The sequence below is a fragment of the Plectropomus leopardus genome, chromosome 7, assembly GCF_008729295.1.
Source record: "Plectropomus leopardus isolate mb chromosome 7, YSFRI_Pleo_2.0, whole genome shotgun sequence".
Lineage (NCBI taxonomy): Eukaryota > Metazoa > Chordata > Actinopteri > Perciformes > Serranidae > Plectropomus > Plectropomus leopardus.
The window spans coordinates 24,530,861-24,654,775 of record NC_056469.1 but is presented as its reverse complement, the minus strand read 5'-3'; the positions used below and the strand labels follow the sequence as shown (position 1 = coordinate 24,654,775).

At 39.0% G+C, this 123,915-nt stretch overlaps 11 protein-coding genes and 3 non-coding genes across 17 annotated transcripts in view; 13 read left to right on the top strand and 1 right to left on the bottom strand.

Moving 5' to 3' along the window:
* The first annotated feature begins 1,522 nt into the window (after positions 1 to 1,522).
* zyx (zyxin) lies at positions 1,523 to 19,724 on the top strand. Of its 2 annotated transcripts, none has more exons than XM_042489334.1 (10): positions 1,523 to 1,742; positions 9,341 to 9,576; positions 11,577 to 11,836; positions 12,622 to 12,717; positions 13,556 to 14,116; positions 14,369 to 14,510; positions 14,964 to 15,133; positions 15,901 to 16,079; positions 16,560 to 16,680; positions 17,490 to 19,724. In XM_042489334.1, exons 2-10 carry the CDS (start codon positions 9,354 to 9,356, stop codon positions 17,601 to 17,603), a joined length of 1,866 nt encoding a protein of 621 aa, XP_042345268.1. In that variant the 5' UTR covers positions 1,523 to 1,742; positions 9,341 to 9,353; the 3' UTR covers positions 17,604 to 19,724. The 2 variants fall into 2 exon arrangements, with proteins under 2 accessions (XP_042345268.1, XP_042345269.1); XM_042489335.1 differs by lacking the exon at positions 1,523 to 1,742 and adding an exon at positions 2,070 to 2,268.
* A 2,470-nt stretch (positions 19,725 to 22,194) lies between these two features.
* On the top strand, positions 22,195 to 30,351 carry kel (Kell metallo-endopeptidase (Kell blood group)). The gene is made up of 18 exons (XM_042489321.1): positions 22,195 to 22,312; positions 23,624 to 23,927; positions 24,009 to 24,293; positions 24,415 to 24,536; positions 25,284 to 25,442; positions 25,550 to 25,621; positions 25,737 to 25,925; positions 26,584 to 26,744; positions 26,838 to 26,955; positions 27,059 to 27,154; positions 27,246 to 27,344; positions 27,432 to 27,509; positions 27,898 to 28,004; positions 28,077 to 28,166; positions 29,297 to 29,364; positions 29,508 to 29,668; positions 29,746 to 29,835; positions 29,923 to 30,351. The coding sequence occupies exons 1-18, from the start codon at positions 22,286 to 22,288 to the stop codon at positions 30,067 to 30,069; spliced, it is 2,373 nt and encodes a 790-aa protein (XP_042345255.1). The 5' UTR covers positions 22,195 to 22,285; the 3' UTR covers positions 30,070 to 30,351.
* A 2,641-nt stretch (positions 30,352 to 32,992) lies between these two features.
* emg1 (EMG1 N1-specific pseudouridine methyltransferase) lies at positions 32,993 to 35,109 on the bottom strand. Its single transcript, XM_042489415.1, has 5 exons — positions 34,941 to 35,109; positions 34,726 to 34,827; positions 33,851 to 33,992; positions 33,498 to 33,703; positions 32,993 to 33,417 (listed from the first exon to the last, which is right to left on the bottom strand). The coding sequence occupies exons 1-5, from the start codon at positions 35,088 to 35,090 to the stop codon at positions 33,304 to 33,306; spliced, it is 714 nt and encodes a 237-aa protein (XP_042345349.1). The 5' UTR covers positions 35,091 to 35,109; the 3' UTR covers positions 32,993 to 33,303.
* A 240-nt stretch (positions 35,110 to 35,349) lies between these two features.
* On the top strand, positions 35,350 to 43,144 carry nop2 (NOP2 nucleolar protein homolog (yeast)). The gene is made up of 16 exons (XM_042489322.1): positions 35,350 to 35,428; positions 36,630 to 36,757; positions 36,902 to 36,944; positions 37,024 to 37,088; positions 37,290 to 37,627; positions 37,907 to 38,147; positions 38,423 to 38,622; positions 38,801 to 38,890; positions 39,916 to 40,003; positions 40,131 to 40,271; positions 40,729 to 40,868; positions 41,035 to 41,124; positions 41,802 to 41,924; positions 42,027 to 42,124; positions 42,217 to 42,353; positions 42,446 to 43,144. Exons 2-16 carry the CDS (start codon positions 36,652 to 36,654, stop codon positions 42,844 to 42,846), a joined length of 2,301 nt encoding a protein of 766 aa, XP_042345256.1. The 5' UTR covers positions 35,350 to 35,428; positions 36,630 to 36,651; the 3' UTR covers positions 42,847 to 43,144.
* A 950-nt stretch (positions 43,145 to 44,094) lies between these two features.
* On the top strand, positions 44,095 to 49,231 carry ing4 (inhibitor of growth family, member 4). Its single transcript, XM_042489433.1, has 8 exons — positions 44,095 to 44,179; positions 44,643 to 44,714; positions 46,036 to 46,202; positions 46,589 to 46,703; positions 46,807 to 46,918; positions 47,035 to 47,179; positions 48,324 to 48,385; positions 48,513 to 49,231. The coding sequence occupies exons 1-8, from the start codon at positions 44,143 to 44,145 to the stop codon at positions 48,550 to 48,552; spliced, it is 750 nt and encodes a 249-aa protein (XP_042345367.1). The 5' UTR covers positions 44,095 to 44,142; the 3' UTR covers positions 48,553 to 49,231.
* Positions 49,232 to 50,450: 1,219 nt separating this feature from the next.
* Positions 50,451 to 77,749, top strand: ncapd2 (non-SMC condensin I complex, subunit D2). Of its 2 annotated transcripts, none has more exons than XM_042489298.1 (32): positions 50,451 to 50,552; positions 51,679 to 51,798; positions 51,894 to 51,969; positions 52,055 to 52,113; positions 52,207 to 52,382; positions 52,885 to 53,030; positions 53,705 to 53,832; positions 54,002 to 54,125; positions 54,229 to 54,376; positions 56,278 to 56,475; positions 56,562 to 56,696; positions 56,786 to 56,873; positions 58,225 to 58,423; positions 58,544 to 58,662; positions 59,912 to 60,112; positions 60,220 to 60,394; positions 60,717 to 60,801; positions 61,010 to 61,146; positions 63,961 to 64,093; positions 64,727 to 64,802; positions 64,898 to 65,113; positions 65,207 to 65,367; positions 67,469 to 67,577; positions 67,695 to 67,818; positions 69,145 to 69,300; positions 71,693 to 71,870; positions 71,968 to 72,062; positions 72,263 to 72,343; positions 74,300 to 74,483; positions 74,576 to 74,744; positions 75,081 to 75,203; positions 77,456 to 77,749. In XM_042489298.1, exons 2-32 carry the CDS (start codon positions 51,681 to 51,683, stop codon positions 77,536 to 77,538), a joined length of 4,200 nt encoding a protein of 1,399 aa, XP_042345232.1. In that variant the 5' UTR covers positions 50,451 to 50,552; positions 51,679 to 51,680; the 3' UTR covers positions 77,539 to 77,749. The 2 variants fall into 2 exon arrangements, with proteins under 2 accessions (XP_042345232.1, XP_042345231.1); XM_042489297.1 differs by having other exon boundaries at positions 67,466 to 67,577.
* On the top strand, positions 52,464 to 52,794 carry LOC121946386. The gene has a single exon (XR_006106010.1). It is a non-coding gene; the product is annotated as a small nucleolar RNA U85 (small nucleolar RNA).
* LOC121946387 lies at positions 55,028 to 55,331 on the top strand. The gene has a single exon (XR_006106011.1). It is a non-coding gene; the product is annotated as a small nucleolar RNA U85 (small nucleolar RNA).
* On the top strand, positions 56,914 to 57,221 carry LOC121946385. The gene has a single exon (XR_006106009.1). It is a non-coding gene; the product is annotated as a small nucleolar RNA U85 (small nucleolar RNA).
* Positions 77,750 to 79,203: 1,454 nt separating the features above from the next.
* wu:fj39g12 (C-type natriuretic peptide-like) lies at positions 79,204 to 81,564 on the top strand. The gene is made up of 3 exons (XM_042489426.1): positions 79,204 to 79,480; positions 80,459 to 80,613; positions 80,843 to 81,564. Exons 2-3 carry the CDS (start codon positions 80,515 to 80,517, stop codon positions 81,137 to 81,139), a joined length of 396 nt encoding a protein of 131 aa, XP_042345360.1. The 5' UTR covers positions 79,204 to 79,480; positions 80,459 to 80,514; the 3' UTR covers positions 81,140 to 81,564.
* Positions 81,565 to 85,007: 3,443 nt separating this feature from the next.
* On the top strand, positions 85,008 to 93,648 carry gapdh (glyceraldehyde-3-phosphate dehydrogenase). Its single transcript, XM_042489398.1, has 12 exons — positions 85,008 to 85,060; positions 85,487 to 85,532; positions 88,338 to 88,437; positions 88,810 to 88,916; positions 89,775 to 89,865; positions 89,974 to 90,089; positions 90,986 to 91,067; positions 91,232 to 91,383; positions 91,489 to 91,567; positions 92,561 to 92,644; positions 93,091 to 93,188; positions 93,273 to 93,648. Exons 2-12 carry the CDS (start codon positions 85,510 to 85,512, stop codon positions 93,340 to 93,342), a joined length of 1,002 nt encoding a protein of 333 aa, XP_042345332.1. The 5' UTR covers positions 85,008 to 85,060; positions 85,487 to 85,509; the 3' UTR covers positions 93,343 to 93,648.
* Positions 93,649 to 95,412: 1,764 nt separating this feature from the next.
* On the top strand, positions 95,413 to 103,135 carry opn9 (opsin 9). Its single transcript, XM_042489366.1, is given in 10 exon segments — positions 95,413 to 95,472; positions 97,074 to 97,249; positions 98,406 to 98,556; positions 99,205 to 99,344; positions 99,704 to 99,842; positions 99,997 to 100,111; positions 101,332 to 101,412; positions 101,492 to 102,026; positions 102,877 to 102,959; positions 102,961 to 103,135. Coding segments are annotated over 9 exon segments (1,440 nt in total). The 5' UTR covers positions 95,413 to 95,472; positions 97,074 to 97,128; the 3' UTR covers positions 103,036 to 103,135.
* A 2,114-nt stretch (positions 103,136 to 105,249) lies between these two features.
* Positions 105,250 to 117,883, top strand: iffo1b (intermediate filament family orphan 1b). Its single transcript, XM_042489332.1, has 9 exons — positions 105,250 to 106,572; positions 111,245 to 111,305; positions 112,244 to 112,339; positions 113,339 to 113,479; positions 113,620 to 113,804; positions 113,938 to 114,064; positions 115,795 to 115,884; positions 116,431 to 116,561; positions 117,372 to 117,883. Exons 1-9 carry the CDS (start codon positions 105,599 to 105,601, stop codon positions 117,469 to 117,471), a joined length of 1,905 nt encoding a protein of 634 aa, XP_042345266.1. The 5' UTR covers positions 105,250 to 105,598; the 3' UTR covers positions 117,472 to 117,883.
* Positions 117,884 to 123,265: 5,382 nt separating this feature from the next.
* si:dkey-260g12.1 overlaps positions 123,266 to 123,915 on the top strand; it is a 6,614-nt gene continuing 5,964 nt past the window's right edge. Inside the window, exons 1-3 of one of the 2 annotated variants that reach the window (XM_042489395.1) lie at positions 123,266 to 123,474; positions 123,634 to 123,703; positions 123,846 to 123,903. In XM_042489395.1, the coding sequence (XP_042345329.1) occupies positions 123,635 to 123,703; positions 123,846 to 123,903 (127 nt within the window). In that variant the 5' untranslated portion in view covers positions 123,266 to 123,474; position 123,634. The remainder of the gene's footprint in view (positions 123,475 to 123,633; positions 123,704 to 123,845; positions 123,904 to 123,915) is intronic. The other variant, XM_042489394.1, reaches the window with a different exon arrangement.

The following is a 123,915-nucleotide window of genomic DNA, read 5'->3' as shown; positions in this document are numbered from 1 at the left end:
TGAAACCACACAATCTTTAGTACATTGCTGACTTTATTCGTAACTTATTAAAATCTGTCGCACAGGCACTGTTAGGAAGGTTACCTCTGAAATGTAGGTTACAGATTAGCCTATTAACTACCCTGGTAGAAATGTTATAAATAATGTGATTATTTTATACGTCTCGTTAGAGTAATGTAACTAATTACATTTGTTGATTACTTTTTTAACAAATGTTTTAAACTGTGTGATAAAGCTAAAAAATGTATGAAAAGAAAGCATTTCTGCATGTTGAAAAGATGTCAAGCAATAGCATATGTTATATTATACATACATTTTTTTTTAATACAAAAAGAATATATTTGAATGTAACCCCTTGGTAATCACCAACATTGTGATTAGTCTCAGTAGCTGATTGCAATTACATTTATTTTGTAATTTAATTACATGTAAATAGTCACTTGTTACTCCAAAACACTGAGAATAAGTAAAGTTTAAATGTGCTGTCAATAAAACTTAAATTCTTGAGCTGACCTGCATTAGGAAGAGGTCTCACTCTATTGGTATGTTTACTGCACCAGTTTCATTAAAATTAAAAACTAAAATAATAATAACATTTTATTATTGATTATATTAACATGTGCTAATAACAAGTGTTATAAAAATGTGATGATAAATGTACATTTATGTAAAAAAAAGGACTCAATAATAGACAGTTTATTGGAGATTTCTTGCATTGTAAAAGCAGCGACTAGATGTGGGCAACATGCGTCACCGAGGTTACTGACGTGTATGTGACTGTGGAGTTGTGATGTATGTCTGTGTGTGGGTGAGACATGAAAGGATATGAAGTCACAGAGTGGCTAACGTGCAGGATGGGAGGTGTGATTTGACACCAGGTTGAAGGCGAGCACATCCTTATTATCAGGATGAACAAAAGTTTAACTTGTGAAAGAGCCATAAACTGTATTTACCCATGTGCAGAGAAGCAATCTAAGTCTTTGCAAGTTTACTGCCTTAGAACAAAGCAAATAACGATGTGGCAGCGCACTTGGCAACAGACAAAATAACGCCTTTACAAGCTGATCCTCAGCTCTTTGCCTGTTGAGGCAAGTTAAAGAAAGGCATAAAACTTTTTTCCCCTAACAGTAAATAAAGTTAAAATAGCCAACCTATTGTACAGCCCAGCTCTGTCAGAGCATACTTTTTTCAGCCACTGTACCTCCTTGTGTTTAAAACCCTGACCGCCTTTAGTGTCTGTATCTAATCAAGCCTCTAGCCCCATTATCTCTCCCTCCCTCTCGCTCCCTCTTTTCCTCAGTCTGACCTTACAAGGAGAGGCAACAGGGTTGATGTCATTGAATGAAGAATGCTGCAAGAATCCAGAGAGAAAAGAGAGTGGGGAGAGGAGGAGGGGTCTGACTGGACAGTGTATGAACACACACACACACACACACACACACACACACACACACACACACAGAGAGAGAGAGAGAGAGAGAGAGAGAGAGAGAGAGGTGCTGTTTACATAGTAATACACAACTCCTGAGCCAAAGTAAAACGAGAGAGAACTTGTTTGGAAGGATGGTGTCATTCCTTTTCCAGGCTGAAAAGCACAGGGGGAGGGTCTAATAGCTGGAGAGGGGAAGAGAGAAACAGAAGTTACCATTACAGTCAACTCTTACTCAGCCTGGATCAAGAGAAAAAGAAGAACAAAAGGCAGAGGGGGGACAGAATAAGGAGATACGCAGTGTATTAACAGGGTAAGTAGTTGCATGTGTAAGTGTATTTTATTTGTTGTGATAATAGGAGATGGCATGTGTTACTTTTTTGAAGGGCTGGCACAGTTTACCTAATAAGGTAAAGTCTTTTGTCAATGCAAGTTTCAGTGATATCATAGATTTACTGATACAACGTTATTAACACCTCTGGGAGTGGCATTTTTGTGATGTGACAACTAGTGTGTGTCTGTCATGTGGCAGCGTTTTATATGGCATATAAAAAGTACTGCAGGTTTTGGTTGAAAAAAATACCTCTGATAGGGCGGTGTTACATTGTGTCCCTTGCTCGTAAAGAAAAGACCGTACTGTAGGTTTGCTTCACCAGCTGATGGACACCGACGATAAGGAATGGGCTATGCGGAAGCTCCAACAGGAAGTCCAGCCAAAAAGTTGACAAAGCTAGCAAGCTAGCAACGCAGGAGTACGCCTTTATACACCACAGAGAGTGACAAAATAGTACACTTAGTGACAGGACAGTCAAGAGAAGCCGTCTGCTTTACTACATGAGGTAAGAAAAAAAACCGGGGCCGTTTTAGCCGCTGAAACTGACCACGGCTTGTAACGTTAGGAAGGTTAGGGGTGTGCACGAGTGAAGCTAGCCAACGTTACAGTTGGTGTGATTTGTGATAAGCCAGAGAGGTTATGTTAATGTTTATCACACAAGGTGGCTGCTCGGACTCTCGGGTGAGTGTCTAACGCCATTCATATGTCAGTGGATTTAATTTCCGAGCTAACGTGTGTCAAATAAACGACGCTAACTGAAGTAACGTTACCTGATTTAACCTGGTGTTTGGGCTGAGACACGCTTACGTTTCGAACGTCGTGAACGTTCGATGAAATGTTCAAATAAACGTTAGAAACGGATTTGTTTTCAGCCACCTAACGTTAGCACAGTTAGCCAAGAAAACCTTCATCATTGCGTATATTGCTGGTGAATTATTAATTATTATTATTATTATTGACCCGGCTTTCTGTGTTTGTGAAGGCTCACACATTGCTGTCAGCTGTCAAAGCACTAGCTATCAGTTGGCTAACGCTATCTTATCAATGGAGTCCCAAGGTGGGTGGAGCACAACGGTGCTGCATGTTTAACTTATTATTGATAGTGCCAGGTAAATAGAAATTCGTGATCAGATGGCACAGCCCTGTTTGGCCATGCTGAGACGGCCTATAAGTATGTCTTTTCACCACTGAATGGCCTATATTCATAACCTAGTTGTGTCTCATGTCATGTATGAAGGGATGCGATGAGATAAGCCACAGCTCAGTGCATTAATAGGGGATGTTGCAGAATTATAGCCATTTTAGCACAACACTTCTACAACTGTGAGAATGTAAAAGTCCTGTTATTATCAGTGTTAGCCACACTGCTGTGCCTTGCGTCACTGATTTGCCTTTTCATCAGCTAGATTGGAGGAGAGCCACAACCCAAGCTCACAATAAACTGTGTTTAAGGATAAGTTAAAGTAAGAAGGCTCCCGTTTGGGTTAGCCTGAGGTTAGTGCGGTGCTCCTGTTTGGAAAGACTCAGATCATGGTCAGTGACGCCTCAGTAAATAGGTGTGGCAAATGGAAATCTGTGAATGGAGATGATCTATGAATGGCTGCATACTACCCTTGATGACAAGGGTGACGAGGAATCCTACTTAATTGTGGCTTCCATGAGTCAAGACAGGCAAGCTATTTTAGTGCGTCCCTTTGCTCCAAATCCCTGCAAATATGAAGCTCTTTGATTTAGTCTCTCTCCCATCTTGTGACTTGTCTTTGGCCTACATACGTCTACTGTGATGTCAGGGAAAGCAGATAAGGTTCTTTTGGTGAAAGCTTGACATGGAACCCATTGGCTGATGTTATTACCAGTTTTGAAATGTTGCCTGCTCAATCAGCCATCTAACTGTAGTCTGAGAGGGAGCACAACACTGGTGCCCAATGCATGTCCACTGACCTGTAAGATTGGACTCAAAAGGGTTGTTTGTCCCCGCATTAGTGACCCCCGGCCTAGACACGCTTTCCCAGAAACTGGGTGTGCTATTAACATCTGAACAATAGAGAGTTTGATCAACAACACACTAGTCACTGATACAGTGACCAACCAGACGGCGAGGGAGTTAGTTATCTTCAGGAATTAAGGTTACCGTAACTGTCAGGGTAACTGCCTTTTTGGTAAATAAAATTACGTTTTTTGTTTTATTGCTTTAGTCAGAAAATTGCAACAAAAATGTTAAAGAATATACTCAATTTTACTGAATATATATGGGCACATTGGTACTTAAAGAAAATATCACCTCCACAATGTAGGCTAGTTTTTTTTAAGGAGATTAGGACAAAAATGAAGTTCAGTGAGGCACCATGCTGTAACTATTCCATATATTACCCTTTAAAAAGCAGTAGCGCAGTATATAAACCAAATTTAGTTCCTCTGTAACCTCAAACTAATGAACCACTGCTGAGACAAACAATTTTCCTTTGAAAAGTGTGGTAAACTCCTCCGTAACAGCTACTGCATCACATAGTCTGTTGCCATCACAGGAAAGTGGGCGTTCATGTGAAACTTATCAACATTGAGACAAAACACAAGGATAATAGAAAGTGTGACACAGAAATTGCAGTCTTACTTTTGTTTATTTGAGCTCTTTAATAGCCTCATGGGACTTATAATGTTGAGTCTCAAGTGCCTGTTTTTAAGTCTGGAAGAGGTCTCCCTGTTCTGTAGGGTAATGTTGTTCATGTCCTTCAAGGTAGTTAGGTGTAATGTATCTTATCCTAAACTCCTCCAAAATGTGGAGCAGAATTTATGAACAAATTTTAATTTAAATTTTTAAACATAGTTTAAAAAATGACAAATAAATCTACCTTATCAGTCCCTGATAAGATGGAATAAAAACCAACTGGGTTGCAGTATCAAAACCAGGGTTAAGAACCATTTTTGTAGCCTGTAAAAGCTCCACGTTCAGCCACGTGGAGTTTATACAAAGTTCAGACGCTACAGAGTACAGCGTCTGATTTATCTGAGGGCCCTATCTAAAGGCCCCATAATGCCATCCTCCATCCCAGCTGTTAAAGTAGAAATGATTAGATGCAGCCTCAAGTGATGTCACTCAGTTCGTAGTCAGTGAGAAGTCGAGGAAAGCACAACAATGACAGAGATAAAAATGGTTGTGGTTTGCCACAGAACACAAGCCTGTACATCAGATTGTGAGTGAGAGCCAGAGCTTAAAACAAGCTCTCAGTCCTTGAGCAAAGCAGCAAAGATGTATAGGAAGAGAGGCTGTTTTAGAGAGAGGTAAAGACGGTGATGTCATTGAGTTGTAGTGCCAAATATGTTCCTCAGTCGAGGGTCTCTCTCATTTCAAGGATCAGGTTTCAAGATAGATTCGCAGCAGGATGTCTGGAGCGCAGCGTTGGGCTGATGTCACCGTATTAAATCCCTCAGGACCGTATCAAGGAGCAGATGGAAGTTGACCACAAGTTATTTTCACTGTTGAATAATTGAAGGGACTATTACACATTGTCTCTTAGAAACAAGGTAGCTAAAGTACTATAATGAAAAGACTAAATCACAGTCTATACCCACCCTTGTCAAGCACTCCTTTTAGAAAGCCATTATAAACCCAAGTGTTCTGTTCAGAGCACTTCAACTTTATTTAAAGCCAAGAGCTTTATCTTCACTGTAACCAGTCAATCTTTTTTTGCATTAAGTGTCCACTCTATTCAACTTGAAGTGGGCTTTGATACTTTGATGTAATGAGTAGCCAGCTATTTTTTTTTTCAAAAGACTGAAAAACAGCTGTCCTTTCGCTCTTTCCTTTTGTTTTGTTATTTTATTTTTCCATTGGTGCAAACTGCTCTGCAAAGTTTCCCCGTGTGCCTGCAGAAAGTTGGCAACCAGAACACGTTGCATCTCCATTAGAGCCTCGCCATCTCCCCTATTGATTCATGCAGCAGTTTTCTGAATTATTTAGATATGTGGGATAGTGAAGTGAAGCAAAGATGGTAACTCCACTTTAAGGACGGTGCTATTTAGGGCCGTGTATCGGTGCTCAATACCTTTTAGATATTGACTGAAATGACTCAGCACCAAATAGTGACAGAACTTCTCCAGTCAACCTGCATTTGATCCCTTTTTGTACCCAGATCCTTTAAAAAAAGAGACTATTTGTATAGTTTTGCTTGCAGCCAATCAACGCAAGTGTTTAATGCAACATAGCCACAGCCTGTGGTGTGGTAAAAGCCTGATGTATTTGACGGAGTAAGCAGTTCAGCATGCTGAGATGCAGCCAAAGCATATGAAAATATTGTTATACAACACATCTGTCTCGTCTAGTGACATTTTACACTACCGAATGCTTCCATTCACATTATGGGTATCAAATTAAGTGCTCTGTTGGTGTTGTTATCACTTCAAGGGTACTGGTATTGTAATTTTTTAACCCTTTGAAATTGAGCAAAGAAAATACTAAGTTACCAAAAAAAGACCTGAAAATTTGATAAAATAATAATAATAAGAAGAAGAATTTTGAATAAATAATTTCAATATTTCTGAGCAGTTTTCTGGAGAGTTTTTTTCATTCTTAATGAGACATCTTAGACTATCTCCAGACAATTAAACACTGCTATGCCTCAAAGGACATTGTGGCCTTGGCCTGGACATACAGTATATGGTTAAAAGTGTTCAACACTTAGGTATTGATTTAAAGGAAGTTGTCTCAAAAAGCAGAAGAAAAAAAGGTCTGCTCTCTCTTCAGAGGAACTGGAGATGATATCATGAGCACCAGAGATACTTTCATGAGCGTTGAGGGTTTTTTTGTCTTGTCAGAACTTGAAGCGTTGCCTGTGTGTTCCAACAAAGTGGAATGAGGATGAAACACTTCAGCTTTTCCTGGTTAGTTTAGCTTTTATTGTCAGCTCGGCCCAGTCTGTATAATAGTTTTCAAGGCTATGTCAGACTTGATCTCTTCCTGGGTACATTGTTTTCCCCAAATGCAAACTCAATTATATCTAAACGGTGTAAACAACTTATCTTGCTAGATTGTAACCCACAGTGTAAACAAAGTCTTCTGTGGCTTTTGGAGAGATTTGCTTGACAGCATAATGTGCACAGGTAATATGTGTAGCAACTTTAAAAGGCAGGGATACAGTAAGTTTAACGACTAGGAGTTCATATAAAAGCCCTTATGTAAAGGAATACAAGACGAATGGTCCAGGGTTCCTACAGCTTAAGGCAAGTTAGATTTAAGACTTTTAAATGTTTTTTTTAATGCCATTTTGAATGAACTTTAAGACTGCTTTACATTAATCAAAATTAAAGAAACAAAAAGAAAAATATAAACGAAGTAGAGTCAGTAAATGTTTTGCACATGGTGTTTATTGTTACATAAAACATGACTTTTTTTGTTCTGTGGTGGAGATGGTGGTAGAACATAACTGGGCAATACCAAGCGTTTGTTGGCGGTTTTTCTTGGCAATTTTGTATTTTTCACACCACATGTGGGACTCCGCTGCTTTGATTCCCATAGTGCTGTGTTTGAAAAGCCTTTTGCAATACTTTGAAAGATTGATTTAAGAAATTTAAAACCAATCAAGGCTTTATTTTCAGATTAAATTAATTCAGTTGAGGCTTTTCAAGGGTCTGAAGGAACCCTTTGGTAATGTCATGGACTTGCACGTATAAAGTGCTTCTCTAGTCACTTGACCACTCCAAGCGCTGTCACATTATGAGTGACATTCACCCATTTGTACAATGGTGGCCACGACTACCATACTAGGTGCCAACTGCTACTCAATTTAATATTCATACACAATTTGAGTTTAGTATCTTGCCCAAGGATTCTTCACCATGTTGGATGGAGGAGGTTGGGATCAAACCACCAACCTTTTGATTAGTAGACTACCCATTCTTGCTGTAGCTTTAGTAGAACAGCCAAAACAGTGAATGGATATTTATTGAAGTACGACTGAGAAAGTAGTCCCACACTCTTCATTTTAGTAACAGTGTCATTTTTGGTGGCATCTATGCTGTATAACCTCCATTAGGATGCAGAGGACAAATGCCACACAACACAGGAGATAATAATTACATATTGTTTGTTCACTGGCAATGGCATCTCCAATTTGTCTAGTTTTTTTCCACCTGTGACTCATTCTGTTACAGGTTGGATGTTGTGGCTACATGACATTTATCTTTTACAACCTATGAAAGGCTACATTAATAGTCTTAATTGTTAAACAGCAATAAATTGTGAGTTAAGAGGTCAGTGTGTGTGCGAATGTACGTGTTGTGTGTGTTAGTGGAGGGGGTCAGTAAGAACAACTGCGCTTTTGACTAAAGTTCATACTTGGGGCGGGGGGGGGGGGCAGTGGTCTTCAGGGGAAATGTGTTCAGACTTTGTGAAGAATTTCGTTAGAGACACTGAAGTAACATCAACATTTGTTCAACCGCCGGCGTGTTTGAGGTAAATATTTGAGCTCACCCTCTTTTCGACGCACCTCACATGAAAATGTTATGATAGTTGCTATCATCCCTGGTCTCCCCCCACCAAAACTTGCTCTCATCGTGTTTTATGTCGCAGTAAATAGCCATGTGTTATATATTGTAAACTGTCTCTGGCGTCTGGGAGTGCCGCTCTGTCTGCTCGGTATACATGGCCTGAGGAAATGTTCACACACTTTTCTTTCATTCCACGGTAGACCATTTGCCAAAGTTTTTGTGCTTAAAGACTAACACTGAAGAATGCCTCATGGTTGTTATTTTCTTTTTTACTGCAATTTCACTAAATCCAGAAATAGTCACAGTCCAAACTGCATTTTAAGAGACACTGCAAGCCACAATAAACCTTCTATTTTAATTAGTTTTGCTAAGACTCTAGGGGCCGAGACAGCTGTGTATCAGTTATAAAGTATACAATGGGTACCAATCTGCATAGAGTACTGTTTTGGCAGTCGATATAAAAGAAGTTAGTGTTTGTATGGGCAGGAAATTAGAAACAATATGCACAGGCTGAATCAATCAAAACTGCAACTTTGGGAAGCAACTGCCAGTTTTTAAGTTGGAAACGCAACAGAGCAAAATAAAAGTGTTCCCCTAAAGATTTATCACTTTTATTTTTAATTTGGGGGGTTTTCATGCAGCTGTTTCACCATTTTTCCTCCGTTTTCATTTTTCTGTGCATTGAGGAACACAGTCAACACAACTCTCAAACATCAAACAAAATTTAGTCTGCATTTTGACATAAGTGCAGTTAATTTTTTCACTTTTTCGGTGTAAAGCCATTGCATACCCAAAATCTGGTTGCAATTAGTGTGTAGTTTTGAGTATTGTTAGGCCAAATGTTTTGTTGATGAGTCACCACCACTAATTCTCCTGCAAAAGACCCAACATGCTTACGCTCCCAAGGAATGCGAGCCCTTTGACTTCAGTCAGCTGATTAATGTTGGTTTCATCAAGTGGGGTAAGAGACTCCTGAATGTGGAGCTGTTTGAATTTAACTGCAACCTGTTTTGTACTTTTTGTTACAAAACAGCCACTCATATAAGAATATTTTTCTGTACCATGTGTTAACTTTTCTATGTTTTCATCCTCAGATAAAAACACAAAATGGAGGACTCCAGTAGCAGCAAGCCGTTCATGGTGACATCCTCTCTGAACTTCAAAGTCACCACACCGTCCTTCTACAACCAGCCAAAGAAGTTTGCCTCTGTGGCACCACCACGGCCCAAAAGTATGACGCCCCCCTCGGCACCATCACCGACACCAGTAGGCACAGCTGTGATTGGTCGAGTGGGAGATCTGCCTCCGCCGCCCCCTTCGCTCTGTGACGGTATGCGCAATGTTTAGGCTATTTTGTGGACCATTTCTGTGACGATCTTAAGCTATGTCCACTCAGTCAGCAGTCCTCCCCTGTCCCACCCCCTGTTGCTTTTTACGTTAGAGCATGCAGAGCTCCACTGATGAGTATAGGACACATCAGTTGTGTGGTACTGTAGTTTTAATGAGTAGTTGCTGAGACATGACGTCACTGTACTTTAATTCCTGTCTTAGAGACATTACAGTCAAATGTTGGTATAGTTACAGAGTCTCATACCTTTTGCTTTTGGGGGGATTTTACTTCAAGAGTTCTGCATAATTATAACTCAAGTATGAATCTAAAGATGTCTGAGCTTAACTAAATCATGTACACAGTCGGACATCCCCACCAAATTAAAGGTAGGAGTTTCTTGAGTGCCATAGAGTAATGTTTTAAAAGTGGGCCCCTGTTTTGTTTGCATTGCACACATACATGAGGACATATGCACAGTATGTGGCCGACGCCACTCACATTCCAGCTGCTGGTTTCACACTGTTCAGGTCGACAACTGATGGCGTTTAGGTGCAAAGAGGCGCAGCAATGCACCTCTAAAGGCTTTGGAAGAGAAGACTGGACACATTGCTGTTAACAGTGCAGAGTTTCAAATAGTTTAAAGCTCTAATTTCCAAATGTTTTATAATGCGTTCAACTTGTTTGTGAGACCTCAAGGATACACACAATGCTTTTTGGTATACAGTAAATGAATCTAAACAAGCATTTTCTCTGCGTACAGGAATGTAAGACTGGAAGACATAGATAGAAACATCAGCAGGACATGATTGTGCTAGGCTGGGGCGGTATCTTTTTTTCACACCTTTCTGAAATTTCACAAGGGTATATGGCATATGACGGTTGTGTGCAGCACTAAATTACCTGATCTCCCAGTGCCGTGTTCACTTGTTCACTGAAAAACCCACCCATTTAGTTAGTCCACTTTTGTATATTAAAGCCGAAATTCACAGAGATAGATGTGAAAATGTGCTGTTTTTCCTGGCAGTTTCTCTCTGTCATTTCTAGCTGGTTGTTTACAGTCCTGTAATGTTATCCCGACCACAAGCAGTCGCCATGTTTGCCAGCTCAGCTGCCTGTTCACCAATAGACACCAACCTCTGGTGGCATGTGATGGGTATAACATACAATACATCCTCAGTACAGCCTCTCTATAGGAGTTTAATAGAAAGATGAGTATCTGTATTTTTAATTGCATTGAAAATCATAATGTTGTAGGGTTTCCCACACATTGATTTATTTGTGGTGGCATGCTATGATCCAAACATCTGCCACCATTAATTGATTTTCTTTTGTTTCGGAGCTGGACAGTTCATTAGGAGTGCCAATGGAATATATATAATATATATTCATGCACCACACTCTCATAGCGCAGCACGTACTCTGGGCAAAGACGGAGCAGCAGAATCTCAGGGGCATTGAAAGTTAAACTTAACCATTCGTCGTGCTAGGTCTAAACGATGGCATTCACTCCCTCTGCATTAGCAACTCCTCTCATCCATCGATCTGATCAGCTCTAACGGCATCAACAGATCAGTTATCCATTTTGCAGCTCAAACTCCTCAAACTGTTGCTGTGACTTCAGCTATTGCCACACATCAATTCTAATTCTGTGGGAATCACCGCCATCAGGATTTCTAAATACCCTGGTGTTCCATAATGCTATGATATTGCTCAAGCCCAGGTTGTAACCTTTGACTAATATCCTTAGTAGGCTTGTTATGTCAAGAAGTCATCAGTGGAGCAGCTGTAGGTCAGAGATCTCCAAAACTGGCCAAACAATCCCCACAGCTTTTTTTTAAAAATTGTATTGTCCTGTTTGTCTGTTGTTGCTATAAAGGAATGATGTTTAAGCACTCAATGTAGCTGATAAATAATTGACAGTAAGAATTAGATTGGATGAGGATAAACTGAAACCGTTCTGTCACAGCTTTTAACCAATCAACCCTCCTCGTTTTTGTCAGACTTCCCACCCCCTCCCCCCCCTCCACTGGATGACGATTTGCCAGCCCCTCCTCCCGAATGCCAAACCATACCCTCCGCCTCTGACGCACCCCCTCCTGCCTTCCCCGCTCCACCTCCAGTTGATGATGAAATTATAGTGAAACGCAGTTACATGCAGCCACTTGGGCCAGCCTCCTGCCCGTCTCCCCCTCCTCCCCCACCCCCTCCACCTCTCCCTGCCTCCGGTACCAGTATTCCCAGTGCTGCTGGAAACCCACAGGTGAGTCATGATGATATCTTCAGCTAAAGTTGATATGCCTGCGAGCATGTTTCCTCTTTTGGCTGCATGTAACTGCATTTCAGTATAATTTGATCATCAGTCAGGACACTGGAGGACATTGTTGTGGGACCACAGTGGAGTGTTGGCAGGAAATACTGTCTTTTGAAATTTTTCCACAAATGATATTAGCATTAGTCTGGGGTAAATCACTCAGTTTCATGCGTCTAACAGGATTATTGCCCAATGATGCAACTGAAATAGTTTTTAGACATGCTATGAAATGTTTATTGTCGACATTTTTTGTTGTGCTCCATTAATTGCAGCTGGTTTATCAGACTATAAAGGCATCGGTGTATGAAATTAGAAATTATTAGCCACTGTTAAAAAGTAGAATTTAAAAAAAAAGTCTTAAAAAAGGATGAAAACATGCATGCACCTCATGTTTAAATCAGCAGAGTTTATGCTAAATGATTTGCTGCAAACAATCCATTGAATCGGAAAATTTAATAATTGAACAGTTTGTATTCTCTTTCATCCAACCAGGGAAATAAAATTAAAATATTATTCATTTATTCATTGTTATAGTTAATCACTCCATTAAGCGTGTTTGTTTATCATTCATTCTTTCAGTGGATAATGTAAACTTACAGTCTAATGATTTCTCAGCATCGCCCATCTTTTTATTCTTGGCTCATCCTGACCTCACAGCTTCATTGTGATCTTTTTATTTGTGTAAATAAATGAACATTTTGTGACTGTTTCCTTCTTCTGTCTTCCTCTGCTAGAGACTGGTGGAGAAGCAGACAAGCTTTGACAAACAGCTCGACTCTCTAACCGACTTGCTGTCTGAGATGGAGACCAGGGGACCTTTCAACCCGAAGGTAAAAAGCATGCAGAGCTGGAGAATACACTGTTACAAACATGAGATGTTAGGATAGAAAGATGAGCCGAAGAGCAGATGAGAGGGAAATGTCAGCAGGCTTCAACTCACTGGAGCTTCAGTGTAGAAGATGAGTCAGACAGAGGGAAGAAGAGACAAAAAGAAAGCTAGGTAGGTCAGTGGAAATAGTTTGGAGAGATGCCAGGTCGGTTTCATGAGTCTCTCTTCATCTGTTCGGGTTGAAAGCTCAATGATAAGTGAACTGCACATACAGCACACCAGACTGAAAGAGAAGACAAAAAGTGAGGTAGCTGGTGATTCACACTGAGAGAGACACTCGCAGAGAGAGAGAGAGAGAGAGAGAGAGTGATGCACACAGAATTGAGTGGAGAGCACGAGAGGGTGATGAAGCCAGAGTGTGCTGCCAGAAACCCAGTGAGAGGGCCATAAATGGAGAGTGTTTTTATCCAACTGGGAGGTGCTGGATCATGGCAGAATAATGTTGGCTCAAAACCGCAAAATAAATGTCAGAAAGATGAAGCACTTCTGATAAGCTCAAACTGTGGAACGCTTCCAATGTTTACTTTAATCAAAGTACCTCATTCGATATAATAAAAGTGTCTGCTTGCAGCGGTGCAGCGTGCAAGGTTATACATTAGATACAAACTTCCCTCAGTTGAGTAACAGTTTATAGTAAATGGAAGTTTTATGTTGCAGAACAAACTTAATGTTTGTATAAAATAGCTTCACGTTAAATGTCTTTCTTTGCATGTGCTTTGTTTTGAGGTAAAACAATTTATGAAGATGTGATTTTATTGTTGGTGTCGTTTTATTCACAGTTACCGAGCCAGTATTCTTCAGCACCAGCACCCAAGCCTTCAGCTCCTCCCCCAACTGCTCCAAAACCAGCTCTCTCCTTCCTCCCACCCCCTGAGATGGGAGACCGCCCGCCTCCAGCGCCCTGGGCCGAAGAACTCAAAGCCAGAACAAACCGACAAGCCAATCACAACTCTGCACCAAACTCTGCTGCTCAGCCGTTCACTAAGGCCCCGGCTGTCGCCCCCAAGTTCGGAGGGAGAACGGCGACATCATCCTCCTCTCTGGCACAAAAACTGAACCAGAACCTGAACCAGAACACCACCCCAGTGGGTTTTACACCAAAACCTTCCCCTCCCTCTGCCAACTTCCCTCCACCTCCCGCAGCTCCCCCTGCAGCTCCTCCTCCGCCAAACAATATGGCGGCTGCCCCGGCCTCTAATCACATGAAGAGTTCTCCTTTTGCCAGTCAGATGAATGCAAACAAAAACCCTCCTGCTGCTGTGCCTCCTCCTCAACCCCAGATGATGACATCTCCCCCCTCCTCTTTTAACCAACAAATGAAAACTCCCCCTTCAACAACGGTATATTCCTTTAACTTAGTGTAACTCTTAGCTTTGCATGTAGAAAGGCACAGGAAGTGCAATTAAATCTAGATTACAGTCATCAGATCAGAATGATGCATCTCTGTACTTGCACTATCCATTTTCTCAAAGATAAACTGCTCAGTTGTAAATAACAAAATGCTCTATAAGACATGTGGTATGTGGCTGTGTAAATAATGTATATGTACTGTGTGTACTAATGGCTTTGTGTGTATTTACATGTACATGCAGCCCTCTCCCCCAGGCCCAGTTCCTATCCCCGGTGGAGGCGTTCCTCTGAATATGAGGGAAGTGGAGGAGCTGGAGAGAATGACCAAGGACTTCATTAAAGACATGGACACACACGCACCTGTCATTGTCTCCCCTCCTACAGGTATATACACACACACATACAAACAGAGGGTAGCTGTAATTGGAATTCATTGCATTAGTCATATCTAAAATTATTCATAAATATTCTGGCTGAATGTGAAACATTTATGGATATTAAAATGCATTCACGGTTTAGTCTTACACTCAATAATGTATGTGTCATTGTTTTATTTTTAAATTATCTGCAGTGGTTCTCTGTTCACTGTCGCGAATATATATGACTATTAAGCTGTGTGCCTGATAATAAACTTAATGTTGCAAAGAAGACTTAAGAGGTTCAACAGCTGTGGACATTTCTGTCTGCAATATAATATTAAACTGATTAATCAGAGGATGACACTAATTAACACAAGCAGAGCTGTGTAAAAAGATGGATGTAATACTGAATATTCTTGTTTGTATATCTAACTATTTTTACCCCTCTTTCTATCTGCCTCTCTTGTCCCCACTTCAGAGGTCTGTGGGAAGTGTGGTGAGGCTCTGTCCCGCACCCAGCCAGCAGTGAGGGCCATGGACAAACTCTTCCACTCCAACTGCTTCTGCTGCATGAGCTGTCACCGCCCCCTGCAGGGCATGCAGTTCTATGACCGGGATGGATCGCCTCAGTGTGAGGACTGCTATATGGTGAGGATACACGCAGAGCTGACGAACACTACCGAATCACACCAAAGGACCAAAAGCTCACACATAAAGAAAAGTTGGTCACCTAAGCATCTTACTTGCATTTCAGTACCCATACTTAATTACTTACTTATTACTAAAAACTACCTGGTTGTCATCCTGCCTGTGGTTGCATTTTGCAGCGTACAAGCTGTTCTGGCATTTCTGACCTACAATTCTCTGCACAGTGGAAGATGCGTCACATTGACTGAGCCGCAAACAGACGGCAGCTTGACTGCTCGCTGACAGCAGTCAGTAGCTGCAGTGACGGATGAGGGCGCATTTATGTGACGCACGACCAGTCAAATAGTAATTACAAGGATATTTATTGTTCAAGTGAACAATATAATCATAAAGATTACCAACAACAAAAGAACATAACAGTAGAAAGTCACATATAAAACTGTACTGTCTTGAATATAGTATGTTAGAATCTACAGTAGTATCTTTTTTTTTTTTTTTTTTTAAAGAAAAAGTATATGATTTGGAACAAAGCTGTATGACTTTAACTTAAGTGTTGCTACAACTCACATGTTGGCAGTTAAATGTCATGCATTTTTAATTTTTGACTTCTGTGTTGTATTTTACACAGTGTAAGTTCAGTGTTCAGTATCTAAAGTGTGTAGAGTGTGCTGAACAATGCTGACACAGCGAATATACCATCTCTGTGTGCCTCCAGGTTATTAAGGAGTTTCTTATTTCCAGCTCATGTTCATTCTGCTCCTCTTCAGAATTCCCTGGCAGTGTGTTCCCGATGTGGGGAGAGGATCACAGACCGTGTGCTGAAGGCGGTGGGCCAGTGTTTCCACGCCCACTGTTTCCGCTGCAGCACCTGTTCCTGCACACTTGAAGGGGCGCCCTTCATCACTGATGACAACAACAACCCCTACTGTGTCCAGGATTACCACAGGTAGCTACTGTTGTCGATTCCTCAAGGATAAGACAATATGACCTCTCTCTGCATTTCTTGTTATAAGTTATTGTTTTTTACGCTGAAAAGTATGTTACCAAACATGCAGAGTTTCTCAGCACAGTGAAGCATTAGCTGCCAAAGCATTTGTTTCAAGGACAAAACAGTTTTAGCTGTTTGGATTCATTCCCCCATTCATCCTACCTATCAGGATTACTGATAAGAGTGGTGGTGCTGTAGGAAAGAGGCAGCAACACTTCTTCACTTGATTTGGACCGATAACAAGTGAACACAGCGTGCTAAACTGTGGATAAAACAATAATACTTGATCCTCACTTCCACTGAGCCCAGAGGAAGCAGATTTGATTTGGTTTCATTAGAAAACAATGTTTGGTGTTTCTTAGCTATGGGAGGGTTTGTGTGAGAATTAGCTTAAGGCCATCATCTAACAGCCTGTTTGCCCAAATCCTTCTGTTTCAGGCGTTTCTCCCCTCTGTGTGTGAGCTGTAATGAACCCATTATTCCAGCCCCGGGCAGTGAGGAGACAGTCAGAGTGGTGGCTCTCGACAAGAACTTCCACCTTAAGTGTTACCGTTGTGAGGTAAGACATTTAACACCCCCCCCCCCAAAAAAAACACACCACACAGTATATTAAAGGTCCAGTGTGTAGCATTTCTGGGGAAAAGTATTTGTGTAAATGGAAAATAATATAATAAGTATGTTTTGTTTAGAGTATAATCGCCTGAAAATAAGAACCTTTGTGTTTTCATTACTGTAGAATGAGACATTTATATCTTTATAGGGAGCCGGTCGTTTCAGAAATCACGTGTTACGCCAGCATGTTTCTGCAGCAGTCCAGACAACTATTCGAGTTTTTTCATCAGCCACTGTAGTTAAAAGCCCCCCCAAGACAAGAGCTTCTGAAAAACACTGAATTATAACGTGAAACTGCTTTATTCAGTGTCTTTACCAGTTGAAATCACCTGGTCTGTTTGTTTTGGAGAGGTAGAGACCTCTGTCAATAACAGGGCTTCCTGCAAAAATAAACATCCTGAATGTCATCAGAGAAAAAGGTGAGCACCAGTAGCAGGTGTTGGCTGGCAGCCTATCTGCGACAAGCTGAACAGCATAGAAGAAACACTTATTTTTAACCTGAAACTGCTTTATTCAGTGGGTTTTTTTTGGGACTTTATCACCATGTCAATTTGTTTTGGAGAGGGGAGACCTCTGCCGAAAAACCTTTTGGACAATGAACACTATGAATTCTAAATGGAAGAAGTTACAGTTGCTTTCAATCTATAATCATCACTACTAGAAGCCTCTAAATTCCCCTAAATCTTACACACTGTGCCTTTAATTAAACATAGTAATCAAAATATTAATAAATACATATATTTTTTTGTTCTGTAGGATTGTGCTCGCCCTCTCTCCATAGAAGCAGATGAAAATGGCTGCTATCCATTGGATGGTAAGATCCTGTGTATGAAGTGCCACACCCAGCGAGCCAAGCAAGCTGCGCAGTGATTGGCTGATGCAGCACAACTCAGATTAACTATGAACCAAAATCCAAAAGCACAGGATTCATTCAGCTGCCGTTTTGCCTTCGCAACAGGGCTTTATTCAGTATATGTGCGCAGGTGTGAGTGTGAATGTTGCTGTGTGGGGAAAAAAAGGTATGTTTGCATGCAGATACGCTGTAGTATTCCCTCGTCTCTGTTCAACTCAGTGCAGAAGTAATGTACTGCATTGAAAAAAACTCCCCTCATCTTTTACTCCCAATATCAAACTCTCTGGTCTCTTATCAAGCCCTCGTTGTGTACTATTTTTTGTGCCAATTCTATGTTTACGCTAAAATTTCCAGCAGAACTTGCACAAGAACAGTTTGGTCAAATGAGCAGTCAGATGAATATAAAGTTGCCTTTCTTTGTCTCTTGCCTCATTATTGTAAGTAGCACCATATACTGAGATATTTCCATCTTTCACTGGCTGCCCTCTTTCCCTATGAGCGTTGTAGCTATATCCATGTCACTGAGACACTTGTTACCATAGGGTGAGGAGCAACAAAGACCTCCCATTTGACCACTCTATAGATTTCACCACTCTGATCGGCTGTTAGTAGAGCATATCTTAAACACTTCGGCAGTTGTTGTGCCTGCAAGCATGGTTAATTATGCTTTCCTGCCCAGAAAGTGCTTTATATCAGCCAATCTACTCTGACAGCATTTCAAAGTCGTCTAGGGCTAAACGTTGACTGCAAAAAATTAAAACAGTGAATGTTGCTCCTAGTTTTTTGTGATGTGAATTTGATAATTTAGGTGCATGCGTTGAATTATGTCTTGTTGCTCTTTATCTCCTTCGAACATACAGTCTCTATAAGGGGGAGATTAGAACAAAAAAAATGCCATTTTCTTCTAAAAAATGGCTTAAAAGCTGATTTAACAGTGTATTTTTAGATGCATGCTTTTTGGATGCACAAATTACGAACAAACAAACGAGCACAGATTCCATTCCAGGGATCTCATCATTTAAGAAAAAAACCTGTGTGGTTATTAATGTCAGCTGCATGGCTGAAAACAGGACCTATCATGTGATTGTTGCACAGTTCCATAGTGAAATAAAATAGCCTTTAAGTGTCACTTTGACTCTAAAGCTCTCGCACATGATCAATTTTGTATTATTAGACACCATCTCCAAACATCATAACTTTTGATACGCATTTTCATGGAATCTCTTGCTTTACAAATAATATAATTTATGGACCATTTTTTATTAAGTATTAAGATTTTATGTATACCTGTACTAAATAACCTGTCCTTGCAACAGGATAATAGATCATTAGAGGCATTAGAGTTTTAGGTAGCAGATGTTAAAACATATTGACCAACTATTATGAAGCTGTTGGCAAAATTAAGGTAATAAAACAATTACATGAGATTCATTGTTTGACTTTCATGTATGTTTTTTTATCACCTTTTTGTCTTTGAGCCCAGTTCTTTGGTCTTGATCTTTCCCGATCTTACCATGAATACCACTCTTCTTTCCATTACTCATGTTTCGTACTCAAGTCTGTTCATGTCGCTTATATACTATTTTATTCTTATCTTACTGTACTGTATCTCATTGATAAATGCTTACAATTGTTTCCTTTTGAACCTGGAGATGTGCCTTCTCCACTGTTGTATCCCATTGTTCATTTTGAATCGAGCCTGGTTTGCAGCTACAGAAATTCATTCCACAATAAGAAAACAGTTGTTACTTGTGCTCGCATTGAACCTGGTGTAGTATAACACCAGAATGACTAACATGGCAATAGTTATTAATCATTGCATGCTATCTGTTTAGGTGGTGGTGGCATTTCTTCTAGTATTATGTCTTTTGTTTGCACCAACTACTCCACCTTTGCGGCCCTGCCTTTGTCATCACTATGTGATATTATGATGATGCCTTCACAGTTGCATTTATCTGGCGTTTTGTTGTGTTATGTCCTATTGTATTACATGCAGATGCCTTGTCTTTTCATATAACTTCTTTTTTTTATAAAGTCCTGTTTGATATGTGTGAATGTGTATATGTTTAAAAACATTACTTAGCCCAACCCATTCCCCTTTGGCTGTATCAAAAGATAAATAAATAAAATGCTGACTACCAAATGTTTCTGACTAATTTGTCATCCTGGGTGAATTCTGGTAAAGTGGGAAAATAGGTAAGTTTGGACTGTTAAGCTCCATCATTTTTATCTTTTGCATGTAAATACGTCCATCACTAAAAGTCAACACTTAGGTCATAATAAGCAAATAGGTGATTTAGAAAAAAAATGGTTCTGTGGCTATGAAATCATTTCATGCTACGTTCAACAACCTTGCAGTGAACCACAATAGAAGGTTAAATGATATAGGTGAATAATGTTAGCATTATAAAAACTTTAAAAATTGACCGTTTTTAATTGTCATATCATTTTTGTATGGGATGTATTGGTGAATTTGACTTTTCTTTTAAAAAATTAATATTAATCTTTTTTTAATGGAATTTTGACACTATCCTAGATTGTCAGTAGCATATTGTTAACCTGGCGTTGCTATTTGAGTCATTCTCAGATAACATTTGTATGTGGGGCCCAAGTGGGCTGAAAAATGGGCCCCACATGGGATTGTCTATGGGTTCCATAACATTTCATAAGTTCATTAGACATATGTAGAGTAGAAAGGCCTCTTTAAAGACAGGGAGGCATTCACTTGCACTGGCTGTATTGATGTGAGTAACCCACCATGTAAAAAGCAGAAATGGCACACAGCCTGTGTGAGACTCTGTTTTGTTCTGTGGAAATAGTGACAGAATATTGCCACCCAGTGGTGGCCTCAATAGAGCATATAATGTTATAGGACTACAGTTCCCTCTGTGCTCTGGCCAATTAATAGACAGGTGTGCACAGTTTGAAGCTGCAGAGGAAAGAGAGTGCCTCTTTGGGCTTGATTCAGTTTTAAGTATTGCAAAGGCCTGTTGATTTGATTTGGTTTATTACCACTGATTTATTTTGGTTACCACTGGACCTCAAGCCAGCCTGACAAAGCTAAACAAGTCATCACAACTGTGAGTAAAGCAAGCCAAATAACTTGAAAGATAACACTTTAGAAATGTCTATAAAAGCAAGGTGTCTAAAGCAGCTTTAGGAGACACCATCATGTGTGAATTAATTATAAGAAAATATATTCATGAAGGTTCCTTTTTGGTTTTTGTTCTCTTTTATAATCAATTTATATCAAACAAAATGACTCATTGTAAAATATCAAGGGCAGGCAAGATGGTGTATTTGCTTAACCTTTAAAAGAAAAGCAATATATATTGTTGTTGCTGTGTATTTACTTCATTAAGCATACACATAACAACAGAATTTGGTTTAAGTGTCCCAGTTTGCCAAAAAGGTGTCACAGTTTGACTATAGCTCCTAGAAAAATGTGGTTTTGTGTCAATGTGTGTCTTAAAAAGAGTAATCCACCCTGTGTTTAGTGTTTATTTTTTCTTCTGTATAATATAATAGAGCACTTCAAGTAGTTCTAATAGTATATATGAAGGGCTGAGACATTTGAATCATATTTAAAAAATGACACAGAAGTGTCCCACATTACCAGTATTCATGCTGCGATTTGTTTGTTCTGGACACCTATAATATCTGAAATAATGTATTCACCAACAAGTTTGTGTCTGGTCTCTTTCTCTGGTCGGCCTCCATGTGACGTCCACGAAACATGTTTCACTGTTGGACGCCTAACTGCTCTATCAGTTGTTACCAGCCATGTGTTGCACTGATAATGACGACAGCGGACATGTGTGCGTGTGCATCTGAGAGTGTTTACTTTCCAGGAAGTGTTTGCTCTCATTCAATGCAGTGTAACAATGTATAAGGGAACTGGCTGCAAACCCCTCACTCACCATTGCACTTTATACTCAGCTTTATCCATATGTAGATTTTTGCATTGGTATAACTTCATTTGAAAAATACATCCTTGCTGCCAACAAATTTATCCTCCTACATGTCACGCTAACAGTCATAGCCTACGCTCCCAGGCCTTCATTACCTTCAGTGCTCGCTCAGTACATACAGAGCTTAGCAAAAAGGCATTTTCTGCCTCTTCAACCTGGAACATGCTACTGCACGATCTGAAGCTGTCCAGCTTGATCCCACAAGGGGATTCACTTAAATTTTATATGTATTGATAAATCTGTCTGTAACTCATTGTTGTCATATTGTATATTGTCCGAAAAAAGGTTTCTCTTGACATTACTTGAAAGGTTAAATTAAATAAACAATTAAGCAAAATCACTTTGTCGGCCTCAACATATCAGCCCGAGCTCTCTGCACTTCAGCCCTCATCCCTCCAAACAGGAGGGATGAAAAACACAAGTTAGTTCCTTCATTTTCCGAGATTGACAAATAAAAACAAAACACATGCAAGTCCAAGAGTAGAACCACAGTCTTTGCTGAACTATCTGTGCTCTGGAGAGGAGAGTAAGACATAGCCTGCAGAGTTGTTTTTATCAGAGCGTCAGATGAGGAGAGAAGTGAGTGATGAAGGGAGATAGAGAGCTGAGATGACAGCTGTTTGACGGAGGGACAGCAGGAGGAGGGAACACATGTGAAACATCAAATGTAAAAGACAGAGGATGCAACACGCAGGAGAAACACAGAGAAACACATCCAGCTACTAAGAATGAGTGAAACTCCAAAAGAGCTCGAGGTAGGATCTTTCCAAAAGATGAAGAGTTGGCCTTGTTGTTACGGGGTCTGTGGTAATGAGCAGTGGATGCTTTTAGTTGCTGGAAACTGGAGCAGAGCCATCTATGTTTCTGGGAAATATTTTGCAAATTGTGCGGTTCGGTGAGGTCTGCAATGGGCTCAGATTGTTTTTGCCAAATGTTGGATGCAAAAATACAAACTGATATTGTTTTTAATCAGCATTTTGTTAGAAAACTTAAGAGTAAGTCAGAAAATTTACTGTATACAGGCAAGCGGCTGGCCACCAGTGATATTAACATGCACTATGATTTTACCAAACTGAACTGTGAATCACTGGAGCTATCTTAAATGTATTTATCTTATATTTAATATATGAAGTTATATCATTTAAGCTAATGTCATGGTTGCTGTGATTATAAATTGAATCGTGGCAGTGAGAACAGAAAGTGTGGTTGTTGTTTGTGGAAATAGTGAGAGGCCTCTGAGTGTTGTTTGTGCAGAACAGTGAAAATGTGTCGGTCTGTAATTGGATGTTAAAGGACTTCACCCACATAATGGCCATTTGTCTATTAGTATCTCACAACATGTTATTTATTTATTTGTTTGTTTAACCTTTATTTAGCCAGGCTGGTCCCATTTGACATTCAGGGAGACAAAATACACATCATCAAAATCACAATCACTCAAATTTGACTATTTATGAGTCAAAAGAGAACTTTCTGGAAGTTTTACCTTGAATTCAAGAAGAAAACTTTTGTTTTACTCACATGCCTCCACGGGGAACGAAGACTCCAAAAACAGTTAACATTCTTGATGAACTGAAGTAAAAGGGGTCCGCGTTTAACAACATCAAAACATCTGTTTGCAAACTCTAACAAAATTTCTGCAGTATAATACTAGTTTCATTTATCCAGTCGTAAGCTCAGTACTTCTGAAATACGTGCATTTTTCCTTAATCCTAAACACTTTCTCTTACAAGTATTCCAGTAAGTATTCCTTTGAGAATGGATGTGTTTTGGGTAGAAATGGCTGATTTGAGATACCAGAAATCACTGCTGAGTCTTGTGGAGATGTTTTGGGCCCATTTCTACTAAAGATTTGTGATGGGACTTGACCAGCTTATGATCACTTTCATGTACTCAAAACTTTGTCCTCCATATGTTTTATGTGGCTTATGCCTTGGATGTATATTAGCTCCTATTGAGTAAATAGGCTACATCAGTAAAAAATATATATTTCCACTCTTATTGTAAGTATTCAAATGTTATGGCGTTTCCGTTGACCTACTTACATTCTTGTTACTCACTTCCAGCCTCAGCTATCAGTCCAGCCATCGTCACAGCCAGAACCTGAGAGGGGCCTACAGCCTCCACCACTGTTTCAGCTGCTACTCCCCACCCAAGGTCCCTCCTACACCCACCAACAGAGCCAGCTCCAGTCTGAGCTCCAGTTGTCTGAGTCTAACCCCGAGCACCAGCGCCAGAATCCTCAGAGGATAAATCATCAAAGGCGGCTTCTCCTCTTTTTTGGTTTCTCCTTGTGTGCTTCTTTTTGGGGGCTTATTTACTATATGCATCATAATCTTCAAAATAAACACACTAACCAGGCAAGCAAAGGTAAGCCTCCAGAGAAACACAACAAGTCAGTATAAATTCAGAATTTGACAATTTTGTCTAACACTTCACTCTTTCCTGCAGCGACTCCATGTCTCTCCCCGGCCTGTCAGTGGGCCTCAGCCCGTCTGTCCATGTCTGCTGATCCCTTCACGCAGCCCTGTGATTACTTCTTGTTCACATGTGGCTCTGGCAGACTTTCAGCAGACAGCGGGGTGAGGCAGAGAGGTCAGGGCATCCCTGGACACTCGCAGAACCCGAAGGAAAAGCCTGTTTGGCCAGGACGTAGTAAAGAAGACAGAGAATTGACAGAGGAGAAAATACTGGACAGAAAAACTATGCTGCTGCAGTATCTCAGGGAGATTTTGGGTAGTGGTCTGCAAAAAAATGTCCTCTATGTACACCACTCTGTCCTAACATATTTCTGCATGAGAGTATAATATATAAGTGTACTGTCTAAACTTTTTTTTTTCTTGTTTTGCTTTTGCAGAATCAAGTGACAAACGAGAAAGTTCAGCAGTGCAGAAGGCCAAAGGATTTTACCGTTCCTGTTTGGACACCAAATCTATAGAGACTGCTGGAGCAGAGCCCTTCCTCACACTCATCCAGAAAGTAAGATAATAACAGGCACTTAAAATGTTGACCTTTGGCTCATAAATCCAAAAGGAAAGGTTGTCAAGTGTAATGTTTCCTTATCACCTCTCTTTAAAGTAACACTTTGGTGATTTCCAGTCAACTTTGTTTCATAACAGTGTGTGTAATATGTGTAAATGAACTGTGGTTAATCTTCCCTCTGTCTTACCAGCGCCCAGATCTCCCTGCAAATGCGCCAAATGATCCACTACGGGGCTGTTGCTTGAATTACAGATCGTACTCATATTTTAGCCTTCTGTTTATCTGGGCAAGGTTGTTTGTCACCAGCAAGCAGTCATATTGTTTCCTGTGGAAAAACGTCCAATCTTGAATTAGGTCGCCCACCAGGCAGAGCGTTTATTGGTCCAGCAGTGCATTCTGGTAGTTGTAGGTTTTCTACCTCTCAAGCAAATGTGAATGTCAGAGTCACTTTTTCTCTGTTTTCTCTGGTCATGTAGCACCAATTTCAAAAGTGATTGTGTACTTCTGCTGCATAGACAGCTGGGTTTTATGGAAAGACCATCTTTCCAGCAGTTAAAAACTTCTTTAAATGTCAGGTGGAATGAATTTGAAAGTTATACATGGCATCTCAGGCAACACAAGACACAAAGAATTGAGGCATTATGCAACTAAACTTGCAGGATTTTTAGTCATGCAAGAGGTATGTAAGAGGCATATATAATGATTGTATGATTGTATATAATCTCTATCCATGTCTGCATGCAGCTGGGAGGCTGGGCAGTGTCAGGCCAGTGGAATCGGACTGATTTCAACTCCACCCTGAGCATACTCATGAGAGACTACGCCACTTTTCCATTCTTCAACCTCTACGTGGGCAAAGACCGAAATGAAATTGCCCGCGGGACGACCAAACGATACATACAGGTCAGTATCCATTAGAATAATTTGTCCTAACATGCTGGTGGGAGCAGTGCCATAGCAAAGTAGGCTTTGTCTTATTGCTTTAACTCAAATCTCCTCTCTGTCAACAGATTGATCAGCCTGATCTGTTGATCCCGATTGAATGGAACAGCAAGACCTTGAAGTCTCAAGCTAAAACTCAGGTTCATGACTGAGGCAGACGGCTATTTATTCAAGAAATGTACATTTATGAATAAACAATATTCATCCATCCCACTAATGCCTGACTTTATCATTCTCCTCTCTCTTTTCATCCAGACGCTACGTCCGTTTTTGGCATCATGTCAGAGGTACTTGGCGCTGTTGGGGGCCCCGGACAGCAGCAGCATGATCCACGTGGGCACGTTCATCTCTCTGTCGTCTGAGCTCGCTGTGGCTGCTGCACCTCTGCAATATCGCCTGTCGAAGGGGCAGCTCTATCAGCGCATGACCATCAGAGAGCTGCAGGTACAACAGAATGGGATAAACAAGTTGTATTCAAAACCACCCTAAAATGTCAAAATGTAGCATGTAACATACAGTATGCAAACAAAACTAAAACCTGCAGTATGCCAAAAATACCTAGATGTTGTTGTAATTTCTCCCCAGTTTCGGATCTTACTGGAACATATCACTTATGTTTAGAAGCTTTTATTGGTGATTTTTCATGTTGCTATTTTCAATACCCCAGCTGCAATGATAGTGCAGAGACATAAAGACTCTAAAATACTGACCAACGAGAGCATACTGGGCTTTATTAAAGAGACTTGGCTAAACATAGCGTTTCAGACATAGAGTAAATACAGGTGTTTCAGCAGAGACAGAATGAGGCAAATAAAGTGTTTTTTAACATTAGAGCATTTACACATGTACTGGTTGAAACTCAAAATACAAGTAGGAACCTGAAAATGAGCATAAAAGGTCCCCTTCAAGTTATATTTGTCAGATTTCGAAAACCAAAAACTGGCTAAGCTTGGTGTAGCATGCTGCAAAATAAATCTTTTTTACAGTTTTATATGACATAGTCGTAGTCGCTGAAATACCGGCTGAGTATAAATACAGAGAGTTGTCATACTCTCTGAATCTGCTGCAATACTTGATTTTCCTTACATGAATTTGCCAACAGATCCAGGCCCCTGCCATTGATTGGCTGGGCTGTCTGCAGGCTGCTTTCCATCCACTGCCTCTCAGCGAAGACGATCATGTCCTTCTGCATAACTCACATTACATTGTGCAAATGTCCCGCATCATTGGCAAATGGCTGAACAAGCACGAGCTGAGCACCAGGTACTGTAAGTGACACAAAACATCCCACTATCAAATATGCATAGTTTTTTTTTTCTTTTCTCACCTTGTGCTGCCACATGTGACTCCACTCAGCGGCCCCGTTCACACTTACATGGTCCTCAATCTGCTGCACACCCTGATGCCTGCTCTCGACTCCAGGTTTTCTGAAACGGAGAAGAATTTGTCTGTGGCTCTGGGTGACACTGAAGGGGTGAGTCAACACACACAAAGACTTTTTTTTTTTCACTTTTTAAAAAATGAAACCTGTGTGTTGGTTTGTTGAGTCACATTCTCATTATGCGTCTCTTTACCAGGTAGCCCCTCGCTGGAAACGCTGTGTGTTAGACACTGAGAGAGGATTTCACTCAGTTCTTACACACCTCCTCAGTGAAAGGACAGCTCACAAAGAGGTCATTAGAGAGATTTTGGACATTATAAATTAACCTTAAGTTACTGGATTTTAAGGTGTATGCGTACTTAAGATTTTCATTTTCTTAACAGGCAGAGGAGATTATTCAAAATATCTTTTCCTCCTTCAAATCCAAATCACATGAACTTAAGTGGACAGATCAGAAGTCTCTCCAGACTGTCATGAAAAAGGTAACAAGTGAAGCAGGATGTTTCTGTGCCTTCTGAAACGGTATTTTGTTGTTGTTCTCATATCAATAAAGACCTGTCTTCCTCCAGGTTCAGTCTCTAATCCCAAGACTTTGGACTACAAAAGAGTTCTCCAGTGAACTTGAGCTTGACCTGCTTTTTTCCAAGGTACACTACATACCTTCATTGGCTCTAACAGATTATTTACCTCTTTATTTGATGCCATTTCTAGTTGAACCTCTTTTCCCCGTGAGCTTAACCCAAGTTAAACCCACCTATACTCACTAATGACAACTTTTGTCCAAAGTAACTTGTATTGTACACATACAGTATGCATTAAATGGGAAAAATTAATAGTATCAGTCAATCAAATTTTATTTATATAGCACCTTTCAAACAAATCAAATGCAATTCAAAGTGCTTTACAGTTTGAATAAAAAAATTAAAACAAGAACCACATGAAATAAGCAAAAATGGATCTTAAAAAAATATATAATAATAAAACAAATTACATAATTAAATAAAAAATAATAATAAAAGTCAGTTTTGATTCCAGGTGACGATCAGTACACGTGGCTTCTTCTCCAACTACGTCCAGCTGCTGTCCTTGTGGCAAAAGAGACGCAGTCAGCTCTTGACTGAGCAGGCTGAGGCTGCTGATATGTAAGTGAATGTCTCTTTTCTTAAAGCTGCGAGTTTAGAGGAATGTTTTTAATCTTTTCTCATTTCTTTCAGTCTGTCTGTCACACCATTTCTTCTGGGTAATGAAATCCTCTTTCCCATGGGAATGTTTGTCCCCCCTCTCTTCCATCCAACCTATCCCAGGTAAAGTGCACACTGATTTTTGCAGCACTATTAAAGGAGCAGTGTGTAGAATTTAGTGGCATCTAGCGGTGAGGATGCTGATTTCACAGTGACCTTCAGGTAATGTTAAAACGCGAAAAGCCCTCTTAGAGCCAATGTTTGGTTTGACCACGAGTCGACATCAATTAAGGACGATTTTGCCGCAAGTTTATTGGAACATAAAACATGACTTTTTTTTGTCTTGTGGCGGAGATGAGGGTGAAACAATCTGGTAAATACCTGACGTTGTAGGTGAGCTCTCTTTGCAGTTTTATGTTTCTTACTTGCACGTGGAATTCCACTGCTTTGATTCCCATTGTGTCAAGTTTGACCAACGCCTACTTTCCATGTCAAAGCATTTTAAGATTTTTGATCAATTGATTTATGACAGTTTATTACCAATTAACACCTTATTTCAGATTAACAAATTCAATGTCGTTTAAGACTTTTTAAGGATCCATGGGAACGCTGTGCGTTTAAACCTGGTATTAATGTGCGTCTTGAGTGATCTGATCACAAGCGGACAGCTCTGAATACAGGTGTAAACAACCACCAAGACACGTCTGATCCGATGGCTCAAACCACATGCTGAGGTGGTTAGGGATGTCTCAGATCACAAACGCTGATGCATCCCTGACAAGGACTACACCATCAGTGCAAGACGTGGTGGTTGTTTTGGTGACGGCACACCAATGCTCTATACATTTTCCCATTTTACAACGACTTAGATGAAATGTTGCGTGAGCTTGTTTTGTCCTCTGGAGGGAGATGTGTTGAATTCTGCTGATAGTTACATCTCCGGTTTTACAAACACAAACACGACTAGCAAGCATTTTAGCAAGCAGCTAGCGAGAGTGTGGATGTAATAAATATGTGCGCTAGCATAAGTGACAAAAACACAAGATGGAAACGAATGATAAACAGTCTATTTGTGTTCGGATCACCAAAACACACATTAAAACCAAGTATAAACAGGCTTATAGTTAGGAATATTACATTGCATTTTTTCATTTTAAATAGCCCTAAATCTTACAAACTGCTCCTTTAAGGGTTTTTATAATTAGACTTATTATTGAACATTATAGTACACTCTTTGTTTTACATCTTAACAGGGCAGTGAATTATGCTGCAGTGGGTTTCCTTATTGCCAAAGATATCCTCCACTTGATTCTGCCTGACAGTAAGAGAAGCTCATCATGTTTGGTTTAGACACACAATAAATTGCCATAATGATTATTTATTTATTATTTTTCAGACTACCTTTTACACGCTTCATAAGCAGATTGTTTAATAATCATATCAACCCTTTCTGTTGTGCTGTAGTTTACTCTCAGAGTGAGACTGTGCGTGCTGTGGGGGAATGTGTGTGGGCTCACTACCTCACTGTGACAGAAAAAGCAGGCCGAGGTGGAGTGTTTTCTCTCTCAGCGGCGCAGCAGCAGGAGGTGTGGGTGCAGTACTCTGCACTGCAGATAGCACTGCAGGTGAGCATCCATCTCCAGGCTTTTGTCTCTGTGTGTACGACAACATAGAGCTCATAAATCCAAATTTTTTCCCTCAGGCTTATCATCGGAGTCTAAAGAATCATCCGAGTGACACATCCATCTCAGGACTATCACACACTCGTCTGTTTCTCACATCTTTTTCCCAGGTACTGTGCTTCTATTATTAGGTTACCATTGTCATCTCCTTTCCTAACAGCGACTGATTGCTTGCCTTTATTATGATACTTTTCCAGGTTAATTGTGACTTAGACCCATACCGTGAATTCATGCCCTTGGAGCCTTCCTTCTTGATTACAGTGATTTGTGCCAAATCTGACCTCTGTCCTACAAGCTTGCAGTGCCTCAATAAAACCCAGCAGCATTCATTAAAAACCTGCTGAGTACACTCCACAAAAGACCGGCAGGTTTGTTTTTTATATATATATATAGTTGTTAATTATTATGAATTGTCGGGGAAAACGATCCACTTGGTGCTTCAGAAATTAGGCACACTGTTGATGTTTACAAACTGTTGCTACAAGGACAATTTATTATAACATAATTATGGTGAGAATACCTACAGTATGTACAGATAAAAACAGTAGCATTTTTGTATCAGTTGTTGTTATTAAGAAATAGTTGGACTTCCATAGATTGCACAAGCTGTTACATATTCATGTCTTTAAAATAAACATTTGAAAAGCAGTTTTCATGTCGTTTTACAGATCCATTTAATCACTTTCTACATTAAAAGAAAAGAAAAAAACAAACTTCAAAAATAGGACTGTTCATTACTTATAAGGGGGTAGTGCAGAAAGGGGAGGCAAATAATTTTTAAGGACTGGAGAGAGATTTATGTATTTTTGTTTTGATAAATTTGACGTATACAAGTTTAAATGGATGTATTTTGAATTTATTTTACGGCCAAGTCTATGTTTCATAAAATGTTTTTAAAAAATCAGAATTACACCATTTATCATAGCCAGAAACTGTAAAAACAAATCATCATTGGATTTCCGAAAGCTCTTGAACACATCATGTGGGACAAGCACTTCCATCAGAAAAAAACATGAACATATTCAGGTGATATAGTTCTATAGATATAGCGATATTTCATATTTCATTAAAATTTGGCCAAAATAAGCCGTTTGCACAAACCAATCATGAACGACAAGAGTGGAAAATAAGGCTTCCAAGACCTCCAAGATTTCGTTTTCAGATTTTGTCTTTCAAACATGAAAAAGTTTTTAAAATGTAATATGAATTAGATAGATATATATATAGATAGATAGATAGATAGATATACTTTATTGATCTCAAAACTGAGAAATTGGGGTGTAGCAGCGCCATGCAGTAACAACAAGAGAATAAAGAGCACACATTATTAATAGAATATAAAGGAATACGCTTAAGAAAACTAAAAAACTAAGAGACTGTACATATATACATATATACAAGTGTAAAGTGCGGAACAGTATCTGAATAAATAAAAATAACATCAGCAGTGTAGAGTGAATTAATATTGGCAGAAAGATCATGCATTGTCACTCAGGGAGGCTCAATGAGAAATATTTGTAGCTTCGGGGAGGGTAAAAATAAATAAATAAATAAAGAACAGTCCCTAAGCTTGTGTCTATTAGGCAACTGAAGAAACAAACTCACAAGAATCACAAACTCACCATTTGAAAATAAGTCCATATTTGCTTGTCAAACTTTTAAACAATCAGCTGGGCAGTTTTTAGATTTCGTTCTAAAATATTAAAATATTAAATAGGCAAGCAGCGAAAATGCGAGCAAATCCTCACCCTAAAAATCCTCACCCAGGGCGCGACGGGAAATGCTAATGGCGGCGTTAAGGCTAAAGGAAATACAGCCTCAAAAGTGATCAAACAAATAGTGAGACTTACCAAAACTCCGACCGGAAAAATGTCTTGGAAAGGGGATGAGACAGCGTTTAGGAAACTGAAGGGGACCACCGAGGACCAGGAGGAGTCCACAGCCAGAGGAAAAGTGAGTAACGGCCATATTTAGCTATTAGGGAGCTAGCAGGGAGCTAACTTTAGCTAGCAGGCGATATTTAACACCAACCTCAGCTAAACTGGCTAAACTTAATGGCACTTTAAGAGTTAAAAAATCACGTTTTACCTTGTCTGTGTGTTTTGGCTAGTCTTTATATACATGTATTTTTAACATGCTTCAGTCAAAGTTTAGCTAACCAAACTTAGGAGGATAACAACAACAACAACAACAACAACAAAAAAGGGGTTTCTGGACTTTGGGGTTGGGACATTATGTAGCAGGTGGGATGTTATTGGGAATTTTAGACTGATATATATACATGCATTTTTTTTAAATTAAAAAAGAATTACGAAAAATACAGAGAAACATATTTCAATCCAAATGTAGCTTCAGTATATACCAATTTTCTTTTATTCAGTGACACTTCCTGTAGGCCCAATATTTTAATTTCCAACATGAAGATTTTACCAATTTATCATTTATTTTTTAAATGAATTCTTTATTTTTATGAATTAATTTTTATTATTATTTTGTATCAAAATTTAAACTATTTACAGTACATCATTGGTATCTGGTAGGAATGCATTATATTGGATTTTTTGCCAGTATCTGCTTATGTTGATAAATAATTTGTTTGACCAATAACTGATGTCCACTTTTTTTCCACAACTAATTTAAAAGATCAAGTCTCTTCTGTGGTGGAATTAACATCATATTGAAGTACATACTCTTACCGTGGTGGCCCACCAGCAGATGGAGACATAAAATACAATACCGTTCAATTAATGTAATATTCAGTCATTGTGCAATACAGGAAACATACATCAATATTCTTCAATATTTAATTTTAAAGCCAATATCTGTTGATACCGATGGCATGCTGATATTATTGTGCATCCCTAATATCTGATCCAACTGCTGTGGCTTTCAAAGAAGCCAAGAATACAAATTACTATTACTATTCAACTATTAAACTTATATTACACTATAAATAAGTTTATATTCATCCAATGAATGAAAGTAAGGATATAAATTAAATACCTGGAACAAGATACAAATTCTGTAGTCTTACTGGTGTTGTCAAAAATATCACTTTATTGATACATGTTGATTCTGAATATTTGTAACCATTTCAATACTCATTTTCCACAGTATTGATACACAGGCTACACCTGCTCTTTCTCTCTCTTATAATACGGTGTGTACATGCTTGAACACATAAATGGGATACTCCAAAAACCCGATCGTAAACAGGTTATTAATGTCCATATAACTGCACTCAATATGAAAGAAAACCACTTGTTATTTAGTCAAATATTTTAATGTTAACTGTAATGATTTTTATGCAAAATACAGTAATTGGTACAATTGATAATTGTATAAAAACAGCCATATTTCTAAATGAAAGGGAACACAAATACATGTTTATAGTATACACATGGTGGCCAAACACCATAATTCAAATACACACATACAGTGTACAACGAGTTATATGTCCGTAGTCCACATGGCATCGCTGGTGAAAGGGACATCTTATCCACTCCTAGTCCATTAAAGAAAGTCCGTGTATGTTACTGTCTCTGACGGGTTCACCTCAGTAGTTTATTAACTGTCTGTCACAGAACACCCCAAACTTCCTCGAAGGCAGAGCATATCTTGGCACAGGTCAGTGCCGCAGAGAGCGGGTAGTTACTGATGGACACTGTCTTTTCTGTGTAGTCCACGTTCACCTGATGAAGACAAAGAAATCAGTAACAAATATTGGACGCTTAAAACAAAGAATCAGCTGCCATATAAAGCAATTTCTCACCGCTCCATGTGCAAATGCTCCAATCACCACTGCAGCCGGGCCCTCGGGCACCAAAGAGCGGGGACAGACAGCCTCTCCAGAAGAGAAGGAGGTGGAAATGCGGGGGCAGCCAGGAGGCAGGTGGTCGGACACAGGGTTTTTAATCATCCGCAGAAGTTTCTGAGGACCATCAGCGGCCCTGACGCTCAGCTTGTGCAGCAGCTGAACTAAAATAGAAGAAAGAACGATGATGTCAAGGTATTAAGCCATAACATTGTTTGGTAAGACTGACTATTTTTTACTTTGCCAACACAAAGAGAAACTTAACATGTATGTAGTTTATCCACAGAGCGCATTCAATGTTAATAGTTTACCCATAAGGCCACAGAAGCGAGTGAAGGTTCTTGGGATGCGGGTCTGTGGGTTGATCTCTATTAAGGCGTTTTTCTCTGTGTGGATGTAAACCTGCAACAGGCCCGCCCTGTTCAGTGGACTGTCCATCAACATGAGCAGACACTGGTACAAGGAAATAAGGCATGTAAATTAAAAGCTTAATACATCCCAATAACTTAAAATGACAATTTAACATTTTATGTCTTTTTTTTTCCTTAAAAGTCTTAAAAATTTTCTTAAAGTTTTTGTTTCCCTTCAATGTGTCACTAAAATTCAGTCATAAAAAAAGTATCATAGCTATTCTTTTGTGCGAATTTAATTTTTTATTCAGCGAAAGTTCAAATCAAAGACAGGAAAAACATGTTTATATATCCAAAAATTCAAGTTCTACAACTGGAACAATACTATCATTAACTTGTAATTTATACCTCTACTAATTCACAAAAACATGAGAAAAGGCGAGTAGCATCATCAAAAAATGCTCCATACACTGCAAATTGAAAAGGTAAGGAAAAACTATATTTATAATTATCATAATTACATATTTTGAATTATGTTACAGAAGTCTTATAATTGTTTGGCACTTTTATTTTTCATTTTCATTTAATTTTTTTAAAAACTTTTTTCTCCCTAATTTTGCAGGGAATTTTCTTGTACTTACTAATTTCTTGCTAATTATGGGGGTCATTTCTTACCTTGTTGTCCTTCCTATGTTTTTGAAAGAAGTCAAAACATTTTTTCCCGGATTTTAAAATGGTTGAAACTTAATGCCACTTTACTTTTGTAGGTCATGACAGACACAAGCGAAGAATACAGCTGTTTTTACATTTTTTTATTCGTCTTAATGACTGCTTACCTGATGTGTGATGTCTGGTCTTATATTTCCCGGGTTCCTTCCACTTTTTACGATAATATTTTTATGTTGGTCACAGTTCAACAGCTCAAAGGTTTTTCCGACCTGGGGAAAAAAATGCACTTTTGGTATTAGTTTGCTCCGTTTTGAAGTTGTAGTCGCTGGTGTCACTGACTTGGCAGCTGCATCACAACAACACACAGACCCTGACACTTTACCTTCACTGTTTCTAACGAAGCTCCCTCCAGAATAACAACCAGCCTCCTCTCTGCCATACGATCGTGCAGGCTGCGGAGGTGTTTGGCCGGTTTTGGCTCATATTCGTCCAAATGTTCAAGACCACGCTTCTTCTCATTAGGAGCCGCCATGATACCTTCAGATGGACTGTCGCAGGATGTCCGCGTCACGGGAGAAGTGCGCGTTCACGAGTCGCTGCCTAATAACTATTAAGTGCTTACTTTGCATGATTAATTTTTATAACAACATTTTTGGTACTGTGCTAACGTGATAATATCGTGTAATTTGTCATTTAAAAAAAAAAACGGTGTTTCTTTTGCGGTCTGTGTGCGCGAGATCGCCGCCGTCAACACCTCACTGACGTGCGCCGGATGTTCTTGTACAACGTGTTGAAGGGAAGTTCACGTGTGGGTGCTTTATTTTACACCGTACGAGCAAAAGTTGGATAAAGAAAAGAGCATATTACTCGGTGAGTATTTGGATCATTGAACCTGAGTTCATTAGGTAAAGACTCGGTCAGTTTTTATAACTAATGTCTTTATTTATCCTGTAAACACGACATGCGGAGTTTAACCAACTAATGTCAATTATCTGTGTGTGTGTGTGTGTGTCTGCTCGCTGCAGCTTTTTCTATAACCACTCTGTCATTGCAAAAGAGTTTAGACGCCTTGTATTTTAGCATTTAGGGTAGCCACGTCTTCAGAAATATAATCGTGAATCCATATTAAATACCATAAACCTAGAAGAAAATGTGTACCTGTGGTGATCTGAGTAATGTGTGAGACTGTTTTCTAGTGCACATGGCTTCCCTCTCGATCACCTTTGAATAAGATATCTATTATGTTTTTGTCAAATTATAGCATTTGGCTACATGTCTCTGACATACTGTTGTTCTGCACAGTGCTCAGGTTTTAGTTTCTCTGTTTGACAGTCTGATTACTTTGACAGATATCTTTTTTCCGTAATTCTACTTACCATACTGTTGTCATCCTCTACCAAAACTTGTATCTTTCTGTTTATGGGATTGTTATTTTAAAAGACTGTGTTTTTATAGTTGCAGTCGCTCGTGTAGTTGCTTTTCTCAAGTGGAAATATGTATATTTCATTAAACAGTTGAAGGACAGTTTGTCAATTAGGATTTAGGTCACATCCAATAAAGAAAAACATTTGCATAACATAGCAATAACAATAATAATAATAATTATAATGATAATAACAACAATAACATAACATATACCTTACTTCTATTTTTTGTGTGCCTTTTAACAATTTATTGGCATTACGTTGCTTTGGATTTAGACCCAAAGAAAATTAACTTGCAGTTTACCTAGATAGCTTATAATCTGATCTAATTTTCTTGTTAGAGTTAGGGGTAGCATTTTGTCCTAACAAACATGCACAAGCAGGATCAAAATGTTGTCTTGATTAATCTTTTGTGGCATGGAGTAACTGTGCAAGCATTGCTTCTTTCCTAGTCGTCAGATTAGCCCTAAGTGACGAACTAATCCCTTAAACGTTATCATTAATTCACTAAATTAAGTTCAGTAGAGCATGCATCATAACACATAATGGTCTAAAATCAGCACTAACAGGTGAATTTGTTCATGTACACTGACTTTGTTTTTCACAGGCTTTGAAAAGATAATACATTTCTCTTGTCTACTTCTTAGGGTGTCTGTGTAACTCGGAGTCATGGGTCGGAAGTTAGATCCCACCAACAAGGTGAAGAGAGGGCCAGGGAAAAAATCCAGGAAGCAGCAAGGAGCCGAGGCAGAGTTGGCCAAGTTTTTAACTGACGGTGATTATTATTTATTATGGCTTTTTTTATATCAGCTGCTAGTAAACACACATTCACTCTCGAAATCTAAAGTTAAACAAAAAACACTTAATCTTGCCGACGGCATCATTATAGTTGGTCAAAATGTTTCTTTTATTTTTGCAGAGGAAACAGGACCAAAACGTCTATCAAGGAGAGGCAGACAAAGGTGACAAGTTGGCCGTTTACACAACATGAAATCACATCACTCTGTTTGCAAGTTGCTCATTCATGCTGTCATTTTACAGAGCTGCAAAAAGAGACCAGAATGTGAAAAAGCCTAAAGATGCAGCTGCGGGAAAGCCACAGAAAGGTAAACACAGCAGTGTTTTTGAATGTGGTTGTGATGTTTTCTGCACACACAAGTGCAGATGATTACTCCCCTGCACATGCAAATATGAGGAAATAAAACATGAAATGTGTATTTGACTTTGAATAATATGTTTTTGAGCTGTTTTTTGCTAATCACAGAACATATACATGGTGTTTATTGTCTGTTTCACTTTCTCTAAAGGATTCACGGATGAGAACAGTAAATGGTTGAAACCAGCGAAGAGGAAGCGCAAAATTGATGAACCTGAAAGTGAGGATGATAGTGATGAACACTGGGAGCAAGAGGAAGATGAAGAGGAGGAGGAGGAGCAGCAGCAGCAACAGCAGCAGAAGAAAGGAAAAGACCAAGGAAAGAAGGGAGCCAAATTAGGAATAAAAGAAGTAGAGGAGGAGGAGGAGGAGGAGGAGGATGATGATGAGGATGAGGATGATGATGACATGGTTGATGACTATGGTGCGCTCGATGATGGCAGTGACGAGGAAGCAGCAGCAGCAGAAGAAGAAAGTGATGGAGAGGAAGTATGTGAAATGGTTCTCTTATTACCACTTTGTTGTGTTTTCTGTATTTAAGAAAAATTAACTGAAATTTTGATTAAAATGTCAAAACGTAATTTATACCCAAACTGCAAATCAGCTGATATAATCCCTAATTTTGTTAGAGATGCCAAATTTCCCCCCACGTCACTGCTGATGTGTTAAAACAGATGCAACAAAATCAGGGAGTTTATCTTAAAGGGTGATTAATGTGGTAGAAAAAAAAAAGTTATTGAGATACTTGTTTTTTTGTTCCACGCGCAGCTTCTTCCCATCGAGCGCGCAGCCAAGAAGGAGAAAAAGCTTAAGGAAACGTTGGCACTAGGGAGTGATGAAGATGTTGACGACGATGATGATGACGATGACGATGATGAGGAAGATGAGGACGAAGATGAAGAGGGAAAAAAATCAGATGCTGACATGGATGAGGAAGACACAGTACAAGCCAACATTGATGAAATGGATAAATTTAGGCTACCAGGGGCAGAGGAAAGTGAGAAGGAAGGTAAGTGACTTACAGTTCTCTCTCTCTCTCTCTCTCTCTCTCTATACATATATATATAAGTGTCAACTTTATTTAGATTTATGGTTCGTAACTGTTTGCAGTACTTATGATCTTTTATTTTCTCTGTTTATAGTTTTAAAAACAAGGCTCATCCTTTTATGTGAAAACCTACTTCTCTCTGATTTTGATTTCCAATAACAGTTCTCTCTTTCCAAGCAGCAAATGTTACTTCTTTTTGTAAGAGGTCTAAATCCTTCTCTTGTCTGCACTTTTAGGTGTTCTGCCTCTGGACCTGAAGACGATCTATCAAAGAGTAAAAGACAACATTGATGTCCTTTGTAATTTCTCAACAAAAAAGGAGGAGGGGAAAGAGAGAGCAGAGTACACCTCTCTGCTGAAGAAAGATCTGTGTACTTACTACAGCTACAACATCTTCCTTATTGAGAAATTAATGGACCTCTTCCCTCTTTCAGAGGTGAGTAATCTTTTTTTCCCCCGTTGCACCGAAGAAAACACACTCTGATGTTCTTTTTATAATGATTACAACTGATTGATGTGCAGTTATGAATCTAACTAAATCTAAAATCTTTTTAATTTGCTGATTTCTGTTTTTTCTTTAATGAAAGGAATCTTTTTCTTCTTCTTACTTACAGCTGGTTGACTTCCTGGAGGCCAATGAAATTCACAGACCCGTCACTATACGGACCAACACACTGAAAACAAGGAGGAGGGATCTTGCACAGGTAACTGCTAATGGTGGGAGACATGGATTAAAAGAATACCTCACCCACAAAATTACCATTGTATATCAGTTATACACAGAGTGATGTTGAATTGTGAGGAAATGTTTTTTCTCGCATGCCTCCATGGTGAGCAGAGAATCCAAAAAAAGCAAACATTCCTCATAAATTAATGAGGAATGGGGACTAAGTTTATCAACTGCAAAACTATATCAAAACATCTTTTTTACAAACCCTCAAACAGCTCGTGCAGTATAATCCAAGGCTCATTTATTCTACAGCCATATGCTCAGTACTTCTGAAACATGCATTTTTGCCACAACCCTTCTTTTTACAAATCTTTATGTTGAGCAGAGCACCCTGAGCCTGCATGTGAGTATGAGTTTGCACGCGTGTGCCCCGGCACTCTACACATTCATGCAGGAGACTGTTTGTACTGATGTGTTTTAATCATAATGTTTTAGTGAGTATGCACGTGTTTGGGGAGCACTGAGCATGCGACTGGATAAATGAGACTTGGATTATACTGCTTTAGTTGCGTGAGAGTTTGTAAACAGACGTTTTGATGTTGTTTTACTGTGAAATGGTCCACATTCACTTTACTTAATTATGAGTGTTCACCTTTTTTGGATTCTTCGTTCAGTCTAGAGGCATGTTGGGAAAAGCAAAGTTTTCTTCATGTATTTAAGGTAACATACAATGAGTCATATATATACAAATGGCCTTTTTATTAGAAGTTACAGTTGGTGACTTTTATAACAATAACTTAATGTCATATTGGCTGAAACTGCCATTACATCCATACAATAGTAGAGGAGACAGAGCCTGTTTAAAAAGTGTCAGAAATAAAATCCTAGATTAAAAGACGCAAATGTTCAACTAAAGATTTGAGTGTATCATTAACCCCAAAATCCAGAACTGAACACAAGGAGATCCCCCTCACCAAATGATTTGACCAGTATTGTATTAGATTCTGCCTTTAGGTGCTCACATGTTAAACTCTGTGGTATGTGTTTTTCCTGGTTCAGGCCCTGATCAACAGAGGAGTGAACCTCGATCCTCTGGGGAAATGGTCTAAAGTGGGTTTGGTCATCTATGACTCGTCTGTACCTATAGGTAACTTCAAGCATACTCACGTCAGTGATCTGACTCAAGCTATTATTTATCTTTTTATTGGAGAATATCTGAGGCCGACTGTAGCCACACAAGCTTTAACCGTAATTCTGTTCATGCTTTAAAACAGGTGCAACCCCAGAGTATCTCGCTGGTCAGTACATGCTGCAGGGCGCCTCCAGTTTTCTGCCTGTGATGGCGCTTTCTCCGCAGGAGGGAGAGTTAGTGTTGGACATGAGCTCAGCTCCAGGAGGCAAGACCACCTATATTGGTAAGATATGCTGCAATAATACCTTGTTCCGTTCAGTTTATGAGGTGTTTGTGAATTGTATAACATAGAGGAGTGCTGCAGATAACTTTTCAGTATTGATTATTCTGATGATCCTTTTCTCAAATAATAGATTAATCATTTTGTCTAAAACATGGTGAAATATGCCCATTATAATTTACTAAAACCCAACATGATGTTTTTAAATTCCTGGTTTATCTAAATAAGAGTTAAACTGAATATCTTCTGTACTTTCCTAAACAACATTAAAGAACATCAAATTCCTGCATGTGAGAAACTGTAACCAATTAATGTTTGCCTGTGAGAACTTTTTACAATTCATTGGTCTACACTACAGCTGAAACAAAGCTATTGTAATATTCAGTAGTTTCTGTGATCTTTCAAGTTGAAATGTCAAATGAAACCTATTTAACTGTTTATGCGAATGTTTCACCCTCAGCTCAGCTGATGAGAAACACGGGGATGATCGTGGCTAACGATGCCAACGCTGACAGGTTGAAAAGTGTTGTGGGCAACATACACCGTCTGGGAGTCACCAACACTGTTGTCTGCAACTACGATGGAAGACAGTTCCCAAAGGTAACAGACACACATCTGTAGAAAAACATTATGTCTGTAGTTTTATATTAACTTTATCTATTGTTTGTTATTATATAATTGTGAATTTCCCCACTATGGGACTCATAAAGGATTATCTTATCTAGTTTTATATAGTTTTCTGACTTGTTGAACGTTATGTCTACAGGTGATGGGTGGGTTTGACAGAGTGCTGCTTGATGCTCCATGCTCAGGCACAGGAGTCATCGCTAAAGATCCAGCTGTGAAGACCAGTAAGGTAAAACACCATTACTTGTTTACGCATACGCACATACATTTGTATATTTTTGGTTTTAAATACAGGGTTTCTCACATTCATTTATTAGCGGCACCACAAAATCAGTATCTGCCACCACACACAGATTTTCTTGTTTTGGAGTTTCATTTCTCTCTTTCTCTCTTGAAATGGAGCATACTCTGGGCACAGACTGAGCAGCAGAGAGTCAATTGCAGTGAAAGTGAAACTTAATGTTTGTTAGTTCATATATTTTTTTGTGTTGTCCAGCATTTCTCTAACCTACTTTTAGATGAAACCGTCTGCATTCCTGTGGAAACCACAACAGTCCAGTGCTGGCTCTAACCTGTCTAACAGAGGAAGTTTGCTTTCCTTATCTTTGCAGCAGCTGCTTCTTTAATCCATCAGTCAGCTCTGATTAACTCTGATTGAGCCGACAACAAACTGATTGGAAGGAAGTCTTGAATGTGATAATCAAAAAGTTTGTTCTGCTTTAGCTGTGTTCAGAGACCCACAGAAACCTCCAACTTTAGAGAAGTGACACAGAAAATTATCAAAAAGAGACCAAAAAAAAAATGACCTGAAGGTTTGCTGTCCCCCCTCCCTCGTGCCAGGCATCGAATGTATTTCTGTGGGAAACACTGAAATAAGTGTTTAATGCTTTTTTAAATTCCTGACAGGACGAAGCCGACATCCAACGCTCTGCTCACTTACAGAAAGAACTGATTCTTTCCGCCATCGACTCTGTGAATGCAGAGTCCTCTTCCGGAGGATATCTGGTCTACTGCACATGTTCAATAATGGTACGTGTAATGTACATTCAGCTAATTCATTCTTAGATTTACTTGTTATTTGTGAGCACGTAACAGAAAGGTTAAGGTTTTGATCAAAATGTGTTCCACCAGGTGGAGGAGAATGAATGGGTGGTGGACTACGCTTTAAAGAAGAGGAACGTGAAATTAGTTCCCACTGGACTTGACTTTGGCAAAGAGGGCTTCACCAGGTAAATATAAAACCAATATGTGTTTTCGCAGTGTGGTTGAGTCATTGAAACATTGATTTCAAAGCCTAAATTAATTTGCATTTTTTTTTTAGGTTCAAAGAACGTAGATTCCACCCGACTATGCGACTGACTCGCCGATTTTACCCTCATTCCCACAACATGGACGGTTTTTTTGTGGCCAAGCTGAAGAAATTCTCCAACGTAATTCCAACCGCACCAACAGACAAAGGTAACGCTTTCTCTTACGAGCACATGCCAGCTTTCATCGTGATAGTTATGCTGTTTAACAGGAACTCATCCTCTGTTTTTTCATTTATGTAGAAGAAGAAAACGCAGAAGCTTCTCAGGCGACGGCGGTGACAGACTCTCCTGCAGAGAAACCATCCAAGAGCGACAAGGCAAAGAAGAGCGTACCCAACTTAAAGGGTAAAGCCAACGGAACAGCAAACGTCAAGCCAAAAGGCAAAAAAGACTCACCTGCTGGACCTAAAAAGGCAAAGAAAGCCAAGATGGATGGAGAGACTGTGAAAGGGGCAGAGGCTAAGAAGCCTGCGGTGAAGACAGCCGGTGAAACTAAAGAGTCAAAGGCTGAGAAAAAGGAAAAGAGCAGATTTGAGAAGAAGCAGGGCAAACAGAGAAAGACACCCATGAAGGGAAAGAACAGAATGGGAAAGAATAAATTCAAAAAGTTGAAGAACATGTTGGAAAAACAAGGAGAGTGACGTGTGTACAGTGTGATAAATTGTACTTGAGTATGTAAGAGTTTTGTAGAGCGTCATTATGGACCGAGACCTTCTCAGCTGACAAATGAGCAGCGATACTGTATGTGACAGTCAGATATGTTTGTAAAGCCTGTGTGCAAATTAAATCCGACTGGTTAAAGATGTTCGCTTTCAAGTTCGGGCCGCTGTTTTTTATTTGTATCACAAAATATTCATCATGTTTGTCTGTTGATTTAATTGCAGTGTGGAATAACTTCCATGAATCTGTAAAACACAATAAATCTTTTAAGATATCTTATTAACTGTTTGGTTCATCAGTGAGAAGTTTTACTTGTTTTTCGGTATTCAAGGATTGTCTGGTCACTGATGGTCAGATGGTTTGTTTTTTTTTTCAAGGCAGTGATGGAAAACACTTTTGCATCTAATAGCTTTTACTTGATAATCTTTCATTTCATATTAAACATAATTTATTAATGTGGTTTGACTGGTAAACTTAGTTTGATAAGTCATCATTCCAGTTTCAGATATCTACAACTAAAATTTAACCACAAACTAATTTCTCACCAAACATCTGACTTGTTAAAATTGAAACTATGAATAGTCTGAACTACACTAAAGGTAACTCGATTTTAAGTTCTGAGTAGTCAAAATGTAAATGGAAAATTCCAGATATTAAAAATTATTGCAATCTTTGAATCCAATTTTCCAGACCATTAAAGGGTTTTTTGTTGGTAAAGACTAAGAAATATCTCAAATTTTAAATTTAGACAAGTCAGAATTGTATTAGATTTATCATAAATTTGAGTTTACTCTTGTCATAAATGCACTTTATTTTCTAAAATAAGCTTTAATTTGCTGAATAGGCTTGTCATGCTCCAGGTTCTGTCTTGACAGGATGTTAATGGCAAAAATCCAAATATTAAAACGTGTTGCCATCTTTCAGTGCAATTGTATGTACAGTTAAATGACTTATTATTATTTGCTGACTTCTAATAAGTAATATCTTAAATTTAGATTTCAGACTAGTCAGAATTTTGTGAGATTTATCTTGAAATTAAATTCACACAGATCATAAATTCACTTTATTTTAAAGCTAACTAAGTGCTAAAGGGGGCTGCCATATGCCAGATAGTATTATTATTATTTTATTTTATTGATTTATTTTTTACCTAAAAAATATGTACACCCGTTTGGGATGTGTATTTGTGCTGGAGAACAGTGTTGTCAAGACTGTGGAAACAGCCAATCAGATTTGTCCATTTCGGACCGGAAGCTGTGTTGTTTACATGTTCTAAGATGGCGGCGGGGATGTATTTGGAGCATTATTTGGACAGTAAGCTGTTTCTTACGAGTTAAATGCATTGAAAAACATATAAATCCACTTAGTTTATTTTGCGCTTTGTCTTTTATTGTGTATCGTAGCTCCTGAATAACCCGCGCACCGAACAAACTGATTTAACCGTTTCTTAACGGTCCGCGGGTTTAGGCTCAGTCTATTTGCTGGGTCAACACACCGCAGCGGAGAAAGGATGCAGTTTGACATTGCATGGCAAACACACTGCACAAACTATGCGGACCTAGATTTAATTAACCTGACAAGAAAAGCCCGTTGTTTTTGTGCCCCTTGCTGTTTGTAGCTATACGATTAAACGTTAGCGAGAGCGCCATCATTAATGGCAGCCTGAGCATCATTAAGCTAACTGGCGTCGCCCCGCTTGTGTTAACGTTACTGTTTCATGTTGAGCTCACTAAAAGCGGGATTTGTGTGATTGTTTTCTCCCCCTCCGCAACACCAGGCATAGAAAACCTGCCCTTTGAGTTGCAGAGAAACTTCAATTTGATGCGGGACCTGGATCAACGCACTGAGGGTGAGGACAATGAACCGTGTGACTCCTGATTTTAACCAGGAAATGGTGTGAAAACACACGAGACTGTGCTCCAGTTTGTTACAGAGGCCTGTTGAAGCTCACTGTGGCACTTTTATTTTTCATGTTTGAACATTGTGATATATGCAGTGGTTCCCAACCTGAAGGCCGGGGCCCCCAAAGGGATCCCAAGGAAAGCCGGAGGGGTCCAAAGATGATTAAAAGAATAATAAAGTTAAGAGGGAAACAACTGCTATGCACATTTTTGTTCTTCTCTAATGTTTTATATTTTCTTGTGTGATATTAGATCATTTGAGTTATTTAAGCCACTGAAAATCCCTCACATAAAATAATCCAAGACTGGGGACTAATTTCTGGATCATGACTTAAGCTGGTTTATCAGGGTTCCCCGTGGATCCCAGAAAAGTCTAAAAAAAAGATTCAGAATTCATTAATCTAAAAATACGGCCTTAATTTGTATGAAAATGCCTTAAACCAATCTTTCAAAAGTCTTAAAAATGTTTGGGGCACTAGAATTAGGTTTCTATTCATCTTTTTCTTTTCTTTTCTTTTCTTTTCTTTTCTTTTTTTTTCCATGTCTAACCTTGTCTCTGACATGCAGAAAAAGTTTTTTTTCCTCTTGATATTGAAAGTAGCTCATCTAATTTTTCATTTGAATGAAAAAAAGTTTTATGCTAAATTAAACCTTTGAGCAAAATTGTCCCTAAACACCAAGTCATTGATGTCGGTTCACTGTTTTTCAGTTTTATTTATTGTAAAATTGGTCTTACATTTTATTCCTTAAGTCTTAAATCTCACTTGCCTTAAGCTGTAGGAACCCTGTTTACGCTTCTGCATTCACTGAAGGCGCAGGCTCCAGGCAGATGTTTTTAATCTGAAAACCATTTCCTTCAAAAGTATAAATGCTCACAGTAGCACAGGTCACTTGCATAGGCTAAAGCGTAAGTTTAGTGTAGAGCATTTGATCAGCTATAAATCAGCCTTCAAAGAACACAGTAAAGCCGTAACCTCGTAAGTAGAATTTTCTTCAGAACTACACCCTCCATAACACTTTCTAAACAGCTTTGTGGTAATAACTGACTTTTGTTGTTAATTGTGAGTGATGTTAAAATTCCCAAACTATCCTGGCCAGTATCCTACTTATGTTTTGAAGGCATAAATACAAATAAACTCCCTTGTACAGTAAACAATAAGCAGAAACCTAATATTCAAGTATTGCAAATCATGTATATATGAGAAGTATTGACGGTACACAAGTTTTATTGTTTTTTTGTTTTCTTTTTCCTCCTTGTCTCTGTTTTAGATCTGAAGGGACAGATAGATTCTCTGGCTAAGGAGTACACAGCCAACGCCCGAACGCTTTCCTCTGAACAAAAGCTGTCCATACTGAGGCAGATCCAGCAGTCTTACAGTAAATGCAAGGAGTTTGGAGATGATAAGGTGCAGCTGGCCATGCAGACCTATGAAATGGTTCGTATCTTAGAAAAAGCGCTGTTTTTCATACATGTTTAGATAATATCATTTGGAACAGCTGATGGACCCACTGTGTCATAACTAGTCTCTGCCTGTCCTTTCTTAGTAATATTTGTTAATTTTGGCCTATATATATATATATATATATATAAAATATACATATAAAATAAAATAACATTTTATATTATAATTTTATAACTTTTTTCTTATCAATGATAAGAGACCGATGCACTGATTGATAGTTTCATGGAGAACCTCACTTGTCAAGCTCCTTGAGGGTTTTTCTGGTTCTGTCTCCTTTTATTGAAATGTATAACATTGCTGTTTTTTATATGTGCTAAATAAATCAATTGCAATCACTGCTGACGTTGTATTTTCTGCAGGTCGACAAACACATCAGACGTCTGGACACGGACCTGGCTCGGTTTGAGGCTGACCTGAAAGAGAAGCAGATAGAGAGCACAGACTATGATTCCACCTCCAGTAAGGGAAAGAAAGGTGTGTGTCGGTCTTGTTGTGTCTTTATATTTTATGCGCAGACGACTGTCGAGGCATCCAAAACCAAACTTGGAGGAAAACTAAAGTGGTTTTGTAATTCCAGCTGAAACCAGACAGAAAGAGAAGAAGACGGCTAAAACAAGGTCTAAAGTGAAGAGTTCAGACGAAGATGGCAGTCCAAAGAGTGCACAGAAGAAAGTCAAACTCCTTCAACCGTACGTTGTGTTTCTGCTTTTCCGGCTCGTAATGCCTCGTGTTTAATTTTCATATTTAAATTTTTTGTTGGTTTAATGATCATATTCTTACATTGTCACTTTTCCCTCATCATCAGAGGAGAATTCAACAGCCCTGCCACCAACTTTGGGAATGTGCACCCATCTGATGTGCTGGACATGCCAGTGGACCCCAACGAACCCACTTACTGTCTGTGTCATCAGGTCTCGTACGGCGAGATGATCGGCTGTGACAATACTGATGTGAGTTTTATTTTATGGCCACTTTCCAGTGTCTGTCAGGGGTCACGTAAAGTGCACTGATGTTGTGCTTCACTTTATTTCTGTGGCTAAATGATGCTCGTGCACTTACAGAAGAGGTGGAGGAGGATAAAGTGGACGATGTTTTATCTATGTTTGGGCGTTTGCAGAGGAGATGGCTTTTATCGACGCGTTGAACTAAAATTGTAGAAAGAAAAGGAAACAGATTAATGAAAAATAAGACACAGAAAAGTGGCTAGAGCTTAACAAATAATGTTGAGTGCAAATACAAGGACTAAAGTCACTAGATAAAATTAAGTACCAAAAAAATCTACAATAAAATACAACCAAAAATTACTTGGTTAATTATTACCTTACACCAAACAATGGAAATCCTGGGAGCACGACACAACTCCCTGTATTTTCTTATGTAAGACTTTACACTTCTAAAAGTCTCTTCAAAGTCTCCAAGGATTTGGCAGGTATTAGTCGCATTCCTCATAATCATTCATGTCATATAATCACATTTTATTGGCTTTTGTAAACATTCCCAAAAGCAAAATAGTGGCATTTTACAGTCAGAGCCAAAATAAGAATACCAGTTTCTGCCACAATGCCCTTTTGTGGCATACAACACAAATAAGAATACAGTTAATGTATTTATTAATTTCATGGGCCCTTTAATGTGAGGGTCCTTTCCAAACAACATTTAATTCAATGTTGATATGTGCCTAAATAACATTAACTTTGAATACCAGCAGTTGTGTACTTATGTGAAATTGACATGATTAGACAAGAGTAATGATACAAAATAGAAGCTTTAATGATGTAATATATCTATAATACGTCAGATTACATGTGCATCCTTTCCGTAATGTATACTGTGTAACACATATGCCAACCACAAATTAAGAGGCTGAGGAGTCCTGCAGTCTCTTCCTCTGGCGATAAGGTCACAGATGACAGAACGAATTATTAATTACCAAATGATAAACTATGCATACTATATGTGACGTCTCTCTCTCTCTCTTGAAATATTGATTTTGGTTTTGATCACCTTGTTTTTTTGAATCCTTATGTCTCAACAAAGTGCTCCATTTGCAGGAATACTGAAAAGCACATTATCGTTTTTTTGTATTTACTCCAGTGCTCCATTGAGTGGTTCCATTTTGCATGTGTTGGCCTGACGACCAAACCAAGAGGCAAATGGTAAGAAACACGGGCAGCAATGTACTGTCCATTTTTTTCAGTTTGTGCAATAAAAGTCTGAATTATTACCCCTTCAAATCAGTCAGCTAAATGTTGCTGTTTTTAAAAAAAAATCTTTTCAATGCAGGTACTGTCCTCGATGCTCTCAAGACAGAAAGAGAAAATAAGGACACCTGGAACGAAAGGTGGACACTGATCAGATGGAAAATGAGAAGAAAATTTCTTCATTAGTTACTAGAATTTTCGTTTTTCATCTTCCTTAACATTTGGTGCTTTTTCTTTTGGTTTACGTAATTTGCCTTGCCTCTGGTGCAGCGTGTGTGAAGGAGCCAAGTGGTTACAAATTTATTTAAATATTGTTTTTGTTTTTTTTTAACGGTTAACAATATATTTTTTAGTTACTTTTGGTGCTTTTTTTTTGATTTTTTTTTTGGATTTTTTTTTTTTTACATTTTGTTTTACGAGTGAATAATAAACACTACAACTGCCCCCAACGGTTTAACAGTTCAACTTATCACAATACTTTATACTTTATACACATGTACGACTACAAATTCAAGTATTTTTCTCTGAAAAAAAAAAGTTAGGCCCTGGATACTTTTTTGCTTTGTTGTATAGTTAGTTTCTTGTGCTTAGCCTTGGAACACTAGATTTATGTTTTAAATATTACAAGATGGCAAAAGAACATGAAGACAGATGCTGCATCCTGACAGTATTTGTCATCTGTAGGTAGTAAGTTAAATCATTTCATTTTAACATTTGATTGAGTGCTGTATAGAAAGTAAGACATTTTGTGAAAAGTATTGTCATTTCTGTAGCTGAAACATTGGTACAGTGGAGAAGGGGTGATTGTGTTGTCAATCATTTGAATACAGCTACTACCTCAAAAAAAAACTTGGCTTTGTGGTCCTTCGTCTCTGTGTGTTTTTCATCAGATAGTTGCCTCATACTGTATCTTTATAGCTGCAGCTTCGTCCTGTAATGTTCACAGTTGTCCAATAAGTGGCAGCGTTGTGTGAAAACATCAAACTGTTTAAATCCTTAATGGAATTTTAACTTATTCTACTCCTGTCTCCCCTCGTCCCTCACAACTTTCCATTGGGGGCTGTGATTTAAATGAAATCAAACAAAACAATTAGAAGTTTGTTTAATTACACCTCATACCCTATAGTATCTTACAAAAATGCAATGTAGCCATCTATTCTAAAAGTACTATTCAGGTGTAACAGGCAGAAAATCCAAAGTTCCCCATAACTCCCAAAGCAAAAGCAATCAATTTTAAAATCTTAAGTTGAGTGTATACATCCAGTGAATTGTTACAATTTGGAATAAAAGCCAATAACTGTAGTTTTCCAATGTATGAATTCTGAAGCTTTATAGCTTAATGTACATGACTGGATTTCTTAAAAATATAAATTTAAAAAAAGAAAACTTTTCTCCAGAGGACAATATTTATGGACTGATGGATAATAATAAGGATTGGCCTCTGATTAATAACATCCTTATACTTGGGAAGTTTATCTTATACAAATCCAAATACAGTATATGAAGGTGGAACCTGGTTTAGTGTATTTTAAGAGTTTCTCTCTTATTTGACCACCGTAATAGATGGATCTGATTTACAATAAAGGCCCAATTTATTATTTTTTTTTAATTATTTAAAAAAATAATACATTTTAATACTTGAATCTGTTGTTGCAAAATCTTTCTTTCAAACTTTATTGAATACATACATTCAACACATGGATTATGTATAGTCACTTTTGTCATTATATAAGTTGTATGAAATATATTTTAGAATATAAAAATAACGTGAAATTAATCAAATTGCACAATAAGTAAATAAAACTAAAAATAAATTAATAATAACAACCCTCATGGTCTGCCAGACAGATGGAATAAAACTGAAATGTCTGAATAATAATTTTTGCCAATATAACATTTTTGATTTTTAAATTTTCAACGTTTTCAAGCCAATAAGATTTTAAAAAATAGTTCAATAAAAATGTCGCATTGTTGTGACGTCAGAGCGTCGGCGCTTTGGCGCGAGGGCCAAACAAATTTGAAAACCTGCGGTTTCAAACCGCCCGCAGACGGCCGAGAGGGCAGCCTATATCTTTGTCTTTACTGCTCGTCATTGTGGCTGAGGGGACTGTAGCCGCTACAGGTGAGTGTTATGTCGGAGAATAAGTGAAACAGAGCTGTATTCTAAGCTTAAATATTGTCCTTTCGGTTAAATAATAAAGTTACAGCCAACAAGTACGTAGCTGCGCTAGCCCAGCTAGCTGCTGTGCTAACATAGCTAGCAGTAGTTTCTGTGGGTCGCCTAAAACATAACAACAAACCTGTACGTTACCCTTTGTGTAATAGAAACTCTTGTTACATTTTGTATCGATAGAAAACATATTTAGCATCCCATTTATTTATTGCTCGGTTGGCTTTTTGTTGTGCTTATATTAAAGGACTTAGTTGAATTCTTCTATAGTTAGACAGTGAAACAGGATTGTGTTCGCTTTCTCATAACACAGTTAACATTTTCCAGCTGCCAGAAAGACTGAATTAGAGTCAAAGTCAGTCATGTCGACTAGCATTAGTTGGCAGGCTAGAGTAGTTAAGTCCTGTGTACTTTAGCTTACCAGCTAGCTACACTCAAGGACTGAAATATAAACTTGATGTGATGAACAAAGATGCTAACGTTGCATAGTGGCTGTAGCGAGTGATTAAAGTGACTAAAGATGAACTACGCCCATCCATAAAATGAGTACGTTGTTCTTTCTGAGACAGTTGAAAATATTAGTCAACATCATAGACTGTATGTACTTCATTTACAGTATATGATCGACATGAACAACTCACAAATCCAAAAACTGGAGTGCTAAAACAAAGCTAAAATAAAGTCTGAAGCTGCACCATAGACAATTGGGAAAGATGTTATAGAGGCTCTGAGAGCAGCCAGGGGAATGTTCTGAATATTTTGGGTATTCTGCTTCAGAGCTGAGAACACTACAATAAAATCAAGCTCTTTTGGGGTATGAAACAAAGAAAACAAATATTTTGTGAGTCCACAAAATCAGGCTTGTCCTCATTGTTTATTGAGCTGCTCCACACTTGAAATCATATTACATCAAAAGTTTGAGACTTACTTATCTTTATTCTGACTTTGAGAGAGAGCAGCTCATTTCTGCTGATAACTGAACTTAAAGGCCATGAAAATAACACATTGAAATTCTTAATTTAGGTTGTGTTCACCTTAAATATTCCAAGTAAACTATTGTGTCTGCTTTTTCGTGTAGCAATGTCTTGGGACTTTTTTGTGCCTGTGTGTGTGGGTGACCTGGTGAAGACTGGGGGCATCAACCAGTATGTCGTTCAGGATGTGGTGCCCCCAAAACAGCTGCCACCCTATCTCAATAGTAAGTAGTAAACTTGAATAAATGGCTTTTCTTTTTCATTTGTGCTGGTGTGTTTGTGACCTAACTAACTTTTGTTTTTTCTCTCCTTCTCACAGAATTTAAGTCAGCATTGAGAAGCCAGGGGCCTTTGTGTATATTGGAACACTTTGACACAGGCTACAGCGTGCTACAGTAAGTACAGATCACATATTGTTTAATCCAGTTATTGCTTTTAAGAGCTGTATGAGTAAAATTAAACTTCTCTTTGGTTTTCAAGGCACTGCAACTCAGTGGAGCTGGGTGTGAAAGAGGATACTCTGGAGTTACTAGTACAAGGTTAGACGTTTTTTCCACGTTTGCATGTTTAAATAGACAAAAATATCATCTTGATATACTGAGGTGATCACACGTCTGGATTTCTTCTTTCAGTTGTTAGTGGCCTGGCTGCTTCCCTGCCTGCGGTTCTCATGTCCACCACCGTCTCAGCTGCAGAGCGCAAAGAGAAGCTTAATGCGGTTAAAATGAGTGTCTACTTGCTCTGCAAACTCACAGAGACCTTTGAGAGTGATTCCTATCGACAGAGTATTGTCACAGCACCTGGGAAGGTATGGTTATTAGAGAAATTGCTAAGAAATATGTTGTTATTGGTTATGCCACTGATTGTTCTGTGTTTAACCTTTTAAATGCCCACATGATGATATCATGGCAAGTTAAATGATTCAGTCAAACCAAGAGATTGTGGTCTCTAGCTTGGTGTGAGATGGGTAGTCTTGGTAGTGTGGTTGAGTTTTACTGCACTGCTGTAAGGGCCCATCAACAGTGAAATTGTCACCTCCTACAACCTCTGCCCCCCAAGAGCAATGGGATGGTACAGGTCGGAGATGTCAAACAACGTGTGAATGTTTGTCTTTGTGTGTGTTGTCGTATGAATGTATATGTATCAGCTGGCAAGAGGCTATAGTCTCACCATGGTTGGTTTGGCAAATATGAATTACAGTCTTTGGTAACCTGAGGGCATGTATAGTAATATGTTATTTGGTTGTCTTGGGTAAGACTTTTTGAGTGGAGTATTTGTGCATCTTAATCAGGTTTTGTCGTCTTGTGCAGGGTGGTAAAAAAGGCAAAGGAGGCGGAGAAGGATTACTGCAATGGGACTCTGAGAGGGAGAAGGTGCTGCAGGCCCTCGTCCAGCTCCTCCAGCTGGATATCCGTTCTCTCTGGAGCCTTTCCCTGGTGGAGGAAGAGTTCGTCAGGTATTACTTGTCAGGTTGACCGGGGAGCTATGGGCAAGGGTACAGAGTATTTTATGACCCAGCCCTATCCCAGTGTGCATGCATCTCTCCAACTTTGCTGTCTTACATCTGAGACACTGGCAGCAGAAAAGCCTACTCCTGTCTTAATTTCGTTAGATGGTGTAATTTCCCACTTCTTTGCCCTGAAGTGATAACATTGTAGCCTTAATTGGTGCTTATATAAATGCCTTTCCATTAACAATGTCGTACTAAACCTAATAAGGTAAGATGATCTTGAGACTGCATTAAATTGCCCATTTAATGTTTCCGTTTTGAACATTTCCTCAGAGTCGCAGCTTTTTAATTTTTAGCAATAAGGACATGCAGTGAATGGTTTCTACAGAACAGACTCATTTGTTTTTAATTTGTATGTCATTACCAAAAGCTCTTAATACTTAGGTTCTTAGCAAGAGGTAATACATAAAACAGGTTTTGAGTGGGCTGCCTTAATAACCATCACAAGCATGGATTTGCTATAGCTCTTCAAAATGTTCTAATGGATACAGAGTTTCTGAATACACTGTAGATTTTGATCTGGGCTTCAAAATGCTTTCCATGCAGTTTTTTTTATTTTATCACAACATGAGCAAACTTCTAATATTCAAATTCTTTGTTCCGTCCCTTTCTTCTTTTAGCTGTGTGACTTGCTGCTGCTACAAACTTCTTGAGAACCCGACCATCAGCCATGTCAAGAGCAAACCCACCAGAGATTGTATAATCCACCTACTGGGGGTGTTAATCAAGAAGTACAACCACCTCCTGGGTGAGTCTCACAGTCACGTACTGAACCTGTGAGCAAGAATTATAACTGAGGGAGCATATCAACCCTGTCAGTTCCAATAACGTCATGTATGAAAAGCAACATTATAAGATGTATCCAGCATAACTTGTTCATTATTATTTTAGTGTGTACTCTCTGTAAACTCTTACAGGTGCAAGTGTAAAGGTGATTCAGTTGCTGCAACACTTCGAGCAGTTGTCATCCGTGTTTGCCCAGGCGGTGTCTGTGTGGAGCACTGAATATGGAGTCAGGGCAATCATTGGAGAAGTTATCAGGTTAGTTTCCAGCAAACAGTCTGTTCATGGAAATCAAATTCTTTGGCTGCAAATTGTCATGTTTGAAAGTTCATGCTTTGACGTTTTTTCCCCATTCTTTCAGGGAGATTGGTCAGAGGTCCAGTGAGGAGCTTGCTAGAGAGGCTTCAGGGGTCAAAGCTTTTGCTTCCTTCATTGCGGAACTTGGTGCCCTGGTGCCGGAGTCAATGATCCCCAACATTAGTGTGCTCATCACACACCTGGAAGGAGAGGTACTGCATATAATGCAAAAGAGGAACCCTTAATATTAATGAGTCATCACTTGGGTGGCTGCTCATGCAAAGAATTAAATCTCTGAGTACATGCACTCTGCCCGAGTGAGTTCGAGATTTAATTCCCCACAAATCACTGCTCTTTGTGCCCTTTTAGACTTTCTGTGTAGAGGTTTATGTAATTCTGTCAATATGGGGAGCACTGAGCTGTTAGGTACATACATTTCTGTGAAGGCCCTGTCATCTTGGATTATGTGGTAATGTCATCGCATATTTAAAAAAAGATGTAGAGAAGAGAGGAAGGGTTTTTTAATTGTATTTTGAATGTTTCTGTGACAGGAGAGTGCTACCATGTCTTCTGCTTCACAGGGTAACAGACTACTTGTAGCAGTATTTTCACACCTGACAGAGACTTTGCAGCATCCAATTAAATTTTAGGTAGTTTTAAAGTGCAAATGTTCATTTATGATGAAGTGACTCAAAAGGGACAGAAAGTAGTCGGTGCTAAAGTATGGATTTGTGTTTAATTTGCTCGTCTTTCTCAGCTGCAACTTTTGCTATTATTATTCTGCAATGCATCACCCCTAATTCAGGATGTGATTGTTTCCTAGGCTGTGTTTGAGTTTTTATCCCCTATTCCATTCACATTCTGCCCAGTGATGAGACCAAGGCGAATACGAGCTTACTGAATGAGAGTTGGGCTCCTCTTTGCCGTGACTGGCAGGTAATCTTGGCAGTGCAGAGGAGCTTTCCTGCTCTGCTGTAAGGGCCTGCCTACAGTGACTTGGCTCAGCCTAAATTATTCCTCTACAGTCACAGCGGAGTAGTTGCTGGGATGATGCTGACAGTGTGTTGTGTGTCTGTTGTGTGTGTTGTGTGCTAGAGGCAAGGAGTTCACCCATCTCTCATTACTATTCAGTTAGCAATGAGTTGCTTCTTTGGTAATCTGAGGGCCGAGTTTAGAAACTCATCTAGACACAAAGAGATGTGTTTTTTTTACACAAGTATTGTATTTTATTTGCTCAAGTAGTTCTAATTAGGGCTGGACAATTGATTATTTGACAGAGGGTAGTTATACGTACATCACGTAGGTGCAAGGCTATCAATATATAATATATATCTTATAATATATCTTAGATATGCATTTTCATTTTCCTTGTTATACGTCTCCGAACAAATCATGGCTTTGTCTTGCAGTGGCATCTCAAGCCCGTGTTGCATAACCATGTTCTGTTTTTAAGGGTAATAATGAGGAAAATGAACATGCATGTTTAGATAAAAAACATCAGTGAGCATCATGTAATGTGTGTTTTTCAATCTGGTTAAATGATTTTTTTAAATCAGACTTGAAAAGACAAAGATATGACAGGCTATAGTGTCATTTGCCATACCCGCTATGTTGACTCCAATAGAACTCATGCAAAAGTTTGGCTCCTTGAAGTTTGGCTCCTGTCACTGACTCATGATCTCTCCTTTTATATTTTTTTTAGTTTTAAAGGCTTTATTGCAGGAAAGTGATGTTTTTTTTCTGCAGTTACCAGACTGTTGTTGCCATTCCATTATTTGTCTTTACCCACTTAATCACTGTATCACAGCACTGATAATTATTTTTAAAAAAGTTAATTATGTAAATATTTTGTCAAAACACCAATAGTCAACTCTGCAGTACTGTTGCAATTTCGATAAAGATATTTGGTCAAAACTACATTAATATTTATTTTTCTCCATATCGCCCAGCCCTAATTTCAATGCACACTGTTATTCTTGCAAGATTTACCGTGAAATTATGCATAAATCCTCATTAAACAGTCTATGCTTGTTGTGTAAACTAAAATATTATTTTACTGATGCAAGATCAAGATTGGTTTCAGACTTAATTTCTATTTCTTGGTGTTTTCCAGAGCCACACAATGCGTGTCGCTGTGTGTGAAGTACTGGGAGAGATCCTTGTGCGAGTCCTGTGTGGTGACGGGCTCGATGAGTCTGGCAAAGCAGACCGTGACCGCTTCTTTGACACACTTCAGGAACATCTGCATGACACACATTCCCATGTCAGGACACGTGTGTTACAGGTCTACACACGCATTGTCAACAGCAAAGTATGTTTTCATTCACTTGTAATGTATCTGTAAATGCATGCTGGTAAAGTCTCCTGTGGTGATAATTGCAGTCTTTGTGTGTTTAGGCCCTGCCCCTGTGCAGGTACAGTGAGGTGATGGAGCTAGCTGTGGGTCGGCTGATGGACAAATCCATAAATGTGGTGAAGAGCGCCATCCAGCTGTTGGCAGCCTTCATCGCACACAACCCCTACAGCTGCAAGGTGACTGAAAGCAACATGATTTCAACGCAGAGTAGAAGACACTTATTAGAGTTCACAATCTCACTGGAATATGTTCCTGTTTCTTTCAGTTGAGCAGTGCTGATCTGAAGAAGCCGCTGGAGAAAGAGACCGCTAAACTCAGAGAGATGAAAGAGAAACAGGAGGGAAAGGCACCAGGTGAGAAATAACTCTGAGTTTATTTTCTTCATGCTCAGTTGCCCAGTGATGAGACCAAGGCGAATACGAGCTTACTGAATGAGAGTCGGGCTCCTCTTTGCCTTGACTGGCAGGTAATCTTGGCAGTGCAGAGGAGCTTTCCTGCTCTGCTGTAAGGGCCTGCCTACAGTGATTTGGCTCAACCCAAGTTATTTCTTTAAAGTTACAGTGGAGTAATCACGGGGATGAAGCTGACAGTGTGTGTCTGTTGTGTGAGCATTTGTGTGCATGTGTAAAAGGCAAAGAGGTCACCCCGTTCTCTTCCTTGTTCAGTCAGCTGTGAGTTGCTTCTTTGGTAATCTGAGGGCCAAACTCAGAATCTCATTTAAACTGACAGGCTATCTTGGCTGTCAGAAGATGCACGCCTGTAACTTTCAGCCAGATCAAATGGTTAGTAAAAATTAAGCATTTTCATAAAGTGCAATGAATCCATTTTTTATATTTTAAAAGTGCTTTTGTTCAAAAGTAAAACTATTAACCGGGTACCAAAAGCTGCGTACTTTAGATCTGAGATGGAAAAACTACACCTAGCAAACTTTGTGTCCCCTCTCTAAATTTGGATTTTTTTGCAGGTCCATGAATGCAGCACAGGTGGAGCTTCCCATGAGTTCTTTTTTTTACTTAGCAGTGTTTTGTGACTGCTGGGGATAATTTATTTGTTGATCCATTCAGAGCTGATCAGATCAGATGGATGAATAAGAGGAGCAGCTGCTGTGAGTGAATGTAAACTTTTAGACCAGCAGAAAAAAAGGTTAAAGTTTACTTTCAATGCAGCTGACATGGTGCTTTGAGGTGCAATTCATAACGGTGTATATATTTCAACAGCGCTCCGAATAAATGGTCAAGCTCCCAAAATATAAAATGTATTTTTGGCAGCAGATGTTCTATTTGTAGCAGGCTGCCATAAATACATGAATGTGTGGGGAAAACCTGACTCGTGGAAAAAACTATTTAAAATATATACATTCATTTTGGGATCGATGTTTTGCTGTCCCTATTTTTGATATTTTTAAGTGGTGGCCACAGATGGCAGCCACTGGCAACAATTACTGTTAAGCCTCCTTTTAAATATACGTTTGTTTTATTAGCTTTAAAAGAAACACAACCTCTTGATTCTAACATAAGACAGAATACTGTAGCACAAATGTGATCATACAACATTACCATCTAGATTTGTAACCCCCTAAACAGTTGTCTTATCCTTCTGTCCTTCTGTTAATTGATTTAAATTTACATTCCTCATTCTCTTTTGGGTCCTAGTCATCCTTATTGATTTTGTAAATTTTCCCCTTTCCCCGCTTCCTCCCTGCAGTGGCAGTGATTAAAGCCTCTGAGCTGTGGGCCGCCATGGAGCCCGAGCTGCTCGTCACTGTCAAGACCGAGCTGGAGCCCACAAGAGAAGCGGAGCAGGAGGAGGACGATGAAAGGGATGTTGAGGAAGAAATGGAGGCAGAAGATGACAGGGCAACCGCAGTGAAGGTTGCTCAGTACCTCCGTGTCAACAAATACAGGTGATGCTAATCACTAGTGTTGGCCTGAAGTGTCACTACAATGAAGGATGTATTTGTCCCACCCTGTCAATTAGCAAAAAATTTGATATGTGGAATTTATTTTGCTTTCTCCCACTGCAGGAATGCAGTACATCTTTGTATAAGAGCCCACAAATGCTTCCCTGAATCTGAGATGTTTGCTTCTCTGTCCACTCTCACCGTTGAGACTTTAATGGACACACTGGCTCTGATATTCAAAGGTAAAACCTGCGCTCAGTTCACCTGAGGCTTTTATATCCAGAGATACTGTACTCATCAAAAGCGCTCTCTGATGTGAATCTTAATGAAAGCAGGATTTAATTTATTTGAGCTTCAGCTCTTTGCATTTCCTCTCGCTTTGAGGGAATTCATTTTACATTATCTGTCAATGTAAACAATGTAAACTCACTCATCTATAATATCTTACTTTAGTTAGAATAGAGGATGTAATTGAGAGCAAGAACACTTGTCAAATGAGCTGCCTCATTCAACCTCCACCAATGAACATTCTGCTGAAGTATTACAATGATGCCAGATACACATGTTGAGTTGCTACAAAATATAATCAATTATTTCATGGAAAAATAAGCAACTTGTGTCACATCATTTGACCAACAAGACATGGGATATGCGAAATGCTCTTTTTTGATTTAATGCTTGTGTTACGATTTTTAAAACGTTAGTGCTGTAACGATATTTCAATTAATTGATCAGTAAAGTGAAAGAAGATTAATCGCCAACTATTTTAAAAATCAGCTTTTTCAGTCATTTTCAAGCATAAATGTCAACCTTTTGCTGCTTCCAGCAATTTGCTGCTTTTCTTTGTCATTTATAATACCAAAATAAAAACAGGTTTCAGGTTTTAGACGAAAATATTGTTAGTTACAGCCCTATTTGGCCTTTTAGACGGGGACAACTGCATATTGCGATCACAAAGGAAATTGCACAAGTATTGAGATGAACATTAATTATGGTTTATGTCAGCTTTAGTAGAAGTTTGTCAGTCTTGATTTTCATGCACAGGATTTTCTTGAAACAGTCTAAATTACCCTGAACCAGTCAGATCATGTGGACAAAGTGCTGGTGCAGAACAAATAGCAGCAGGCAGTGTGTCAATTTGTGACAAGTATAGTTTTTTATATATAATGTATAATTTTTTTAAATTGTATATACGCGGGCCTTGTATTCCCGGCAGATGGCAAAATTGACACAAGTGTGCAAAGGCAATCAGAATTGAATGGCTTATTCTTTTGTATGCTGTCAGTTTAAATGTAACAGTTCTGCTGCTGCATTACACACTAAAAGCCTTGCAGCGAAGAGAACAGATTTAACTTAATTACTGTACAGCAGCTGCAGGAAGTGTTGAGTAATTGAGCAGCTATGGAAAAAATGGTTTAGTGGTTGAACTCTGTGTGATTGCATTTCACACATACTTTTTACATCATACTGTCCCTGATGTTTTTTCCCTAGGCTCTGAAGAGGACACCTCTGAGATCAGCCAGAACTTGCCACCAACCCCGCAGAAAGAGACCGAGAAGGAGGGGGAGGACGGGGAGCTGAAGAAGCAGGAGATGCTGGTGCAATACCTGAAAGACACAGAAACCTTTGCCTTGCAAGTGGAGAGAGCAATCTCTGTCATTAACACCATGCTCTACTGGAAAACCACTTCAGGTAGAAGGCAATATTCACCAGAGTGCAAACCTATTCAAGGCTGTGCATTACAGGTTAATTCATGTACTTAAGAAATATTTTCACATTTGTTAACTGTTTGGTTTTAGTGGTCCAGGAGGCGGTGCAGTTTTGTGTGACGGTGTGCGAGTTCAGCGTTGCCAACTCCGTCAGTGGAGTGAGGAAGATGCTGCCTCTGGTCTGGTCAACTGACGCTGCCATTAAAGACGCTGTCGTTCAGGCCTACAGGCGCCTGTATCTGAACCCTCAGGGAGACACCGTCAGGTCCGTTAAACTACCCCACACATGCATGACAAATGTGAAGAGCCCTAAAACTAAAGATGAAATGTAAATTCAGACGATTGTACATTTATCTTAATATGAATTGAACTGGGATTCTGATTTAGTTAGTTGCTGAAGTTTCTTTAGGATTAACTGTAGCGGAAACAGAACACGCCATGAAATTACATGATTGTTGTGTGTGGTGCATTGTGTGTACATGCTCAAAATTACTGTTAATGTTACTATGATGCAAGGAAACCTAAAAACACTTGAAAAGATTTGTTTTGTGTTGTTTTCTTAAAGTAGCTGTCTCATTTTTCATTAGGATGAAAGCCCAAACTCTTGTTGACAGTCTGTCTGAGCTGATGGTGGATGCATCCCTGGGAACAATCCAATGTCTTGAGGAAATAGTGAGTAACTCCAGTTTCCCCCTTATAGGGATCACTTTTGTGTATAATGGTTATTTTAGAAACACAACTATGCAGAATATTGAGGGACATGCTTGTACTAGTACAGTGTATGTTTTTTTTACTTTATGTATTTTGGATTTTATATACCTTGTAATAGTACATATGGGAAGTTGTGACCATTCAAACATGACTCTCTTGGTTTCTTCAGGTGCAGGAGTTCTTTGGCAGTGGCAGCAACCTCCAGTCCACTGTGGTGCAGGTCCTGTGGGAGAGGTTTACTGGCAAACGGGAAACCTCTGGACTACACAGGCGAGCCGCAGTGTTACTGCTGGGCATGGCTGCACGGTAAGTCATAAACCACTTACAGTATGCTAATAAGATACAATTCTGATTGTATATAAGTGTGCGAGAAAATGACCCTTCTTTGACTTGATATATTACCTCAGTCAAATTTTTCTTAATGAGTTTATGGTCTCAATTGCTAACATAATGAGCATGATGCTCATTTTTTAAGATATGGCCCCATTTAAAGTAAAATTGATGGTTAAGAGGTTTATGCTTAAGGATGCAACTACCTTGTGATTAATTAGTTGCCAGCAAGGCAACCTTTTGAACCAGATAAAAGGGTAGCGTATTCTCCCCAGCTCCACCCTCATGTCCAAATATGGGCATTTCTGTTGGCAAAAACCAAGATGGAGACAGCCAAAATGCCAAACTTAAGGTTTCAAACAGTAGTCCACAAACCAATGGGTGCAGCTCAGTGGCTACAGCCAGTTCACTGCGCCGTTATACCACATAACACGTAACAGCAGGGGCTGGGAAAACCGACTAAATGGAGTGTACTCTGTCAGCCAGTGGCAACAACCACATACCTGTTAGCTGACAAAACAAACAACACTGTGGCCCTACAGTATCCTGCATGGATTTTAATGTTTGAAATTAGATTTTTATGTAAGCCTGAATTGACATTCATCATTTGTCTTATCAATGGACCATGTTTTGGTGACCTAAACTTCACAAAATTAAGCGACGGATCTGTCAGCTACAATAACTGTCAAATGGTGTGCAGACTCCATGTACTTGGCACTCCACAAGTGTATGCAGGTGTGGTAATTTTGAGACCCAGAGTTTTTGAGGGTGACATAAAGAGAAGCTTGACAAGTGGTCACAGTGCATGCGTTTTTGTTTTGTGTTTAAGGAAATATAAAATTCAGTCAGTAGTGTACGTCTGGTATTTTCAGTATCCCTTTCAGTATCAGTATCCCTAAATAAAAGATCAATCCCATCATAGCTCAGCTCGTGTTTATTCATTTTCTCATTCTGTCCACACTGATCTGATCTCATTTTGCACACACTGTGCAGTGCAGCAAAGTAGGTGGGGATGTCAGTCAAAACAAATATGGCACGTTGTAGGATTAGACATGATCCTCTACAGCCTCTGTTTATTTTCCAATTTTGTAAGGCAACAAAAACAACTCACTTTCTTCTATGGCAGTGCTTGCCTGTGCTTTGCATATTCATGACTTGTCTGCTATGGATGAGGTAAAGGTGTGTTGACTGGTGAGAGCAGATTTAAGTGGAGCTCTGCTGAGGTGTTTGTCAAATTTTAGACTGAGTCGTGATGTTTCTGCAGCGCTGAGCAGTCCTTTCTCATAGCATGGCGAATTGCTTTTACATGTGTCTGACTGTAGAATATGATTATACACTTGTTATAATTTGTACAGAACAGGAATGAAAATACACTGCTTCTTAAAGTAATTGTGTTACTCTATTGAACTGGTGTACACAGCAGAACTGAGTAGGAATATATTCAGTAGTGTGCACCCTCTCATATGTTCAGTCAAGTGGAAACTTCAGTAATGCTTATTAATGTGGAATTTAGTCACGTGGCATCTAAATCAAATAAACAGAAATGGTAATCCAACATTATTTATCATGCTTCAACATTATTTTTTGTTATTCTCAGATGAGAGTAATTTAAATTTTATGATAGCCTTGTGACACCCACTTGCTCTCATCTAACATCACTCACCAGCAGTCCAGCACTCCTGAAACTTCAACACTTTGACTTTAACCATCCTGATACTCTAGCAGGGTGTCGAAAAAGTCAAGCAACTGGAATAGTTTCAGAATTTGACCCTTGATTCCTTTTTAGCTGGTAGATGTCACAGATCTACAACAAGCTTGGTGAACCGCCAATTGTCAAAAAAGTGTCCTCATCTCTCATCCTCCCCTCACCCTTTAAAGCTTTGATTAATGAGAGATATTTCTCACTGAAGCTTTGATGTCCAAAATCTGATATTTGGGACAGCCCTAAAGGAGATTTTGATGATTCTGATTACCCATTGCTAATCTTTAATAGAAAGAAGTAACAAAATGACACAAACATGGCAAAACCTAATTATTGCAACCCTTCTTTACATCTGTATTAAAGTGCAGTTTATATCTGGATCTGGGAAAGCTCAATTTGAATCTATGTTAGCTCAGAACAAATGTTGTATATTTAAATGGACAGGACCCTGTGTCATCTACAGGAAGGAGAAAAAAATCATTGTTATAGCTTTGTGTTCATTTGGATTGACGAAACAGTTAAAAAAAAAACATTTTTATGTAAAAACTGTGATATTACTCACTGCATTGAGCCGCTTCCTTTTACATTTTGGTCCTGCCTCAGCTACTTGACATTCAGCAAATCCTCTCATTAGTCAGAACACAAGCTCAGCCTCGGCTCCTCTTCATTGTAATCGAAGTCACGACCATATTACTAGGCTCCTTGCCAGTGCATTTCACTGAATATAGATATATATTTTTTTAGTGTTCCCCCTCAATCTACCTCAAAGACTGCCACTGCTGTAGGGAAGAGCGAGCAAGCGAGTTAAGAGACTATCTGCAGTCCACCCACACTGCTGCCTCTCTTCATCCAGCCGGCAGCATTCATAACCTATTAAATCTTATGTGCTTCTCCTAACCCGTCCTCCTACATGCATTATCTGGGCAGCAGCCTAGCACTGGCAAGGCCAGCACACAGCGGTTGGGTGATGTAGGTTAGAGATGTTATTACCTCACTTTGTTTGATCACATGATCATTTGGGAATATAAAATCTGTACTTAAAGCCTCTTTGTAAAAATGTGTGTTTTGTATTTATGTGACTCCAACAGGGCAGAGAGGGAGGTGGTCCTCAGTAATCTGGACACTCTTTGTTCTGTGGCTCTGGGAGAGAAAGTGACTGAAGACTTTCTTCTGGCCAGAGACACAGTCATCACCATCTGCAGCATCACGGACCATGTCAGGGTAAGAAGTGTAAAAGCATGATTTCCTTCTTAGCAGCTTTTTTTGTTTTTGTATAAACATGGAACAGAAGAGGATGTGGACATTATACAGGTGTAAAATCTCAGAATAATTAAAATAATACCTAACTTAAAATAACTTATCAAAAGCCCTACTACACTCAACACCAACAACACTCACATATTTACTACATCCAATCAAATGACAAATGAGCAAGCTTTTTGCAAGGCAAACCAAATGAATATTGTAGTAATATGTCAACTGTTTTCCACGTTACAGCCCAGTAAGTTTAAAAAAACAATTCAGCATTTGAAGTAGATCGTCTGACTTTTTAAATTTACCAAAAAAAGTGTTTTATGTTACATTAACTGTAACATAAACTAGCTGTCATTGGGCGAGAGGCAAGGTACAGCCTGGACAGGTCACCACACAATTTCAGAGCTAACACATAGAGACAGACAACCATATATGTTCACATTCACACCTACAGACAATTAAGAGTCACCAGTTCATCTAACCTGCATGTCTTTGGTCTGTGGGAGGAAGCTGGAGAACCCAGTGAAAACCCACACTGACATGGGGAGAACATGCAAACTTTGCACATAATAACATAATGCACTGTGTTATTTCCACCAGCAATCAAAGGGTGCTCCATTCAGACTGCCCCAGGACCATCAGCTCTTCACCTGCCTCACACAGGCCATCGCTGAAGGTAAATGCAGACAAGTTTGCCCTTATTAAAATAATAAAATATTCGTCTTAGCCTTCACCACTCTTGGTTTTTCCCTCTGACTGCTCTGTGTCCAGGTGTGGTGATGGAAGACCCTTATTGGCAGAGCTTCATGGAGCAGGCTGTCCGTCTCCTCTACTTTCTGGCTGAATCTCCTGACCAGCTGTGCTCCCGGCTGCTCCAGCGCAGCGCTCGCCTCTTATTAGATCAGATTGCAGAAGGTGGCGAACTCAACAAGGACGCCGGCCAAATGCAAGATGGATCTCAAGAGTCCAGTGAGCAAGGTGAACAAGGTGAGTTCCCATTGTGTTTCTGTTTACACTGACAGTGTAACCTGTCCAGAAGGCTCTTAATCACATGTGTGTATGTGTCTTTGTCTCCTGCAGTGAACTGTGTGTGTCTGGCCCAGCTGTTGGCTCTGTGTGGCTGCGTGGCTTTCTGGCAGGTGTCTCACCTTGAGCGCAGTGTGAGCGCTGAGCTGCGGAGGAGGAGAGGAGAGAAGGAGGAGAGGGAGGAGAAGGAAAAGGGCCCATCCAGCAAAGCCAAGGTAATGAGGCTCTCTATAACACTTGATTTGTGCTGTGTGTAAAACAATCCTGTAATAAATCCTTGAAATAAAATGACAAATTATTTAAAGGGCACATGAAATTGTGGCCGTTAACAAACACATTTTTAGTCATTTTAAATTTTTGTTTTTATATTACTTAAGTGTGTGTGGGTCAATTCAAAGGTGAATTTGTGCAATTCATGAATGTAATGCATTAGACGATTAGACTATCACCTGGTTTAGGTTTAGGCTTATTTTCACAAAACAAAATAACAGAAATGCAGCAATAAAGAAAGAACAAGTTGTGCAGATGAGATTTAGGAAACCCCTAGGGGGCTTACAGGGAATCTCCCCTCAAGGTATATTGAGCAATTTTAAAAGTCATGTTATCAAGAAAAGTAAACCTGAGAAAGACCATTCAGTGTGGAGCTAAAACTATTAGTTGATTATTTGATTGAAAGACCATTAATGACACAATTTCAATCATTTGTGACTAAAGACTGTTGGTTGGGCAAAAACAATTTGAATATGTAGCCCTGGGCTCTACAGGATTTTAATGTTGGTTGATGGTTTTAAGGCATTTTATAGACAAAACAATGAATCTTTTAATTTAGGGAAAAAAGGCACCTGTAAGTTGCAGCCCCGCTCATACTGTAGTTACTAGAGTTTTTTTTTTTAAATACTTCTGCCATACTTTAGTGTTATGTTAAAGCCAAAACAACCCCCTGTGTGATGAAAATAATTTTTGACAATCAGACTGAGTCTCAGCAGGACAGCTTGACGAGCTGAGTGATGGCTCATAATTGCTCAACTCATCAGGGGACAGGAAGATAAATGGCTCCTTAATTAGCACCAGAAGTTTTTCATTTTTGTTGATTATTTTAATTTTTCACATTTTTCTCCCACAATAATCGAAGAGACAAAGAGGCATTGAACCTCCAATCTCACCTGCCAAGACTAGACTAGTGATTATACATGCAAAATGCTGCAGGAATGATTTGAATAAAGTTTAATAAGAATAAAGTTTGAATATCTTAATACCTTGTTTCTCCTGTGAAAATGTGTCACTATTGGAGTCTATTGTAGACAAAAAGTCTTTTGGCAGTGATTCATACTGTAAAGATTATTACTTAAAGAACCAGTGTTAAGTGTTTAGGGAGATCTGTTCATACTGTAAAATTTGAGATGAAGGCAGAGTCCTTTTTATTAGGTGGGTGTGGCTACATGTTTTGACAAATGAAGGCAGGTCTCAATAAGACGCTGGGCCTGGTTGCCATGGATTCTGAGAGGCAGGAGTTTTATAGAAATTCTTGGGAACCAAAACCTCTTTGAGCCCACCAGGTTATCAGAGACCCACTTGAGATAACGTCATTTAACTTCTTAAATCCTACCTAATATCAATGCTTAAATTTTTGTAAATATGGACATGCTATATATCACTAGCTTAGTTAGATTTTCCTTCGCTTTACTGTAACCACAAGCACCAAAGAAAAATTCAGTCAGATTTACCAGCATGGTTGGAGCTAGAACTAGCTGAGTTCAGTGACTGAAGCAAATAAAAGCCTGGGTCTGTTAAAATAGTTTTACAGTAATTATGTTTCTCTTAATGTATGATCACCTGAAACTAAGAATTATGTTACTGTTACCTTAATATCAACATAGGGAGTGGTTTCTCTTCTATGAAATACACCATGTTGCACTATCATGTTTCTACAGAAGCCCAGGATGGACAAACCAAACGTTTACTCTAGAGAGCCTCTTGCATTTTTACATTAAAGTAAAGGCCACTGCAAGTGCCTGAAAAAGAAGGAGTTTTCAGTTTGTTGCGATCTACAGCTTCACCGCTTGATTCCTCTGAATTCTACCCACTTTAAAGTATTTATAAGTATCACTTCAAGACTGTTTAAGCTGCAGTTAGACTGAAATGTGCCTATGTGCTGTAGTGAAAAGCACAAGAAATGAATCTCAGTGCAAATCAAATCTATTAACACCATTTATAGAGAGCACCACGGGTCAGAAAGCTGTCATAATGGTTTCTAGAAATATGTTACAGTGAAAGAAGTGTCTGTTTTTTAAAGCTTTTCTGTTTATCCAACAGCAGTCGGCCAATGAGAGCTCTATGGAGGAGGAGCTGGGGTTGATTGGTGCCTCTGCTGAAGATACGGAGGCTGAACTCATCAGAAAGATCTGCGAGACTGAATTACTGGCGGGTAACGAAAACCTCTTAAATATCCTCTACATTCAGTCCTTCACTTAGATTTTCAATAATATGAGGTTTTCTGATATTAAACAACTTCCCTCCACCCTCTCGTCTTGTGTGTGTTTAGAGGAGAACCTGCTGTGTGCATTCCTTCCCCTGCTGGTGAAAGTCTGCAGCTCCCCAGGACGCTACTCCCACCCGCAGCTCACCACTGCGGCATGTCTGGCACTTTCTCAGTACATGATGATAAGGTAAAAACATCAACTGTTTCCATGTTCTCTATATATTTATATTTTAATAATGTCAGGCTAAATAATACCTCTCTATATGAGGCGATACAGTCCACACATTATATCGTGAAAGCAAAATTTATTTTAGGACTGTTATGTCACACCGATGCGAATGGGTGAACATTACATTGTTTCACTTTTTCCCGGTATAGATTTTCCAACGTGCTGCGTGCGTCAGCGAGCAAGCTTAATGACGTGCTTAGAAAACCTAAATGTAGAGCTGAAACAGTTAGTTGATTAGTCCATCAAAAAAAAAATCATCTTCAACTATTTTGGTAATTAGGGACGTTTTTTGCACAAATACAGCAATTTGAATGTGTCAACTTTGGGAAATTGTGACTGGGAATTTATTACTGTTTACTGACATTTTAAAGTTCCCATGAAATGAATTATACATTTTCCCAGTTTAGTCCTTTGTCCCTGTGTTCATTGATTATTTCGCTTTTGTTATAAGCCAAATTTATCGCAGTATTTTAACATTAAAATCCCGGTCTTTTCTCTTTCTGGAAAAACCTGGTTAAGTTGTCTCAAATGTTGGATGACTCATCCAACACTCAGGAGGTTACAAAAGTTTCTCCAATCAAATGAGGTTTTAGGTGAGTAGTTAGCCACACCGGCATATAAAACTGCACTTCCACTCTTTCCGGTTGGTAGTAACCAGCTAACAGAACAATATGGACAGACATAAAAAGAGGTGTGTTTGGATATCAGTGGGCAAAACCTCTGTTTTAATTTCCGAAACAATATGGCAGAGGTCTAATTTAATCATCTCTCCTCTCGTCATTCTGGTGATAACGGTGAGGAAGGTGTGTGCGGAGCCAACGGTTCACTCATCAGTGGACTCCACTGTAGCTCTGTATCTTGCTAAACTTTAAGCCCATACTGTTTTTTGTGGTCTAATCAAATTTTAAGAATTTTAATTATTATTCATTTAAATCCCTCTTTAAATTGTACACCGCTTCAATATTCTGTTTCACAAGGAAATATGTCACAATATAGGACTTTGAGGAACAACTAATAAATCACTGAATTGAGAAATTGATCAGAGATCGATGAGTTACAATATCTTTCTTTAATTTGAACTTGGATTCATGGGTCATTTTTAAGGTACCCAAGGTTGCTTTACAGATTAGGAAAACAAAAATAAACAAATAAAGAGAAAATGATTGCTATTAAAATTCCTTTTTTTTGTTATTGTGTCTTGTTTTAGAAAATGTTACATTCAACAGACTAACCTGAATTATTTGGATAACTTTAAATGCTGTGACTTCTTTATCTCTCGTTCAGCCCATCGGTGTGTGAAGAAAACATCCGTCTCATGTTTACGGTGCTGGAGCGCTCCACTCTTCCTGTGGTCAGGGCAAATGCCATAATAGCCCTGGGAGACCTCACAGTCCGTTTTCCAAACATTTTGGAGCCCTGGACACAGAATCTCTACGCCAGGTAATGAAATGACGTGTGTTAAACCGAATCAGCCTGATAATATAAAATGAATTTGTCTCAGCAGCAGCTCATGCACATCATCACCCCCACACTAATCGACTCTCTTCCAATTAGAAGCACATTATCGCAATATCTGAAGATTTGTTTTGTTTTTTTCCACCCAACATTACGAGGATAACCTACGCCTGATGGCTCAGCTGAGTGGGCGTACTGTAAAAGACGTTCCATCTCAGCCAACATCCCCTCATCAGCTTGTACACTTCATCCGAGTCCCACCACCACGTCTCAGTGTGTTGTTCCTCTCAGCTGCTTGAGCGCTGCTGCTGTCACAATGCTCCACTGAACCACATGATGGGAAAAGTTTACTCTTCTCCATCACGACTTTTAAACTTTGGGATGATCTATGTTCACAAACTCTGATATCTGCCTCCTGACCATTGCGGTTGCCGTGGGGACCGGTCAGGGCTTCATGGCCAGTGGATAAACCCGCCCCCACATGTGAACTTGGGTGGAGCCTAAGACCGCCTCAGACAAGGGTACTTTTAGACAACGAACAGCTTAATTACTAGTGTGTTACAGATTGTGACTAGAATCAATGACTAGTGTGTTGTAATTATACAGAGCGGCTGGGTGAGCAGGAGGGAATAATTTCGGGTGAAGTCAAAGGTTCCACAAGGGTTTACGCTTGTAGGTACGCTTTCATTTCAAAAAACACTTAACTGTTTCTTCTGCACAAAGTTGCTGTTTCCCAATAGCCAACTCAGAAGCTGAAGTTTCTCTGTTTGATGGTGTGTGGTTTTAATTATAATGGTTGATTATGCTCACGTTGACTTGTTTCGGACGTGTAAAACATTCTGTTCTTTTATAATGCTTCATTGCCCTCCTTGTGTTTTCTACCTGATAAGCATTTCATAGCGTTCCCTAATTGTCTCCCACACACCAACACCTCCACTGTTCTCCAGGCTGCTGCCCTGGAGCCGCCTGATAAGCGCATTAAGAATTAATTACCCTGTTCATTGCTGTTGTGAGCTCCTGCATTGGCATGTGAATGTGCCATGAACAACTGTCTGATCATTTGCCAGGAGTCCTGCTCTCTGGCATAAATGAGAAGTGGTTAATGAGTTTCTTTTGTTCTGTGGTTTTGGGTGAGGGTAAATCTAAATTGGTCTCAGAAAGCCATCAGATTGCCCTGCCACAGCCTGTCCAATCCCATTGTGTTCAGCCGGGGCTGTGACAGTTGTTTGGTTTTTGTAACGTTCTGCCTAATAACCCGTTCTGTACAGAAAGCTTGATTGACTAGGACAAATAAGAAGTGTGCAGGTGGCAATATATATATATTTTTTTTTTTTTACCCCCACCCACATTTTTAGTGTGGCTAGCGGTGTGGCTCAAGAAGTAGCAATGTTAGTCCAAACTGAAATATCTTAGTGACATTGAGGGGCTGTGGCTAGAGGCTGAAATATACCGGCTTTGGAGATCCCCTGACTTTTCTTTCTTTTTCTCATGTAAATATTTCACAATCCAAAGCCTTGTGGTAACAGTTGAAGGAATGTTGTTGACAGAAATGTTGTAATTGGGCTTTTACTTTGAAAGGTTGAGTAAAACGTATTTTTGTATTTTATCATGTCTGTGACAGAAAGACATTGAAACTGCACTGAAAGGGGGTGTAATTTCAATATGATTATGAAATGGCCATGTTTACTCTTTTTTCTTTTCTTTTCTTTTCTTTCTTTCTTTTTTAAAATGTGCACCACTGTTCTTTACATGTGCTGCAGCTAAGCAGCAGCCAAGCCTTGCCTGAGCAGCGCTGCTCACATGAGCAATGTGGCTGCTCGTTCACGCAGTGTGTCTCGGGTTTTAAAAATTTTTTTTGTCCGTCTTCGTCTTTTGGGTTGCTTTTCAGTGTAGGCAGTTGTTTCCAATGCTGGATTTGCAACTTTCTCTGCAGGACCATATAATGAGGCTTTCACCAAAGACACGTTCATGTGCAACTGCATTTACAGAACAGCCAGGAGGAACACTCACTTTCTAAAATGTTATTGGCCAAAATCTCCCATCACAGGCAAGATTATTTTTAAAGCATGATAACAGAGCCAAGAGGAGGTGCCAAAGTTGAATGTTCTCTCAGTATACAAGAATTACAATATAATTAAAGTTTATATGGTGTTTTTGCCCCAAAATGAAACCAGAAATCCTGGCTTTAAGTATAGCACGTAGAACACCAGAGCAAAAATCAAAATTGAAGTTGATGGGGAAAAAAACGTAGGACATCACTCACACTCACTCACTCACTCATACTAAGAAGCTTATTGAGGTGTCATGTCATCAGCAGGCCACACTGAAGAGGTCTGACATTAATAAGCCACTAATTTCACGTCCTCTCCTCCTCCAGGCTCAGTGACGAGGTTCCTTCAGTGAGGCAGACAGCTGTGACAGTTCTTACTCAACTGGTGCTTAAAGATGTGCTCAAGGTCAAAGGTCAAGTCAGCGAGGTGGCTGTGCTGCTAATTGACCCTGAGCCTCACATCACCAGCCTGGCCCTGAACTTCTTCAACGAGCTGGCCTCCAAGGTACACACACACACACACACACACACACACACACACAGCTGCAGAGCCCTTAATGAAGCCTGAATAATTGGGAAGAATTTTAACTGTTACCCATCAGGACAACGCGATCTACAACCTGCTGCCAGATATCATCAGTCGCCTGTCTGACCCGGAGAGAGGCATGACCTCGGAGGATTTCAACACCATCATGAAGTGAGTGTCACAGCTCTTCAGTGTGTGTCCGTGTGTCATTTGCTGCCCTCGTCCACCGAGGACTCGTTCACACCGAGCAGGACTCGGCAGGCCCTGGAAAAATCGTGATTTGTTTAAGAAGCTTTCGATGGGAAAGTTGACAGTTTTGCTATTTTGAGAGCTTTGTTTAGATGCTGTATTGTGTGTCTGTGTGTTTTCAGACAGCTATTCTCCTACATCACCAAGGAGAGGCAGACCGAGTCTCTAGTAGAGAAACTGTGTCAGCGCTTCAGGACTGCCAAGTGAGTATATCTCCACCTCCTTCGTCCTCATCCTCACACCTCTCACCTGCATCTTGTTTTAATGTTTCTCTGGTCATTTCTGAGTCTAACCTGAATTATTTCATTTGTGCAAGATGGAGAGGGATGCGTGGGTTATTAGTAGGTGTTTTCAGTGTGTAAAAAGAGATCGACAATTCAAGCGAGAGATACTCAGAAATGTGTTCTTGCCACACTTTAACTTCTTTCTTGTGTTGGCCATGGACCCACTGCCCCCGCAGACGTACTTCACATTCCTGTTCTTGTTTTGAAGTAGTAGCATGAAGATGAAGATGCACTCATATTATTATGCAAATGTTTACAATTTAGGGATGTCAAATGATTTTATTTTTTAAAATTACAATTAATGGCAGAATTTTACATCCCATTCGTGAGAGGCTAGCATGACACGTTTGGTACGAACAGATTCCTCAGGTCGTCTAGTTTCATATGATACCACCTTTAAAACTCAGCTCTGTTTAGCCTCTTAAAGACAATACTGTTGGCCGGCGATTAACACAATTAAAAAAAAAAAAGTGTTTATTAATGGGCCTTAATGGCATTGAAATTAACATGTTAACACTGACAGCCCTCATAAACTGTAATATAAATTTCTTTTCACCCACAGTCTGTCTATAGCCAGGCCACCAAAAACCATTTCAATGACAAAAAAAGCTTTTAGCACACTAAATTTAATTTTATTAAACATCAAGTCTTTGGCAGGCAAATTAGTTTTAAACAGCAGTTTAATTATCAAGCACAATTGGTTTTATGTTTTTAACAGAAACTTGGCTGGACTGAGATGACAGTGCAGCAGTTCTTATCGAGTAAACGCCTGACAAGTTCAGTTTTTCGAGCAAAGCTAGTGAATAAGAAAGAAGGTGGAGGTGCCTGTTTGTTTAAAAATTCTATCCAGTGCAAGCAAATGTTTCGCCTCTTCTGAACATTTTTCTCCTCAGTTGAATTCTTCACGTTGAGCTGATCCAGCTCTGTTCTTTTAAGCTGGCATTTGTGCCTGCACAAAAACAAAAACATAGCTTTTTCTATGCATTTTTTTTTTTTGTTTAGGCATTTTGTCCCCACATTCAAACAGTGTTTCTACTTCTATAGAACATCCGCTAGGATAAAGATTTTCAGAAACTCAGTTTTTAGTGTATACGTGCAGACTTTGAAAACTGAGTTTTTGGTTTGTGATCTGGCTTGGCTTATTTGTGAGAGTTTGTGCTCTTATCTGTTTTGTGAGGCATCACAATGACCAAAATAATGCTTTAACTTTAACCTTGCAATCAGGACTTTTATGTGTTTACATATAAATGTACAGTTATTCCTTCACTATATTCTCCCACATATTTTTATTTTTTTATTTTTATTATTATTTTATTTACTAGTGAATATCATTAAGAAAAAAAAACTTGGGACTATTTATTTAAATCTTCCACTGCAATGTATTTTCTTATTATTCTTTTTGCTTTGATTCTATTTTAGCTTGTTTTTGTATCTTATTTAATGCTATTGCTTTTTAAGCAAAAAGGCCTAATTTTGCCTTGTCGTTGAAAGGTGTTATACAAACAAACTTATCTCGCCTACATTTCACCTCACCTACACATCTTATTCACTCATTTTGTTATAGAAACTGTCTTCCTGTACAGTTGAGGAATGTAGACAGAAAAAATTTCCAGGCCGGGCCTCAGTCTGCCTCTGACTCATGCTCCATCCATGCTCCCAGCTTAAAGGAAGGACATTTTATATTACACAATGGCAAAGTGAATTTAGATATAAAAGGTTGCTGGAAAATGAGATTTGCTCCAAATGCCAGGGCAAAGACATATTCATGAGTAATGCGTTTTTATGTTGAGGACCTAGAATCTCTATCCATTTCACATAATTTCTAATCAGGTTTCATCTCTAATTCTGATGACTCTTATTCTGCGTCTCTCTCAGGACGGAGCGTCAGTGGTGTGACTTGGCCGTGTCTCTGTCTCTGCTGTCCATGTGCGAGCGCGGTTTTAAGAGGCTGCAGGAATGCTGGGAGTGTTACAGCGACAAGTTAACCGAGCCTGGAGTCTACCAGCCTCTGCTCTCCATCACCGCCAAGCTCCGCCGCGGTGCCAAAGTCCAGTTTAAGGTGCCACATACAACTTCATCTCCAAGTAGATGTTTATTTTTTATTTTAATGTACAAAATTTGTTTTTGCTAATGGCATCTTTGTTTCCGCAGGCCCAAGTAGACGAGTTTGAGAAGCGGTTGACGGCGGTTCACACGCGGGGGCTGGAAAATGTGGAAAGTCCTGAGATGGATGAGGAGAACCAGACAGAAGGAGGACCCACTGAGAAGACAGTCATGCGCACACCTCTGCCCGCCAGAGGCCGTACGAGGTCGAAGAGAGGTCGGTGCTCAGAGTATTTCACTTTTTGGTTGTTTTATAAAATGTCCCAAGGGTACAATAGTACCAAAATCACATATTCTTCATCAAGCACAAAGGAGCTGCAAGCTGTCAGTTATCATCTTAAACCGACTCCATATCAGATCAGCAGTTGTGATTGGCCTGAATTGGGCCAAGTCTGATGGAAATCTGTTTGAACAGAAGGATGACCGGATGTATCGGCCAAAGCAAATAAAATAGGAGCTCAGAGATTTGTCTGCAAATGTGCATGCAGAAAAAAAAATTATGTATTAATTCATTGTAATTTTTGTGACTGAAAAAAAACTGTCTTTGTTTTAGGTCAAGCAAAACCCTCAGTTTCTGGTCGCGGAGATGACAGTTTAGTGACGCCTCAGAAATCTCGAAAGTCCAAGAAACCTGTGATCACCTTCAGCAGTGATGAGGAGGAGGAGGATGAAGAGGGTGAGTGGAGCCACTTTAAAAATTAACTTTCCATTTGAAATTTGTTTTTAGGGATTCTTCTGCCTCTCAAATTACATTAAATCTTTTTTTTTTTTCTTCTTTTTTTTTTTTTTACAAATTTACAAACCAGCTGTTTGAATTTAACATTATTTCCCTTAATGTGTCTCGTAAGCAACATATTGTGTATGTAACATAAAAAAATACATTTAGAGTCATAAATACCTGTCACAGTTTTCAAAAGCACACAGACTTTTTCAGATTGCTTGTTTTATCTGACAAACTGTCCAAAACACAAAGATATTCGGCTTACTATCAAACAAGACAAAAAAAAATAAACATCATCATCATCAATCACATTTTAGATGCTGGAATGAGGGGGTGTTTTTGCTTGAAAATCATAAACCAAATTAATCATTATTAAAAATAGGTTTCAGTGACTTTTTTTCCCCTCCTGACTATTTGTTTCCTCTTTTGATGTTATTTATAGAACCAATATTTTGGCACAATTCAGTAATACACTTTGGATCAATACAACAAAGTTCAGAGTGTTGGGAGCACTGGGCTGAACCACACCAGGCGTCTGTCTAAGAGGATTTGGGAATGTTGCTCTTAAAAGTGAGCTGTGCTTTGCGGCAGCACTAATCCAAGATCTGGAGATAATCTCTAATGGATTCGATAGAAAACAACTTGAAAGGATTAAATCAATCTGCTCATAAGGAATTAATATAATGTCATCATGTAATAAGATAAAGTGGCTAGCACATGGCTTTTTGAAGCGTTTATTCAGGGTGAGATTTTCTCTTAGTTTTCTCCTAATTAGATTTTTATGATTCACTGAAATAAACACTTGAAACCATTTCTGGGCTAGTTTCTTCTGTAGCCTTTTTGACAGGTCTTAGCGCCGTATCTTACACCTGGCACACTGCGCAGCGCAACTGTCATCGCTAATTTCAGACCGATGCGGTTGTCGTTTTCACGGCCAGCGCCCCACATTGTGTAAGTAGCAAACCAAATTGCCCCAATGTGTGTCCCCATGGGCGCATAGGTCTTTAAATGAGATGTGGTCAGGCACATTGTTGGTGTTTTGCTATTTAGAGGCAGCAGAAAGTGAATTGACAGAATTACCAACGAAAAATTGGTCTAATATTAGAATGTCGCAGTATTTTCCTGCTATTTAAAGGGTGCATTATTCCAATAATTAAGCCCAATTCAGACCAAAGAATCAAGACAAGATTAGTTTATACACGCAACTACAACGTTCTGAAAACCTGCCAGTTTACACCATCTCGTCTAGTCGCAATGGTGTATTATCTATATAGCAACAACTCAGTGTGCTTTAATTCTGCTTTCCAGTTTTTCAGGTCATTTTTTAGCTGAAGCCTCAGTTATTTAATTAGTCAGTATGTGTCTGACATGAGCACATGCAGCAAGCAGCAAGCACCTACCACCCGAAACCAAAATCAGCCACTGGTGATCTGATAAGTGACAAGTGGCCCAATCTGCCAGCTTGAGTTGAGTTGAGCTGAGACGGGCCAGTTCACAGTGCTGCGACTTGTCTCTGCAACATTGTGAAATAGTTTCTTCTTGTCCTGAATCTTTGGTTTAAACTGGCTTTAAGATTTGGCTACATGGACGATTCACAGCACGAGTACACTCTACTAATTCACACACGGTGGGAAGTCACGGTGACACGGTGACAAGCAGTCGGTTGCGAGTGGGTGAAGTAATCATTAATCGAGAAAGGATTAATTATATTCTATAAAATGTGAACAAAGCAGAGCTGCTGTCTGACTCCCATTAAGATAGATGCTGTGCACATTTACACATGAGGAGCAGCGTGACTTTGAATATTCTCAAAGTTTAGTTCTTTTTTTTGTCAAATTTATACACCGTTTTTAGTTTTGCTGCATAAATGTCTCTTAATATTTGCTGCCCTGACATCACTGCTCTTACTGCATCACTCAGCAGAAAATCGCACTCTTCTCCAACTTGCTGAATCAGTCATATAAATAGTAGTAGTTGCAGGCACACCTGTTTTTAAAATGAGAATAGGAGCTGACATGTGCCCAAAACACATTTATGATTAATTAAGAGGCTAACTATAACCCACTTTGCCCATCGCTCTTCCTCTGTGTGTGTCTTTAAACCATTCATTATAGATCTTTTAAATAGGGACCTGAGTCCATGACTGGTCTAGAACAGCAGCCTATTTCTTGTCCTGCTTCTAACCTTCATTTACATTTTTTTATCAGATGCTGTGATGGCGGAGAGCGAGACCCCTAAAGTGACGACACCCATCGCCCGCACATCCCGACGAGCTCGCCTCAGAAACTGATCTGTCTTGTGTTGTTTTGTCTTATTTCTGTATCTTCCTTTAATCTTTTATCTCAAATGACACATTTTACATATTCTTACCTTTTAATCTTTTTGTATATTTTTTAAAAATATTTTGGTAGTCCGAACCAAACTGAAGTAGTTTAATGACGTATCTAATGTCATAGAATCAAGACGTCTTTTAATAAACCCGGCTCTGGTTTTAAAACGAACTCTGCGGCTGTCCATCTCATTTTGAGCTGCGTCACTCACCGGCCTCTGCACGGTGAAGAAACCTCCAGAGGCTTGACACTCGAAGATGTGTGAAGGGTTGGCTGTCCGCTGGGTTATGTCAAGTGAATTTATACCATCATTACAAGCAGCTTTGAATGTCTGCTTGTGTTATGTGTTTGGACAGAGGTGTTTAATGGGATGTCACAGCTTGCCCAGACAGTATTACTACCCCACGTGCTCCTCCACTTCATTTTCCTAAACTTCTCTTTCCTTCCATATCAGATTTCAGTCTTTATCAGACAAGAAACACAATCACTCTGTTCCTGACCAGCAAGTTCAGCTGCAGGTTGTTTATTTACAATCATGTTTTCTTTTTTTCCCCTCTTGTTCTGTCTGACACATTTGCACTTGCCTCGTTGGCCGCCTCTGTTCTCCTGTAATCAATCTCTTTTGTAGGTCTCCCTCCGCGCTCTGCCTGGTGCTTGTTCTCCCTCCCATCCTCCTCCTCCTCCACCTCCTCCTACTCTGCGTTGCCTACTTTTTTCCTCTTACAGCGCTCCTCTCTTCACTGACATTGCATGCACGCTAGTTTAACCCTCCCTTCCCCTCATTGCTAATCTCTCTCCTTTTCGCCTACTCCCTCTCCCACACGTTGTCCTCTCTAAAAAGATGAGAGGGGTGCATTTCTGTACATGTGATTGATATGTTATGTAAAGACACTTGCCAACAACAGGCTAACAGTGTGATTGCGGCAGCACTTTGGTTTTTATCTGAGGACAATTCGAGTTAAATGTAGTCAGTGGGTGCTGAGTGCAAAAACATGAGTAAATTGGCCCTTTTTTGTAACTTTATTTTGTGCCTTTCAAAGCTGGATTCAGCTTGTTTGTTTAGGTCTGAAAACATGTTGCTCAAAGAAGCTGTGAAGAGAAAATTCTCTGATTGCACACCCATTATCTGACGTCCATTCGTATCTGCTGGGGGTTTATTTGCTTGAAATAATCAGAGGCTGCTGAACTTTGAGGTCAGTGTGTTGGATCGTGCAGCTCCTGCTAGTGTTGTAATTTGGCGGCAGGGGGTACAGGGAGCAGATGGCACTGACAGACTGTAACTTACCCAACAGAGAGGGGAGGTCAGTGCATGCTGGGAAAGACCCGGGAGACAAAGGGGAAGAGAGGGAGGCTGATGTGCACAAGGAGCATCGTTACTGCATAGGAAATGTATAATTCAGGTGACGTCGTGACATGAATCTTTCCTGCTAGTTCATAAGTCGCTGCTCCCATTGATGAGGCATTAGCGGACTTGCCCTCTGACCTTGCTTTGTGCAGCGTAGTTTGGCTCACAGAGTGCACACAGTCACCTTGGCAATGACAATCACTCTCTCCAAGGCTATGACATCACTCCAAAAGAAGAAAGGAGATGAGGAGGAGGAGGACGAAGATGGGGGGGGGGGGGGTTCATCTCTGGCTCTACAAAACCTGTGCAGCATCCCAGCTGATGCCCCAACATTCAGCTTCTGCCAAGAGGACAGACGCAAGAGGAAGACAAAAAGAAATCATCCTTTCAATTCCATCACGGAGCGAGGAGTAGGAGGAGTCAGCCGGGTGAGATAGTGATGCTCCCAGCAGGTGCCAACAAGTGAGAGGTAGCCGAGAGACCGAGAACCAGAGAGATGGAGAAGAGTCTGTGAGAGCAGAAGAAGAGAAACAGCTCGGGGAGAAACCAAACAACAGGTGAGCACACTCAAATTGAGCTTTACAGTTAGATTGTATATTTTTTTTCTCTTTATTTTGTAGTTTTTCTCTGTTGCATCAGTTTTTTATCAGAGATGTTAAATTATGTTCAATTAAGATTTATAGCAGTTATAGCTACAAATGGAACTGCTTACTATAAAAAAAAGTCAAATTAATTTAAATAAAGATCATAATTTAGTAAGCAATAAAGTCAGAAAATAATAAAGCTTTTTTATTCATTTTTTTCCTCGAGCTACCATAAAAATGATAAAAACTCTTAATTTTGCAAATAAAGTTTTTTTTTCTTAAATTAATAAGGAAAACTATATAATTGTACATGGTAATATATTTATCCAGATTTTGTCTTATTTCCCCAGTTGTTTGGGTGGTTTTGTTTAGATTTAAAAGCCTAATTAGGGACTGGGGCTGCAAATGAGCTCCTGCCAGATGCCCTTTATACTTTTTATCTGTTGCATTGCTTCTCTGTATACTGATGGTCATCTTATTTCTGTATTTTGCATATATTTGCGATACTGTGGACTTTTGCAAGTCCACTGATCAATATTTTTCAACATCCTGCGCAAAACTACAAAGATATCTCATTTTGTAAAGAGCTATATTGTACATATTTTATTCAACAGTTTTTTTTTTCAACAGTATAGTTCATATTTTTATTGTTATGTTCCTAGTCTTTATGTTCTTCACTGTTGTAGTGCCGTGCCTTTATTTTTTTCCACTCTTAATATGTTCACTGTATTTTTTGTGTATGCACTAAAGACCAAATTCCTTGCAAGTGAAAACCTTTTTGGTAATAAATGATGTACAAATAAAAAATAGGTTTGTTAAAATCCTAAAGACACAGTGTCTGCAAAGACCACTCGCATCATTTTCTAGAAAATATTTCTTGAAACGATGATTTTAAATATGCAGCATGTGTGTACTTTAATGTTTTTGCATTTCTTTATCTTGTGTTTGCAGCCAGTGTATTTTCAGTCCTCCTGCTCCAGATTTTCCTGTCCGTCATCTCTGCTGCCATGCTGTGTCCTGTGCTGCTTTGTGCCACCCTGCTCCTCCTGACACCTCTGGAGATCACGGAGGCTCGGGCTCTGCACCCTTCTCCTGATGCTGTGCAGGTATGGAGGGGGGGTGAAGGGGAGGAGGAGGGAGGAGGATAGAAAAGGAAGAAAAGAGTGAATTGAGGAAAATTCAGTGGATGAAGGATACAAGGGAACAGTGCAGAAGGAGAGGAGGGAGAGCAGGAAAGAATAAGTGGAGAGAGTAATGAAATGTATCACTGATTGAATTATTCTCCCTCGTACACTCCCTGACAATTAAATTGAATCTATTTTTCCTCCTCTGTAGTTTATGGAGCAGTTTCTGGAACGCTACAATGACCTTTTGACCCTGGACGACCTGGAGAACCTGTTGAACAGCCAGCCAGAGGAGCAGTCCACCTTCTCCTCGGGGTCCAAAGCTGCCGAGTACCCCAAATGGGCTGACGCACAAACGCAGGCGGAGACCCCCTGGCTGCGCCTGCTGAAGGGCGCTCTGGCCAATCAGAAGCGAGCAGAGCCAGACCGGTCACGGAGGGGATGGAACCGAGGGTGCTTTGGGCTGAAACTGGATCGGATCGGGTCCATGAGTGGACTGGGCTGTTAGTTGAGAGAAATGAAAGACTGATGACATCCTTCTTAGAGTATAATAAGGAAAATCACACATGCAAAGGCGTTCACGTGCACTGAAGGATGTTTACATGTGTGTAGACTACATGTAGTATGGTGTAAACTTGCAAAATGTGGTTTCATCCAGCGTAGATCAGATGCTTCACACTATCGTGGCTGTTTTAACCGCAGCTGTAGTTTATTCCATGTGTAAGTATTAAACTGAATATTATGTGAGCTATTTACATCATCTTCTATTGTTGGGCTTGTTTTTTTTTTTCTTTTTTAAGTAAATTGGCACTTTATGTTTTTCTAGCATTTGTCTACGTACAGTAAATGTGATTAGACGGTTGTTAGATCTGTGGGTGGGGGTCGTGTGTAAAATCATGTTTAATGAACGTAGATATTAAAAAAATGATGCCACCTGTGTTTCCTGCTGGTTGTTATTTTTGTTTACTTATGATTTGCATGAATAAATGGATTTGACATTTGTTGTGTTCTATTTTTTGTTCACAGAAATTAGTTTTTCCTCACCTAAATCCCAGTTTGTTTACTCCCTATGGAGACACACAATTGCAATTTGTCTTCAAATTCTCCTGGAAGATATTTTTTAAAGTGAAAGTTCACCCCAAAATCAAGAGTCGATATTTTTCCTCTTATCTGTTGTGCTTTTTATCAGTCTATATTGTTTCGGTGTGAGTTGTTGCGTGTTGGAGATATCAGCTGTAGAGATGTCTGCCTTCTCTCAAATATAATGGAACTAGATGGCACTTAGCTTGTGGTGCTCAAAGCGCCAAATAAATACTTAAAAACTCAACAACAATGTCTTTTTCCAGAAATCATGACGATGATCAACAGACCTTGTTGTGAGCAGTCGCATGCAGGAACTATTTTTGTATTTTTTCAATTTCACCTTAACTGTCTCTTTAAAATCTTGATGCTTCATAAAATTTCCGAAAATGCCTGTTGGAATGATGTGGTTGGCCGACCTTAATGACAAATATAACGTGACAATATGTAAGATCCTGTATTGCCTCCAAAACTGGTTTTATTCTGCATCACATTGCAGCCAAGTTCCCGGGGCAAAAATCTTGACTCACTCTACAGGAAAACGGAAATATATATTTTGGCATCTTTGTCAGATAATCTCACATAATGTTCCACCCTTTATTTATAGAATATGTATGCATAAATATGATCCAATTTGGCAGTCTTTGTATGAGTAATGTTCCCAGTTTAAGAAGAAGACCTGAATTCCTTTTAATTTAGAGGCCATGTGCCAAAGTCCACGTCGAAGAAAGGACCAAATCAAGATTCTTTAATGAAACAATTTTTGCCTTTGAGCCCCATTTAGACGCTGATGCAGCTTTTGATATTGTCATAATTTTATTTTTTCTTCATTCTCAGAAAGAAACTGAACCTGTGAATCCAGGACTACTGAGAGGACTCTATCTGCAGATGAAGATCTTTCTCTCCTATTGGACCACAGGTCATCCACACATCTCCAGTGCTTTCATTTCCATACTGGTGTACTTTATTTCCTTTTTCCTGTATGTCTAATAACCTCTTCCAACTGTTTCTAGGTTTTAATCATTCTATCTTATCTTGTGGGTTTCATGTTTGAACTCGTCTGGTTTTGTTTTTCATAGGGTGTGTCCAATCCAGCATCACTTCCTTTTCCTCATCTGTGTGTCTGTCTTCTCTTAGTGTCTTTCTTGTCTCTATTTCTGACGGTGTTTGGCTGATGTATCTTCAGGATGGTTCACAGACACTTGTCGACAAAGGATTTTGTTATTCTCCATGTTTCTGAACCACAGAGCAGCATTGATTTAACCCTCTTGTTATGTTGCAGATCAAATTGACCTGTTTCAAAGTTAAGATAAAATATTTTTAATAATTTTTTGGAGCATGAAACCACACACACACACACACACACACACACACACAAACAAACAAACAAAATGTTGTCTGCTTCTTGTTAATGTTTCCTTTTTGTAAAAATTGTAGTTTCAACATGCAAATTTGAATTTGAAGGGTCAGTTTGATACCTGACAGAAGAGACGTGTTGTTTGAATTAATCTTCATGCCCCATAACAAAACCTCTTTCAAAAATTTTGAATGTTTTTCTGACACTTTTTAACTCCATTTCCACCGCAGCGCTAGATGGCAGTCTCATTTCATCACGTTTATTTGTCCCTCGACCACACAGTCGCACTCTGGACTTTGCACTGGACTTAACAGGACATGAGTCGTAAAAATCTAAAGAGAGCCCCTTTTATGTGCAGTCACACCTGTGCATAGATCACAAAACTGCTACCCATACATGTCATTAGTGCACTTTCTTATGAAGAAAATTAAAATACAGCTTATAGAATTTAATGCAATGCTGCTGAAATTTTGTTAAAAATGGTGTTAAAATTACAGTTTTAGTTTTTTTTACAACCCAACAGTGACTTTTCATTGACCTAACATAATCATTTTCCCTGGATACTTCACTCCACGGCTGCTCCTCCTCTCTGCAGTGAGAAGAGTTTGTGATAGAGGAAACATGTGATCTGTATGAGGCAGCATTTACAGTACTGAGAGTATAAAATGGACCAAGTGTTGACTTGCCAGCCAGCGTCTAATCTTAGCTTGACCTTTACTTCCCCTCTTTGACCTTAAGCTGCAAAGCAGAGGCCGAGACCGGCATGCAGTCAGGGGTTGTGATAGTTCAGCTATGCCCGGACAACTGGACCACAGCCAGAAAACACAGCAGCACTGTCCAGTTTGGGTGCAGAGATACACGCCTGATAGCCTGCTGTAAAACCTGTTAATAATGGGACCACATGATCTGCTGAGGTGGAAAACACACGTTACTGTTGGTCCAGTTTGATGTGTAACATGTTGCATGTCCCTTGTCTGCAGTGATGACAGGATGCCATGCTGTGGGTAAGATTTTAGTTCACTGTCATGACTGCCCACCGGTGAGGCCTCAGTATGCATTCAGGACGATATTTCCGGTGCGATTCAACTTAAATGGTCTTCTGCTTTAAAATGACCTCATTATTCTGATTTAACATCTTTATATCGTCCTCTGGAGTGCTTTTCTTTTAAAATGCCAACTCTGCTGCCATAAAAAAGAGTCAAAATAAACTCTGGCACTCTGTCTACAATGGATTTTAGTGAGGAAATTTAATTTTACAACAGAACAAACACATTGCCAAGACTTTAGGTGTCACACTTTTCTTCAGATAACGGAAACTGTATTGTTTTAAAGAATTTAAAATCTCTTTCTTAATGACCCGACATGGCCTCAGACTGAAGATGTCCCTCTGCACATGAGTGATGGTCTCATGTTCATGTTGTGTGACTCATCTTTTGACTCCAGCTGAGGAGATGGAGAGTCTGCAGCTACGGAGAGTCTGAAAGTAAAGGGTCATGGTCTTTGGACATTAAATGTCACAGTTGGAAAGACGGAGATTTGATCCTCTCTGTCTCTGTGTCTCTGTGTGTCTGTATTCGCTGAGAAGGTCAGCGAGGGGCTATCCACTATCTGAGGACTTTGATATCTAAGTATCTATATCCAGACGAGGCAGGTGGAAACACAACAGAAAGTTGATGATGCTGGAACTTCTGCTGAAACTATGTCAATGCAAACATATATATTTTCAGAGCTCTTTGTTTCTGCAATCAGCAGCAGAAATGTGATGAACAGAGAGAAGGTTCTAGAGTATTTAACTCATGAAGCTGCAGAGGGCCAGCTTGCATGCCTCTCTGCAGGCTGACGACCTTGACATTCAGAGGGGGCGGGGCGAGGAGCAGTGACCATTGAATGGGGCGTGGCCTTAAACTCGGTCAATCATAAAACCACACAGCTCAACTTTGTTCTTCCCCACTCACACCCGGAGTCAAGACAGACAGAGGCATCTCACAAACGGTAAATACTTTGAATAATTTAGTAATGTCAGTCAGAGAGGGTCATGGAGCTGCAGGGCCTCAGCAACAGGCTGCAGGGCTTCATTTAGATCACCTGGGGACAATCTGCACGAGCTGATTGAATCTAATTTTAAAGCAAATGTGCTCATGTACTAAAACAAATTGCGTTATACTCCAGGATGCAAAGTTGATTTTCAGTGGAAATATTCAGTTTCTGCACCTGCAGGGAAAGTTCAGGTCTTTACTGAGTTGGACTGTGGTCTCAGATAGCTTATCAGTGGAATACTTTAACATTAAAGCTCTGCTTATCAACACACAATCTTGCAAAACTGTCTGTGCAGACTAATATATGGCATCATAAATGTTGGTTTATCAGTATTCAACATGTCTTATTTTCCTCTTCCTGTCCCTTCATGTCTTTATCCAGAGGACTAAGACAACCCAGGAATAATGGTGAAAGTCGGTATCAATGGGTAAGAGCTCTTTTTCATCAACTCACTTAACGGAGTTAATAAATGCACACTAAACTTTGACACTCACTTAATAGGCCAACCTCTGCATCTCACACTCTCATATGTGCACTCATTTAACTAAGGGTGTAGATTTTGTTTCAATGTTAAGAGGACAAATGAAGAAATGGTCTGAGGGCCCTCTTGCATCAAATGCTTATTTTGCATATTAAAGCACCATTTGTGCCTTTTCTGCACCAATTTATGATGTCAATGTCAAAATAAAAGCTCTTTGCTACTTTTATGTTTTCATTAGGGGCAACAAATGCACAAATATTGAGAGGGACATGTCCCCTGCATCCCCCCCTGAAATCTACACCAATGCATTTAGCCCTGATTTATTGCAATGACAGCCTTGGTTCAACTTTAAAAATGCAGTCTGTGTGTTTCAAGCTTGTTTGTTTTTGGTTTGTTTGCACATTAAGAAATTCTGATACATTCACAAAACAAACTTTTATCCAAATTTTTGCTATAAGCACATTCAAAGACCTCTTATAAAGAAAAAACTCAAAAGACAGAAACAGAATTTCATCCAGTAAAGATCATGGATAGAAAGGCTAATTAAAAATAAGGAAAATAAGTTTTTAAGGGAAACAGATGGCAGAAAATATGATGTCTTGACTTCCACAAAAGAGCTCCTCTTTTACTAAATGAGAATTTAACCACATTACTATAACATAAAAGATAATGTTAAGTCTTGTCGGATATGAGTGAGTTATTTTAGAGAAAAATGTACCCGTTTACATTACAGTTCAGAGAAATATACTTTTTTACTCAACTTTATTTATTTGATAACTGTAGTCACTTTACAATGTAAATTTTAATAATTATCAAAATAAAATATGATATTGTTATGGATTAGGATACAATCAGTATATGATATTTCTACTCTGTAGCTTTGCTACTTTAACTCAACTAGACTTCAGATCTGAGTCCCTCTTGCACTAATGTTAAAAACGGACTTCAAAACAATTGTGACACCATACAGCAGCTGTGGAGGACAAATATGCTGTAATGGACATGGACAGATGCACATGCACCAACCTGTGGACGGTCACTCGGCTGTTCTCATGTTTGTCTTTGAGCTTTGGCCCCTCAGCAGATAACGATGTAGACAGTGACTTCAGCATGAGGGTCATTCAAGAGGGGACTGTTTTTCTGCTGTTACTAGAGAAGGACCTGCGTAACTTAAATGTTATTGATCACACATAATGTGACGTTAAAGTCCTCCGTATCTGTCTCATTATCTCTCTGCTCCTCCTCCTCCTGCTCCTCCTCCTCCTCACTGTCTGAGGACAGAGTGTATCTGTGCCAGGATTTTGGACCTGTGGTTAAAAAGTAACTCAGCCGCTGATCAAACAGTGGACCAGGATTACCACATGAGAGGTTCAACTTTAACCTGCAGAGAGGAGAGTGTAGGCCGTACAACACACACCTCCCTCTGCACCTCCTCCTGAACCCTGCCCTTTCTGCGGCTGTGGTTTCAGGTCTCCTGCAGACTAAAGGTGTCCCACACAAAGGAACAAAAGCGTGACTCAAAGCAGGCCATGCTTTAGTTAATGTCAGAAACCATTATTTATGTGTTTACGCTGGATTTCCAGACTGATTTCGACCTAATAACCACCTGGAACTCAATGTAATATTGATTACTGAATTAACCCTTTGAAACCTGGATCAACATGACTTTTCTTGTGCTGCTTTCAGAAATATTTCACAAGCATTTAAACATTTGAAACATGAGCAAATTGGTTTGATTTCTTTCAAAAACATTGGAAAAAGGCAATCCACTTTGGCATGAGATGTCCCACAAACTGCAAAACATTAGTGTAAGGTGACAAGAAAATGACCTTAAAATTGGCTTTAAGAGAGAGTCATAAGAAAATGATCAAATAATGAATGGAAAATGTCAAGAAAACTATATATTTAAAATTAGGTAGGTACTCTTCCTGTTCTTTTTGTTGCTAATTTCAGGTCATTTTCTTGTAATGTTTTACTAATTATTCACTAATTTTTGGATCCCATCTGAAGTGGCTCATTGCTGTCTTTTCATGTTTTTGAAAGAAGTGTTGCTCAGGTTTCAAATTGTTAACATTTTTGTGGATCCTTCACAAAACTGTATGGCTTTTTTAGTATATATTTTTAAATATTTTATTTTTTAGTTTTTTTACAAAATATAAAACAAATAGAAATGATAGACATAAAGCCCCCAATAAAATTTAGAGAAAATATCATCAGAGGGTTTATGTCCAGAACTCTAGTCAATAGCTGTAAGCTGACAGCAACAAAACAAAAGATGCCCCTATTGCCAGTATGGACATGGGTGAAAAAAACAAACAAACACATAAACAAACAAGCAAGACAAGAAAAACGACAGACAAAGGAAGAAAAAAAGAGAAAAAAACATGCATGGGTTAGACTTAGACTTGTCAGCTTTTTTCAGTTCTTTAACAGCTTTATTGTACATGTTTCTCATGTTATAGTGCTTTTTAAAAGTATCTTTGCCGTATTTTTATTGTAACTTCTCTATTTTTTTATGTATGTTATTTAGAGCTGCAGTACTTCCCCTCATCTTTACTCATCTTAATAAGTTTAGTGTCTGTTAATGTATGCACCAAAATCCAAAGGAAATTGCCTTTTAAGTGACAAAACTATTTGGTAATAAATTTTATTCTCTGAGACTGATCACATCGGCCATGACTGTGATCAGAGTAATGTGGTATCATAGCACCATCTAGAGGCCACAATAAGAAACAAAACTTTTCTTTTCAGATTTGGCCGCATCGGTCGTCTGGTGACCCGTGCTGCTTTCACCTCCAAGAAGGTGGAGATCGTGGCCATCAATGACCCTTTCATCGACCTGGAGTACATGGTAAGAAAAGAGGACTGCTTGAACTATAAGACTGATCAGAGTTTGAAAACATTTGCCATCCTCCATGTGCTTTTTAATTTAGGTGAAATTGAGGTGATAGTTGGTGGCTTTTCAATTCTTCTTGGAGTTTGAAAAGTTATAGAATATGATATATTTAAATGAGTAAAATATTCATTTCATTTCTATAAGGGTGAGCAGATTTCATTCATTTGGCAAATTTATATTGGGTCTCTGCACACTGGCTAAGTTACATTTTTTGTGGTCAGAGATGCTCGTGATTTTTATATGTGAATTAATTTCAAACGTCTCTTTTGCTTGTTTCATTATTTGGTAAGAACTCTTTCTTATCTCTCCTTCACATTTCTCCATCAGGTCTACATGTTCAAGTATGACTCCACTCACGGTCGCTACAAGGGTGAGGTCAAGATTGAGGGTGACAAGCTGGTCATCGATGGACATAAAATCACCGTTTTCCATGAGTGAGTTTGTTAACCCTTTTTATTGGTTTAAATTTTCAAAATGAACATATAAAATTCTCAACCACATAACCATGAAGACTTTTCAAGCATAAAAAACATAAAATAAGTAGATAAGTAAATAAATTGATGCACTTGAAGATAAACTATGTGGTTTGTTTTAAGTTAATACCCAGACTGTCTTAAAATACTAAGTTAATTGAATTTGAGAGGACAAGTTGAGGGACTTGTGTAAAAAATTATTTTGTTTTCTCAGATTCAGTCAATTTAAAATATTAGGCCAACGTAGACACTAAGGTTAAGTTAAAACCAATAGCTTATTTTTTACAGTGTATGCTCTTTAAGATATTGGATCAAATATACGTACAGAGACTTATGATTACGCTGAGTGTTTCTTGAATACTTAAAAAACACACAGCCAGGTCCAACATCTGTGAAATACACTGTCCATTTTGTCCAGTTCTCAATAAATTTATTCTTCTGGTTTCTCAAATTAAATTCATTCTCTCCATTAGATAATATAATATAGCAAATCAATACATTCAGCAACGCTTGGTGTTTCTTTTTCAGAAATTTTTTGGTTGGGGATTTATTTCAGGCCACCAGAAGTATTACTTTTATCAGATATTTATCTAGATGTTCCTTCTTTCTTCAAGTTTCTTCAGTCAAATTCATCAACTCAAAACCTAAAGTGATTTTGGCGCAAAAAGACAGTTTCCAGGATGCCATGATTATTAAAGTGCACTAACTTTTAATGAAGGAAGAGTTTTAGTTTAATTACAATTTCACACATTAGCGAAAGAACACGTCACACATATTGTGACTCACTTTTCTTTTCTTGCTGTCTTTTTCTTTTTTTAGGAGGGACCCCGCTAACATCAAATGGGGAGATGCTGGTGCCCAGTACGTTGTTGAGTCCACTGGTGTTTTCACCACCATTGAGAAGGCCTCTGTACGTATCTCAATCCAAACTCTTGAATGTTAAAAAAAAAATAGAAAAGACGTGACGTGCAACTGACCAAAGAGGACAGAGATTAAATACTTTTTGAAAACATTTTAGGCTCACTTGAAGGGCGGTGCCAAGAGAGTCATCATCTCTGCACCCAGCGCTGATGCTCCCATGTTCGTCATGGGCGTCAACCACGAGAAGTACGACAAGTCCCTCCAGGTTGTCAGGTAAGAGTCAGAGTATCCAACTGAGTAGAGTATCTTGTCTGAAGCTGCAAAATGTAGTTGAGCCTTAAAACATAGCACAGCCTATTAAGACTAAATTAGTCTTTCAACATTACAAAAAGGTCTAAATGAGGATTCAGTTATGCATTTTATTAAAACTGTGGAGACTGCAGTGTACTTTTGTGGTGTTGGTGGTGAAAGCAAACAATTCTGGTTGCACTATTAAATTCTCTATTTTACACAAAGATTTGAGAAAAGGTGCCAGGTCATACATGTAAAATCCAATTTTAGTTGACAAAATGTTAAAACATTTTTTTTCTGTGCATTTTTTTAACAATTAGAGAGGGTAAAATATATTTAAACTAAAACATTTTAGAATAAAAAATAAAATCTTAAAGAAAAAACAGATTCATTTCCATATATTTTTTTTGTCAAAACCATAGGCAGCCACGGGAGGCCAACCCCCAGTTCTAGTCCTGCTAGCACTGTCACTGCCGGGATAGGCCAGGCATCGTCTAAGAGGACGGGCACAGTTATATATAATTTTAAACATCAGGCATGCGTCAGAGTAATTATCTAAATTAAGGAAACTCTTGCTGCAGTGAATGCCACATTTCTGCAACAGCTCAGATTTGACCATAGTCGTTGGACCTTTGTGGCACATCATATTCTTTTCATCTGTTTCCAGTCTATTCTGTCATCTGACAATAACTAAATAATAATAAATAATGCCAAAAAAAAAAGAAAAAATCTGACATTTTATTTTTTTCAGGATGTTGAAGTGATGATAATCTCTGGCTTTTTTTTTTTTTTTTAAATCTGCTTCTGAAGTGCAAAAAAAGAAAAAGAAAACCTGAGGATCCTCTGTTAACTGATGCTGTCACTTTGCTTCTCCATAGCAACGCTTCCTGCACAACCAACTGCCTGGCCCCTCTGGCCAAGGTCATCAACGACAACTACGGCATCATTGAGGGTCTGATGGTGAGGATTCAACACGCTGGCAGACAGACAGACAGACAGACAGACAGACAGACATCGAGCAGCCCCTACAACCAGATTTCCGAAACACCAGCATGACATTACAAAGTTAGAGGGGGTGTTCAGCCATATTCAATCATCCTCCTCTCCGTGTCTTTGTCCGTCAGAGCACAGTTCATGCCATCACCGCCACCCAGAAGACCGTGGACGGTCCCTCTGGTAAGCTGTGGAGGGATGGCCGTGGTGCCAGCCAGAACATCATCCCCGCCTCCACTGGAGCCGCCAAAGCTGTCGGCAAGGTCATCCCTGAGCTCAACGGGTCAGTGCAGCAAACTTTATTGCTTTGTATTATGTTATTGCATGAACAGGATTTAATCCAGTGAATTTAGTTTTTGACCTTTTATTGTATGTTTGTATTTTACAGCAAGCTGACTGGCATGGCCTTCCGTGTCCCCACCCCCAACGTGTCCGTGGTCGACCTGACAGTCCGTCTGGAGAAACCCGTGAGTAACCACAAACTCAGAAGCATTAAAAATAATTATTTTACCGTCAGATAAAACAGAAAAATTGCTTTTCTTACAGAATCAGAGTAGACTTGATTGTCATTATACAAAGTACAAAAAAACGTTTAGGTGACATCAGTGTTTACAACTTACTAATGAGCAACTTACTGTTGACAAATTTCGTAAAAAGATCAAAACCAGAAATTAATTTATTTTCAGTCTTTCCCATTTAAATTACAGCGTTTTGCATCGATGGCAATGAGTAGTTATTTTGAGTCAGTCCTGGGTACTCGTCATTTTGTCTGCTAACTAGCACACAGAATCTGCTGAAATTATTCCCCAACCAATGCACTATTTATTTCTATGTTTTTTTAGCAATATTTGGGCAGAATATTTGCCATTCCTAAACACTAAATTATTCATTTACACCTCGCCCCCTGCAAACACCTGTCATTTGTCTGCTTCTTTTATTTTATTTTTTGTAAAGTCTTTAAATTTTTGAGCACTTTCACCTTTAATCTGTTTTTTCTTTGTCATTTATCTGTTATGTTCCTTTTTCACCGTATTTTACATATTTTTTTTGCCATCAAATCCTAAGAATTTCTGCATCATACCAATTTACATCTTGCCGTTATTCCCCATTTCTCCCCAAGTTTCTTTACGTGTGCTGTGACATATCTATCAGTGCGTCTGATCATCTGTCAGATCAAGTTAGAAATGCGAAATTTTCATATGTAATTTAACAAATGTATTTTATTTCATTTTTTAAAATATATATCTTCAGCAGGAACATTAGGGTCAAGGGTTACACACAGGAAGTCAAATTATTAAGAGTTTTGGTATCTGTAGACAACATGAATTTTGGAATAACATCACACTTGTCCTTTTAATAAATGTAGTGTGCTCATAAAAATGATGATGATGATGATAATAACACAATAGAAATTGTGAATAAAAAATTATAAACAATTGACTTAATTTTCTTCTCAACAGGCCAAATACGACGACATCAAGAAGGTTGTGAAGGCTGCAGCTGAGGGACCCATGAAGGGCATTCTGGGATACACAGAGCACCAGGTATTTGTCTCTTTAACTTTAAAGGTATTCCATGCAGGAAATGTCAGTTTGTCAAACGTATTTCCAGAGAAAGTGAGAGCCAACCACACCTAGGTCATGTCTCCTTACTATATTTGCATTGTTTTCAGCGCTGTGGCGTCCTCTTGGGTGCATGTTGTTTATGGTCTGGCTCCTGGTTGCTCTGTTTTTTTTATAAAGTCTCTATCTCACTTGCGTGCAAGAAAATCCTGAACACGGCAAAATATGAAAAAAATCCAGAGAAAGGGCTGAGTCTCTAATAAATACACCACCATACACCTCTAGGCTGTCATAAGTGATGATTTAGAGGAATTAATTTTGTATGAGGCTATATTCTGTATTTTTGATACGGCAAAAATTGTGTATCCCTTTTTAAAGTGGATCAGTGTTCTTGTTAATGTGGCAACTTCTCTATCGCTCTCCTGCAGGTCGTCTCCACAGACTTCAATGGCGACAACCACTCCTCCATCTTTGATGCTGGCGCTGGCATCGCCCTCAATGACCACTTTGTCAAGCTGGTCTCATGGTACGCCTTCAGCATGGATAACGGATCATATCCAAATCTGATCTTTTGATGCATATTTACTCTTCTCTCTTGCTTCTTAACCAGGTACGACAATGAGTTCGGCTACAGCCACCGCGTCTGCGACCTGATGGCCCACATGGCCTCCAAGGAGTAAACCAGCCAGCTGGTCTCTCGTCACTGCACTATGCCACATCACCCACATTCTCCTGATGCCAGAGTTAAACATACGCAATAAGACGTTGTGTCATGCATGACTCTGGCCCCCATCGCATGCCTGAGGAAAGGTCCCACAGAGAGCAAACGAAAAAGATTTAAATTGGTGACCAATTACTTTTTGTATTTGTTAAAATTCCCTGTTCTGTTCTTGTGTGAGCTGTAGAGAAGGTGTGAGAGTCTTTATCTGTCTGCGGTGCTGAAGCACTGCAGACGGTGGTGGAATAAAGTCCTCTGTTTGTGAGAATCACGCCCTTCTTTCCTGTTTTGTCGCTGCTCAGAAATCAATATTAAAACTGCTCCACTGGGATTAGTGCTGATATCAGCAGATGGATTCTCATATAGTTCAGTGACTTTAGCAGCAAAAACCCAGAGATGTCTATATATCTCATCATTTTAATCCTAAGAGAATACAACACAGCTTTTCATTGCGTGGACTCTTTATTAGGTGAAACTGCGGAGGATGATTTCTGCTCAGATCGATGCTTGCATCGATACATTGCTTTATTTGAAAGGTCACATGATCTATTCTCATTTTCCCTCCAACCCCCCATTTTGGTCCAGTTCAGTACATGCTCCATCTGGGAGGGTATGTATCAACACACAACCTAGCAAAAGCACACTATGATGGGTCAATATCACACTCTCACTCCTGCAGGTGAGTGTGTGCAGGGTCCATCTGTGTTGATTACTCATATGAATGAAGGGTGCTTGAGAAAATGACCTGAGCTCCACTGATTTACTTTGAAAGATCCAGTGTGTTTGATTTAGGGGCAGCTAACAATAAAGTTGCAGAATGGAAACCTCTCTTGTGTGCTAAGCCTGTAGGAGATTGGACATACGAGATACGAGATAGGAGATAGGCGATTGGAAATGCGAAAACACGAATGGCCTAATCTGGAGCCGGTGTTTGATTTGTCCGTTCTGGGCCACTGTTAGAACATGGTGGAGTCTGGAGGAGAACCTGCTGTGTCTGTAGATAAAAATCACTCATTCTTAAAGTAACAAATCAACTTTTCTTTGTTTCAGGTGATTATACACTAAAGAAAACATGAATATTATATACCATTTCTGCCAACAGATGCACCCAAATTGTACACACTGGACCTTTTACAAAGAGTATACATAAATAGATTACAGACCTACCGGGCATAGTCCCATGCAGGGGCCGACCTTCATCTGCAAAATGTCACTCAAAAACTGCACTAAACAGGAAGAGACGCAAAATAACTACAAAGAGATGCAAAACAATCAAAAAAAGACCCAAATAACTCAGACAGACACAAAACCTCAAAAAGCTGCATATGCCTACAAAGAGATGCGAACCAAAACTGAGGAAAAACCACCAAGTCTGTGTCTTTCTCCTGTAAAGGTGAGATGGCGGGGACTTTAGCTTGTCTCTGCCCAGGGGTCCACTGTCTCAATCTGCCCATGCATGGGTATAAGAGCAAATAATAAAATAATAATGATAATGATAGCAATAAAATAGAGATTTTCTGAACTGACACGGTTTCTGAGTGTTAGGATGTTAATGACTCTACAGCAAACATTCACATCTGTCAGATCAAGTTAGAAAATGTGATTTGGGTTGTCACTTTGAATCACTCATGTTTATTCAGAAACCTCAGTATGATCTGACTCATCTACACATGCTTTTATCTTCAAAATTAAAACCACAGTTCTTCCACAACAGCTGGTTTGATGACAATATGTACTGTGAAGGTTCCTGTTGCTCTCAAACATGCCCCTTCTCTGTATTTCAATTTTTTCAGAGGGATAATATGGATGGATTCAGTGGTCAACTGGAGAGGAGATTCAAGGCGGGACATAGGTTAAAGACTCTTAAATACCCCCTCCCTCTCTCTCCCTCTCTCTCTCTCTCAGTTTCTCATTTGGCATGCGTCTCGCAGATCATGTCTGAGCCAGATTGTTGACAGTGAATTTTCTCTCCAGCTCTCCAGAGAAATGCCGTGTGGATTTACAGAGAGAGGATTCAGATGAAGAAGATATGAAACTGTAAGAGATCTTTGCAGTAGCTGAGAGACAACAGGAAGGGACCAACAAGTGGAAGGTGAGTGATGCTTATTTTTGTGTGAGTTTGTGTTTTTACTGAACATTTCTGCATCTTAGATGGAGAGTTGGTAGGGAAAAAACAGAGTGTAGAAATGATTTGGAGGGATTTTTTAGAATCCTAGGGAACCACTTTTCTATTTTATAACTTCTTCTGTAAATGTGACTGTGTTCGTTCAGCTTTTAACCACTGAGTGCATCCCCTTTTTGACCCCTTTTTCACTCAAGAGACTCAAAACACTGCCTGCTTAGATAAATATAAAATTTCTGTAAGGACAACCAATTGAGGAGAGTGTAGTTGGATTTTTCTGTGACTACTGACAAAGCGGCATTATTAAAAAAAGACTATCAGGGCTATAAGTTATTTATTTTACTAGGATACTTAAAGTATCTAGTATTCTTTTATATTAACAGCTATTCACAATTCTGCTATGGTGTGACAATCACCACCTTTACCCGGATAATCCTGAAACATCAATAATTCATGTAAAATAAAAAATAGATAAAGAAATGTCAGATTTTTTCTAAGTGAGATTAAGTTACATAATCTGTTTGATCTGCATTCATTTACATGAATCTTCTGTGTAACTCTCAACTATTGTCATCATTTAATTCATAATGCTTTAGAAGGAGTGCCACATTTTTAAGGAAGCTGACTGATATTGAACTCAAGGAGATGAGCGTTTGCATGCTCTGCATGGCCAATGAGCAGTGACAGAAAAACATATATTTTTTAATGTGATAAATACTTTGATACTTATAAGGAAACTTTGGATTTTTTTCAGTCTGGACCCTCTTTTCCATGTTTTTGAGAGATGGCAATTGTTAAAACAGTGGAAAGACAAAGCAACACTGTTTTTGTGCATTTAGTTTTGTTTCTGTCAACTTTGAATTAAATGTGTTTTATACTGATAAATTACTATTTTCTTGAAGGAAGTCTGTTTTGTCTGCCAATGACAATTTCAGGCTTTTTCTAGTTAAACAAAAGGGATTTTACGTTTTAACAAAATGGTATATCTTTGTAGGGATTCTTTCCATAATGTTGTGAGACACTCATAACAACCTGAGCCTGTCAGTGGCAAAAACAAGCACTTTTAGTGGGCGTAAATGGATGTTGCACAATTGCTCATTAACATTCCAGCCTGTTTCACTGCTATTCTTGCTCATGTCTGTACCAATTTCACAAATGGTTGTTCCCATTGTTGACTTAGACACAAAACATGGGAAAGTAGGAACCATGTTGAAAAATACTGAAGTTTCCCTTTAAAGTTCAGCAGAAAAGCAAAAAATCCTGCTGTCTTTTGCTCACTATCCTGTTCTAAATGCACCATTTGTTCTCTTAAGCTGGATGTTTAAAAGTAGCTTTTGCTATACTGGTATTTTTGTCTGCATGTTAAAAGCAGATTAAAAACATAAAAACAGAGTGAACATATTCAGCTGAAACTATGCAGAGAGCAGAATAGTTGCAAGTATACTAATGCCTGTGCTGCATGATGTTTCCCTCCTCAGGAGAAAATGTTATTTCTACATGCTGCTATTTCCACTCTGTAGTTGTCAAAGTGTCACAGTATTTTAAGGTCTTCTCTGTCTTTGTGCCATCAGCTCCAGCTGCTGCTTCTCCTCTCTGTATGCTTCTGGGGGTTGGTGCAGTCCATCCATGGGAGACAGTGGCTCACACAGGGGCTCCTGGTTTGTCCCCTCATCTGTCCACACGCTGTTCTTGTCCCAACTGTCCCCCTCTGCAGACCTGGCTGTTGCGGTCCTCCTTGCTTTCACATGTAAGTAGTTTCAGAGCACACTTTTATCACTGTGTCAATCTTAACTTTGTTTTTTTTGAGGAGAGTTTTTCCACTCATTTTTGGCAGGTCCATATTTGCAGATGTTTTGAAACAAGCTGAAATTTATCTGTAAATTCTTGTCAAGTTTTTGTCCCTTTGTATAAAAAAATGAATGAAGTCGTGAAACAAGCAAACACCAAATTTTAATTATTTAATACCCCACACTGAGTGAATAATAAATTATTTATCTAGCTTTAAACCTAGTTAAAGGGACAGTTCACCCAAAAATCAAAAGTATATTATCTCTCACCTGTAGAGCTATTTATCTTATCTATTTATTTATCTTTTGGTGAGAGCTGCAGAGTGTTGGATATATCGTCTGTAGCGATGTCTGCCTTCTCTCCAATATAATGGCTTGTGGTGGTCAAAGTGCCATCAAAAAAAGTAAGCAAGTCATGATTTCAGGAAAGAGACAATGCTGTTGCTGTTCAAATGTATTTTTAGGTATTTTGTTGAGCTGAGTGCCATCTAATTCCAATATATAGCAGAGAAGGCAGGCAGAAGGGACATTTTAACAGGGATATTGGGGTCCAAGTAATCAAAATACCATTTTGCATACTGTGAAAAACAGAAATACTTTATAAATCTGTAAAAAATTGACAATGTGCTGTGAAAACTCACAGTTCATGTGTGCTGTCAGTTTGACTAACATATTACAAATCAACACAAAAACCCAAACCAGACACTGTCTCAATAAAACAGACAGTTCAGACCGTCTGAATACAAAAGACTTGCATCCAGCTGAGCAACAGAGGGACATTCTTCATCTCTGAATCTTAAACACAACCTTCATTGTTCAGTTAACACAACAGATCGATGAAGCTATAGATAGACAGGAGCTCTACTGTCTCAGTCAAACACGCTAATTTGCATCAGTCTTTGTCCAAACTAATTGGCTTTTCTGTGGAGCAGCGTGAGTCTTCAGGTGGATGCAGAGCAGTTGGTTAATTTGCATGGAAGAGCGGAAAATAGGTGAATTACTGTGGAATGATCCACTTGCACTCTCATGTCGTGTAATTATGCACAACCAGTGTGATTTCAGGAGCAACGTTAAAGTCACTTGTTCATTCTTTGCCAACTATTTCTCTTGCTCCAGGTGTTGTTGCGGTGCTGGGGAACGGCACTGTGTTGTTAGTCTACTCCAGGAAGAGAAAGAAGCTCAGACCACCAGAGCTCATGACCATCAACCTGGCCCTCTGCGATTTTGGCTTCAGCCTCTTTGGAGGGCCATTTTTCATCATTTCCAGGTACAGAACACTTTGTTTTCTACCAAAGTAACCAAGAATCCAGCGTGACAACACCATGAGTGTAAAACAAATATCTATACTAGCAGATATTGAGACAGAAGGTAATAATCCCTAACCCTTTAAGGCCTGGGCTATTTGGCCTGATTTCTTTTAAAAACAATGAGCAACTTAAAAAGAAATGATGCAGAAATGAGCAAAAAAATGGCACAAAGCATAAGGAAATTACCTAAAAAAAAAACCCCAAACAAACATACAAACAAAAGCAACGGAAAGTTAAAAAACAAAAATTATAAACAAAGAAAGCAAGGAAGTTACGTGAAAAAAAATGATTAAAATTGTAATAATTATGTAAAATCATTTCAAATATTTAATTCTGATGATTCTAAATATAATTCTCTTGACATTTTACCTTAGCTTATAAAACCAATAATTTTCTAAATCGAAAAATGTTATTGCAATTTGCAGGATGTTGTTTTGCTAAGTTGCTCATTGCTTTTTCCCCTCCTTTTTTCTGAAAGAAATAAAACCAATTTGCTAATGGTTCAAAGATTTTAAAATCTGTGAAAGACGTGTGAATGCATCTCAAGAAGAGTGATGACGATCCAGGTTTTAAGGAGGGTGACTAAAGCCCTCCTCTGCCTCTTTCAGCTTGTGTCATGCCTGGGTGTTTGGGGACACTGGGTGCCTTCTGTACGGGATTCAGGGCTTTGTGTTTGGCATCGGCTCTCTGCTCACCACCTGTCTCATCTCTCTGGACCGTTGCCTGAAGATCTGCTGCGTAAGATACGGCAAGTCTGAGATCTTCCTAAAAATCCACACAGGCATGACTGCAGTTATCCATCTGACTCTTCCTGTGTAATTTGGGGCATTTCTTGCCACAAAGACTTTTACACAAACCCTACTTACACAATAGAGTCTCTAAAAAAACATGTATTTCTTGTGCAAATGCATTGATGTACAGAGTTATTGATTTAAGGGCTGTTCATTGACTGATGATTGCTTGTGTAACACTAAAGGTCAATTAAACCTGCTGATGTTTCAAGAAACTGTCAAGATTTCCCATGAGGTTGAGTGCCCATTATGCTTACGCATGAACATGCTGCTGAAATAAGTTCATTATGTGGCTTCATGCTTCTTGGCTCTATAGGTCAATGGATCGAGAGGCGCCATGTGTTTCTGTCTATAGCGCTGGTGTGGGTTTACACGCTGTCCTGGGCTTTGCTGCCTGCCTTTGGCTTTGGAAGCTATGGACCAGAACCATATGGGACCAGCTGCACCATCAACTGGTAGTGTCTGATTTCATTCACAGTGGTGCTCCATGCCTTTCTGTTTATGTGCACAAAAGTCTGCAGGCTCTGTTTATTCTCCTATTTGTTTTCTTCATGCTTTTGAAGACAAACATGTGAGCGATAATCACTCTGCCTGTATCACTATTTCAAGGTGGAGAATGAGGTCATCTCTAAATGACAGAATCTATATTCTCCTCATCCTGACATTATGCTTTGGACTTCCTACGCTCACCACCGTCGCTTCTTATGTGGCCATCCTGCTGACGGTGAGGACAACTGCTGCTTCATGACAGTAAATGGAGGGTTTGGGAGCTGTGTCTGTATTCTGTAGTTACAAAAAAATCGCACCTCTGGCACCCCCCATGAATACACTGAATAAGAGACAACTCTATTGTCGTATTATTATCGTATTATTGACTCAGATGTCAGGGTGCATAAAGGCCATTGATTCATGGTGTATTAGTTTGTTTGTGGTCATTTTATGAATTGCAAACGTATTTGAAAATATGCAGGGACCCTTGGGTAGATGGGTTAAAAGGAACTAAAACTTAGGCCATGGGAATAACTTGAAAGATGCCAAGTTTAAATAAGAAATTATTCACATGTGAGTTTAATATGTGGGTGTTTTATATTTGTTGTGGGTGTGAATTGTGGTATAACTGCAAATAGCAGCTTTAAAGGGAAACTTCATTGTTTCAGTGTTGACCCTATCTTGCCATGTTTTTGTGTCAAAGGGTCCCGGCCAGCTATCAGTCAACGTCGGGCTGTCAGTGAATCCCTGTCACCCTAAATTTTGCAGTGTGTCCAACATCGTTGATACCAGTCGGCCATTGTAAGCCACTTTTGGCTGATTCAACATGTTGAATCAGCTTAGGAGACAGGGCAGTCGCTCTAATTGGCAGCTCAATGCACAAGAGGAGAAAACAAACCACTGAAGTCAAGACGGTGTAAAATTGGAACAAAGTTGTTTTTCTAAGTTATTTTTTTTTTAGCTATTGTGCTCACTGAGCTCTAGAATGGCGAGGTATTTCCTTTCGCGTTGTTGCAGAATGTTATGTGTTAGTCCCACATTGGCTTGAATCTTTGCAGTGTGTTCAAGAGCAACTTCTTGGCTGAATTTGGTGTGTCATGGCCTTAAGAGACTAATGGAAACAAAGATCTTTAAAATGAGTTTAGTAGTGAACTATTGTGCTGCAGTCGGCAGCTGCAGAACACAACACAATATCGCACCTTCAATCTATGTCAACTAGAAATCCTTATTATACTGTGTCTGACAACATTATAGAAAGAATCTTTCCCTTGATCTGATCAGTTTGTTATAATGACAGTATAAGCACTATATGTGGATGTACATTAACGGTTAACTATTGCCCTGAAAGATTACATTACAGCTCATTTTGCAGCTGTAGCGCTCTTGCACAATACAGCTCTTTCAGGTTGAAAAATACACATTAAGTATTCCTTTAACTGTTTCTTCTGTCTTCAGGTCTACAGATCCAGTCGCACTCTGGCATCTATACCGTCCTCCTCTGTCAGTCACACCAGCAAAGATCTGAGACTTGCAAAGGTAAAGCTGAGTGAGGATCAATATCAGATTCCTGGATAAACATCCTGCAGTAAAACATAAAGCTGTGTATTTATTTCAGATGGCTGCTGTGGTGTGCACCACCTTCCTCGTGGCCTGGACGCCCTATGCTGCTGTGTCTCTGATCTCTGCACTCATTCCCAGAGACGATGAAGAGGCATCTTTACAGATTGTGGTGGAGGAGTCCTCTGGTCTGGCCTCGAGCTCTCCAAATGCTCCAAAGATCCTTGACATCCCCTCCTTGCTCAACTGGACGGCTACAGAATATTACAAGCAAAGTTACAGTCCCAAGAACAACTGGAGCGATGTGAACAACATGAATTTAGCCTCCATCACCGGTCTGAGTGACGCCATGTTCAGGTCCACTGTGGAAAAAGAAGCTGAGCCCCCAACCAGGAGCCCCCAGCTGTCCTCCTGCTTCCCACCTGTAGTCACCTTAATCCCTGTTATGTTTGCCAAGTCCCACTGCATGATTAACCCTTTAATCTACCAAATCATGAACAGGGAGTTCAGGGATGACGTCTGCGTGATGGTGTTGGGCAAAGAGAAGGCAGAGAGGAGGCGGATGCAGGAAAGGAAGGGGAGTACTTATGAAAGTAAGGAGAATGGACAAACTGCTGCGATTTCTTAGAAAAAATAGTTTTATATATAAGTTTATGTTTATGCAGAGCCATGTTTTGAGCAGTGCTGGAATAAGTATTCAGATGTCAGAAAGTACTAATATCACCCTGTAAAAGTACTCTGTTACAAGCAAAAGTCCTGCATTGAGAATTGTACTCAAGTAAAAGTAAGTAATCAGGAAAATGTACTTAAAGTATTAAAAGTAAAAGTACCCGATGTAGAAAAATCTTTAAAAAACACGTCCATAAAAACTCAAAATGATTTAGAAAAATAAGAAAAAAAATCCCCAAAAGTCAAAATGATTGAAAGAAAATAGAAAAAAAAACAAACTTCAAAATTACATTAAAAAGAGGGAAAAAAACACCAAAGCTCAAGATTATTTTAAAAAAAGGAAAATTACAAACAAAACTGAAAATAACAACTCCCCAAAATGCAAAATTATTTTAAAAAAATGACTTAAATGTTTAAAAATAGTTTGCAATAGATTTTATGTGTATTGACTGATTGATTAATCAACTAATTGTTGCAGCTGTACTTGTATAATCTCTTTGGTAATTTAATTTATAAAAAAAAACATCATATTTTACAAACGTTTCTTATCTTTTTTATGCAAAATGTTAGTTTGTAAAGTAGCTAAAGCTTTCAGGTGAATGTAGTTAAGTACAATATTTACATCTGGAATGTAGCAGAGTAAAAGTATAAAGTAGTATGAAAATAAAACACTCATGTAAAGCACAAGTACCTCAAATTCATACTTAAGTATCTTACTTAAGTAACTTAGTTACATTTCACCACTGGTTTAAATCTGTTTCTCTTCTCTTTAAGGGACCATCAGCCTCTCCTACTGCCAGAGCTGTAAGAGAAACAGCAGCAACCCCATGTGTATGTCTGTGGAAAGAAAAAACAGGAACCTGAAGAAACAGAGGAACCGAGGGAGCAGGAGAGGAGGGAGAACAGACTCCTGGGCAGATAATATGTCAGTAAGATCTGATGTATTAGACTTTAACTCCTCACATGCTGAAAACAACAAAAGGAGACACTACAGCATCTGTGGACAGAGGACAAGGAGCGATCTGAGAGAGTCCAGCACCGTCTAATAGACAGGAAGATAGATACACTGATGTGTCCTTTAAAAACAACCTGTCCTTGATCTAGAGAGTCAAATAAAATAAATAAAGGGTTTATCATAGGTGTAAATAACTTTTAAGTGAGCCTAACAATTATTTATAACTATAACTTTTGAACTTTTGATTGGCTTTCTTTTTTATGTCCTTATATTTATATAAAAATGTTTAAAACTGATATTTCACCTGCTCGATTGGTTTCACCTGCCCACTCAGTCCTTGTGCTTGAATACCATTGGGTAACTGTTTTGCTGTGTGGTAATTTAATTTCATACAAAGTAGGCTAATTAAAAATATGCAACATTGGTTACTGTGTATGCACAGCGTGTAGAAATAAATTTCTTGATAATACTTGGTGATAATATGTTTTTCATGCCCTCGCCAAGTTTGAAATTTTGGGCTATTTTAGTTCTATAACAAGTCTTCTTTCAGATAGTTTAGATTTATCTTCTGGAAATGTATGTAGAAAGTGCATCTTTTATTAGATAATGCCTCCATTGCATGCTTTTAAACATACATTTTTAGAAAATTTGTAATACAAAAAGTAATTGTCAACTAGAGAAATTTCATGGCGATATCTTTTAGTTGTCGTTTTACCCTTTTCACCTGCAGTGTCTTATTTTTTGTTTAAAAGCAATTTTCTCAAAATGGATTCTTTCTCGAACTTCAATTTCTAAGTAATGGAATTACCCCAGTCCAGCTTTTAGGAAAATTTTGCCCACTGGGCTTTCTAACAGAAACTGATTTCTTGGCTAAGGTTAGGTGGGGCAGGTGTATGAATTTCCAGGTTAGTACTCTATTTCTTCTCTTTTAAACAATTGAGCATTTTAAGATTTTATTTTAGTTTGTCATTCATGTTTGGCTGTTGGCATGTTTGTATTTAAATCTGACTTATTTCTAATTAAAAAAAGTTGGTAATGACTTGGAAGCAATCGGTGGTGGACTGTAAAAATGCATTTACTCAAGTACTGTACTTAAGTGCGAATTTGACATACATGTACTTTACCTAAGACTTTTCTTTTCATGTCACTTTATTCTTTTACTCCATTACACTCCAGTGGGAAATACTATGCTACATTTATCTGAAAGTCTTGTTTACTATTACTACAATTTTTTTTGAATAAAAAAACATAAGAAAAGTTATAAAATGTTATTTTTGTTATATATCACAGTTTATACAAGTATAGCTAATCATTCATCAATTAATTATTAGCTAAATTTAAAAAGAAATGAGCTACTATTTTGATAAACATTTAAGTTGTTTTCTAATTTAAATTGAATATTTTTTTAGTTTTTTAAAATGTTTTTCCTGGATTGGCTACTTTTGATTTACTACTTTAAGGAGGCCTACTTTTTGCTTCAGGACATTTATCTGATATTTTTTTAAAAATAAAAAGCATAACAAGAGTTTATTTTTTATTGTTTATAAATTACAGTTTACACAAGTAGAGCTAAAATAATCAGTCAATTAATCAATTAGCTGATTTAAAATATAAACTGGAAACTATTTTTGATTAACAATTATGTTGTTTTCTAATTTAAATTGAATAATTTTGAGTTTTTTCCTGGATTGGGTACTTTTGATTTTTATACTTATACTATAAGGGGGCCTACTTTTTACTTCAGGGCATTTATCTGAAAGTTTTAGTTACTAGTTACTTAAACATTTAGATTTTGTATTTTTGCATAAAAAGCATGAGAATTTATTTATTTATTATTATTATTATTATTTTAATTTTTGTTATAAATTGCAGTTCATACAAGTACAGCTAAAATAATTAGTCGATTATTCAATTAGCTGATTTAATAATAAACTCGAAACTATTTTTGATAAACAATTTTGTTGTTTTCTAATTCATATTGATTAATCTTGAGGGGTTTTATAGGTATTGGTAATTTTTCTTAAGTAAAGGATCTGAATACTGGAAATAATGATGCCCTTTTGGGTGGCGGAAAACAAACAGTTAATGGCTCAGCGCGGCTCTAGTCTGGTACTTACGGTAACCATGCTCCTCCAATCCCGCAGCACCTGCTCCTGCTTGCGGTCACATCTTGTTGCCAGAACTTCAGTGACGCGGTGACACTGGATTTGTGTGTTATCCATCCACGCTCTGCGCCCATTTCTTTCTTTATTGGCGTTTATTTTGCAAAACATCCGCGGGTCCAAGTGCCGCAGCGTTTTGTACTGTTGCTCTCAGCCGGTTTGGAGTCGATTTTGGATGTTTGGTCGCGGGCGGTAAGAGAGCACTGATCCATCAGCTGACGTTAAGACCTCTCAGCTTTAAGGATAAGATTCTTATTTAGAAACGGTTATATAATCAGGTGAATACTGGCGTTTTGCGCGCGTGTCTGTCTCGTTGGTTCAACTGCTACTTATTTATTCATTATATTCTGTTGTAGCAAGACAATTCCCGTCCGTGTTCATGCCAGATCTGCAGCGCTTCAGTTTTCCATACCATAGCATGAATCCTTTGTTGGGGGCTAACACGCATCTCCAACAGCATCCACAGCAGATTGAAGCTCCCGGACACCCAGACTCTCCCTCAGGCCTCCTGCCCGACACCGTTTTCGGTGGACCGGACCCGACGTCGTTTCTGCTGGGTGAGCAGCCCGTGTCTGGGCCCGATCAGCCGGGGCCTGATTACCCCGCACCCTCACAGACCTCACCTTTCCTCCACCACTTCCAGCACCGCGCTGTGCCGCATCCCCCCGCAGCCATGGCTCTCAGAAACGACTTGGGATCCAACATCAGCGTCCTCAAAACCCTCAATCTGAGGTTCAGATGCTTTTTGGCGAAAGTGCACGAATTAGAGCGCAGAAATAAGATTTTGGAAAAGCAGCTGCAACAGGCGCTGGATGCCAACAAGGGCTGTCAAGGTGGATGCTGTGAAGGCAGGGGGCATACCCAGGAGGCAGGTGTGCAGACCGGATTTGTTGGGACCATACCACTCAGGCCTGGCTCCCTGCCCTTCCACAACACCAACAACTCAGCCAGGAGGCCTACAACACTGTTCCCACCACCCCTCACAGCAGCCCTGCAACCTGCAGCAAACTCCAATGCAACCCAAACAAATGCCACCTGTAACCCAGCAATCACCATCAGTCAGGCCTCTCCCTGTGTGGACTCCCCTGGATCTGGCTCTAGATCTGTCTCCAACACCAGTGCAGGCCCGGGGAGCTCCACCAACCCTCCTCCACGGTTCCTCCCAGGCACCATCTGGTCCTACAACCACACCCGCAAGTTTGGCCCCAGTGCGGAGCGTCTGACCAGCCCAGGAGTGTCCTGGGTGCACCCTGATGGGGTTGGGGTCCAGATTGATACCATCACCCCTGAGATAAGAGCCCTGTATAACGTCCTGGCCAAAGTGAAGAGGGAGAGAGATGAGTATAAACGCAGGTAAATGCATTGAACTCTTTAGGGGCATTTTCCTCTGAGCACGAGGCTGCACCGTAGATTTCTTTACTGTGTGTAATGCTCTACTTTGGAGCAGTGATCCGAGCTGTAAAACAGCTGCAGACCAGCTGTCTCCAACAAAAGCAGAGTCAGCACAATCTGTCTCCATCCATCACCTCCAGCCTGACCCTGCATCCACTTCATATCTGACCACAGAGGCAGGTGCTGCAGCTAGAAATACACCCCAAAAAATTAACACATCACGAGCTAAATATAAAGAAGAATGAAGGTCAAAGCTTAGGGAGACGTGAAGAGAAATCTGTGGCACAAATGTTTACTTCAGAGTTTCCAGGACGCTGACTCACCCATGGGTGGCTAGGAATATTAGGGAAAATCCATCCTGACACAGAGCTCATGCAGACATTTACTGTATAAAACTGAATAAGTGTCTGATGATTAAAGGCAGTGATGATGATGATGATGCATCTAAAGACAAATCTTGGAGATGGTCCAGTTAGGCCGCTGAAACAAACCTCACAATGCCCAGAGTGGTTTTACTGGGACATAAGAGGTCAGAGCTGTGAGATTCTCAATAGGCTTGATTTCCTCACAAACATGAGAAGAAGACAACTTCAACTTTTAAAAATCTGTGAAATAAAGTAGAAAATTATAATAGATAATTATTCTGTAAAATATTATTAAATATGTAATTGTTTTTTTTGTTTTTTTGTTTTTTTTTTACATTTTCCCCTAGCTTTAAAAAGTATTTTCCAAATCTGCTGATTTCTTGCAATTTGCAGGACATTTTATGTCAAGTTTCTCATTGACGTTATTCTGTCAAATATTTTTAAATATATAATTTTGATAATTATAAATACTTTTTTTCCCCTACATTTTACCCCTAACTTTTAAAAGATATATTTTCCAAATCTACTAATTTCTTGCAATTTGAAGGACACTTATTGCCAACTTTCTCATTGACATTTTCCCTATGTTTTCATAAGAAAGCAGACATATTTGCTCAGAGTTCAGAGGTTTACATGCTTGTGATGGCAGCACAAAAAAATGATGTTTATCCAGATTTCAAACGGTTAAGACAAAATACCAACAGTCACAGTTTCCAGCTTCTCTAAAAGTATGTTTTATGCTGTTTTCATGTCTCATATTACATTTGATTAAATACTTTTGGATTTACAGATCATAACAAATCGATTTCAAGACGTCACCTTAAGCTCTGGGAGATTTTCTGACATAAAGACAAAAAAAATGAAGAAAATATTCAGCAGATTAATTGATAATGGAAAATAATCAGTTTCTGTGCTAGGATAATTTCAAACAGAGCTTCTCTGAATCACTTATTCATTGTCAGTGTACCAGTTAACAGCAGTGTGACACCCAATGACATCACCGGTTCAAATCCGGATGCTCTGATTTCCAATTTAGGGAGGCAGCTGTCTGTGTTTGCAGATGACTGGAATAACACAGTGTGAACACTCTGTCAGGGTGGATTTTCCATTTAAATTATTGTTCATCTTATCATGACTTTGAAGTACATGTGACAGTTTGGGATTACGTATTATCTGTCCTGAGTGAACTATGTTCCAGCACATTCACCGTTGAATTCCCTCATATTATGTCCAAATGAGCAGCCATGCATTCTTCGCAGAGGAGATCCTGAACGCAGCATAGTGGGCTCTTTGTGGCTCAGGGAGAAGGACTCAGAGTGTGTGACATAAGACATGATTTAATTGTTTTTTAGGAGCTTGTGAGTGAATGATTTGCTGACCTCTTGTTCAGTAAGTCGAAACTTTTGTAAATCAGTGTTTGTTATCTGATCAGTTTCCAAATTGTTCCACGTTGAGGTTTTTGTAAGTGGTTTCTGGATTCTTTCTCAACCTTTGAGTGTACTGCAGGTGTTATTTTACCTCAGGACAAAGGAGGCATTAGAGGCTGTTTATCCAAATGAAACTCACTCATTCAGATTCATGGCTGTTACATAGGCAGTCAGATATTTTGAACAGATCCCAATTTATTAATGAAATGTCCTTTGTTGCCCCTGTGAGTCATTTCACCAATGAATTAATTTATCTTTTGGCTTTTGGTGCATTTTGCTTCTTTTTCTATCCTGTTTTTATCCTTTTGCTTTTTTTTCAAGGACACTTCTCTTTCCCCTCTTTCCCCTTCCTTCGTCCCTGTCCCTCACTCCACCCACTCTGCCCACCACACTTTCACATTCTCTTTGTCACATAAACCTCACACAAACCCACACAAAACACTTCCTCTCCCTCTCTCATGCTCCCTGCCTCTCTCCTCTCCCACTGCGCATCCCCCTCTTCACACTCCACACTGTATCTGCAATGCAGCATGCACTGCAAGCTCGAACTGCTGGACTGGAGGTGGGGGGGGGGGCTTGGCTTGCAGAAGGAAGCACTACTCGGCTTTCTGTTCACTCTCACCTTACTGATCAAACAAGCATCCTCTACGACAACAACAACTCCTATTTCATGACTCAGTTTCTCTCAGATTTAGTATTCCCTAAAGGTCCTGATGTGCCGCAGCATTCTGCATTTCAAACAGCATTTTATATAAGAGGCTACAGGCTCTGCAGTGAGTGGATTTCCCCTGAGCACGTGTGCCGAATTAAGTCACTGAATCTGGGAACACGTATAGGATCTGTGCTCCGGCTTTTAAATGTATTAAAGTACAGATTCATGGGTCTTAGCTGCACCACAGTAGCACACGATTCATCAAAGAAGCAATTCATCAGAGAGTGAATAAGCAAATCAGTTACACTTTTCTCATTTACACTGGATCTTTTCATGCAACTTGTATCCAGATTTGTATCCTTACATAACTGAACTAAACTGAGTTTACTCTTTAATTTCAGATCCACAGGCACTCTTTGTGCATGTAAATTTGCACAACAAGCACCTGACAGCCAACCTCGTGTCATTCCTCCTTTTGTAAATTGACTTTTGACTGATCCTGAAGCTAGTTAGGTCCACATTGATTGTAACTTACCAAAAGGTGAATTTTGTGTACCTTTTAAAGGGCTACCAAATGTGCTGACATTTGCTAAACGGATTAATATGTAACGCCCAGCATTGTTCACACCCATGTATACTTGGTAGCAGTGTTCTTCTCTGGCTTGTTGGCACATGGCTGCCTGTCTTTACGGGTTACTGCCACCTGCAGATCAGCATCATTAATCCTGGACGGTCGTGTCATGTGACATTATGCTTCCGGAGGAATTTGATTGTTATAGAGTCACAGTTGGATAGACGGATGCACTTGCAATAGTGAAACATCTGGTGAGAATGCCTTTCAGCCCTTTTGGCTTTTAGGCCTCCTCTTGAAATAGTTCAGTCATGGATCCCTTTACACCAGCCCTTCTGAGTGGGTCTTCGAGATACATAAATGGATCATGTGTAGTGTTTCCTACAGGGGCATTCTGTTTATTTTAATTTTGGGGCACATTTTAAATGCCTGTGTGTCCCTTTGTATCATCTCTCTCTGAATTTGGATATTTTTGTGGGTTCATACACTAGTGTTGTAGAGATCAGTCTTGGTCCCTGAGATCAGTCTGAAGACCAATTTTAGAGGGTATCGGTTTCGTTTCGGAATCGAGTGCATTTTGACTCGGTCTTGTCTCAGTATCGGATATAGCGGACTCTGGAGTTTTAATCAAGACCAGTTGAGACCACAATAATAATTTGTTAACATAATTACTGTTATTGAATGTAAAACGTTCTTCTTCAAATCCAGGCAATCACAGAAGTCATTTGTAGTTTGCTTTTTTTTGTCACTGATAACGGCTGCCATCCTTCATAGAAATCGAGGGAAAATTGTTTATACAAATATAAATAGTGTTTGTCTTGACTCGGTCTGGCCCTGCTTTTGGTTTTGGGCTCTTCTCGGTCTTGGCACACTCTGGTCTCAGTCAAGTCTTGGTCTTGGTTAGTATGGTCTTGACTATAACACGACCATGCCTGCAGCGCAGTGGGCAGAGCTCTCCATGAGCTCTTTTTTTTCTTCTCCTGCAGCAGTTTATCACTTGCTGGATGGATGATTGATCTGTCGATCTGTTCACAGCTGATCAGATCACATCGATGGATGAGAGGAGCAGTTTGTAAGTGAAAGTAAACTTTTAGACCTAGCAGAATGAACAGTTAAGCTGTGCCTGACGCTCTGCTGCGATGTCTCTGCTATAAATAACCCAACAGTATATATAGTATATTCCTATTGCACTCCTGATAACCAGTCCAATGCCAAAAATCTATTATTGGCGGTGGATGACGTAATTGTAGCAGCAAGCCACAAATAAGAGATGTTCCAATACCACGTTTTTATACAAAAAACAGCTATGTACTAACAACAGATTTCTGTATCAAGGAGCTGAATAAAAGAAGACGATGCAAAGGCTTTTCAGAGTAAGTTTGTAGATCACGACATTTCAGAGATTTACTGACATCGCCAACCCTGAAGCCTTGTTCATCGTAAAATTATGTGGTTTCAGATCGGTGCGTAGACTCGCACACTAGCAGATACTTTATCCAGTATTTTAGGCAGTATCGTCGGAGGCATTTTTGATATTGGTATCAGAACAACTGTAGTTCTCTGCTTATATTACAAGACACTAAAATGTGTTCATTGTTTTTATCTGTGTGTCTCTTAGATGGGAAGAGGAATACACAATGAGGATGGATCTGCAGCAGAAGATTTCGGACCTTCAAGAGGTAACGTGTTGGCCTTTGTGTGAATGTGGGTGTGTGTGTGTGTGTGTGTATGTGTGTGTGTGTGTGTGTGGAGACATGGCTAGAAGCCAACAATGCAGTGTGTCTTAACTGAAGGTGTCTCTACTTTATATTTGTCAGCTGTGACATCAGCCTGAGTCATTCAAACAACAAAAATAAATTGTTGGGGTGTGATACTTGAGCTATGGCTTAGCTGAACTAAAAATACCATGAACATACCTCCTCTGTTTTCTTGGGTTCAACAATAATCAGAGTTTTAAATAGCTTACATGAGACTTTTCACTATGCCTTAACAGTCAGGAAAAAATGAGTTATTTTAATTTGACTATGAACAATCAACTGATATAAAAAAAAGCATGAGTCATTCTCATTTAAAAGTTACAAAAATCATCTATTTTGATTAAAACAGAGTTTTGTTTCTTATCTGTTACTGCTGTCAGGTTAATTGCTATGTTTGTACTTTCTGCAGCGGTGGTTTGTCAATTTCCTGTGTGTGTGTCTCAGTGTGTACATGCTTGTACTGTACATGTTTTTTTTTTTTTTGAACGCACGTGTGCAATTGCCAGGAATCTGCACCTGACCCACTTTCTCAGGCGGCACCCCATCAACAGGAGACCGCAAGCTGTAAAACACCACTTGAGACCCAAAGGGTCCTGACCATTATTGTTGCACATATGAATTAGTCAACAGGGAGGAGAGAGAATTATGATGCCATCAGACAAATCCAGAGCCCTCCAGAGGAGATTATGCATTTAGGATTTACAGTGTTTTTGTGCACTTTGCAAATCTAAGGTTTTATTTTGTTGATCACCTCCGCTTGCATAATGTAAACTGTAGTTTCCAGTAAAGATATGTGGTTAGAGTGTGGGCGTGTTTGCACTGAATGTGTGTGTTCTTTATTGCTTCCTTTGTGTGTGCAGGACCTGCAGGAGAGCGAAGGCTGTCAGGACGAGCTGGCTCTCAGAGTTCAGCAGCTGAAGGCGGAGCTGGTTCTCTTCAAAGGCCTCATGAGCAATGTGAGCACAGTGCAGCCCATGCAGTCAAACATTAGTCATACATTTTATTTATTTATCTATTTAGATAGTTTATTTGATCGGGAAAATGCGAATTAACATAGTACAACTTAAGCCTGTTACAAGCAAGCTGCAGCAACTGATGTTTCTTATATAGAGATTATAGCTAGTATTATAAGTAGTTTCCAGCTCCTGTCCCTAGTTAGACTTTTAATAAATAAAAATAAGAAGATATCAAGGTTATATACGATAGCATGAATACAATAACAATTATGGCAAAAAGAGAACTAAAAGGTTAATATATACATCAAGAATTACAACATACAGTTACAGCTAAAAAGACAAAAATACACAAAAATATCAAGGTTGCATACACTGACACTCAACTAAGCTGGTGATGGCTGGTGTAGAGATGCATGCAAAAGAAAAGTACACATTTCTGGTCAGAGGGAGAAACATTCCTACTTTTATCATCTGGAATAAAAACCTTGGATCTCACCAGGTTTTTTAATATGCACTAATATTGCAACACCAACCTTTTCAAGAAGGTGGTTAAAGGAATGAAAGAGGGAGGCTGTGTCCTCATAGTCCATCAAGTCCCCCACCATCTGAAAACCCTGAAAAAAACCTATATTAATGCAAAGAAAATATCACAAGTAGCTCCAGCCGTTTTGATATGATAAACATGTTGAGGCACGTTAACCGGTGTGTGCACGTCTGCATGCAATCAGGAATATCAATGGAATATTTATTTTCAGCTCAGTAGGAATGTCTTTTCATAATAAGCGCAAAAATAAACAGAAATATTTTGTGTACGTACAGTGAACATATTCAGGATTGTTGCAGGAAGACATTAAGTGAAAGGTGAAGAAAAATATTCCTAATGTAGTTTGTTGAAGAAAAACATAGTCATGTTTATTTAAAGCAGTGATTTATTCACATTAATAAAGCAGAAGTATTTCTTCCCTCTGTCTTATGTGGTTCCTTCGATCCTCTCTGTAGAACCTGTCAGAGTTGGACAGTAAGATCCAGGAGAAAGCCATGAAGGTGGACATGGACATCTGCCGCAGGATCGACATCACTGCTCGTCTCTGTGACGTCGCTCAGCAGCGGAACTGTGAAGACGTGATCCAGATGTACCAGGTACCAAATCTGAGCAGTTAATATTCTCATCTCTGGGTCTTTTATTTGTTTTATGTGTTTTTAAATCCACTGAGTCACTTTATTTGAAAGTTTGTGTTGTGTTTCGATAGTGTTGGTCTGAATCCTGACTGTCCTCGCAGGTTCCCAACAACCAGTCCTCCCTAAACTCCCGCCGGAAACAAACTCCTCTGTCCTTCAATGGGAGTGAGTGTGACGAACCTGTCAGCACCTCTGAAAGTGATGGGGGCGTGGTCAAAGAGGAAGAGCACGGTGGCTCATCAGCCAATCAGATCAATGAGGAGATGCAGAGGATGCTGAACCAGCTGTGAGTCATTAAATCATTGTCCCGCAGCCCTGCAGTCCTTCTGCTGCTCTACTATTTTTCAATGTGTGAACTTGTATGTGTCTCTGCGTGTGTGTGTGTCTTTTGCGTGTGTGCATTTATGTTTTTGTTTAAGCCGTGAATGTGAGTTTGAGGATGATTGCGACAGTCTGGCCTGGGAGGAGACCGAAGAGACGCTGCTTCTTTGGGAGGACTTCCCAGGGTGCACCCTGCCTCCTGACCCCACACATCCACCGGGAGAGGTAGGCTGAGGTCGCACACCTTATTTCATTGACATGTCTGAGTGCTGGTTTAAAAGAATAGACGCAGACTTAAATACAGGGGATGGACAAAATAATGGCAACATCTACAGTAGAGAGATGAGTGCGATTCAATACAACATAGCCTTTTAAACTTTATAATATTTTATGTCAAACAAATATGTTGAAAGTTCCCCTTTGGGTGTGTCAGAGGATGAATTGATTTGCAAACATTAACATGATATTAAGTCTGTGTTTTCCTTGTGTGTCTCAAATCTGGTTTTGAATTAGTCGGCAATTAGCAAAGAGATGGAAATCAGTGTTGATACTTTCTGGCATGAAAAACGTATCAGAAACATTTTTAACTTTGTTAACATGTCCATGTGGTATTTTTTATATGATACAAGACAAATCTTGAGTGAAATAAGCATTCAACACCACGGCTCAGCATTTCCACTTTGGAGCTGAAGTGTGACTATGACCGACTCTGACTTCCACGTTTGTTACGTGACAAAACAAAGGTATTACCGTAATCCCAACACTCTATAACGAAACACGGGGTATCAGACAAGAAGCCAGACGTAGCAAAGTAATGTTTTTTGCATGTGAAGTTTCACTTTCACCAAAGCCTCCCTGGAGTGCCAGCTCCAGTTCCGAGATAACATTGCAACTGTTTTTGCAAATTTCACTCGTCCGCACAATTTCATTGCAAAAAAAAAAAAAAAAAAAAAAAAAATGCCTATAAACATTGCAATACAGATTACTTCTTTTGTGGCATTTCAGGCCACAACAATCCCTGATAACAGCTTGCAAAATCCTGGAGGGACTTTGTAAAGTTATATTTAAGCCATTATTGAAAGGCAGTCCTAATATGTGATTCAGATGAACAAAGTTGAGTTTTTAGGGGTTAAATCAGTGACCAGAGAGGAACTAAAAAAACAAGTTCAACCATACACATGCACACTATGTTTTTCTATTATCTTTATAGACCATTTATATCTGGTCTTCAGATGCACTGCATGTCATATTCAGTCTATTTTTAGGTCATTGTTTGGACAAAGGACGCTGAGAAAGTCAAATCTGTGTGTGTGTGTGTGTGTGTGTGTGTGTGTGTGTGTGTGTGTGTGTGTGTGTGTGTCTGTGTGTGTGTGTGTCTGTGTGAGTGAGATCACGATCTGCACGTTTTTCCATTGTCATCCTTCAGACAGCTGCACATTTTAATGTTGTTGGTTCAGATTTCAAGGAACCTTTTAAAGCTCTGATGCAGAATTGCTGTGCAGCGCAGCAGCGTGACGTGTCGGTCGATACAGTTTTTGTTTTGTCTCAGACGATGGCACTGACCTTCACGGCTCGACTGTAGCAGGGCGTTTCAGGACAAAACACTGCGCTCGCACTCAGACAGATGCAGTGTCTGGCCTGTTTTGGTGTACAGTGTGTTTGTTTCCAAGAAGTGCATGTAGGGATTAGTTTTCATTTACCGGCTGTGTGGTGTTTGAACAATCTGCTGTCCCTTTGAAGGGAGGAGCTGCATTAGTCAGTGAAATAAGAGCTGATGGGAGCATAAAGCCAGCTGTGCTTTAATAGTCTTGTAACCTCATGTAGTGTCTGATTGTGTGATGATTAGCACACAAACACATGTTCTGTTTATTAAGTGTTGGTGCATTTGAGCACATGTATATCCATATCCTCACCACAAACATACCATCTTTCTTCTCTGTCTCTCTCTGTACCAGGAGGACTGTCTGGAAAAGGTGATTAATGACACAGAATGTCTTTTCAAGTCCCGAGAGAAGGAATATCAAGAGACAATTGACCAGATTGAGGTCAGACACTTACTTCTTGAATGGTTTTCCTGTTGATACATGTTGCCTGTTTTTCCTTTGTTTTAATGCTCAGTGTTGTTTATTCTCATGTCCTTTGTACAGTGCATTAAGATCGCAATACCACACCTTTTCTTATGTCTTCTGCATGCTCCTAAGATGTATAGTGCTCCATTTCCTGCAGATTCATTTAAGATGATTTCCATAATGTCTAAGCATTAAATGATTTTTTTGTTTTTGATATGTCCATCTTTTAACAACCTCAAGAGTCCCTTAAAGCATTTGTCCCTCCTGTTTTCTCGTTAAATGTGTCATACTTGTACTATATGTTGCCTTTTAATCTTGCACATGTGTGATCAATCATCTCTAGAGGGGATTCTTTTCATAACATTACATAAAAAACTTTTCTAAAGCTACATGAAGCTTAGCAACAGTAACGTGCACAACACGTAATAGTGGTGCAGAAGCAACTATTTTGTGGTAAACACACATTCAACATTTGTAATTTGATATTTAAAATATGTCTGACTGAATGTTTTCGGACTCCAGTTGGAGCTGGCCACAGCAAAGAGTGACATGAACCGACACCTTCACGAGTACATGGAAATGTGCTCGATGAAGAGAGGCCTGGATGTTCAGATGGAAACCTGCAGGAGACTCATCACACAGAGTGGAGACAGGTAACACACACACACACACACACACACACACCACACACACACATACACACGGTCCTTAGTCTACATTATTTACATAATTTGTCTGTTAGTCTTGTCTGTCTATTTCTTATTTTGCTGAACATTATCTCTCTTTTTTCATGACTTCTTACTAAAGAAATAATTTACACAACATATTATTTAAAATTTCTTTTTTTAAAATTTAAAAACATTTGTTTTGCTCCTGCTATGTGTCTTTGATAAGGACTGCATATATAAAAGTGGTCTGTTATTCACAGCAGCAATAACAGTCTGCTGAATGCCGTAATTAACCAGTCAGAATAGAGTGTACAGCGAAGCTGTGTAAAAATGTGTGTTACAAACTGTTTATGAAATGTTCATATACTGTGTATAAATGCCAAATAAGGAGACTTAAAGTGCTGCCTCTGGAAGAAATATGTTATTTGGAACTAATAGTTAAAATAGAGACAAAGGTTCTGTAACTGTTATTTTATTCTGGTAACCTGCGTTGAGTTTATTTGCAGTTGTTGACTACCACACGACTTTTCTTGGAAGAACTTCTCAATTTAAATCCAAGAAAGCTTTTTTTTATCATTCAAAATTTTTCGACAGTTGATTGAATATATACCATCTGAACACAGTCTTTATATACCTGTTTATAATAAATTATATCTTTTTTCCCCTAAAGATTTATTCAAAAATTCTAAAGAATTTTAAGGAAATATCTATGATCTTTTTTTTCTATACCCACACAAAAGAGGAAGGAGGTGTGCTACATGAAGAATAAGTCATTTTTGTTTCTGTCTCTCACAGTAACTCTGCAGCGCCTGCGCCCACTGAGGACGGCGACCAGAGAGACAACGACAGGTCCTCATCGTCTCCGCCTTCTTCCTCGAGTGCTGGGAGATCTTGACACATCCTCAATCCGGCTGTAACGGGGGACGTGGTCACGTAACCTCCGCTGCATCCAGCTACAGTAATACACCTTCGCAATATACACATGTAACTATGGCAACACCATGTTTACATATGAACCTCTTCATTTACAAAATCATATTGTTACTTCTTCCTGCTGTCCACGCACTCAGCTTGAGGAGACTTTGAGCACTGAAACTGACTGAGTAGCAGAGCTGGATTTATTGTCATTACCACTTAATGCAGACGTCACTGCCCTGCAGAGGGGAGAGGTCTTCTTACAGTTGGACCTGGTCATGTTGTGATTAACAGAATGTAATTAAGAAAGTAAATATTATAATGGATCGTCCTGTGAAGATGAAGAATGTTGAGGATCCTGAATTTATTGTAAGTAAACGGGCTACAAGAAAGTATAGCATGATGTATTCACTCCAAACAGTCAAAACACTTAAATACCCCCAACATCTGAGGCTATGTAAGCAAATACAAGTTGAAAGGTCATTAAAACCAAAACCAGAACGTCACTCCACACAATTTACCTTCTATTGCTAAACAAACACTAAAGGCAGGTTGCAGGATAGTTTCAGTCTTGAAGTACTGTAACAAAATGTTTCCCTGAGCCCTGTTTACATGGGACTAGTATTAACTGGGGACCTTAAATAATTTGTAATAATTTGTGGAGGTCTTCTGTTATCCTAATCTCTTGTGTATCTGCTACGTTCGTTATTTTAAGTAAAAATTCCACAACAAATTGGCTATTTTACCAAACACAGTGGTCATGTGACATTATTAGTCCACATTCAAATTTGCATCTCTGGGATTGGTTGCTGTATTATTTTTTTGCTATTTTTTGTTTTCTCTGAGCCTTTTTCTGCCTCTTTGCTGGTTGATAAATAGGGAGGCAATTATAAATGAAGGTTATGACAGCATTTTAGGTGCAAATTCAGAAGGCTCATCTTGCTGCACAGCATGGATGCAGATGTTTCGCAGAGCATTGGCATCATATCCAGGAGATAAGGTCAGTAACTTTCTAAATCATATAAGGTCCCCTTGTGATATCAGCTCCTTGCAAATGGGTCTCTGGAGTGCATTTCTGAGTTTGATATCAATAATGAAGAGGCTGAGTCTTTAAAGTCTCATAAGATGTCATGATTCAGCTTTTTTCTGCCTCACAGCTGCAGATTCAGAGCCTGCTCTCTATCACGTAGAACCACAGGCAAAGCAAACATTTAGTCATAAATAAATCATGACATCTGTTCTTTATTTAGCAAAACATGAGGTGGACAAGTGTGAAAAAACATAACCGAAACATTAGCTGTGAAGCAACAGAGTCGTGTTACTGAATATCAACATAACTCCTCCCTCTTGCCGATACAAATTTGGTACAAAGTTTTGGGTGGTCTGATCTGATTTACTTATTTACGTGCTTTGAATTACCTGAGTGAGAAATCCACTGTGAATCAGTTAAACCATGTTAAATCCAGGAGTAAATGGCCAAATAGCTCATAATGTCTCCAAATCTCATTATTTTAACAGCACTCACAATCCTGGCAATCAGCTTCAGTGTCATTTTGCTGTCAGGCTTAGAGAGACAAATGCAGCAACATTGCACCCCATGCACAGATAAAATTCATCCTAGAATAAGCAACAAAATCAATTTGTCAGAGCGAATTGTTGAACAAAGTCATTTACATTTCATCTGAACATCTGAAATGTAAGTAAAAAAAAAAGCAAAAAGAAAAAAAAACAATAACCAGGTAGATGGTTAATATTGAAATTAAAAACTCAGAATTTTCAAGATTGAAGTTGTAACTTAAAAGAGACATGAGATTAAAAACAAACAAACTTTCTCTGAGATTAAAGTTATAAATTTACAAGAAAAAAATCAAACTTGATTATTCTCTTAGATTATAATGTCATAAATTAATTTGGTATTTTAACTAATGGTTTATTGATTGTTTGTGTATTATAGTGAGGGGACACTCACCTGCTCCACCTCATCTTTTTTTACCTGTAAAAGAGCAAATAATGCACATTGATATATGACTTAATAGCATGTTTGTGCTGAGCAAATGTAATAGTAAACTGACTGTTTTCCTTTTCATGGGATGTTCAATCAAAATAAGGGGTCACACTCTTTTTAGTTATTATTAGTTCACGAAAAAGTGGGTAGAGGCAGAGTGACACACTCAAATATAAACCTTATTAATACCACTAAATATCATACATAAATGAATACATACTGATCCAACCTGGCAAGTAAAGCAATGTGGTTCCTTGACAAGGGAAAACAGTTTTTTAAATTTTTTTTACATCCCTTAAAATTTTGTCTTTAACAGTATAAAAAGACAAAACACAGACACAAATGACTGACTTTACAATCTCAGAGAATATCCAATCCTATCTTTTGAATTTACAACTTTAATCTCGGGAAATTAGTTTAAAGAGTTTTCAGAATATTATCCCCTCTCCCCCAACACTTTTTTTTTTTACATATTCCATGTGACAAATAAGTGATTGATCGTTTGAATACGCAGTAGAATAAATACATTAAACAGTGAAGATAAAACTGTTAATGGTGCTTCATCAGAAACCCAAAGCTGTAGGTGAGAGCAGAGAAATATGTTGTGAGTGTCAGAAGGCAGCATGTTTGTCTTCAGTTTTAAATGTAGCCGCAGACTTCATCTTGTGCAGTTAAAATCCCGTCTGCACTCTCTTGAAGCTGATCTGGAGTCAGCGTTGGCTCCTCATTTTTCTCTCTGACAGTAAAAGTACTCTGTGATGAAGCGCACTGACACCAAGGTGTCACGTAGCTGTTACTAATTCGTTTTATTTTCAGCAGTAATCTTAGATTAGTCGGATCCTGTGTAGAACAAAAAGATGGTCCTAAAATAATGTAAGTAGCCATTGAGTGCCAAAATAAAGATTGTTATTAAACAGGAAATTGCTGTAAAAAAAGTGACTATATATAGCTGCCGAAGCTATTTCACCAAGGTGCTTGATGTATATAAGTAAACCTATTTTTGAGCCTGTTTGCACATAAAGGAAGAGCAAAGCAAAAATGTAACTGAAACAATCAGCACTATGACTTGTAAAACATGTAACATAAAAATGTAAACCCGCTGGAAATAGGAAACTATATTTCTTCTATTCATATTTCCTCATCTTCTACATGTTGCAGGTGGGGTACTAGAATAATGAATTTAACATGAACACATACCTCAATTTTACTTTATTTAAGTTTTTCTGGGCACATTTAACCATGAACTTTGACTCACTGCGACAGTAAAACATATAATAGCATACTGCTGTCAGGGGAACACCACCCCTCATCACTGCTCTATCATCAGACACTGTTGTCTAAATATAGTCCTGGCTGTAGTTTTTTTCGTGTGGTTGTACCAGGTGAAATATTTCTTCTGCTTCTACTGCAACTCTCACTTCAAAGCTTTGTTATTGGAGGACGGGTTTGAAACTTATATAAACTCATGCATGTGTGGCTGTTGGAATCAGCTGAACGCTAAACGCTGTGTTTCCACTACTGTTTGAATACAGAAGGAGGATGTCAGAGATAAACTGTGTGAGACATAAAACACGCCATTTGTTTTTGTATAGTTTAACTTTCACACACTGAGTGAGTCTCTATGTATGCATGTGCCAGTGTGTCTGTTTCTGGGTGTTATGTCTGTACAATGAGTGTTTTTAAAAAGACTTTTACTGGTGAAAATGTACAACATGAAGAAGAAGGAAACATAGTCAGTCCAATATGTTGTCTTTATGTTTAGCATTTGAGACTGAGCTCAAATCAGAGATAAAATTGTCACCTCAAAAACTGTAAATATTTAAATCAAATGACAATGGAGTTGTTTTTTTCCATTGGTACTTTTTCTTTATGAGTGTATGTGGCTGCCAAAAAAGTCAATTTAAAAATAACTCAAGTTAAAACAAAAAAGCAGAGCTGCTGAAATGCAAATGCTTTAGCAAAATGACTGTACGATGGCTTTGATATTATACGTGTAAAGGAAATATAGCTTTGACTATTTACTTGTGTTCAAAGACTGCAGACGAAGAATGTTCACAGTCACACAGCTGGAAAGAAACTTTGAATTAAGACAAAATTACCTGATTGCTCTTTTTAGCTTTTCAATGGAAATTATGGCAGTTATGTCAGTCTTCACTTCTTCCATATCTTTACAGAGGAAACAAAATATTTAGATTCAGTATAATTCACTTATAATCCTGAGTGTTGATTGATCATCCAGATGTGTGACGATGCAGCTTTAAACATCAAGACAGTAATTTAGGCTAAAAAGCTTCCCTGCAGAGCTGCAGTATGTAATGTGTCACGAGAGACTGAAAGAATAAAAGATGCAACTGAGCAACAAAATCATATGTGATTATTTGTAAAAATTAACACACGTTTTTGTTCAGTTGACCCAAATTACAAAAAACACAAACTGAGGTGAAAAGAGTTTTTTTTTGTTGTTCTCGTAGTATTAACATGTTAATACATTTAAACAAGCAGCATTTCTTTCCAGAAACAGTGTCTCTGACACAAATTACAGATGGAACTGTTGACGCTGAGCTCTGTGAAGACAATGTGAGCACCACAAATGAAACTCAGCAACTTTCCACTGTAACATAAGCTGCAGAGACAGATTAGTATAATAAGTATAGTACTTACGTACATATACTAAGTACCATCTGTGGTATTTCCATTTTATGCTACCATATACTTCTACTTCAACATTTTAGAAGAAAGTATTGCACTTTTTACTAGGGTTAGGGTCTTTAAGTAACTTTGAGGATTCATTAAATTACTTGCAAAAAAAATGTCTAACGCAAGAATAAGAATATAAAATGTATATAAAAACAACTAAGCTTTAGTTATCTGATTAAACCATAAATTCAAAGTTTTAAAGAAAAAAACCCAGTAAACTTTCTGTTGCTGCCGTTACATAGGTTAGGCACAGCACTCCTTAACCACTGTTTTCTTGGTCAGTTCAACAGTCCGAGGCTCAGTTAAAGGTAAATTTATCTAATAATACACACACACACACACACACACACACACACACACAAAGGAAATCAGACAAAACCCCTTAAAATCTAAAAAAATAAAATAAGTAGCAAAACCTTTTCTGTTTTTCATCTTTCCTCAAATATTTCATTTGTGACCTCTTGAGGGCCCCTGTCCGCAGGTTTCGAGCCAAACTGAACAACCAGACTGTATATAAAGTTGTTAAAACAAGCTCCACATAGACCAGCTCCAATACAATAATCAGCCACTCTGCGTACTTTTACTTTGACTCTTGGATTTTTCTAGGATTCAAGAAGATTTTATATAGGATCATATAGGATTTTGAATGTAGCACATTTGTAAGTATTTTTGCATTAATAAATTAGCATTTTAATTTAATGTAATGGTCTGTCGATGCCTCTCCCGCCACTGCATCGTTATATACCAGGAATAAGTGAGATTTTTTTAATTTTGGGTAAATTCATATTTCGTTTCCACTGACTCAGCTAAAGAAAACTTGTAGGTGCTTATTACAGTGTGTAGGAAATCTGACAAATGAGATGTGATTTAAAAATATGCCATGACTTCAAATCAGAAATGAAATTGTAACCATTGCTATCAAAAAAATGATCTGCTCTTCCATCATGTTGTTGACACACGCTGTAACTGCACAGAAAGCAGCTCTTTGATTCGTTCCTTTTACAGTTTGCATGGAAAGTGATGAGGCTTTGATATAGAAACGTTAGTCAGATGGGCCTGCTGCATCTGAGAGAGCTGAACGTGTAAACAGGAGTGCAGCACACGGGTACAAATCAGTGGGCGGGGGAGACAGGAAGACAGGAAGATGTCACCAGGTAAGGAAACAGTGACACAGAGGATGAGCAGAGTGGGTGAGAGGACGGAGACAAAGAAAGAAAGAGTCGCACCTTGAGGAAGTGAACAAAACAACAGTAGAAGGACAAAGTACACATCATATTGAAGGTAAATGTTTTTTTAGTTTATTTTATATCAGCTTATTTATGATTTAATTGTTGGTGTGCTAAACTTTATAGAAAATGCTCTTTTTGTGTGGTGTATTCAGCTGGCCATTTGATATCTGTCATTTATTTAAAACATTTTTTAAACTTTTTTTCTCCATAGGATGGGACTTGAGCAGTGTTTTGTGATTTTCTTGATGTTATCCACACAGTTGGTGCTCAACTCTCTGCTGGTAAGAACGCCCTTTATCTTCAGTTCATCTGTCTCAGCAGTTGTATAACCTTGCAGATAAATAAACTAGTGTTTGCAAGAAATAGCTGTCAAATGTATAGAAGGGCTGGAGTTCATATCTAATTATGTTCATGTGTTAACAGATAGATGGGACCGACTATAACATGTTGAGGGCCATGAGGTGTCAAATGTGCCCTGCAGGTAAGATGATAA

Coding starts and splice junctions, on each gene's coding strand:
- gapdh (XM_042489398.1), top strand. CDS start 85,510: ATGGTGAAAGTCGGTATCAATGG. Junction 89,866..89,973: donor CCACCATTGAGAAGGCCTCT/GTACGTATCTCA, acceptor AAAACATTTTAG/GCTCACTTGAAGGGCGGTGC. Junction 92,645..93,090: donor TGGGATACACAGAGCACCAG/GTATTTGTCTCT, acceptor GCTCTCCTGCAG/GTCGTCTCCACAGACTTCAA.
- emg1 (XM_042489415.1), bottom strand. CDS start 35,090: ATGGCGGCTCCTAATGAGAAGAAGCGTGGTCTTGAACATTTGGACGAA. Junction 33,993..34,725: donor GACCAGACATCACACATCAG/GTAAGCAGTCAT, acceptor TCCTTGTACCAG/TGTCTGCTCATGTTGATGGA. Junction 33,418..33,497: donor GAGCATTTGCACATGGAGCG/GTGAGAAATTGC, acceptor TGTCTTCATCAG/GTGAACGTGGACTACACAGA.
- nop2 (XM_042489322.1), top strand. CDS start 36,652: ATGGGTCGGAAGTTAGATCCCACCAACAAGGTGAAGAGAGGGCCAGGG. Junction 41,125..41,801: donor CAGCTGTGAAGACCAGTAAG/GTAAAACACCAT, acceptor AATTCCTGACAG/GACGAAGCCGACATCCAACG. Junction 42,125..42,216: donor GGCAAAGAGGGCTTCACCAG/GTAAATATAAAA, acceptor TTTTTTTTTTAG/GTTCAAAGAACGTAGATTCC.
- wu:fj39g12 (XM_042489426.1), top strand. CDS start 80,515: ATGCTGTGTCCTGTGCTGCTTTGTGCCACCCTGCTCCTCCTGACACCT. Junction 80,614..80,842: donor CTTCTCCTGATGCTGTGCAG/GTATGGAGGGGG, acceptor CCTCCTCTGTAG/TTTATGGAGCAGTTTCTGGA.
- iffo1b (XM_042489332.1), top strand. CDS start 105,599: ATGCCAGATCTGCAGCGCTTCAGTTTTCCATACCATAGCATGAATCCT. Junction 106,573..111,244: donor AGAGATGAGTATAAACGCAG/GTAAATGCATTG, acceptor TGTGTCTCTTAG/ATGGGAAGAGGAATACACAA. Junction 115,885..116,430: donor AGACAATTGACCAGATTGAG/GTCAGACACTTA, acceptor TTCGGACTCCAG/TTGGAGCTGGCCACAGCAAA.
- kel (XM_042489321.1), top strand. CDS start 22,286: ATGAGTGAAACTCCAAAAGAGCTCGAG. Junction 24,294..24,414: donor GTATCTCAGGGAGATTTTGG/GTAGTGGTCTGC, acceptor TTGCTTTTGCAG/AATCAAGTGACAAACGAGAA. Junction 25,443..25,549: donor CGACCAAACGATACATACAG/GTCAGTATCCAT, acceptor CTCTGTCAACAG/ATTGATCAGCCTGATCTGTT.
- ncapd2 (XM_042489297.1), top strand. CDS start 51,681: ATGTCTTGGGACTTTTTTGTGCCTGTGTGTGTGGGTGACCTGGTGAAG. Junction 52,114..52,206: donor TCTGGAGTTACTAGTACAAG/GTTAGACGTTTT, acceptor TTCTTCTTTCAG/TTGTTAGTGGCCTGGCTGCT. Junction 53,833..54,001: donor GAAGTACAACCACCTCCTGG/GTGAGTCTCACA, acceptor AAACTCTTACAG/GTGCAAGTGTAAAGGTGATT.
- ing4 (XM_042489433.1), top strand. CDS start 44,143: ATGGCGGCGGGGATGTATTTGGAGCATTATTTGGACA. Junction 47,180..48,323: donor TCGGCTGTGACAATACTGAT/GTGAGTTTTATT, acceptor TATTTACTCCAG/TGCTCCATTGAGTGGTTCCA. Junction 48,386..48,512: donor ACCAAACCAAGAGGCAAATG/GTAAGAAACACG, acceptor TTTTCAATGCAG/GTACTGTCCTCGATGCTCTC.
- zyx (XM_042489334.1), top strand. CDS start 9,354: ATGGAGGACTCCAGTAGCAGCAAGCCGTTCATGGTGACATCCTCTCTG. Junction 15,134..15,900: donor AGTGTGAGGACTGCTATATG/GTGAGGATACAC, acceptor GCTCCTCTTCAG/AATTCCCTGGCAGTGTGTTC. Junction 16,080..16,559: donor TGTGTCCAGGATTACCACAG/GTAGCTACTGTT, acceptor CTTCTGTTTCAG/GCGTTTCTCCCCTCTGTGTG.